Below are 144179 nucleotides of genomic sequence, written 5' to 3' on the forward strand. Positions count from 1 at the left end.
AGAAGACAATGATGCTTTCAAAGATGAAATACTCAAAGACACCTTAAAAACAACAAGAGGAAGAAAAATGGATTAAAAAACTGCTAGATGATGCAAAAAAGACTAAGAATAAATTGAATAAATGAAAAATCAGAACATAATACAAATGGCATGAAAAACCTGTTCACAGAAATAATGACAAAAAACTTTCCAAATATAGAGAAAGATAAACACAGAGATAAGGGAGGTATATAGAATACCAAGTAGACATGATCAAAAGAAAACCTCTTGAGCCGAGGATTTAGGTCAGTGGTTCTGGCGTCTGCCTTGCAAGCGCAAGGTTCCAAGTTTGACTCCCGGTACCAAAAAAAAAAAAAAAAAGAAAGAAAGAAAGAAAGCCTCTCCATGCCACATTATACTTAAAATTCCAGATGACCATCATGTGGACAAAATTTTAAAAGGCAACAATACAGAGGCAAAGCAAAAAGGATCATGGCACACTTCTCCACACAAACTTTAAAGGCCAAGAGGGTTTGGAACCATGTATATGAAGCCCTAAAAGATAACAACCTCCAATGCCAGTTTATGTATCTGGCAAAACTCTCCTTCTGATGGACAAATAAGATACTTCCATGACCAGGAGCACCTCAAAAAAATTATGACCATTAAACCAGCATAAAAATTTTTAAGGATATCCTAGAAAGAGACAATGAAGCCAACAATGCTAATATGTCAAAAAGAATGAATACACCTGGTAGAATGAGCAGCTAAGCCAAACAGGAAAAAATGAGGAAATCAGCAACAAGAGAGGCAGGTGGTGGAATGTGGGGAGCGGTGTCAGCCAAAAAGCTTCATTTTAATTTTACCCTTTGTTATAAATAGCCAGGAGACTATGTAATGGGGAACCGTGTCTCCACTAACTCCGATGTTTCCCTTTAGAGTTTGCCCTAGCAACAAGGTGAACCTTCTGTAACCCCAGGAAACAAAGTAGCCCATGAGGGCGGGGAGTGTTCAGAAAACTAGTAAACAAGGAAGCAGGTGTTTTTTGTATAAAGGTCATGATTAATGACCTAACTCACTGAGTGTATAAAAGAGAGATGAAAATAAACTTGCTTGCTCGGTCATGGGAGCCCTCCCGACTCTGTCTCTTCTCTTGATTTTTCTCAGTCCTCCTTTCCCCCATTCAGGAACTGTTCGACTGGTGACGGCTGGTCCGTCGCAGTGGAACCACTGAGCTAAATCTCTAGCCCCAGTCAGCAACAAGAGAATAATGCAACGACAAGAATAAGTCAATACATCTCAATAATAACTTTCAATGTGAGCGGTTTTAATTCCCCAATCAAAAGACAGACGCTATCAGAATGGATCAGGAAACAAAACATAATTATATGCAGAATACAGGAAACATTTAATTCAAAAGGATACTCATAGATTAAAAATCAAAAGATGGAAAGCAATATTTCTTGCAACAGGAAGCAGTGAAAAAGCAGGAATTGCTACCCTAACTTCAGATAAAGTAGATTTCACGCTAAGACTGATCAGAAGAGCTAAAGATCATTACATATTGGGTAAGGTAATAGTTCAACAGGAAGAGTTAACAATTATAAATACAGAGTCCACCAAAGAAGTATACATCAGGAAAAGAAAAATTTGGATAAATATTTTAATACTAAGTTTACTGAGACATCATGAGATTAATACAACTTACTTTGACCTCTACAATTACAAGAGATGCTCAAGGTGGTCAGCATTAGCTTTCAAATATTATTAGTATAGTGAACTGCTGAAGTGTGTATACATTTTTTGATGGACTCTGTATATATGCACCAAACACTGGTGCACCCAATTTCATAAAATGAACACTAATAAACATGAAAAATCAGATGAACACCAATATAATTCTAATGGGGGATCTCAATACACCACTGCCACAAAGAGACAAATCAACTAGGAAAAAAAGTAAGCAAGTAAATATCAGAGCTGAACCAAACATTTGAACAAATGAACCTAATAGATATTTAGAGTGTCCCACCCAACGACAACAGAGTACACATTCTTCTCAGCAGCACATGGGACTTTCTCAAAAATATACCACATACTTGCCCATAGAGCACACTTATGTAAATGCAAAAGAACTGAACTTATCCCATGCATGTGATCATACAATAGTGCAGTGAGATTAGAAATTAATATCAAAAAACATCACAGAGATTATGCAAAGACATGGAAATTAAATAAAACCCTCTTGAATAATCAATGGCTCACAGATGAAAGTAAAGAATTATTTAAAAAGTTGCTACAATCAAAAGATAATGCTGGTACAACACAGAATTTACGGGACACAAGGAAAGAAGTTCTAAGAGAAAAGTTTATAGCAGAGAATTCTCATATTGAAAAACAGAACTTGCTCAAATAAATAACCTAATGATGTACCTTACGGTCTTAGAAAAACAAGAACAATTCAAATCCAAAGCTAGTACAATAAAGGAATTTATAAAGATCAGGGCAGAAATTAATGAAATTGAGACAAAAAACTAATGCAAAGAATCAATGAATCAAATTGTTGGTTCTTTGAGAGAATGAACAAAACAGAAAAATCCTTATCCAATCTTATTTTTAAAAGGAAAGAAAAGACTGAAATCTACACAATTAGAAATGAAAGAGGTGAAATAAGAACAGATTCTGCCAAAATCCAAAAGATTAATGGTAAGTGCTATGAGAACCTGTACTCTAATAAATAGAAAATTCAGACAATATGGATAAATTCCTAGATACATGTGAACTATCAAAACCGAACCAAGAACATATAAAAATTTTAAATATGCCAATATCAGTCAGTGAAATTGAAGAAATAATACAAACAAAATCTACCAACTAAAAAAAAGCCTACGTTCCAATGGATTCTCTACTGAACTCTACAAGAACTTTAGAGAAGATATAAATACTCCTCAAACTCTTTAATTAAATTGAAAGGGAAGCAATACTCCCAAAGTCATTCCTGAAAGCAAGCATTACTCTGATTCCAAAACCAGAAAAGGACATAACTAAAAAAGAGAACTATGGACTCATCTTTTTAATGAACATAGATGTAAAAATCCTCAGTAAGATACCGTGGTGCCTCAGTTCATGAACTTAAATCTTTTCATGATTCTGGTCTCAAAACAAATTGGACAAGAACTAAATCAAATTCAGTGTTCAGGTTCAATGTTGACTGTACTGCCAAAAAGAATGCAAAAAATTGCCCATGTGCACCACCACCAGTGGGACCAACAGCATGTGCCTCCACCAGCCGGACTGTCTGCCTGCACTTCCACCAGCAGGACCCTCCTCATGCACCATCACTAGAGGACCACCCATGTGTGCCTTCACCACTGGGACCGCCTCTGTGTGCCATCAGCAGTGGACCACCTGCAAGAGCAATGACCAGATCCAGACCAAGAAGACCATTGTTCTGACCTCCAGAGGATGGCTGTCTGGTGAGCATTAGCGAGAGGGCCTCTCTGAGGCTTGTTGTTGAGTATTGAAGCCCACCAGGAGAGCAAAGAGAATCACTGTAATAAAGACACACCAGACTACAGTGGTAGATGAGTGGTTGCAATCAGCACATCCTACCACAACTTGGACTTGCTGTGAGGGAGGGCCAGCTTGAACCTGCAGGAGAACCTTGCAGAGTTCAAATGAACAGGAGGTCAGGGAGCTCAATTCTGGCCTCACAACCAGAAACCAGCCTCAATCTCAGTGGACTATGGCTGGCTCACTGAGATTAACTGACTTGGATCTGCATGCTGCTTCCCACACTATCTACTGGTGATAGCAGAGACATGCCTTGAAGGGGACTTTTTTTCTTTCTTTCCTTTTCTTCTCCTTTCTTCTTCTCTCTTCCTCCTCCTCCTCTTCTTCTTCTCTCTTCTTCTTCTTCTCCTTCTTCTCCTCCTCCTTCTTCTCTTCTTCTTCTTCTTCTTCTTCTTCTTCTTCTTCTTCTTCTTCTTCTTCTTCTTCTTCTTCTTCTTCTTCTTCTTCTTCTTCTTCTTCTTCATTTCTCTCCTTTCTTCTGCCTGTTCCTGTTCTTTTTTCTTTTCTTTTTCTTGGTCTCTTTCTCTCAATGGTTCTTATTTTTATAGGCGAGTGAATACCATTTCTACTTTTCTTGTTGCTGCTAGTTTATTCCATTCTTGTATTTGTTCCTTCCTTCTTGATTTTCCTCTTGTCTTCACCAGTTTCTCAAAGTTTGCATAATCTGTGTCCTCTAGCCCTATTTCTAACTTCTCTTTCTCCTTCTATCTCTCTATCCCCCCAAACTCTTTCTAAGTCTTCTTCCCAGAGGGTACATCTGCTATACTGAAGAGCTTATTTACTGCAAACATATTTATGGTTGGTCCTTGATTTTGATATATAACCACAAGTCTAGTTCATATGGTTAAAGGAGTCAGATTAACAGTTACCACAATTGCTGTTTTCTAAGCTGTGTTTGATGCTATTATTGATGCTGATTTTATTACTTTGGCGAAGCTAAAGTGATTGTTCTAATCAGTTATCCCTCTTGGTATACTAAGACTGAGATTGCCTAAAGGCTATTAAACTCAAAACCCAAAGGCCAACTATACTTGGAAGACAAGCTGAGCAGTAAACATTCCCTAAGGATTCTAAATACTAGCAATAAAGATACATGAAATAATCAATTTTTAAGCAGCAACCCAGGAATTAAATCAAAAACATCATCAACAACAATAACAAAATAGAAATGAGAAGACACCTAAACAAGACACAAACCCAGACTTCCAGATCACTAAAGGCAAATCAGAGGGCAACGAGATGGAACAATCTGAAACTCAATCACCTGGACTCCCTGAACTGGTAACAAAAGAGGCTCTGGAAAAAATGAAATCAGAAATAATTTCTCAGATAACCACAGAGATGGTGACAATAGTGAAAGACATGATTAATAACTCGACAGCAGACATAGATAAAAAAAAAAAAAAGAAAGTAAAACAGCTCAGGAACATGATGGAATCCATGAACTCCCAGAGTTGGAAAAAAATGGAATCCATGAAACAGATTCAAACAGATATTCAGGAGATTAAAAACTCCATCAAAAGTACACACAGCAGAATGAGCTAATGTGAGGACAGAATATCAGATATAGAAGATGGGATTGTAGTTAGTGACCATGAAAAGAGATTTTTAAAACATAGTAAGCGACCACAAGAAATCAATCCAGTAGCTGTTAGATGATGCAAAGAATAACATAAGATTGATCAAAGTCAATGAAAAAGCAGGAGATACTGCAAATTACATGAAAAGAAACTTAACAGAAGTAATGGCAGAGAAAACTTCCCAAGCAGAGGAAAACAATTTGACATACAGAAAAGTAAGACATATAGGAATCCAACTAGCCACGATCAAAAATAATCTACACCTAGGCATATAATAGTCAAGATTTCAGAAATGCAAGAGAAGAACAAAATATTAAAATCAGTTAGAGAAAAGAGACAAATCACATAAAAGGGAAAGCCCACCAGAATCACAGCAGACTTCTCAATACAAACCCTCAAGTCAAGAAGAGCCTGGAGTGAAGTATTTCAAGGCCTAAACGAAAACAACCTCCAACTCAGATTGATGTACCCTGCAAAACTATCTCTCAAAATCAATGGAGAAATGAGATACTTTCATGATAAAGAACACCTGAGGAACTTCATGAATACCAAACCAGCACTCCAAAAAATTCTAAGCAATATCCTAGAAAAAGACAATGAGGGTCACAACTCCATGAAGCCCAATAGAATGAAACCATCAGACAAGGCAAGAAATTAAATGGAAAGGAGGAAAAATAAAAAAATGAAAGAGCCAACAGCAGTAAAATATCATGACAAGGATAAGACAATACATATCACTTATAACCATCAATGTCAATGGTCTCAATTCACCAATCACAAGAAATAGACTGGCAGAATAGATCAAGAAGGAAGATCCAATAATATTCTGTATACAATAAACACACTTAATTCAAAAAGAAATTCATAGACTAAAAGTGAAAGGATGGAAAACAATGCTCCCATGTGACAGGAACCCAGAAAAAAGCAGGGGTAGCTATTTTATTTGCAAATAAAGTGGATTTCAAGCCAAGACTGACTAAGAGAGAAAAAGATCACTACAACCTTGTAAAGGGAACAATCCAAGAGGAATAAATGACAATCATAAATATATATGCACCAAATACTAGTGCACCCAACTATATAAAACAAATACTAATGGACATGAAAAGTCAAATAATCACTAATACAATAGTAGTGGGGGACCTCAATACCCCACTGTCACATATAGATAGATCAATTAGACAAAAAGTACACAACAAAGTACTAGAACTCAAACAAACTCTTGAACAAATGGACTTAATAGATATCTACAGAGTGTTCCACACCACAGAATCAGAATACACATTCTTCTCAGCTTCACGTGGGTCATTCTTCAAAATAGACCACATGCTAGCTCATAGAACATATTCAAGTAAATGCAAGTTATTCCCTGTACAATGTCAGACCATAGCACACTGAAATTGGAAAACAATAGCAAAAGAAAATACAAGAACTCACAAAAACATGGAAATTGAATAACACCCTCCTGAACAAACAATGAATCACAAAGGAAATTAAAGAAGAAATTAGACAGTTTCTATAATTGAATGATAATGTCAGTGCAACATACCAGAATTTATGGGACACAATGAAAGCAGTCCTATGAGGGAAATTCATAGTAGTGAATGCCCATATTAGGAAAACAGAGTGAGTTCAAATAAACAACCTAATGCTTCACTTCAAGCTCCTAGAAAAAGAAGAGTAAGACACACTCAAAACTCGTATAAGGGAGGAAAGTATAAAGATTAGAGGAGAAATCAATGCAATGGAGACTAAGAGAATGATACAAGAATCAACGAATCAAAGAGTTGGTTCTTTGAAACAATAAATAAAATTGACAAACCCTTAGCCAACCTTATCAAAAAAAGAAAAGGCTCAAATCCATGCAATGAGAAACATAAAGGTGAAATGACAACAGATCCAGCAGAAATTCTGAGGGTCATCAATACTTACTTTGAGAACCTGTACTCAAATAACATGGAAAACAAAGAAGAAATGGACAGATTCCCATATATATATATACTATCAAAGTTGAATCAAGAAGATATAAAAATTCTAAACAATGCAATATCAATCAATGAAATTGAAAACGTAATTAAAAACTTACCAACAAAGAAAAGCCCAGGTCCTGATAGCTTCACTGCTGAATTCAACAAGAAATTTAGGGAGGAGCTAACACCACTACTTCTCAAACTATATATATATATATATATATATATATATATATATATATATATATATATATATTTTGGTACCAGGGATCAAACTTGGGTCCTTGTTCTTGCGCAGCAGGAAGCAAAACCACTGAGCTAAATCCCCAGCCCTCAAACTCTTTAATGAAATTGAAAGGGGAGCAATACTTCCAAATTCATTCCTGGAAGCAAGCATTTCCTTGATTCTGAAAGCTGAGAAAGACCCAACCAAAAAAGAGAACTACAGGCCAATCTCCCTAATGAACATAGATATAAAAATCCTCAACAAGATACTTGCAAACAGAGTACAGATGATCATCAAGAAGATCATACAGCCTGAAAAAATGGGATTCATCCCATGGATGCAAGGATGGTTCAAAATACATAAATCAATAAATGTAATACAAAATATTAACAGACTCAAGGACAAAAACCATATGATCATCCCAATAGATGCAGAAAAAGCATTAGACAAAGTCCAACACCCATTTATGAGAAAAACCCTACAGAAAATTAGACTAGATGGTCTTTATCTCAACCTGATAAAAACCATCTATGAAAACCCAACAGCCAACATCATACTAAATGGTCAAAAACTTAAATTTTTCACACTACAATCAGGCACAAGACAAAGTTGTCCACTATCACCACCCCTGTTCAATACAGTTCTGGAAACAGTAGTCACAGCAATTAGACAAAGGAGAGAAATAAAAACAATAAAGACAGGAAAGGTAGAAGTTAAATTGTCATTATTTGTCGTTGACATAATGCACTATATAGAAGAATCCAAGAACTCCAACAAAAGTCTTCTAGACTTAATAACCAAATTCAGTAGAGCAGCTGGATACAAGGTCAACACTCAAAAATCAATAGCCTTCTTATATACAAAGAAAAGACTCACTGAGAAAGAAATTGGGGGAAATAATTCCTTTCACAAAAGGATCCCCCCAAAATTAAATATCTAGGACTCAATCCAAGGAAGGAAGAAATAGCTCCACTTTGAAAACTATAGCACTATGAAAAAGAAATTGAAGAGGATATCAGAAAATGGGCAGACATCACTTGTTCTTGGGTAGGAAGAATCAATATAGTGAAAATGGCCATCCTTTAAAACTACTATATAGATTCAAGGCAATCCTGATTGAAATTCCAACAGCATATTTCACAGAACTACAGAAAACAATCTAAAAATTCATTTGGAATCAGAAGAGATCTAGAATAGCAAAAGCAATTCCAGCCAACAAAGACAAGGCAGGAGGTATCACAATCCCCACTTGAAACTAAACTACAAAGACACTGTGATAAAACCAGCATGGTACTGGCAAAGAAACAGACCCAAGGATCAATGGAACAGATTAGAACATCCAGAAACAACTCCAGACATACTCAGCCACCTCATCTTTGATAAAGGAGCCAAATAACCTCACTAGAGGAAAAATAGCCTTTTTATTAAATGGTGCTGTAAAAACTGGGTTTCAACTTGCCAAAGCTTAAAAGTAGACCCATACCTCTTACAATGCACTAAACTAAAATCCACATGGATCAAAGATCTAAATATTAAAATAGCAACACTAAGCCTGCTGGAAGATATGTTAGGTAGAACTCTTGAAGACATTTGCATAGGAAGACTTCACGAACAAAACCCCAGTCGCATGTAAACTAGAACAAATAATCAGTAACTGGGATCTCATTTTATTAAAAAGCTTCTGTACAGTAAGAGAAACCATCAACAGAGTGAAGAGACAGCCCACAAAGTGGGAAAAAATTTTCACCAGCTGTTCCTCAGACAAAGGTCTACTATCTAGAATATATAAAGAACTTTAAAAAGCCAGACCTCCTAAATTTAAAGACCCAAGCTACTGTGGTTAAAAAAAAAAAAACAGCATGGTACTGGCAAAGAAACAGACCTGAGGACCAGTGGAACAGAATAGAAGATGCAGAAACAACGCCAGACACACTCAGCCACCTCATCTTCGACAAAGGAGCCAAACCCCCCCACTGGAGGAAAGATAGCCTCTTTAATAAACGGTGCTGGAAAAATTGGCTTTCAACTTGCCAAAGATTAAAACTAGGCCTGTATCTCTCACCATGCACTAAACTAAAATCGAAATGGATTAAAGATCTAAATAGTAAAGCAGAAACACCAAACCGGCTGGAACAGAGGTTAGGTAGAACTGTTGAAGACATTGGTGTAGGAAAAGATTTTGTGAACAAAACCTCAGTTGCCTGTGAATTAGCACAAACAATCAACAAGTGGGATCTCTTCTTATTAAAAAGCTTCTGTACAGCAAGAGAAACCACCAGCAGTGTGAAGAGACAACCCACAATGTGGGAAAAAATTTTCACCAGCTGTTCCTCAGACAAAGGTCTAGTATCTAGAATCTATAAAGAACTTAAAAAAATCTGATCCCTCAAACTTAAGGACCCGATTCAAATATAGGAAACAAGATATATCATGTATAGGTACATATTACCTATTATGAGTGACATTATTATATATATCTAAAATATAATTTAAAAAAAGAGAAAACTGTCTTAAGTGTGATAATTGAGGTAAAGATTATTTCTGTGGTAGTGTTTTATTTGTATTCCCATTATAGTTCACATAGGAATTTATTTCTGGTGTTATTTTTCAAATGTAGTAAGGAAACAGTTGATGTAGTGTTTATTTTAAACACTCAGTATATATTTGATATTTCATTTTATTGATATTTCATTTTCTTGCTAAGTGTACATTGTATAATATAACAGGAAGCTTCTGACTAAAGAGGAAGACAAGAGAGGTGACAAGTGTCACCTGCCAAACAGGAAAAGAAAGTTAGCACACGTGCTGTCAGGGTGAGACTTGTGTATGGGACATGCTGTTGTCATGTGTGAAGACTGCCTTAGGTGTGATATTTGAAGCAAAGATTATTACTGTGGTGGTTTTGTTTGTATTTTCATTGTACTTCTCATTGGAATTTATTTCTGCTGTTATTTTTTAGATCTTGTAAGAAGGTAAACAGTTGATGTTGAAAATGTTGATGCTTATTCTACACACTCAATACATATTAAAAATTATATTTTCTTTTTTTGGGGGGTACCGGGGATTGAACTCGGGTCCTTAGCTTGCGAGGCAGGTGGTGGAACCACTGAGCTAAATCCCTGGCCCTAAAAATTATATTTTCTTTTATTGATATTTTATTTTCCTGTTAAGTACACATAATATAATAAAAGTCATAAAACTTAAATGAATAATTCATCAACAAAAATATTCCTAAGAAACAAATGTGGACATACACACTCTCATAACGTGCCTTTTCTAAGAATTTACCGTGATGCCCAGTTTAAAAGTGTCTTTTCCCGTGGCCCCACCCCTTCGGTGCAGAGGAGCAGGAGCCAACGCACCCTCCTCCCACCTCTGGCCACTGGGCCAAGCCAGCACTTGGATCCACACCAGGGAGGGGCAGTGGGTCAGAAAAGACATTGATCTGAGCTCCAGAACATAGAACAGAAGTGAACAAGAGAAAGAGGGCCTCTCCGAGGCTCTTAGATGAAAATTGAAGCCCACAGGAAAAGTGAAGAAAATCTCTGCAATAAAGGCACACCAGACCACTGTAGTTGGTAAATTGCAGGGAACACCACCTCCCATTCAACCTGGACTATCTTCAGGGGAAGGGCAGCTGGAACCTGCAGTAGATCCTTGCAGAGATGAACCCAGCAAGAGTTCAGAGGTCTCAACTTGGGCCTTGCAGGCAGAAATCAGCCTGAACCTCAGGGGACACCTGCTGGCTTGCTGAGACTAATTGACTTAGATATGCACACTCCTGCCCATGCTGTCTATACTGACAGCAGAGACATATCCTGAAGGAGGCCCTTTATTTTTATTTTTTATCTTCAAAGTAATTTTTTCTCTTATTTTTAATATTTTTTCTAATTTTTATCTATTCTTTTCCCTTTTCAAATTTATTCCTTATTTTCTCTTTTCTTTTTTTCTTTTCTTTCTCTTTCTTGCACTCTCTCTCCCACCTTGTTCTTCATTTTTCTCCCTTTTTATTCCTCTTCCTGTCCTAATTTGAATTTCTTTTTTTCTTACTTTTTCTTTTCTTTTTCCTTCTCTTGATTGTCATTAGTTTTAGGGGAAAGTGAATATAGTTTCTAGCTTCCCTTTTGCTGTTAGGTTGTTCTGTTTTTGTGTTTGTTCTTTCATTCTGTCTTCTCCTCTTCTCTTTAACAGCTTCCTAGAGTTTGTGTGATCTTCCTCTGCCCTCTGGCCTCACTTCTAAACTTTCCCGATCATACCTATCTATCCCTCCCTCCCCAACTCCTTCTAGTTCCCATCCTGAAGGGTAAAGTTGCTATATTGAAGAGTTTATTCACTATAGACATAGTTTGGGCTGGTCCTTGATTTTGATTTAATGAACATGTTTACAAGTAATAGATTAATAACTACCACAAATTGTCATTTTCTAAACCATACTTGATGCTATTGTTGTTGGTGATTGTATCCCTTGGGCTAAGGTGTTGTGATTGATCGAATCAGTTCCTGGTATACTGAAAACGTGATGGCCTAAGAGTCATTAGAGACTCAAAACCTAAAGGCCAGATATATCTGAAAGACACTTCTGAGAAACAATCATTACATAAAAATTCTAAATACAAGCAACAAAGATACTTACAATATTTAAGTATCAACCCAGGAATTGAACCAAAAACAGTATCAACAACAAAAATAAAAATGAGAAGACACCTAAGCAAACTCAGGCTACCAGCTCATCAAAGGGAAATTATGGGGGAAATGAGGTGGAAAACTCTGATAACTAATGACCTGGACACCCTACACTGATGGCACAAGAAGTAACAAAACAGATGAATGAAGCTCTAGAAAAATTCGAAAGAGAAATAATTTCCCAGATAACCACAGAGATGGTGAGCAGAATGAAAGACACGATTAGAGACTCTAGAAAAGAAACACATAAAAAAGTAGATAAGGTCAGGACCGTGATGGAAACCATGAATGCTCAGCATAGGAAAGAAATGGAATCCATGAAACAGATTCAAACAGATATCCAAGATATTAAAAACTCTATTGAAACCATTCTCAGCAGAATGAGTGAATGTGAAAACAGAATATCAGATACAGAAGACAGGATTCTGGTCAGTGACCATGAAAAGAAAGATCTCTTAAAAATAGTAAGGGACCATGAGAAATTGATCCAGCAGCTCCTAGATGATGCAAAGAAGAATAATATAAGACTGATAGGAATCCATTAAAAATCAGGAGAAAGTACAAATGACATAAAAAAACTGTTCATAGAATTAAGGACAGAAAACTTTGCAAACAGAGTGAAAGAATTTGACATACAGATGAGTGAGGTAAATAGGACTCCCACTAGCCATGATAAAAAAAAATCTACACCTAGACATATAATAATCAAGATCTCTGAAACCCAACAGAAGAACAAAATCCTACAAGCAGTTAGAGAAAAGAAACAAATCACATACAAAGGAAAGCCCATCAAAATCACAGCAGACTTTGAAACACAAACCCTCAAGTCAAAGAGAGCCTGGAGTGAAGTATTTCAAGCCCTAAAAGAAAATAACTTCCAACCTAGACTATTGTATCCTGCAAAATTATCTTTCAAAATTGATGGGTAAATTAGATGCTTCCATGACAAAGAACATCTGAGAATTTTCATGAAACCAGAACTCCAAACAATTCTAAACAAAATCTCAGAAAAAGAAAATGAAGGTCACAACTCCACAAGGCCCAACAAAGCAAATTCACTAGGCAAAGCAAGAAATTATAGAGGAAGAGAGGGAAAATAAAAAATAAAAGAGCCAACAATAGGAAAATAACATGACAAGGATAAGCTAATGCATATCAGTTAGGACCATCAATGTTAATGGCCTCAACTCACCAATCAAACGAAATAGACTGGCAGAATGGATTAAGAAGCAAAATCCAACAATATGCTGTATACAAGAAACACACCTAACTCAAAAAGAAATTCATAAACTGAAAGTAAAAGGATGGAAAACATTTCTCCACACCACAGGAACCCAGAAAAAAAGTGGGGAGAGCTATCTTATTTTCAGACAAAATAGATTTCAAACCAAAACTAATTAAGAGAGACAAAGAAGGCTACTACATCCTTGTAAAGGGAACAATCCAAGAGGAAGAGATGACAATCCCTAAAATGTACCAATAAATTTAATGGGAAAAAAAGTGCCCTTTCCTGGATATTCAATAAACTAAACCTCAGGATTTTATTTTGTACATCAGCAGGATGACCACCAGGTGGCAGCACAAACTTGGAAATTGTGCATTCCAGAGACTGAGTTCCTTTGCTTACAGGAATCTCTTAATTAGCATACAGGAGCTAGAATCAGCTCTCAGAGTATCTGAAGGTCCCACTGTCCATGTTTACGCAAGGTGTAAGCTGCACCCACATTATGACTGCAGAAGACTGTGGTGGGACTTACAGCCCTGACATCTACTCTCACCATGCCTAGGATGGGAGACTCCATAGAAACTATTTGGTACAAGTACAGACTTAAAGTAAGAGAAGAGATTGCTTGTGTCTGCCAAAATTTATTCCATATTTAGAGAAACAGGGGCATTTACTACACTTAGGATGAAGCTGGCAGTGACTTACCAATCCCTTATATTCATAAGATCATAGGATGTGAGATCTAGACAGTCTCGTGGATCATAGTCCAGTCTTTCTGTAGTGGATGCTTTGACGCACAGTTCAAAACCTCCTTGAGGACCAGGTGACTTATTCTTCCATCTGCTGGAAGTGATGCCCAAAGACAGCTGAAGACAACTGCCTTGCCCAAATGTGCATTCACAGAGCTGCATATAGTCAATGACTGCTTTATATGGGGCATACAAACCTGACTCGCTTCCATTTAGGAGGGCCATCCTGATTCCAGAGGTCCCTATAAGGATACTTGGAACCTTTGTTGAGGCTACCACAGTTCATCTTCCCCTCCCCGTTTACCCAGTCCTGCTTTTTTCCTTTCCCACAGGCCTTGACTCAGGGAGTGTCCCCCAGTAACATGCCTACACCTAAAACTCTACCTTACAAACAGCTGCCTTGGAGAACCTAATCCTATATTTGTTTGACTTGTGGAAAAACTGAGACAATTCTGAAGGTCATATTTCAAAAATGATTATAATTTTAACGAAAGAAGTACTCAAAGATATGCTGAGTATTAAGGGAACAAGTCCGAAACGGCAGAGATCTGTCTTCCTTACCACTGTATCCTTAAGGTCTCCAGGTAGAAGGCATTCAATAGATACGTGTCAATAATCAAGTAAATGAACACAGATCCTTAGATTGCTGATATAAGCAGAAATTCCCTCAGCTGTATTCCAAAGGAAGCTACTGAGATGAGGCTATACTTAAGCGCTTCTGGCCAGCTATTTTCTTCTTGAAATCTGACAGTTGTCCACAGAAGAAACATCCCCATCAGTCACCACTGAGAATTGCAGGAAGCTGTGGAGCAGCATGACCAAAGCTATGCTAGCCTTTGGGTACACAGAATACAGACTTCATAAGACAGGCTAAAAATGCAAATATTACTACAGACCATATATAAAATGCTGAGGCCCTAGAACAAAACCAAGAGAAATTAGTGCTCATCATATCTTTGTCAGTGAAAAAAGCATTCTTCTGACTCTCACAAACATTGATGTTGCTAGCCACTCAGCACTGTCATTGTTTAGAATTCCAATGTAGCTAAAAAATAATATGATCTGGGAAAAAGAAAGCATTATAGCTGTAGCAGATTGACTAAGAGCACAGTTTCTACAATCAGTGATGATTTTATTCAAATCTGAATATTGTTATTTTATTGGGAGCCCTACAAGTTACTTAATCCCTCTGCCTCAGTTTCCTCATCTATGAAAATAATGTCTCCTTGGAAGATTTTCTGTGAGAATTAAATGAGTCAATGTGTATAAAATAATGCCCAGCATATAGAAGGCTGGGCTATTATTTAAATGTAGACTATAATTTTGTGACATTCCAGACAGAACCTAGGTACTGCATTATGTGTATAATGAGACTAGAGAGTCCTAGGCAGATTTTGCTTTAGGATTATTCAGTTCTATGGCTGTCATTTGTATAGCTGCCTAATATATGAGAATCTGAGTATTTGCTTGGAAAATGATGCATATATCTTATTTTTGCAATGGTGGAGTCACTGGTAAACTGTTTTTTAAATTATAGATCTGGAAAGTAAAGGGTATATGTACATATAGAGAGCTATCTCCATTGTACAAGCAACGCTGTAAAAATTTCATTCCTTTCACTAGCCAACTTCTGCCTAGTTCTTATGACAAGTGTAAACTGTGGAAATTCTATAGAAACTGAATCACCACCCTCAGTACTAATGGATATAAGGAGATGTAAGTAATCAAGAAAATGAACCAAGGCCTGGAGACGTAGCTCAGTGGTAGGGCACTTGCCTAGCATATGCAAGATTCTGGGTTCTATCCTCAGCACCATGAAAAAGTATAGTATAATTAAAAGTCTTCTGTAAGGCATACTTCCACAGAATTTTACTGGAATACCTCAAAGTCTCTTGTCTGCCAGTTAAGGTAAAATATGGCTTTATAAATAAGAAAAGAAGGAAAAACTGAAAACAAAGCTTTTGTAAATAAGGAGGGGAAGATGAGTTGAAGGGAGGAGGGGGGATGGGGAAAAAAAAGAAGAATCAAGATATATCATGTACAGGTACAAACTCTCTATGATAAATGTGATCATAATGTACAACTAAAATGTACCAATAAACTCACTGAATTAAAAAAATCTGGCTTTATATACTTGTAAAGTTTTCTGCAGTGGTGATCTGATCAGTAAGAAAAATGGGTTGTTCCAGTGAAAGTGTTTTGTTCTATTTTCTTTGGTTAGAAATTGTGGTTTATGGAGTTATGGACTGTCCTATTGAAAGATTTCAAAGTCAATGATTTTGATGGTGGAGGAAGAAGGGCTTGCTACTGCAAGGATCTGGCAGTCAAAGGGAAAAGGTATTCAACTATCTCTCCCTTGGCTAAGAACACAAAAGGTGCTTCCCTCTGTACACTCATATAAGTGGGATCTTATAAACAGACAAATATTAGCTAAGAGTTCACTTTATAAAGATGATTTAAAGCAATAAGATAATAGAAATAAAAGTTAATGTATAAGATATCATTTCAAAACTAAAGAAGTACAATGAAAAAATGGAAAAGTAAATTATAGCTAAAGTACATGCTCTGAAGAGAGAGATAAATATGAAAAAATGTAATAGTGAAAAGTAAAAACACTTCAACTAATGTAGTCTGGCTTAGGAGGGCTAAAGTCAAGATACCAGCAAGTTTGATGTTTGGTGAAGGATTCAGTTCTCCCACAATGGCCCTTTTCATGCTGTGTCCTTTGCAGGAGAGGAAAGCTGGATCCTCTCACAGAATAAGGAGGAAAGGGTAAAAGAGAGAAGCCCACTAAAAAGCTCTTTTCATATCAGTAATGTTTCATTCATGAGGATGAAGTCCTGATGCCTTAGTCATCTCTTACAGGCTTCACCTCCTAATCCATTTAATTGGCAATTAATCTTAACACAATCTTTGGAGAGCACATAAATATTGAAACCATAACATCTAATAAATAGCAGTTATAAAGTCCAAAGTTTAACTTTTCTCCCACCAGACCCCATCCCTGTTTCTGTCTGTGCCCTTTGATCAAGAAATCTACTGAATCCGAGGGCTGACAGGGAATTTTCATCTAACAGATACTCATAATGACTGCTACTTTCTCAAGCGTGCCTCACCCCAGGCAGGCAACATTTTTCTACTTGGTTCCAGACTGTGAATATCTTAAATGTGAATGACATGGGTTCCCCCTGAGAGTGTCAAAACATTGAAATAGGAAAGAATGAAAAAGAAAGTACCTTTTCTGTTTGCCTTGAAATCCACACCTGGAAGTTCTCCATAATCTGGAGAGGAAAGGGAAAGCCACATTGCTCTATTAGACTCCTCAATTGATCTAGTTTCCACTGGAGTTCTTAGGGAGTGACATTTTGATATTAGGAATTTGGTAGAGGATGTTTCATAGGAGACAACGTGAAATCCTTACCCAAATCTCTACCACTTCCAGAGAGGTGGGGCCTCTGTTCTCAAAAGAGAAAGAACACAAATGTCAGTCATAACAAGTACACTGACTGGGGTATGAGACAACCTTGTCATTTCTAAGGAGACTTCTACTTGGCATGTCACAAGGGAAGAGAAAAAGTGGGAAAGAATAACTGCTCACCATCTATGAGTTCTTACTATTTTCTCGAAAGTATATGAAGCTCCTTATGTGTATTATCCACCAGAGAGGTGGATGTTATCGTGATTCCAACTTTACAGGTGAAGAATCTGAGCCTTAGAAAAGGTGTTATTTGTCCTAGGTTACATAGCTGGTAAGGCAGAGCCAGAATTTGAAATAAGACCTGATCTCAACACCTATGTATTTTCTATTACACAAAACAGTCTCATTCTCTTTATTGGCTGAAGAGTGAAAGCTCGTTAAAATTATTGCTTAGGCTCAAGGTATGACAGTTAAATGATTATTTGTACCGACTTTGGCATTACACTACCTGGTTTGAATTATTGCTTTATTCTTTACTGAGTGTATGACCCTTACCTCATTGCACCTTAACCTCCTTGTCATGAAAATACCTTTAAAGCTGTTGTGATGATTGACAGGTACAATACCTGCAAGCATGTGATAACTCACACTTGTTATTATTATCCTGAAAGACCAAGCAGATTGGGGGGACCAGGATACACATTTCTGCCTTTCACTAGTTCTATATTTCTGAATATATCTGTTAATTTTTTAACAGATGGGCAGATAACTAATAGCTGAGAGTTGGTAGAAGAAGAGGCTTAACAGTGTTGTTTATTGTACTCTATAGGTCATAGAGATGACTACCACTGAGGCAGGAGATTAGGGCATTGCAAGGAGGCTGCACAATAGTGCAATTATGATTCCCCTTTCAGTAGCTCTGAGGTCCTTTAGTTAAAAAGCTAGTTAGTTCTTTGATTCTGTACTTACATCCTGAGCCCTGAGATTGTTCCAAACATGCTCAGATCTCTGGGGGTATTTAGAGCAAGCTTAATTTCTCCAGGCCTAGTTGTCAGGGCATTTCAGAAATAAGCAAGCTTCCGACAACATTTCAAGAGCCCTACATAATTTATTTTGATGGGCCTCTAACACATCTAAACTCTTAGAGAATCACACGATTTTTCCTTAGATGTTTTCATTTATTTGTTCATTGAAACTACAAAATTAACATTTAAAAAGATTTCTCATTTCTTACGGTGAGTATATTTAGCTATCTAGTTGTAAACTGATGAATGATTTGGCTTCAAGAGCTTTTAGGGTTTTTTTTTACTGTGACTACTTCTAACTTTGGCTACATATATATCATTAAATATGTGCACTGTGGTAGCACACACAATCCAGCCCTGATTTAAAGCATTTAGAATTTTTATGTACATGTACCAACTCTCTATGATAAATGTAATCATTATGTACAGCAAACATATATTCATACATAAAAATAAAGAATTCAGAGTTTTAATAAATAGATTCACATGCTCAACTTCCTACTCTTTCAGGTGAAGTCTACTCCAGGAAACATTTGTTTCCTGTTTATAATTTTTATTAGAACCTGGGTTTTGAAATATGATGTCATATACAATGTTCCTATTTACTGTGCACAATTCAACATTTTAATATATTCACAGAGCTTTACAACCACCGTCACAACCAATTTTAAAGTATTTTCAGTTCTCCATAAAGAAATCCCACACATATTAGCAGTCATTCTCCATTCTTGCTGTACTCCATCCTGTAGAGTTGACCACAAATCTATTTTCTGCCTGTATAAAATTGGCCTCTTCAGGACATTTCATATGAATGAAATCATATATGTAGTCTTTTGTGACTGGGTTCTTTCATGTATCATAATGTTTTCAAGCTTCATCCATGTAATATGTTTCAGTAATTCATTACTTTTTATGGCTGAATAAAATTTGGTAATATTCAACATTTTATTTATTTATTCATCCATAGATGAACACTTAGGTTGATCCCATCTTTTAATATTATGAGCAATGTACGGGAGAAAAAAATGACTGAGCAGTGAGTGCCAGTGGGACAACTTCTCTAAAACAAAGTGCCCAGAGTCTGGGAATAAACAGCCCAGAGACCAAAAAAGAGTGCAGAGAGCACATGAGAACCACAAGGGAACTGACAGAGGAGAAGAAAAAGATAGGATCCATTGCTACAGAAGAAGTACATTACTGTTGTAGACCAAAGAACACGCAATTCTGTGGATCAGCTGTGTACTCACCCCAGCAGGGATCAGCAAAAATAACTTTGCGGCTCACTAAGAAACAGAGACTGGATCCGGATCAGGAGAATCTTGCACAGTCAGGGGCAGTGGTGAAAGCACAAGACAATATGCCCTGAATGCCTCCCAGGGACAATATTTGGTAAGTGAGGCAAAATGGCTGCCAAGGATAGGCAGCTGGTGGGTGGGCTGACATTTTGTGTACAGAGGCTGGTGCTTGAACTCTGACAGCAGAACAGCAGAGCAGTTCCAAGGTTGTTTTGTTGCCCTGACAGAAAGAAAGGAAGGGCCACCCAGTTATGGTAGACTGCAAGCAGTTTGTCAGCAGATTAAGGTAATTTATGTTGGGATGTAAGGAATAGGACCAGCCAAACTCCACTCCCAGGACCACACAGGCCCGCTAAGACTAGCCCTGACTACAAAGGATTGGAGGGGGGCCCTCTGCTCTGTGACTGGAGACTCAAGAGGGCAAGCAGCCTTGGCAGCGTGGGAAGCACTACCCTCCTGCACTGTGACCATGGAAACAAGCAAACTCTAGCCAGTGGTGGGACAAAGGTGCCCAACCCCCCTCCTACAGCCACAGTTTGAAAGTAATAATCAAAGCTGTGGAACAGACAAACTCATGCAAGGTTCGGTAGGGAACAACTGCGCAGACTTGGGAATAGCCTTGGACTGGCTCCAGCTGAGAGACATCTGGAAAGCTGCTGGCTGGGAAAAGGCCCCAGTTCTCACCCCTGAAAGCCAAAAACAGCCCCATGTCTAGCATTGATCTTACTACAGACCTGGCAAGGCAACACAGTGCATTGACAGGCACTGTCTCAGACATTAATACAGAACTGTGGACACCAGAGGAATTTTAGTACTTTTATTATCTTTCCTTTTCCTTGTTTGCTTGATTTGTTTTCCTTTTTCTGTCTGATATTTTTTTTTGCTTTTTCAGGTTTTATACATTTATTCTTGTTCTGTTCTATTTGTCTTCTTTTTCTCTTTCCTCAACTATCTCTCTTGATTTTATGATACTTTCATGTGAGTGAACAGTGTCCCTGGTCTTTCTGGTTCACTTCAATATTCCTTTGCTTCCTCCTTCATGCTTTCTCTCCTGCCCTCTTCTCCACTATCCCAAAGCTTGTGTGTTTATTTTTGCCCTGTAGCCTTGCTTCTACTATATTTCTCTTCATTTATCTCTCTGTTTTATCCCCCATCCCTTTTAAATTTCTCTCCCACAGGATAAAAATCACATTAATAAAGGGAAACTCATTGCATACAAACTCCTGGTTTATGCTGTATTTTGCTATACAGTGGTAGAGCTTGCTCATATTATTAAAGGTATTAATCTAATAGGGACCATAGTTTGCCACAGTTGCTAGGTTGTGTTAGATGCTCTTGATACTGCTAATTGTACTACTTTAGCCAGGATATTATACCTGTTGTAATCAGTTGTTTTCCATTGTACGACAACACTGATTGTCTGGGGTCACAACCACCGTCATAGTCCAGTACCAAAGGACTGGGTGCTGAGCTAAACAGATAGCAACCTCTCATTCTCAATAGGTTGAGAAGGTAGGATCTTGGGATAAACAAAATCCAAGAACCATAGACACCTAGAAGACATCTCTGAGGAATAGGTATTTCCTAAAGAAAACTTGATATGAGTGATAAAGCTATCTACAATAAATCTATAAGCAACAACTCAGAAAACAAAATAAAATTTAAAAATAGAAAATGATAAGATGTAGAAGCAAAATGCAACCCTAGACATCCAGCCCACCCAGGACAAGTCCAAGGGACAATGAGATAGAGGAAATTAGAAGCAACCTACCTGAGCTTTCTGCCTCAGGATTGGGTTCATAATGCTCAGCAATCCAGGCACTCCACCCCTATTGCCAAGAAAGAAGCAAGCCTGGGTATAGCTGCAGTTGACTATAGACCCTGCTGACATTCACGTGGTGCTTGTTTTAGATGCATGCATAATGAAAGGGTTGTGGGGCCAGGAAGGCTTCCACCCAGATTTCAGAAGACCTGGAATATCAGAGAGTGTGCTCCTAAGAGAGCAGTTTGTGAAGCTCTGAGTGTGAAGTGGAAGGTGCAGTGGAGACCTCAGGAGGTTGAAGAAGTCAGAAATATAAATCATCTGAGGAAAGCTGCAATAAGTGACCAAAGCCAGCTCAATACAGAAGCCATGAGAGCTGCAGCCACCTGCAGTGTCATAGGAGTGGAACCCCCCCAAGTCCTTTGGGGTTCATATCTTGCCACAGATTGCACCAGATGCTGAATATGGAAATATGGGAAATAATCCTTACCCTACTTGATTTTGGACTTGCTTTATTCCCATTCCATTCTATCCCCCTATTTGTACCTTTTGGAATGGAAATGTGCCATTGTATCTTGTGCCATTGAATGTTGAAAGTATTTAACTTTCTTTTCATTTGTACAGGGGCAAGCAATAAGGATTTGCCTTAAATCTCAGAGTAGAGTTTAGACTTCTACTTTTCAGCAATGCTGAAACTGTTAAGACTTTGGCAACTGTCAGAGGATGGACTAAATGGATTTTACATAAGGGGATGCACATGAGACTTTTGAGGGCCAGGATAGAATGTTACGGCTTTTATCTAGATGTTCCCCCAAGGGCAGGTAGCATGAAAAGGATACAAAGCAGCTACTGCTGCTTGTTGTCTTCTGCCTTCTTCTTGCCACACCATGAACTGTTTCTCCTCTGTGATGCCATTTTTCCATGACACTCTGTTTTGGAGCCAGCTGACTATGGACTGAAACCTTTACAAACTATGAGCTAAGTAAACCTTCCCTCCTTTAACTTTTAGTGTCTGCTATTTTGTCTCTGCAATGAGTAAAAGTAACTAAAACAAAGTTCCTTCCACTTAATATAGGAAAACTATCCCTGCTCTTTTTCAAGTTCCTATTGCATGTAATATTGTTTTCCATCCATTGGCTTTCAGTCTGAATTTCTTTATGTGTTAAATATGTTTCTATTATACAGCACACTGGTGAATTTTGTTACTTGATCCATTTGGCCACTATATCTTTTGATTGCAAAATTAAGAGCATTCAGGAACTAATGGTCGGCCGAGAGTGGAACTGGGCTGTGGCTCAGCAGGCCGGGCCTGGCCGGAGGCCTCGGGACTCGGCTGTGTCATGCTGCCTGAGCGTCAGCATGATCCATGGGCAGCAGCCGGGGCCGCGATGACAGACTACAGTGAGGAGCAGCGAAAGGAGCTGGAGGCTCTGGAGTCCATCTACCCCGACTCCTTCACAGTATATTCAGAAAATCCACCCAGCTTCACCATCACTGTGACATCGGAGGCTGGAGAAAATGATGAAACTGTCCAGACTACCCTCAAGTTTACATACAGTGAAAAATACCCAGATGAAGCTCTTCTTTATGAAATATTTTCCCAGGAAAACCTAGAAGATAATGATGCCATAGGCATTTTAAAATTATTAGCATTACAGGCTGAGGAAAATCTTGATGTGGTCATGATCTTGACTCTAGTGACAGCAGTGCAAGAAAAATTAAATGAAATAGTAGATCAGATAAAAACGAGAAGAGAGGAAGAAAAGAAACTAAAAGAAAAAGAAGCAGAAGAAGCAGAGAAACAACTATTCCACGGCACCCCTGTTACAATTGAGAATTTCTTATGTTGGGAAGCCAAATTTGATGCAGAACTCTTGGAAATTAAAAAGAAATGGATAAAAGAAGAGCAAGCAGGAAAAAATAAATTAAGTGGCAAACAGCTGTTTGAAACCGATCATAATCTTGACACATCTGATATCCAGTTCTTGGAGGATGCTGGAAATAATGTGGAAGTAGATGAGTCTTTGTTCCAGGAGCTGGATGACTTGGAGCTGGAGGATGTTGAGGACAACCCAGACTATAACCCTGCTGGCCCAGGGAGTGACTCAGAGGACTGATGCACCATCTCCGGAGAGCTCCACAGCCACAGCATCTGTGGCTGTGCTGAGAGGCTTTTAATTTTCCTTTCTTTTTTTTTCTAAGAAAAAATAACTCTCAGGAGAATATTCTTCTGTTAACTTTCACCACTGAACTTAATAAACTCACCATAAAACTTCAAGATAAAATGTTCACTTCCTCTTATTGGTGAACAGAAGTTTACATATTTAACATTATTTAATCCTGGAGGGAGATCCTACCTATAACACCAAGACTTGAAGGTGGGTTGTGGCCATGTGCATATGGGTATATGTATAAGACACAGAAATAACTCATGTTTTCTATCCTGGAGATGATAGTTACTTTTGGATTCCAAATGTTGTCTTTCATGTAAAGTGTTAAAATACTGAGATAAATAGGAAATTAAACCTGGATTCTAGCCTTTTGACACAGTAAATTTAAGTTTTAACAGAATCAGAAGCCCAGATTATACACAGGAATAAATGGATGTCATCACTAAAAAAAAAAAAATTAAGAGCATTCACATTGAGAGTTATTACTAATAGATATTGACCTATTGCTGTTGTTGCTTTTTCTTGTTGCTGATTCCTATCTTTCCCTTTTACTTAACTGCTCACCACAACTGGTGCATTCATTCTATTAGATATTTTATCATTTGTAGCTTCATTGTTTCTTCCTAGGGTATTGTAGAGAATTTTTGGAGTGCTGGTCCAGTGGTTTTTAATTACTTTAGGTGCTCTTTATCGCGAACATATCTTTTTTCTCTATCAATTTTGAAAGATCGCTTTGCCAAATTTATCAGCCTGGGTTTGAAATTCTTTTCAAGTCTTGGAATACTTCTTTCCAAGCTCTCCGGGCCTTTAAGGTTTGTGTTGAGAAGTCCACTGTAATTCTAATGGGTTTTCCTTTATAAGTGATTCATTGCTTTTCTCTAACAACTTTTTTTTTTTTTGTATCAGGGATTGAACTCAGGATAATGCGCTTACCAGGCAGATGCGGCACCACTAAATTACATCCCTGGCCCTTTCTCTAACAACTTTTAAGATTTTTTTCTCTTGAACTTCTAGGATTTTGTGTATGATGTGAAGTACAGAAGGTTTTTTTCCTGATTGTGGCTATTTGCAGTTCTATATGCCTCACTTACCTGTATGTTAATTTCTTTTCTCTTATTTGGAAAGTTTCCTCATATTATTTCAGTAAGAAAGTTTTTATACCATTTGTACTGTCTGCTGAATTTTTGTGAATTCTATTTAATCTTAGATTAGTTTTCTCTACCACTTCTAGTAGCTGTTGGCCCCAGTTTTCATGTTCTGTTGTTATTTTTAAGGCATTTTTTATTAATTGGTTACCAAAACCAGCCTTGTCTTCTAGTTCTATCTCTATCCTCACATTAGTCGGTTCTGCTTCTCATACTTTTGATAGAATTTTTAATGTCCTGAATTTGTATTTGAACCATTTTTATGGACTCCAAGTCTTTTTTATACTAGTCATTCATGTTTTGCCTCATTTTGATCAGCTCAGCTAGTTTTGTTTTTTAGTGTCTTCTGTAGAGTTGCTGATCATTTTGTTTATTTAGCCCAGTGTCTTATGACTTATATCTTCTCTGAGCTTGCCAAATGCCATATTGATCTGTTTCGTTATCTTCCCTGATATTATTTTGGTTAATTTCAGTGTGTGACTTTTGGCTTCCTCCCATTTGATGTCCCATGGAACAGCTTTGGGGCAGTTGGGAATTTGGAGATGCATTTTGTTTGCTTATCTATGTTTCTGTGTTTGTTCTTTTGTTTGTTTGTGTTGAAGTTTGTGAATTCATGTAGTGGAAAGCTTTGTTTCTAGTATGCATATCTCTTTAATTAACATATATTTTTTAGTGTTGACTTTTGTGTGTGGCTATTGGCCTTTGTCTCTGCCCCCATATCCAACCAGCTCTGTTTACTTGGGATGAGAGATTGCAGTGTATATTGCCAAGTACCCAGTTTTCAAGAAATGGGTCCCAGTAGTGTTAATGATCATAATGCCATCTGTTTATTGTTAACCCAAGAAAACCAATTAATAGTAACAGCTATGTCACATAGGATCTAATAATCAAATCAGCATCAATTATAACATATGATATAAAATGTATGTTGACAAACCATAAAGACCAATAATGTACCAGCCTTAACCATAGAAAAGAGATATGTAATTGTAGTATCAATGCTAAAACAAAACAAATATTGACCTACTATTGACCTATGGTAACTATCTACTAATGGGAACAACTTTAGCTCTACTAACAATAGAGTAGTATTCAGTGGCAATAGCAGAAAGATAACTAACTATTTAGAGATTAATAAAGCTTAGTAGTTATTCTGGTAGAGAGGGTAGGGAACCAAAGAATGAAAAGAGCAAAATTTGAAAAATTAATCAGTGGAATACGAAAAGGAACAATAAAAGTGAGATAGGGTGTCCTATTGTGGAATAGAAGGAAAATAATACTGTTACAGAAGAGTTGCAGAAAAGAATAAATAAGAAAAAGAAGGAAAAAAGATAAATGGAGAGCAAAGACAGGAAATAAATGACAGATAAGAGAAAACAGTTGAAAGGAAAAAAGAGAAAAAAAACTAAAAGAGAGAAAAAAACCACAAACCCTCAAAACACTCAATGAAGGAAAAATAAAATAATACAAAATTTCTCTCTTCTATTTGCTCTTTATTTGTATACATACATATATGTGTGTATATCTGTATATATACACAGTGGTATTTCAGTTCATGAATGCTTTTGTTTGTGAACAATTTGATTCACAAATGAAAGGATTTGACAAAATTTTGTTTTTGTTTGCAAACTATATCGAGTGACAAACATGACCACAGTCATCCTTTCCTCCACAAACATAAACATGGCCATCTTTTCCAAAATCATAAAACAAATTAGGTTTGTGAACTGAGGAACCCCATATATATATATATATATATATATATATATATATATATACACACACACACACACATATATATATACACTATTTATATATATTCTATATATAAAATATATTAGAGTTATATATAGGAAGTCAGGAGAAGTTAAAATACTTCCTCAAACTATCTATTCCATTGCTTCAATAATATTTTAATATATATGCTAATTTGTTTTATTTATACTACTAATTTACCTTAGTTCTAGGAAAAGAAAGCTTTGACATATGTGTTTTCTTCTTTGTAGGGAACTTTTCGGTCTATCTCTTATATTCTGAGTAACTACTTTGAAGATAACGATACACAATGTATTAGCTATTGTTATTCTCTTATTATTTTGTTATAAAATTCTGTTTTTTCCATAAAATGGAAATAAATGAAATTATAATTCATAATAAAAAATAATACAAAATGGAAAAATCAAAACAAGATTAAATCCAAGGAAAACTTCCTGTGTTTTTGAATGAATGGCTTCTTTCTAAGATCTGGAGTCTTAAGATCCAGCCAGTCATGATTTTCTAGGCCTAGCTTTAGTGTCTATGGAGTTCTGAGATGCACCACTGTCCACTCCTCCCAGAATGTGTTTTCTCCCAAAGCCTAGAAATGTCCTTGCTACCTTTGGTAGATGGGGAACATGATCAGCTCTCGTGTCTCTGCCAGATGTAGACTGCAGGGTGGTGGCTCAAGTGGACGGTTGGACTTAATGTCCACAGTAGTGGGGTTTGATTGCCCCTTCTCTCACCAAGTATTGTGCTTATCCAGGATGAGATCAGTTGGTTAGTGCTCTTCTCTGCTGCTCTGTGCCACGGGGAATGAAAACACAGGGAAGGCTTGGAGCTGGTGGATGGTCATGCCCTTGTGTCCCGGGATGCATCTCCTCTCAGCAAGCCTGCCTGCTTGTGTCAGGGAGGGATGCTATTCATCCTGGGCAGAGTTTTTTGATCATATGAGGGAGGAGTGCTGCTCACCCATGGGGGCTTGCTTGGTCACATGAGAGAGGGACAAGGACTTTGAACTGAACACCAATTTTTAAAAATTAACATCAAGAATCAGCACATGGGATCAAATCAAGTAAAAACCTTCTGCACAGCCAAGCAAACAACCAACAGAATGAAAAGATAACCTACAGAATGGGAAAAAAGCTATTCCCAGTTTATTCTTCACAGAGAACTAATCTGGAATATATAAAGAACTAAAACACTTAGATCCCCCCAAAATAAAAGACCCAATCAAAAAATGGGAAACTGATACAAACAAAAACTTCTTAGAACCACAAATGCTCAATAAATACATGAAAAAAATGTACAAAATACCTAGCCATTAGAGAAATGCAAATTAAAACAACAACTCTGAGATTTTATGTTATTCCAGTGTCTTAGTTACTTTTCTTCTTGCTGATTCAAAATACTTGACAGCCAAAGTTAAAAAAAAGGAATGGTTTATTTGGCTCACAGTTTGTAGAGGTTTCAGTACATAGTTGGCTGGCTCCAAGGCACAATGGCATGGCAGAGGGGCATCGCAGAGAAGAACAGTTCATGGCAAGAAGAAGGCAGCAAAGCAGTGTAGTCATGAAGAAGCAGCAGCAGCAGCAGCCTGCCTCTCCTTTGTATCCTTTCCAGTTTACCCATATTTTTGGTGGTTCCACCTACACCCAGGGTAGGCATTCCCATTATTATCCACATCTAGAATTATGCCAAAACAATCAGTGGACTAATTTAGTAATCACACACCCTTAATCACAGCATCACACACTTAATCCCAGAATCACAAACCCTAGATCCAGCCATCACTGAAAATCTCCACCTTTGAAAGTATGAGACTTTGTGGGGACATCTAGATACAATCCATAACATCCAGAAAGAATGGCTATCATCAAAATGATCAAATAATAAATGCTGGTGAGGCTGTAGGGAAAAGGAATATGTCTACATTCTTCATAATAATGTAAACTAGTTCAATCATTATCAAAATCAATATGGTGACTCCTAAAAAAACCGAGAAATTCCATTTCACTCTGGTATTCCCCTTCTAGTTACCCTCCAGAAAGAATTAAAAACATCATGTTACCGTGATACATGTATGCCCCATGTTTATCACAGCACAATTCATAATATCTAAATCTTGGAAGCAACCTATTGTTTCTACCAACAGATAGGTAGATAAAGAAAATGTGATATTTATACAGAATGGTGTACTACTCTAACATAAAGAAGGATAAATTTGAGGCTCTTTTAGGAAAATTGGGGCACCTTGAGACCATAATATTAAGTGAAGTAAATCAGACAAACAAATTTAAATACCACCTGGTTTCTCTTATATGAGAAACCCAAAATATTAATGAAGAATAAAATAAAAGATAGATAATGGGAAATAAGGAGGTCTTTTGAAAATGGGAAATAGACTAAAAGATAGAGGAAGGGGAGAGGGAGGGATTGTATGGGGATGACTAAAGAACTGAGATAAGTTATGCACATGTACCAACACCCTACAAAGGATGACATCATTATGTACTACAAACATGTATTAATAAAAAAATTGAAGAAAAATTAGACTTTTGTGTTATTTTTTATCAGCAGAGCATCCTAGGATGAGCCCTCTGCAAAAGCATAAATTTGGTAAGTTTGAATTCAAGGACTACTTTTGATATTGTCCTGTCCATGAGCCTCTAGTGATAGCACCTATAAGCTGTTTGGAGGGCTTTAGCCCCACTGCTCCATATCAGCATCAGCCATCCTTGATAAATATATCAGATGAGCAAAAATAGTGTGATGGCTATATCAAAACTGCAGAAGCATGTCCCCAAGCCTATGCCTGTCTCCTACTGCTATTTCTGCCCCATTACCCACATCTGATGAAGTCTAGTGTCTTCAAAACTAGCCACCCAATGTGGCCACAAACTGAAGCTCTCCTCAGTATAACTCTATAATGAACATTATACTAAGGAAACAGTCCCAGGATGTTAAAGAGATTTTCTAAAGGCACATAGCTAGTGACAGAAAAACATGGATTTGAACCCAGAAACATGAGATGTCATTGCACTATAGGGGGAATGTTCGAATTTTTAAAATATATTACAGTAAAAGACAAGTTGTCATTAATTCCCCTCGAAAGACTCCCTACTGCTTCAAGCACACATTCCATCATTCTTGTCACTTCTGAAGCAATTCTAGAATTCTCCTTTATGAGTGTCTTTAGGAAGTGTGATAAAAACTTTGGTGACTAATACTGCTAACTGCAGTTAACAAAGGAGAGAAAGGCTCAAAAAAACATTAGTGTGTCCTAGTCCACCTTGTGCACCAGATCTGGCACTGTGCATCTTTTTGCTCTTTTCCGAAGTCAAAATGATGAAAAAAAGTTAACATTTTGAATCAATTGTGGAAAACAGGGCAGAATCAGCCAGGATAGTGAAAACAAAGACTTTCACAAATGAAGACTTCCAGAAGTGCTTTACAAAGTATTAAGAAGGTTGGGTAAGTGTGTTTGAAATGAGAGTATTTGGATAGAGATTAATGGCAATGTGTCTTTTACTGTAATACATTTTTGAAATTTAAATGTTCGCTGTATTTTTCAATCATACCTCAATAATGTCCTTAAGCCCTTGTTCTATTCACTACAATACAGGGCTTTATCCTAAATGCATATAGCTTGAAATGGTTTAACTTGTCTCCTTCAAAGAATTTTTATCTCAAAAGAAGAATCATATAGATACAAAAGGCATAAATCTACATGAAGGGATTAATTTTAATTAAATTATATCTTGCTGATGATACAGAAACAATAACAATAAAGATGGATTTTCAAAACTAACAAAAATGATGACTTAAAGAATTTGACTGTTGCTTTTATCTTCTTCATAAAAAATTTAGCATATATTCTTGGTAACATCATACAGGAATTGACTAATATTGGTAGAATATTTAAGCAGTGTGGCAAGGTAGTGAGGGAGGGATTTGGAAGCAGAGGGTCTTTTAGGGATGCCTCAGGAGCAGGGCATTATACAGTCTAGACTTTTCACCTCAGGTGGTCACTTTACTAAGAAGTCAACCAGGTGGAAGCAGGACACAGGACATATCATAGTAGAGACTCCTGGAGAGTCTAGTGTTAAGGTTGAACCCTGTAATGTACTCTATTTCTAGGCACGCACTATGAGAGGCTGCAAAGAACTCGAACACATTTTTTAATTATTTTGGGGCTTCTCATATCTTAGCTAAACTGTCAAAGTAGAAAATCACAAATTACAAATTCTTTCACTGTACTTCTAAATTAGGCAATAAATAGGATGAATCACTGAATGAGACATGAGTACTTTTCAAGTTGTCTGCAATATACTGAGAAAGGTAATTATTTTTTAAAATTGATATTAATAGATAGATAGATACCACATTCATCATAGCTAATTTGTACCTGCTCATAATATATCTTGATTGCTTTTTCCCCACTCCACTCCCCTCCCTTCACCCCTCTTCTCCTTATTTACAAAGCTTTGTTTCCATTTTATCCTTCTCTTCTCATTTTTTTCTTTTTCCTTCCTGCCTTTCCCTTGTCCCTCCCTAGTTCCTTTTTCCTTTTGAACAACTTCTTCCTATTTCACAATATCTATTATGCATTTGGTCCTTATTTATACTTTCAGTTTCTCACATCAGAAAGACAAAGCGATATTTACATATGTGTATCTGATTTACGATTTACTTTACTTAAGAGTATGGTCTCAAGATGCATCCATTTACCTACAAATGTCTCAAGTTTATCATTCTTTATGGCTCAGTAGTACTCCATGGTATAAAAGAACTACATCTTTTTATCTATTCATTTGTTGATTGGCATTTGGGTTATTTCCAAGATTTAACTACTACAAACCATGCTGCTATAAATATGGGTGCACATATATCACTGTGGTATGATGCTTTCAACTTCTTCGGGAAGATATCAAGAAGAGGACTAGCTGGATCAAATGGAACCTCTACTTTTAATTTGTTGAGGAATCTCCGAACTGGTTTCCACAGTGGTTGCACCAGTCTACACACCCACCAACAGTAGAGAAGGGTTCCCTTTTCCCCACATCCCTGCCCACATTTGTTATTGGTCCATTCTTTCTGCCGTGAGATGGAATCTCAGTGATGTTTTAATTTTCATCTCTCAAAAGATCAGTTATGTTGAACATTTTTTCATGTATTTATTTGCTGCTTGTACTTCTTCATTTGAGAAATGTGTATTCATCTCAGATGATAATTTTTGGATTGGGTCTTTAAATTTGGGGAGTCTGATATTTTTCAATTCTTTGTATGTTCTAGATATTAGTCCTTTGATGGACAATTGGCTAAAATTTTTCCCACTCTGTGGGTTGTCTTTTCCCTCTGTTGATGATTTTTTTTGCTGTAGAAAAGCTTTTTAATAAGATGAGATCCAAGTTTTTGATTCTTTGTAGTATTTCCCATGCAATCAGGGTTTTTCATGGTCTTGCCTACAACTATGTATTAAAGAGTTCTGCCTATTCTCTTTTCCAGCAGATTTAGTGTTTCTGTTTTAATCTTTAGGTCATTGAACCATTTCAATTTTAGTTTGGTGCATGGTAAAAGATATGGGTCTAGTTTTAATCTTCGGCATGTGGAAAGCCAGTTTTCCCAGCACCATTTATTAGAGGTTGCCTTTCTTCCAATGAACATGTTTGGCCCCTTTGTCAAAGATAAGGTGGCTGAGTGTGTGTGGAGTTGTTTCTGCGTCTTCTAATCTGTTCCACTGATCTTCAGGTCTGTTTTTTTGGGAAAGGCCATTATTGAATGCAAATAAGAGCCACCCAAAAGCAGCTAGCCTCAAGGAATAAGTCTGAAGGTGAGGGGCTATGTTACACATATTTTTGAAAAAACTGTTGGCATTTTAAAGATCAAAGAACACAGTAAAATAATCTACATTTGACATAACACTCCAAAAAGTCACTCATATCTAGCTACCCTCCATTTCTTCTCTTAGACATGGCTTTTGGAAAGCCAATAAAGAACCTATCTATTTTTCTTGGGTGCCTCTTACTGCCATAAAAAAACTACCATGGACTATGTAAATAATTTAAATAATAGACATCTATTTTTTCACAGTTTTGGAGCCTGGAAGTTTAACATTAGGGTGTGGGGATGGTTGAACTTCCGATGAAGACTTTATTACTGGTTTGCAGATGCCCTGTCCTCTGTGCTCATGTTCTGTTTTCTCTACCACAAATTCTTCTCTCTTTCTCCCTTTTCCCTTCCTGTCTTCTTCTTGCAATGCTACTAATTGAAACATGAGTTCACTACCATCCTGACCTAACCTAACACTGAGCACCTCCCAAGTACTCATCTGCAAATAATATCACTTTGAGGGTTAAGTCTTCAACATATGAATTTATGTGAGACAAAAAATAACCCATCCTTAACACCCTTTTCCCAATTGACAGACCAAAAGCACCACCAGAAGCAATAGCATTGAAAAGTTGTGTCTCATTTTTCAGGAAACAGTACCTTTATTATCATACTTCCTCACTCAGAAATTTATAATTTTTCTCTTTTCTTGGAAAAGTAGGACTAAATTGTGTAATTACTTGACTTTGCTAATGAAATGTTTCATCATCTATTTCATTCCTGTTTCCTATTTTATAAATTTCTATTAGATCAGTGAGGTATATAGAAACCCAAATAGCACGATCAGAAAAGAAATTATCCTGAACGTAGGCAGAATCCAAGAAATCCAACCCAAGGACAGAATCTAAAGAGAAGAATATTATTAAAAGTTAAACCCATTAGAATTGCAAAAGATTTCTCCACACAAATCTTTTTTTTTATTCTTTTATTGGTACATTGTAGGTATACAACACAATTACATTTCTCATTGGGAACTTGTACCTTTACATGATGCATCATGGTTCTTATTTTTTCCCCACTCCTAGCCCTCCCTTCAATCCCTCCACCCTTCCCTATTTACAAAGACTTTATTTCCATTTCTTCCATTTCTCATCATTTTTTCCTTTCCCTTCTTTCCTTTCCCCATCCCCACCCACTACCCCTACCCCTTTGGACCTTTTCTTCCTATTTTACATTATCGATTATTCATTCTAATCATTGTTACATTTTAGGTATACAATATAATGACATTCATCATTGGAAATTTGCACCTTTACATAGTCTCTCATGGTTCTTATTTTTCACCCTTGCCCAGCCCTGCCTTCAACCCCTCCATTCCTCCCTATTTACAAAGATTTTGTTCCTATTTTTCCATTTTCTCATATTAATTCCATTCCCTTCTTTCCTTTCCCGTACCCCTCCCACCTCCTTCCCCTTTGACCATTTAAATCCTATTTCACATTACCTATCATACATTTTAATGCCCATTTACACTTTCAGTTTCTCACACCAGAGAAAGTATTCGGTATTCATAGATGTGTGTCCTATTTATTTCACTTAAGAGTATCGCCTCAATGTGCATCCATTTAGCTATAAATGTCTCCAATTTCTCATTTTTTATGGCTGAGTAGTACTCCATTTTATTTTAAAAACCACATTTTCTTGATCCAGTCTCCAGTTGATGGGCATTTGGGCTGTTTCCAAGTTTTAGCTATTACAAACTGTGCTGCTATGAACATGGGTGCACATATATCACTGTGGTATGATTCTTTTAATTCTTTGGGGAAGATCCCCAGCAGGGGAATAGTGGGGTCAAATGGGACTTCCAGTCCTAGTTCTTTGAGGGATCTCCATACTGATTTCCACAGTGGTTGCACCAGTCTACACTCCCACCAGCAGTGGAGCAGGGTTCCTCTTTCCCCACAGCCGCACCAGCATTTGTTATTGGTTGATTTCTTGATAGCAGCCATTCTTTCTGGAGGGAGGTGGAAGCTCAGGGTTATTTTCATTTGCATCTCTCCAATGACCACTGAGGGTGAACATTTTTTCATGTATTTATTTGCTATTTCTACTTCCTTGTCTGAGACATGTCTGTTCATTTCAGATGCCCATTTTTGGATTGGGTCTTTAAATTTGAGAGGTCTGATCTTTTTAAGTTCTTTATAGATAAAAGATAGAAGACCTTTGTCTGACGAAAAGCAGGTGAAGATTTTTTCCCACATAATGGGTTGTCTCTTCACACTGCTGGTGGTTTCTCTTGCTGTGCAGAAGCGTTTTAATAAGAAAGGATCCCACTTGTTGATAGTTTGTGCTAGTTCATGGGCAACTGAGGTTTTGTTCATAAAATCTTTTCCTACACCGATGTCTTCAAGAGTTCTACCTAACGTCTGTTCCAGCTGGTTCAGTGTTTCTCTTTTAATATTTAGATCTTTAATCCATTTTGATTTTAGTTTAGTGCATGGTGAGAGATATAGGTCTAGTATTAGTCTTTGGCAAGTTGAAACCCAATTTTTCCAGCATCATTTATTAAAGATGCTATCTTTCCTCCAGTGAGGGTGTTTGGCTCCTTTGTCCAAGATGAGATGGCTGAGTGTGTCTGGCATTGTTTCTGCATCTTCTAATCTGTTCCACTGGTCCTCAAGTCTGTTTCTTTGCCACTACTATGCTGTTTTATCATAGTAGCTTTGTAGTATAGCTGCAGGTTGGGGATTGGGATACTCCCTGCCATGTCTCTGTTACCTAGAATTACTCTTGCTATTCTGGGTCTCTTCTTGTTCCAAATGAATTTTTGGATTGTTTTCTCAAGGTCCATGAAGTATGCTGCTGGCATCTCAATTGGAATTGCATTGAATCTATATAGCAGTTTTGGAAGTATGGCCATTTTCACTATATTAATCCTTCCTACCCAGGAGCAGGAAATGCCTGTCCATTTTCTGATATCAACTTCAATCTCTCTTTTCAGAGTGCTATAGTTTTCAGAGAAGAGTTCTTTGATTTCTTTCATTAGGTTGATTCCTAGGTATTTCAGTTTTTTGGATACTATTGTGAAAGGAATTATTTGCCCTATTTCTCTCTCAGTGAGTCTGTTGCTGGTGTAGAGGAAAGCTATTGATTTTTGTGTGATGACCTTGTGTTCCAGCTACTCTACTGAATTTGGTTATTAAGTCTAGGAGACTTTTGGTGGAGTTCTTGCGATCTTCTATATAGAGTATCATGTCATTTGCAAATAATGACAATTTGACTTCTTCATTTCCTATCTTTATTCCTTTTATTTCTTTCTCTTGTCTACTTGCCATGGCTAATGTTTCCAGAACTACATTGAACAAGAGTGGTGATAGTGGACATCCTTGTCTTGTTCATGATTTTAGTGTGAAGGATTTCAGTTTTTGACCATTTAGTATGATATTGGCTGTTGGTTTTTCATAGATGGCTTCTATCAGTTTGAGGTAGAGACTATCTATTCCAATTTTTTGTAGGGTTTTTATTACAAATGCATGTTAGATTTTGTCAATTGCTTTTTCTGCATCTATGGAGATAATCATATGGTTTTTGTCCTTGGCTCTATTGATATAGTGTATTACATTGATTGATTTTCATATATTGAACCATTCCTGCATCCCTGGGATGAATCTCACTTGATCAGAGTGTATGATCTTCTTGATGATCTTCTGTATTCTCTTTGCCAGTGTCTTATTAAGGATTTTTGTATCTATGTTCATTAGTGAGATTGGCCTATAGTGCTCCTTTTTGGTTGGGTGTTTCTCTGCTTTGGGGATCAAGGTGATGCTTGCTTCCAGGAATGAATTTGGGAGTATTGCTTCCCATTCAATTTCATTGAAGAGTTTAAACAGTAGTGGCAGTAGTTCCTCTCTAAATGTCTTGTAGAATTCAGCAGTTAAGCCATCAGGGCCCGGGCTTTTCTTAGTTGATAAGATTTTAGTACATTTTCAATTTCATTGGTTGATATTGGGTTGTTTAGAATTTTTAGGTCTTCTTCATTCAAGTTTGGTAATTCATATATATATCTAGGAATCTGTCCATTTCTTCTGTGTTTTCCATCTTATTGGCATATAGGTTCTGAAAGTAGGTATTGATGATCCTCTGGATTTCTGCTGGGTCTGTTGTAATTTCACCCTTTTCATTCCTAATTGCATGGATTTGGGCCTTTTCTTTCCTTTTTCTGATAAGGTTGGCTAAGGGTTTGCCAATTTTGTTGATTCTTTCAAAGAACCAACTCTTGGCTTCATTGATTTTTTGTATCATTCTCTTAGTCTCCATTGCATTGATTTCTCCGCTGATCTTTATAATTTCCTCCCTTGTATGAGCTTGGGCTTGTCCTGCTCTTCTTTTTCTAGAAGCTTGAGGTTCAGCATCAGGTTGTTTAATTGGGCTCATTCTGTTTTCCTAATATGCATATTCACTGCTATGAATTTCCCTCATAAGACTGCTTTCATTGTGTCCCATAGATTCTGATATGTTGTATTGTCATTGTCACTTAATTGAAGGAACTGTCTGATTTCTTCTTTAATTTCCTCTGTGACCCATTGGTTATTCAGAAGTGTGTTGTTCAATTTCCACATGTTTATGAAATTTTGTGAGTTTCTTTTGCTATGGATCTCCAATTTCATTGCACTATGGTCTGATAATATACAGGGGATAACTTCAATTCCTTTGCACTTACTTAAACATGTTCTATGTCCACACAAATCTTAAGACCAGGAAATCTCACAGTGAAGAGTTTGAAGATCAAAAACAAAACAACTTCCAACCGAGGATAACATACCCTGACAAACTCTTGTTCAAAATTCATAGAGAAATAAGGTCTTTTTATGAAAAATGCACCTCAAGACATTCATGATCACCAAACCTCCCCTCCAAAAAATGATCAAAGATAGCCTAGAAAGAAACGAAGAAGCCAACAATGCCAAAAATCTAACAGAGTCATTCTATAAAGCCCGTTGAGCAGTTAGGCAAAAGGGAAAATGAAACGGCATCAGCAACAGAAAAATAATAAAGAAACAAGAATAAGTAATTTTCAATATAGATGGTCTCAATTCTGCAACCAAATGCTGAGTGGGTGAATGTATCACAAAACTAAATTCAATTTATTTTTGGAAAAATGGCAGAGCTGTAAGAACAACAAATCTGCCTCTCCAAGACTTGGAATCTAGAAACTGGAAAATAACAACTTGGAGAAGAAAAGAATGAAGACAGTGGATCCCTGGGACCCAGAAAATAATATAACATGTGAATTGGAGATTATAGAGAAATTAAAGAGACAGGACACAATGTAGCAAAAGGAAGGGGCAATCTGAACTTTCTCCTGATTCCTGGTTCATGGCTCGTGAGAAAAGAAGACTGAATCCACAGAGACACAGTGAAAGCAGGGGGCAGTAGAGGCTTTCAGGGAGAAATGCAGCAGTGGAACAGGCTGATGGATGCTATCTGCTGCAACAGCTGGTGAGTGACTCCAGTCCAAGCACCTGTCATATCAACTGCAAAAATGTGGTTGGACTCCATTCCAGGAATGGGTCAACTGAACCTGGGACACAGGACCCACAGGATGGCTTCACTTCAGGGCTCCTAGTGTTATACTCCCACAGTGGCTGGGTGAGGGATAGGCATAAGAGACATCCATACGGCTGGCAAGAGACACCCAGAGGATTTTAAACTACATTAACCAGGCCCCAGTCCCATGGCCAGAGGCCAGGTTCAGCCTGAATTTCAGTGCATTTGAAAGCCCCAGAACTAACACCCCACCTTAATCTTACTGCCTGCTTGCTGGTGACTATATTGAATGCAGTTCTGGGTTCTGACAATATTCTTTATTTACCAGTGAGAGAAGGGATGTCTTGAATTGGACACTGCCCAAAAATGTAGACCCTGGAAGATAACCTTACATTCAATATCACAGAGAAATATTTTTGTTTATTCTAGTGTCTTTTTTTGTTTGCTTTTTGTTTTATGTGAGCATGAGTGTTGTTTTTAGTTTTCTTTTCTTTTGTTTTTCCCTTTCTCTTCCTTCCTTCCCTTCTTTCTTCTTCACCAGTTTCCTAGAGTTTGGGTAATCTTTCCTTATGCTTCAGCATTGCTACTAATATTTTTTTCTTCTCTATATCTCTATTATTTCCTCTCTGTTTAATTTTTCTCCCCTTAATTATTTCTCCCATATTTGATTCTCTATATAATCTTCGTTTTTTCTCCATCTTTTTTAAAATCTCATATTTCTCACTAGTTATTTCTCTTACCTTCACCTAATTCTGTAGACATCTTTCTAATCCCCAACAAAATCCTTTGTACCACTTCTCTCTCCTCCTCATGTCATAGAGTTTAAGATTTCAAGCTTTCTTTTTGAATTCCCCTACTCCCAAACACCAAATCTTTAATAGTACAGTGGAACCTCAGTTCACAAAGTTAATTCATTCCACAATTCTCGAAAAGATGGCCATGTTCGTATTTATGCAGGAAAGATAGCTATGGTCATGTTCATCACACAATGAAGAGTTCATAAACAAAAACAAAATTTTGCCAAACACTTCTGTTTATGAACCAAATTGTTCACAAACAAAAGTGTTCATGAACAGAGGTACCACTGTACAACCATAAAGCTTTCTTAATCTTTTGATACTTAACTCTGTAAAATTCCTGTTGAATTATTTTTTACCCTTAGTGAAGATGTAGGTGTCACATTTACTACACATTAGCTGTAAGTCAATACCTGGGTTGCCTTAATATTTATGTCATAATCGCAAATTACATTGGTTCATGTGGATCAACTCTTCTTTTTCAGCTCCAGAATCTTGCAGGCTGATCTTGCCCTCTGGCTGTGGAGGCTGGTGCTGGAGTCTTCAGCCAGCAATTCTCTGGGAGTCTCTTGGCAGTCTGCCCAAGTGTTATTCTTACACTGTGTGTCTTCATGGCGATTGCTCACCTAGTTGCTGTTGGCTTTTAACACCAGGAGCCCTTAGGCAAGGACAGCCCAAGGCTAGATGGAGATCAGCAGTTAGCTGGCTCCTCCCAGTCCTTGTATAGCCATCTCTGTTCCACTCCACTGGCACATCTCTCCCCTCTCCTGTGCCACTGGGAACAGGGTGGGGTTGGGAGTGCTGCAGTCTGAATCACCACCGCTGCCGGGCGTGGATCCCCCCCTCGCTGCCTGTAGAGGTTCTGATTAGGTGCTACAGCATGCAGCCTTAACTGCTTCTGCTCCACTGGAGTGTTTCTCCTTGGAGGATTCAGGGCTCGCTCACACTCAATATATCCCTGATAGTTTCCAACCCAGTCAGAGGTTCCTTTTTATCCTCTCATAGTCTGAGAACAAACTGGCAGACCATCCAGAAGAGGCAGCTTCATGGTTACTCACCTCTGTGTGTGCCAGCAAAATATGCTGGCGGGCTGCAATGTCCTCTGTTTGGAGGAGGGCAAAAGCAGTGTGAGAGGGCCTTATACTCCAAGTTTACACTGTGTGGTTTGATTTTGCCATGCTATTGGGGGTTCCATCCACTTACTGGGAACTCCCAGAATGTCAGTGTCAGGCCTGCCCTAAACCAACAGGAAAAAACAAACAGGCTGGTTTCAGAAAACAACAGCAGCTTCCCAGTAAATAGGGCAAAATGGACTCAAAATGTGATTTACCACTCCCCTGGTGCCAAGAAATCCAATAACTGTATACCCACCTGAGCAGACCGTCCTTGGGCATCCAAGTCATAAAAATTCCTTATGATTATAGCCCTTTCCCCCAAATCTATATAAGTATAATAAGTATAGGCTTCACTCCCTGCTAGCTGCTCGCTCTCTCTCTCTTTCTCTCTCTCTCATCTCTCTCCCTGCTACCTCTGCTACCTGCTAGAATCTCCTGATTTTAGTCACTGATTCTAGTCCCTGCTCATTGGAATAAACTTTTCTTTCTTTTTCTCACAACAAAGAGCCTTTTTTTTTTTTGACAAGTGGATTCTTTATGGCAGGTGGTTCCTGTACAGAGTGCAGGCAGAGGTTCCATAGGCAGGCTTGTGGACTGTTTTGTCCTTTTATAAACTCCTATGCCTGTTTATTTCTGATTAAGTTTTGCATCAGGTTGTATGTCCCTCCCTTTCTTCCAATTACTTGTTTTAGTTGATTTTCTCTAAGTACATCAAATGTGGCTCCTCCTCTATTCAGCAGTGTTGAATCCCTACTTTTATCATTTGAAGTGTACAATTCTGGTATTTAGTATATTCACTGTGTTAGTTACTTCTCTCTCATTGCTGAGACAAAATACCCGGCACCCAAAGTTAAAGGAGAGGAGGTTTATTTGGCTTATAGTTCCTAGAGGTTTCAGTCCATAATCAGCTGACTCCAAGGCTGGGATGACAAACTAACATCACAGAAGAAAAATAACATGGCCCACACAAGGCAGCAAAGGCAACAAGGGAGAGAGTTTAGCAGCATCTTTCTTGCCCTTTTGTCTTATTCAGGCTACCAGCATTAGGGCAGTGCCAAACCAATCACTCACGTGTAGTGGTTTATTAATCACACCCTTAAACCCAGCATCACACATTTCAGATTCAACTACATCTGAAAGAGAAAGTCCCACTTCACCTGCATGAGGCTTTGGGGCAACATCAAAACACAAACCATAACATTCACATTGTACAACCATCACTCCTGTTTTATGCCAGAGCAATTACATCACCTCCAACAGAAATTTTATAACCATTAAAGTAATTCCTCGCTTTTCCTTTGCCTCAGTCCAGTCCCTTCCAACCACTTTTATGCTTTCTTGAATTTGTCTATGTGCTAGTGTTTTATAATAAGAAATCTATATTTATTCTTCATCCCTATGTCTTGGCACATTGTTCCTAAAATTCTTGAAATCTCCACAAAGATCTTCAGGGAAGAGAGAGGATCTGAAAGTTGCACTGATTTCCGACAGTCAAGGATTTTACCTATCATGCTTATGTAAGGAAGCCTCCCTAAAGGCCTGAAAGGACTGGGTTTGGGGAACTTTTGGGTTGCTACACTCATACACAGGCCAGGAGATTGCCAAGGGGAAAAGTTTCATTGCTCAGGGGCTTTCTTAACCTGGTTCTATGCATCTCTTCCCCTGGATTGTCATTTGCATCCTTTAAAATACTCATTGTAATAAGTTGGGGCTGGTAACTGGTTTCACAGCTTTCTGTGAGCCATTCTACTGAATAATTGCACCTGAAGTGAAGGTTGCAATGACCCCCAATTTGTAGCTGGTTGATCAGAAGTTCAAGAGCCTAGACATAAGATTGGCATCAGAAGTGGCGTAGTTTTGGGGGACTGAGCCTTTAACCCATGGGATGTCACTCTTGATTCCAGGTAAGTATTGTCAGAATAGAATTAAATTATAGGGATTCCAATGAAGAATTTTTAGTCTGGGAGAAACCCGCCCCCCCCACACAAATCTAGTATCAGAATTATTGAAAGTGTTATGAGTCCAATAGGTGAAAATACTTTGTTAGTTTACCTTTTTCCTACTACATATATGCACCCATCCTGGATATTTTGTACAAATGATATCCCACTTTATGAAGCCTTTTTTTTTTGCCTTCTTTCAATTAGCATATTTTATGTATTGTTCTTGTTGTAAATATGACTGTGCTACATTTTATGGTTGAATAATATCCCATTTATGGTTATGCCACACTTTGTGTATCCACTTATTTGTTGATTGGTTGTTTCCACCTATTGCTTACTGTGAATAGTGCTCTTATGAACACTGGTATGCAAGTATTTCTGTTGAACACCAATTTTCAGTTATTTGGGCTATGACACCAGGACTGGAATTCCTGGGTAATATGGTAATTTTATGTTGCATATACTGAGGAAATATCATCAGTAATACACAAATGTTTTAATTTCCCCATATGCTTGCCAAATTTTAATATTTCCCCCTTTTCATTATATCATCCTAGATGGTGTAAAATGGTATCCCATTGTAGTTTTGTTACTCATTTTTCATTTACCTTTTTCTTCTTTTTAATTTTAATTTTTTATTAGTACATGTTTTGCAGCACATAATGATTACATTCACTCTGGGGAGTTGGTATTACATAACACATCTTAATTCCTTTTTTTAATCCCTTTCCCTCCTCCATCTCTTGGTGCTCTTCTCCTTTGCAAAAGATCTATCTCACTGTTTCCTATTATTCATCTTTTATTTTGCTCTTTATTTATATTTTGAGTTTCTTTTGAAACTGTAATGTTAAGTGAAATAAATCAGACACAGTTTACCCTTTTATAATGCCTACTGTAGGTAGTAGCTGGTGTCAAAATCTGCAATAAAAAAGTAAAAGATAATAGGAGAAAGAATATGATCTAAAATTTTTTGTCAATTTAATTTTTTTACTAATAAGGGATAAAAACCATTGTTTAATATAATGTTAGAATATGCTATAAACAGAAGATGAAATAACCAGAAGCCAACACTTTTATGTGAGAAAGTTGTAGGTTATCTGGAATTAGAAGAGCAAAACGGCAGGCAAAATGATAACAAAGATATACCTGTCCTTTGAGGCTAGTTGGAGTTATTCAGGACCAGACTTCTAAAATTTACCTATTTTTGAAGGAATGTGTTTGTGCGTATGCATGCATGTGCCTATGAGTATATGTGTTTCTAATTACTTCCATTGTCTTAACTTGAAAATGTCACAAAGTTCCTTTTCAAAATGTTAGGTCATGTTGCAGCTGGGTTCAGCAGATTAAGGAAAGCACTCTATCTTTTAACTGGATTGGGATTTCCCCAGGAGGGAGCCATTACCCATGCTTTTGGCTATGTTTGGATTCAGAATGAAAGAAAGGAGGATGCCAACAGCGACTAGCTTAGCCAGGCGGGCGGAGAGAGAGGTCCCTGGCTGCCTGGAGACCCACTCCATCCAACCCGCCCCACGCTGACTAGTGATCAGCCAGAGGGTGAGGACCCCTCACTACTCACCATGCACACAGTGACCAGCTTAGCCGGGTGGGTGCCTGCAGCCCCCACCCCCCACCTCTGGCCTCCTGGCTGTGCCATTACCTGGTTCCACACTGCAAAGGCACAGGGGAGCATAAAGGCCATTGTCCTGAGCTCCAGGAGATAGAGCAGAAGTGAGCAACAGAAAGAGGGCCTCTCTCAGGCTCCTTGATGAAAACTGAAGCTCAGCGGAAAAGTGAAGAGAATCTCTGCAGTAAAAGCACACCAGATCACCCTATTTGGTAAGTTGGATGGATCATTACGTCCCATCTGAACCTGGTCTATCTTCAGGAGAAGGGAAGCTGGAACCTGCAGTAGAACCTTGCAGAGTTCAACCCTTCAGGAGGACAGGGAGCTCAACTTGGGACTTGCAGCCAGAAATCTGCCTGAATTTCATGGGTCTGCTACTGGCTTGCTGAGACTTATTGACTTATATCTGGACACTGCTACCCACGTTGTCTATTTTGATAGCAGAGACATACCCTGAAGGAGGCCCTTCATTTTTATCTTTTATTTTTTATTTTCAAAATTATTATTATTTTTTTGCTCTTATTTTTAATTTTTTTTCTTTTTCTACACTTTGGAAAATTTATTTTTCTCTTCTTTTTTTCTTTCTTTTCTCTTTTCTTTCTGTCTCTCTCACACTCACTCTCTTGCTGCCCCCACATTGTTCTTCATCTCTCTTTTTGTTCCTGTTCTGCCCCTAATTTGGATTTCTTCTTTATTTTTCTCTTCTTCTCTTTTTCCTTCTTTTGCCTGTGTCCACTGGCTTCATTGCTAACCTTTCCCTATCCTTCTAGTTATCTATCCCTTCCTCCCCAACTCCTTCTAACTTCCCATCCTGAAGAGTAAAGTTGCTATATTGAAGAGTTTATTCACTGTAAACATATGTTGGGCTGGTCCTCGATTTTGATTTAATTTGCACAGTTAAAGGTGATAGATTAATAACTACAACAAATTGTCATTTTCTAAGATGTACTTGATGCTATGGTGTTGCTGATTGTATCACTTGGGCTAAGGTGTTGTGATTGATCTAATCAGTTGTCCTTCCTGGTATAATGAAAATGAGACAGCTTCAGCATCATTAGAGACTCAAAACCTTAGGACCAGCTATATATCTGGAAGACACTTCTGGGAAGAATTCATTCCATAAGGGTTCTAATTACAAGCAACAAAGACACTTACAATAAGTGACTTTGAAGTATCAACCCAGAAAATAAACCAAGGATAGTACCAAAAACAAAAATGAGAAGCCATGTAAGCAAGGCACAAACTGAGACTTCCACCCCACCAAGGGTAAATTCTGGAGGAAACAAGGTGGAAAAGTCTGATAATCAAGCACCTGGACACCCTGAACTGATAGCACAGGAAGTAACAAAACAAATGAATGAGGCTCTAGAAAAGTTCAAAGCAGAAATAATCTCCCAGATAACTACAGAGAGGGTGAGAAGAGTGAAACACATGAATAGAGGCTCTAGAACAGAAACAGATAAAAAAAATCGATGAGGTCAGAAACATGCTGAAAGCCATGAATGCCCAACATAAGAAAGAAATGGAATCCATGAAACAGATTCAACCAGATATCCAGGAGATTAAAAATTCCACTGAAATTATGCAGAGCAGATTAAGGGAATGTGAAGATAGAATATCAGATATAGAAGACAGGATTGCAGTTAAGGACCATGAAAACAGAGATTTCTTAAAAATAGTAAGGGACCATGAGAAATCAATCCAGCAGCTACTAGATGATGCAAAGAAGAATAACATAAGATTGATAGGAGTCCACGAAAAATCAGGAGAAAGTGCGATTGACATAAACTGTTCACAGAAGTAATAGTAGAAAACTTCCCAGACAGAGGTAGAGAATTGGACATACAGATAAGTGAGGCATGTAGAACTCCAACTAGCCAGGATCAAAAAAAAATCTACACCTAGACATATAATAGTCAAGATCCCAGAAACCCAACAGAAGAACAAAATCCTACAAGCAGTTAGAGAAAAAAAACAAATCTACAAAGGAAAGCCCATCAGAATCACAGCAGAGTTCTCAACACAAACCCTCATGTCTAGGAGAACCTGGAGTGAAGTATTTCAAGCCCTAAAAGAAAATAGCTTCCAACCTAGACTGTTGTATCTTGCAAAATTTTCTTTCAAAATTGATGGGGAAATTAGATACTTCCATGACAAAGAACACCTGAGAAATTTCATGAACACCAAATCAGCACTCCAAACAATTCTAAACAATATCCTAGAGAAAGACAATGAAGGTCACAACTCCAGGAGGTCCAACAGAGGGAAGCCACCAGGGAAAGCAAGAAACTAAAGGTAAAGGGGGAAAAATAAAAAATAAAAGAGCCAACAACTGTAAAACATCATGACAAGGATGAGTCAATATCTATCAATTGTAACATCAATATTAATGCCCTCAACTCACAAATCAAAAGAAATAGACTGACAGAATGGATTAAGAAGCAAAATCCAACAATGTGCTGTATACAAGAAACACACCTAACTCATAAAGAAATTCATAGACTGAAAGTAAAAGGATGGAAAACAGTTCTCCATGCCACAGGTACCCAGAAAAAAGTAGTGGTAGCCATTTTATTTGCAGACAAAGTAAATTTCAAACCAACAGTCATTAAGAGAGACAAAGATGGTCACTACATCCTTGTGAAGGGAACAATCCAAGAGGAAGAGATGATAATCATAAATATATATGCACCAAATACGAATGCCCCCAACTGTACAAAACAAATATTAGTGGACATGAAAAAGCAAATAGGCACTAATGCAGTTGTAGTGGGGGACCTCAATACCCCACTGTCACAAATAGACAGATCATCTAGACAAAAAAAAAAAAAACAACAAAATTCTAGAACTGAACCAAGCTATTGAACAAATGGACTTAATAGATGTTTACAGAGTGCTCCCCCCCACAAAATATGAATACACATTCTTTTCAGGGGCACATGGGTCATTCTCCAAAATAGACCACATGATAGCTCATAGGACATGTCAAGTAAATGTAGAAGAACTGAAGTTACCCTCTGTATATTATTAGACAACAGTGCAATAAAATTGGAGATCAATGACATAAGAAACCCCAAAACCCCTACAAACACATGGAAATTGAATAACACCCTCTTGAACAACCAATGGGTCACAGAGGAAATTAAAGAAGAAATTAGACAGTTTCTACAAGTAAATCATAATGCTAGTACAACATACAGGAATCTATGGGACACAAAGCAGTTCTACCTGGGAAATTCACAGCAGTGAATCCCCATATTAAAAAAACAGAGAGAACTCAAATAAATAACCTAAGGCAGAACCTCAAGCTCCTAGAAAAAGAAGAGCATAACAAACCCAAAGCTCATACAAGAGAGGAAATTATAAAGATCAGAGCAGAAATCAATGCAATGGAGACTAAGGGAATGATACAAAAAATCAATACATCAAAGAGTTGGTTTTTTGAAAGAAAAAATAAAATCAATACACTTTTAGCCAACCTTATCAGCAAAAGGAAAGAAAAGACTCAGATCCATGCAATTAAGAACGAAAAATGTGAAGTCACAACAGATCCAGCAGAAATCCAGAGGATCATCAATACCTACTTTGAGAACCTGTACTCTAATAAAATGGAAAACACAGAAGAAATGGACAGATGCCTAGATAAATGCGAATTGCCAAAGTTAAATGAAAAAGATATAGAAATTATAAACACCCCGATTCCAATCAGTGAAATTGAAAATGTAATAAAAAATTTAACAACAAAGAAAAGCCTAGGTCCTGATGGCTTCACTGCTGACTTCTACAAGACATTTAGAGAAGAACTATCACCATTACTATTTAAACTCATCAAGGAAAATGAAAGGGAAGCAAGGCTTCCAAATTCATTCCTGGAAGCAAGTGTTACTTTGATTCCAAAACCAGGGAAAGACCCAACCCAAAAAGAGAACTACAGGCCAATGTCCCTAATGAACATAGATGCAAAAATCCTTAAAAAGATAATGGCAAACAGAATACAGAGTGTCATCAAGAAGATCATACACCCTGGCCAAGTTGGATTTCTCCCAGGGATGTAAGGATAGTTCAACATATGTAAATCAATAAATGTAATACACTATATTAACAGAGTCAAGGACAAAAAATATGATCATCTCAACGGATGCAGAAAAAGCATTCCACAAAATCCAACACCCATTCATGATAAAAACCCTACAGAAAATTGGAATAGAAGGTCTTTATTTCAACCTGATTAAGGCTATCTATGAAAAACCAACAGCCAACTTGACACTAAATGATCAAAAACTGAAAACTTTCACTCTAAAATCAGTAACAAGACAAGAATGCTCACTATCACCACTCCTGTACAATATATTTCTGGAAACATTAGCCACAGCAATTAGAAAAGAGAAAGAAATAAAAGGAATAAAAATAGGAAAGGAAGAAGTTAACTTGTCATTATTTGCTGATGATGTGATACTCTACATGGAAGATGCAATAAACTCTGTCAAAAGACGTCTAGAGTTAATTGACAGATTCAGTAGAGTAGCTGGATATAAGGTCAACACTCAAAAAACAATAGCCTTCTTATACACAAATAACAGACTCACTGAGAGAGAAATTAGGGAAACAATTCCTTTTATAATACCATCCCAAAAAATGAAATATCTAGGAATCAATCTAACAAAGGAAGCAAAAGACCTCTACACTGAAAACTACAGCACTCTGAAAAAAGAGATCAAAGAGGATATAAGAAAATGGAAAGACATCCCTTGTTCCTGGGTAGGAAGAACCAATACAGTGAAAATAGCCATACTTCTATGTAGTTTTAATGCAATGCTGGTTGAAATTCCAACAATATCTTTCACAGAGCTAGAGAAAACAATCAAAAAATTCATTTGGAACAAGAAAAGACCTAGAATAGCAAAAGCAATTCTAAGCAACAGAGACATGGCTGGGGTTATCACAATCCCCAACTTGAAGCTATACTACAAAGCTACTGTGGTAAAAACAGCATGGTACTGGCAAAGAAACAGACCCAAGGATCAGTGGAATAGATTAGAAGATGCAGAAACAACTCCAGACATCCTCAGCCACCTCATCTTTGACAAAGGAGTCAGCCACCCTCATTGGAGGAAAGATAGCTTATTTAATAAATGATGTTGGAAAAACTGGATTTCAATTTGCCAGTGATTAAAACTAGACCATATCTATCACTATGCACTAAACTACAATTGAAGTGGATTAAAGATCTAAATATTAAAATAGAAACACTAAACTTGCTGGAAGATAAGTTGGGTAGAACATTTGAAGTCATTGGCATAGGAAAAGACCTTATGAACAAAACCTCAGTAGCATGGGAACTAGCACAAAGAATCAACAACAACTGGGATCTCATTTTATTAAAAAGTTTGTGCACTGCAAGAGAAACCACCAGCAGAAATAAGAGATAACCTACAACGTGGTAAAAATTTTTTACTGGCTGTTCCTCAGAGAAAGGACTACTACCTAGAATGTGTAAAGAACTGGAAAAAGTCAGACCCCCCAAATTCAAAGACCCAATTCAAAAATGGGCATCTGAAATGAACAGACATTTCTCAGACAAAGAAGTAAAAGCCACAAAGAAACATGAAAAAATGTTCAACATCACTGGTCATTCGAGAGATACAGATGAAAACAATACTGAGATTCTACCTAACCCCAGAAAGAATGGCTGCTATCAAGAAATCAACCAATAACAAATGCTGGCGGGGATGTAAGGAGAAAGGAACACTTCTCCATTGTTTTTGGGAGTGCAGACTGCTGCAAGCACTGTAGAAATCAGTATGGAGATACCTCAAAGAACTAGGAGTGGAAGTCCCATTTGACCCAGCTATTCCCCTGCTGGGTATCTCCCCAGAAGAATTAAAAGGATCATACCATAGAGATATATGTGTAGACATGTTTATTGCAGCAGTTTGTAATAGCTAAAGCTTGGAAACAGCCAAATGCCCATCAACTGGAAACTGGATAAAGAAGATGTGTTTTTTTTATAAAATGGAGTACTACTCAGCCATAAAGAACGAGAAACATTTTGAGACATTTATAGTTAAATCAATGCATATTGAGGCCATACTCTTAAGTGAAATAAATAGGACACACATGTAAATACCGAATAGTTTCTCTAGTGTGAGGAACTGAAAGTGTAAATGAGTATTAAAATGATTAAATCGAATAATTCATAATTTGAAATAGGTATAAAAGCTCCAAGGTGTAGGAGAAGTGGGAGGGTAAGGGGAAAGGAAAAAGGGAAAGGAAAAATTATGAGGAAAGGAAAATATGGAAACAAAGTCTTTGTAAATAGGGAAGGGTGGAGGGGGTGAAGTGAGCACAGGCAATGTGAAAAAATAAGAACCAATATATATTATGTAAAGGTACAATGACCCAATGATAAATGTAAATGTATTGTACACCTAAAATGTACCAATAATAGAATTTAAGCAAAAAAAAAAAAAAAAGAAAGAAATTCAAGGAGAAGGAAAGTAAAATCCAATACACAGGGTCTTGCCCAGGAATCCTCTTACAAAATTTTTTCCCTCCTAGTTTCTTCTGTTCTTTTAAAAATAGTAAAATCTTTTGCACTTTGTTTTGAGAAGGCAGTTTATTTCTATCAGACTGGATAGTAAGTTCCTTATTCCTAGAGATGTTTAAGCACAAACTTGGGAACCACTTGGCAGATAGGCTATGAAAAGGGCTGGTTAGATTAGAGCAGCAGATCCTTCAAAACGCCCTCCATACTACCTCCCCATTTTATTTTTAAAATATATGTAGAATCCTTGGACTCATTCTTTAAAATTCTCATTCAGAATCTGTCAGTCTGTCAGAACCGGTATATAGTATTTAAAAAGCAGCCCAAGCAATTATGAAATGCAATCTGGTTTAGAAACCACTGAAAACTATTAGTGTAGTATTCTAACAATCCTGAGCTTCTAGGATTGTTTGTGTGGGTAAAGAATAAGAGTCTACTCTGCCTTACAAATTAGCTTCAGACCATTCCCACAAGCTTGTTGAATTAAACACAGCAAAGTGAGAGTTGTCTCCCTGAGAACAGTAGCTTCACTAACTCTGCTCTCCAAACCCATTCCAGCCCAGAGTCAGTGCCCACAACTCTAATCCAGTTAAGTTCACAGTGTAGAGCATGTACAGGTGGAATCCAGTGCCACTGTGCTCTAGGGCAGTAATGGTGCCAGAGATACGAAGGTTCTGGATGAGACCTGGCCCATCTGGACTGCTCAGGGGCTCAAAGATGAAGGTACCTGAGCTGAGAAGGACTAGGTGGAGAGGAGGAAAGTGAACCCTGTGGCAAAGTAGGATCCTGGGAACTCACACCATCTGTGAGATCCTTAAGCACAAGGGTCATGCAGGGCAGGTCTTTTCTGGTTCCTCCAGCAAAGGTGTAAGGGAGGTGACACCTTGTTCTACCTCCTTGTCTGTGGTGTCCATCTGGATCTCTGGGCAGGAATTGAGCACAGATACCAGCAGACCTGACTCTGTTTCTGTCCCTGGACCCTCCTCCGCCTCTGTTCCTTCAGTGCCCTCAAATCCATCACCATCCTTAGACTCCAGAACCTGGGTATCTTCTAGGGCACACAAAGCTTCCTGGATCCTGTCAGAAAGGAAGTTGCCTGGGGTCATTAGCATGATAGTTTCTTTTCCCAGTTCAGAAAGGGGAGACTCCAGCTCTGAGTCTTCACATAAGAACAAGGGGCCTCAAATATTTGGCTATAGAAAATGAGATGAGTTGTTTCCTACTTTTCTTTCTTCAAGCCACCCACCCAAATCTGCCTCTATAGCTTCATGGCCTTCTTCAATCTCAGGGGAGGGGCCTGCTTCACTACAGTTTAGAAGCACTGTGGCTGCTCCTGGGGAAGGGTCTCTCCCTTTTGGCAGATTCTCCATCTCAAGAATCAGTGGCAGAGATGGGGGCACAGAGGGCTGCTCCAGAGCACCAGGGGTATAGAGTGGTTTAGATGCTTGTACAGGATCATTTCTGGTCCCAGAAAAGATACCCACAAGTATAAGGTGGATCCAATCAGGATCTATCAGCTTGTTGATCAGTGGTAAGATTACACTGCAGGTAATGAGCTCAACTACCACATGGCATCCAGTCCTAGTTTCCAAGTGGGGCTTGGGCACCAGACCTTGAAACAACAAATTCACAATGCCATGTGTATGTGTGACCTCAGCACTGGGGCTGTGCACAGCAGAATGTGAGGCAGTAGCCTGGCAGTATGCCTCCCAGAGCTGGGAGGGGTGAACTGGACCACTCTGCTTCCCTTCAGTGGCCTCCTTTGCCTGAATGTAGCTCTGGAGGTGACAGCCACAGAGAGTCAGAACCCTCTGGGCAAGAGCACGGATGTCCACTGTAGGCCCATTCTCCTCCAAAGCTCCTGTACCAATCCTTTCATGACCTCTTCCATCTCTTCCTCAAAGGCTGGCTCCTGGATCACTGAACGATACCAGGATAACACAAAATCATGAATAATCATCTGGATGGTGCGGCCCATCTCCTGTTCCAGCTGTCTTTCTGCCTCGCGGCATGGAGGGCAGGTGGCCACTGGAATGAAGAGTTCCAAGTGCAGTGGACCTGAAGCACCCACAATGGCACTGGAGCCCAGCCACCCTCCCAGCACCATGAACAAAGCAGAGGTGAGGCACAGAAGCCACACATTGACCAGAAGGTGGATGACCAGGAGCCAGCTGAGCAAGACCCCTACAACCATCAGCTTCCAGCTGCTCCAGAGATTACTGAGGTTACAGCAGGACTCAGCTAGGGTCTCCTAGGTTGGGTACCCATTCTCTGCCTTCATGGCTGAAAGAAGTAAGGCTTCTCTAGATGACAGCCCCCTTCAATTTACTTCAATTTTACTGCAGGTAAGGGGGCATGAATTATGATCTTGATAGATGATCTGGGCTTCTATGCAGAGATTTGGCCTGGGCTAGGGCTCTTGAAGTCCTATAGGCACTACAAAGCGATGGGGCAGCACTGTTTCTTAGGCCTCAGTCACCAGAGCCCTCCACCAGTGGGTTCCAGAGGGGAAGAAGCTGTTCTGGCTGGATCGAATCTCCCTGGCTTCCCGAGTGTCCTGGCCGAGGGCCACCTTGCAGGCTCAGAGGGCAGTGCTGAGACACTTACTCTGGCTCTCAGTGGAGATCGGGATCTGAGCGCTCTGGTCGCATGCCCAGGTGAGCCTGAACCAGACTCAATGGGGAACTGGCCAACTTTGGCCAGCAGCGACTCAGGCTCAGGTGGCTGAGCAACCGCACTCTGGAGTCCCAGCTTCCTCAGGACTGCCTGACTACTGTCTGCCTGGGACAGCTTCCGGGTCGTGGGCCCTCATTGTAGTTTTGACTTGCATTTCCCCAACAGTTAAGGTTCAGCACGTATTTTCATGTTCCTGTCGGCTATGTATCAAAATTCCCTAGAGATAAAAAAAACTAATAGGATATATATAATCTGCCTTCTGAAAGGTAGAGATCTAGGAAGGCTGGTGGTAAACTTTGACAACCTGTGAGTCAGAGGGCCAACAGTATAGATTCAAGCCCAATTCTAAAGGTATGAGAATGATGAGTCCGAAGGGCAAGGGATGATTGATGTCCCAGCTCAACTAGTCAGGCAAATTAGGCATAAATTCAACTGTCTTCCTTTTCATTCTATTAAGGCCCAAAACAGATTATTCAATGCCCATGCACATTGGGGAAAGCCATTTCTTTTACTCAGTCCACCAATTCAAATGTTATTCTCTTCAAGAATTACCATAAAAAGGCAGAGGATTTAACTCAGTGGTGCTGCCACCTGCCTCGAAAGCACAAGGTCCCAAGTTTGATCCCTGGTATCAGAAAAAAAAAAAAAGAATTGCCATAAGAAATGAAGAAGCGATATATAACATTTAACCAGATATCTAGGCTGATATCTGAAAAAGACAACTATAGGCCAATATTGCTAATGAACATAGATGCAAAAATCCTTAGTAAGATACTGGCAAATAGAATGCAGAAGATCATCAAGATGATCATACACCCTGACCAAGTGGGATTCATCCCAGGGATGCAGGGATGGTTCAACATAGACAAATCAATAAATGTAATACACTATATCAATAGAGCCAAGGACAAAAACCATATGATCATCTCCATAGATGCAGAAAAAGCATTTGACAAACTCTAACATGCATTTATGGTAAAAACCCTACAAAAAATTGGAATAGATGGTCTCTACCTCAAACTGATAAAAGCCATCTATGAAATATCAACAGCCAATATCATGCTAAATTTTCAAAATCTGAAAACTTTCACACTAAAGTCAGGAACAAGACAAGGATGTCCACTATCACCACTCCTGTTCAATATAGTTTTGGAAACATTAGCCACAGCAATTAGACAAGAGAAAGAAATAAAAGGAATAAAGATAGGAAAGGAAGAAGTCAAATTGTCATTATTTGCAGATGACATGATACTCTATATAGAAGACCCCAAGAACGCCACAAAAAGTCTTCTAGATTTATAACCAAATTCAGTAGAGTAGCTGAATACGAGATCAACACAGAAAAATCAATAGCTTTCCTGTACACGAACAACAGACTCACTGAGAGAGAAATAGGGCAAACAATTTCTTTCACAATAGTATCCAAAAAACTGAAATACCTAGGAATCAACCTAACAAAATAATCAAAGACCTTTTTTCTGAAAACTATAGCACTCTGAAAAGAGAGACTGAAAATGATATGAGAAAATGGAAAGACATCCCTTGCTCCTGGGTAGGAAAGATCAACATAGTGAAAAGGGCCATACTTCCAAAACTGCTATATAGATTCAATGGAATCCCAATTAAAATCCCAGCAGCATACTTCATGGACCTTGAGAAAACAATCCAAAAATTCATTTGGAACAAGAAGAGACCCAGAATAGCAAAAGCAATTCTAGGTAACAGAGACATGGCAGGTGGTATTACAATGCCCAACTTGAAACTATACTACAAAGCTACTGTGATAAAAACAGCATGGTACTGGCAAAGAAACAGACCTGAGGACCAGTGGAACAGATTAGAAGATGCAGAAACAACTCCAGACACACTCAGCCATCGCATCTTGATAAAGGAGCCAAACACCCTCACTGGAGGAAAGATAGCATCTTTCATAAATAGTGCTGGAAAAATTGGATTTCAACTTACCAAAGATTAAAACTAGACCTATATCTCTCACCATGCACTAAATTAAAATCAAAATGGATTAAAGATGTAAATATTAAAATAGAAATGCTGAATCAGCTGGAACAGAGGTTAGGTAGAACTCTTGAAGATATTGGTGTAGGAAAAGATTTTATAAACAAAACCTCAGTTGCCTCTGAACTAGCACAATCAACAAGCGGGATTGCTTCTTATTAAAACGCTTCTGCACAGCAAGAGAAACCACCACCAGTGTGAAGGGACAACCTACAATGTGGGAAAAAATCTTCACCTGCTGTTTCTCAGATAAAGGTCTACTATCTCAAATCTATAAAGAACTTAATAAAATCACACCTCCCAAATTTAAAGACCCAATCCAAAAATGGGCATCTGAAATGAACAGACATTTCTCACACAAAGAAGTAGAAATAGCAAATAATCATATGAAAAAATGTTCAACCTCACTGGTCATTCGAGAGATGCAAATAAAAACAATGCTGAGATTCCACTGCACTCCAGAAGGAATGGCTGCTATCATGAAATCAACCAATAACAAATGCTGGCAGGCTGTGGAAAGAGGAACCCTGCTCCCCTGCTGGTGGGAGTGCAGGCTGGTGCAACCACTCTGAAAATCAGTATGGAGATACCTCAAAGAACTAGGACTGGAAGTCCCATTTGTCTCAGCCATTCCCCTGCTGGGAATCTTCCCCAAAGAGTTAAAAGAATCATGCCACAGTGATATATGTGCACCCATGTTCACAGCAGCACAATTTGTAATAGCTAAAACTTGGAAGCAGCCCAAATGCCCATCAACTGGAGACTAGATGAAGAAAATGTGGGTTTTTTAAATAAAATGGAGTACTACTCAGCCATAAAAAATGAGAAATTAAAGACATTTATTGCTAAATGGATGCACATTGAGGCAATACTCTTAAGTAAAATAAACAGGACACACATGTGTAAATACCGAATGGTTTCTCTAGTGTGAGAAACTGAAAGTGTAAATAAGGACTAAAAGGTATAGTAGATAATGTAAAATAGAAAGAAAAGCGGCAAAGGGAAAGGGAAAGTGGGAGGGGTAGGGGAAAGGAAAGAAGGGAATGGAATTAATATGAGAAAATGAAAAAATGGAAATAAAGTCTTTGTAAATAAGGAGGGATGGAGTTGTTGAAGGTAGGGCAGGGGAAGGGGGAAAAATAAAAACCAAGAGAGATTATATAAGGGTGCAAATTTCCAATGATGAATGTCATAATATTGTATACCTAAAATGTATCGATTAAATAAAATTTAAAGAAAATTTTAAAAATAGAAATGAAATAGTCATCACAATTATAATCCTTGTTTCTATAACTGGTCATGTAGTCACAGCTGGAATCTTGGGTACTTTTCTCATTGCTGAGACAAAATATCAAACATCCAAACTAGTTAGGTGGCTCCAAAATAGTTGGCTGGCTCCAAGGCAGAGTGTCATGGCAGCGGGGTTTTACAGAGGAGAAACACTTCATATTGGGCAGAAGGAACCAAAGCAGCAAAGTAGCAACCAAGCAACAAGTGATGCAGCAAATGAGCAACAAGCAATGACTGCAGCCCTCTCTCTACTCCTTATATTCTGTCCAGGCTACATGCTCTTGGAGTGGGTGACACTCACATCCTGGGGGGGCCTTCCCATTATTTATACCTAGAACTATGCCAAATCAATCCATGGACTAATTTAGTAATCACACACCTTTGATCCTAGCATCACACACTTAATCTCAAAATCACACATTCTAAATCCAGCTACCTCTAAAAAGCCCCAACTATGACCACATGAGGTATTGGGGGGAGATCTAGATACAAGACATTACAGCTAATATTTATAATTAGATTCTTCTCCTATCCATTGTGTATTTTCTTAGTCTTCAGCAAACACCTGAGCAGGTTTCCGTTCCTTACGTGGCAGGGTGACTCATATCTTCAGTCCTGAATATTTTGGGCCATTTATCACCCTACCTGGATTGTGTTGTTGAGGTTTCCCATTAATAAGAAGATATGGTAATACTAGGAGATATGGTAAGGCATCTCCTGCACTTTAAACATATTCTTCATTATCTCTATTATGGAGTAGTAGCCCAATTTCCCTGGGGTAGGCTGGATAAATCAGCTCCACCAACATGAATCCAGGCTATATGGGAAACATCATATCCTGAACATTGATTCAGAGCTGATTAAGAGCACATACAGCCTTCCGGACAAATTTCCCCAGCCCTGCAAGGTATTTCCACATAGCTAATTCTGTAATTTCACTTTCAAAAGCCTGTTTCACTGTTCAATAATTAAGATGAGGGCTCTGATCAGAAGAGAATGGGATCCCATAAACTGGGATGCAGATGTTTGAGAAGATTCAGACAAGGCTGAGGATTTTGAGCTCCTAGACTTCGATGGGATTATTTTGCCAGAGGAACAGTTTTCCCCACTCACAGTGGCAGAGGCATCCCAATCCTCAACCCCTGTGGTGTTGGCCTCTCCTAATATACTTGAAGAAACTAATCCTGTGTTGACCAAGCATGATAACGCTGACACTCCTTAGGACCCACTATTACCACCCACTTTTTCCTCTAGGCCTATAACCAGGCTCAAATCGCAGAAGACTCCTAAGGGTGAGGTACATAGTGTGACCCATGAGAGGTCTGCTATTCTCCAAAAGGACTTCTTGAGTTTTCTAACTCTTATAAGCAGAGGCCTGATGAACAAGTGTGGAAATTTATGGGTGTGGCAAAAACATACATCTGGATCACTCTGAGTTTGTTGATATGGCCCTTAGCCAGAGATTCTGAATTTAATGTTGCAGCTCATGAAGTAGAGAAAGGTGTTAATAGTTTATGTGGCTGGTTGGCAGAAGTATGGATCAAAAGGTGATCCATTGTGAATGAGTTAAATATGTCTGACATTCTGTGGTTTATTGTTGAAGGAATTCAGAGGCTTAGGGAAATGAAAACACTGGAGTGATTTGTTATGTAAAACCTAATCTGCCACACTGGGATGAGCCATAAAATATAATACCTTGAGAAATATAATACCTTGAGAACCTTCACTAATACCCTGAGAAACAGATTCATGAGAGGAGCACTGGCATCCCTGAAGAACCCTGTCATTGCTCTTCTGTGTATGCCAGACATTACAGTGGGGACTGCAGTTACTCAGTTGGGAAACTTCAGAGGAATGGGTTTTATTTGATCCCAGAGTGGCAGGGGTCAAGTGACAGCACTTAAATGCCATAGGCAGAGTGTATGAATTTATTGTAATGGGCAGCAAAAGCAGAGCAATGATCAGAATGGTCTGACATGTGCAGACCTATGGCATTGGCTCATTAGCCACGGTGTTCCCAAAAGTAAAATAGACAGGAAGCCTACAAAATTTTTACTAAATTTATAAAATCAAAATTTAAGGCAAATGAACACTAACCTATTTCAAATTATAGTAACAAGGAATCATGATCCTTCAACCAGTTCCCAGATTTCAGCCAGTTTACAGACCTCTTGAATGAAGGGGAGGCCAGGTCCCCTTGGGAAACGATGCTGGTACATCACCAAAAATGTGTATAGTCAATATTTCTCCAATTTTTCTCCAAAAGGACCTAAGGCCTTTTACCAAAGTAACTACAATGGGGGAGGGGAAATGATCAGACATTTCAGGAACTATTGAACTCTGCTTCTGAAATAATGCTGATTCCAGGTGTCCAAAACAGTGTGGCCCTCCAGTACAAGTAGGGTCCTATACAGGTCAGGGGATCAATGGAGTTTTAGCAGAAGTCTGACTAACAGTTTGTCCAGTAGTTTCTAAAATGAACCCTGTAGTCATTTCCCCTGTTCCAGAATGGATAATTGGGATACATATGCTTAGCACTTGGCAGAACCCTTAACCTGAAGTGTGAGGGTTATTATGGTTGGAAAATCCAAATGGAAGCCATTGAAGTTGCCATTGTCTGGCAAAATAGTAAACCCAAAACAATATCACATTCTTGGGATTGCAGATTGGTGCCACTATCAAGGATTTGAAGGATGCAGATGTAGTGGCTCCCAGCACATCTCCATATAATTATCCCATTTGTCCTGTGCAGAAGATGGATAGATCTTGAAGAATGATGGTAGATTACTGTAAACTGAATCAAGTGGTGACTCTGATTGCAGCTGCTGCACCAGATATGGCATCCTTTCTTGAGCAGATAAACACATCTCCTGGTATTTAGTATGCAGCTAATGATTTGGCAAATACCTTCTTCTCCATACCTATCCACAAGGCCCATCAGAAACAATTTCCTGAAATTTAGCAGAAAGAATACTAAAAGTTCTTGGAGAAAAACAGCAAATAACCTATAATGGCTAACTTATTCGATAAAAGCATATTTCTCAACACTATTGTTAAAGGCCAGAAATTCTTGGAGTGATTTTTAAACCCTGCAAAAATATAACTTTCAACCTAGAATTCTGTATCTTAAAACATTATCCTATGAAATTGGTGGGAAATAAAGATTTCACATAGCAAAGAACTCCAAACTACTAAACCAGCATTGCAGAACATAATTAATGTTATCTTAGACAGAGATAAGGGCCACCAGCACTAATGAGCCTCAGGGAAAGTATGCATCTAATTCAGAGAATTAACAAAAGGGAAAAATAAAGGAGGAAAAGCAATGCAATGCCAGGACTGAATAATTACTTTACAATAATACTACTCAATATCAATGGTGTTAACTCACTAGACAAAAGACAGACTGACACATTAGATCAAAAAACAAAACCCAACCATATGTTACCTGCAAAATACACACCTTGTCCAAAAAAGAAATACATAGACTGAAAGTGAAAGGATGAAAAACAACATGCCATGAAACAGGAACCTTACAGAAGGCAGGAGTAGATAAAATGGACTTCAAGCCAAAACTAACAAGAAGCCAAAAAAGCCACCACATACTTGTAAAGGAGAAAGTTCAACAGAAAGACATGACTACTATATGTGCACTGAACATCAGCAGACTTGATTTCATAACACAAAATCTACTGGACATAAAAAGACAGACTGATGCAAATATATTCATACTGGGGGACTTTAATAGCCATTTCCATAGATGGGTCAACCAGAAAAAAAACTCCACAAAGAAATATCAAAGTTAAAGCACTCGTCCAACAGATGGAGTTAACAGTTATCTACAGAGTGTTTCATCCAAGAATTACTGAATACACATTCTTCTCAGCAGCACATGGAACTTTTTCCAAAACAGACTATAACTTAGGTAATAAAGCATGCTTAAATAAATACAAAATAATTGAAACAATAGGCTGCATAGTTTTGGACCATGGTGCTATAAAACTAGAAATCAACAACAAAAGAAAATATAGAAACTATGCAACACATAATGATTAAATAATACACACTTAATCAGTGGGTCAGAGAAGAAACCAAGGAAGAATTTTAAAAGTTTCTAGAATCAAATGTGAATGAAAATACAACAAACAAAGAACTAAAAAAACAACAAAAGCACTTCTAATAGGGAAATTTATAGCATTGAATGTACACAGTAAAACAATAGAATGATCCCAAATAAACAAATTAAGCATAGATCTCATGGTTCTCGACAAATAAGACTAATCCAAATATGAAACTAGTAAAATAAAAGAAATTACAAATTCTAAGCAGAAATTAATGAAATTAAGACTAAAAATCAATACAAATTATTAAAGATTCAAAAAGTTGATTTTTGAAAAGATGAACAAGATTGATAAACATAATCAACCTTATGAAAGGAAAGCATGAAAAGACCCATAAAAATGCAATTATTAGAATGAATAACCGATAATGTAAAATAGGAAGAAAAAGTCCAAAGGGGTAGGGTTAGTGGGAGGGCCAGGGGAAAGGAAAGAAGGGAAAGGAAAAAATGATGAGAAATGGAAAAAATGGAAATAAAGTCTTTGTAAATAGGGAAGGGTGGAGGGCGTGAAGGGAGGGCTAGGAATGGGAAAAAAATAAGAACCAAGATGCATTATATAAAGGTACAATTCCCAATGAGAAATGTAATTGTGTTGTATACCTACAATGTACCAATAAAAGAATTTAATACAAAAAAATGCAATTAGAAATGAAAAAGTCACAATCTTAATAGACATAGCTAGAATCCAGAGGATTATAAGAATGTATTTTAAAAACTCATATGCCAAATAATTCTACTATGCAGAAGAAATGCATACATTTCTAGACAAATATGAATTACAAAAATTGAATTCAGAAGATATAAAGACTCTAAATAGACTGATAATAGGCAATGAGAGTAATAAAAGCCCTACCAACTAATAAAAATCAAAGACCCAATGGATTCATCATAGAATTTTAACAGAACTACAAGCAACATCTAAAGACAATATTCTGCAAACTCTTCCATGAAATTGAAAAGGAAATAACACTGTCACACTTATTCCTGGTAGCTAGATTGTTCTGATACAAAAACTTGAGGAAGACTCAATCAAAAAAAGATAGAATGAGAGAGAGAAGAAAGAGAAAGAATGAAAGAAAGGAAGAAAGAAAGAAAGAAAAAGAAAAAAAAGACAAGCTATGGGTAAATCCCTTTAGTGAACATAGGTGCAAAAATACTCAACAAGATACTTGTAAAAAGAACTTGAAAAATAATTAAAAGATCATGACCAAGTTGGCTTCATCTCAGGGATACAAGAATGGTTCAACACATATAAATCAATAAATGCAATACATCCCAAAACGGTAGCAAGGATAAAAACACAATACGATCTCAATATTCACTAAAAAATCATTTGGCAAGATTCATCATCTACTCATGATAAAAAGCCCTAACAAAAACAAGTGTAGTAGGACTTTACCTCAAGCTAATAAAAGTCATTCATGAAAACTCCACTGCAAACATCATGGTAAATGGGGGAAACCTGAAAGCATTCCCTCTAATATCAGGAACAAGACAAGTCTCTTCAAGTTCACCACTCCTTTTCAATACAGCACTCAAAAGTTTAGCCAGAGCAATCAGGCAAGAGAAAGAAATAAATGTGATGAAAGTTAGAAAGGAAGAATTCAAACAATTCTTATTCAGAGATGACATGATCCATTACATAGAAGACCCAAAAAAATTCCCACAATGCTCTTATAACTAACAAATTCTGCAAAATGAAATGATACAAATCAACACAAAAAACAATAACATTCCTAAACACCAACAGTGAGCTCCCCAAGAAAGAAATCAGGAAAACAATCCCACTTATGGTAGCTTCAAAAAATTAAATGCCTGTGAATTAACTTAAGTGAGAAAGTGAAAGACCTCTATGATAAAAACTATAGCACCTTGAAAAAAGAGATTGAAGAGGACATTAGAAAATGGAAAGACATTCCCTGTTTCTGGATAGGCAAAAGCAATACTGTCCAAATGGCCATATTATCAAAATTGATATATACATTTAATGCAATTCCAATCAAAATGCTATCATCATTCTTCATAGAAATAGAAAGGCACTCATAAAATTTATGTGGAATCAGAAGTGACCCAGAATACCCAGTGCAATCCTGAGGAACAAGAATAAAGCAGAAAGCATTACAATCCTGTATTTCAAATTATACTACAAAGATAAATGTTAAAAACAGAATTTTAGTGGTACAGAAATAGTCATTTTTATCATTAGAATAGAATTGAGGATGTATAAACAATCCCAGTCAACTTCGCCATTTGATTTTTGACAAAGAAGCCAAAAACATTTACAAGAGAAAAGATAGCTTTTTTAGCAAATGGTGCTTGGAAAATTGACTATACACTCGCAGAAGATCATATCTAGACCCATATCTCTCACCCTGTATTAAAATCAAATCTAAGTGGATCAAAGATCTACACTTTAAAACAGAAACACTAAATCTGCTAAGGTCTTGAAGACATAGGCACAAGTAAGGACTTTTGAACAATTGCCCCAAAAATACCAAGAATCAAGAATTGGGATGATATAAAAATAAACTTCTGCACATCAGGATAAACAACCAACAGAATGAGGAAAAAATCTACAGAATGGAAATAAATTTTGGTCAGCTACTCCTTGGACAGAAGACTATTAAATAAGATGTGTAAAGAACTCGTGAAAATTAGACCTGAAAAACAAAAGACCCAATGAAAAATGTCCAATCAAAATGAATAAATACTTGTCATAAGAAGAAATAAAAATGTCTCATATGTACATGAAAAAATGTTTAGCATTTTTAGTCATTAGAAAAATTCAAATCAAAACAATACTGAAATTCCATCTTACTCCAAAAAGAATGGCTATCATCAAAAACTCAAAAACCAACAAATACTGGCAAGCTTGTTGGAGAAAAGGAATATGCAACATTTTTGGTAGAAATGTAACTTAGTACAACCCTATAGAACTTGGTATGGCAAATAGAAATTCTATTTGATCCAGCTATTCTTCTTCCAGGTATCTTCCCAAAAGGGTCATATTATAGTGACATATGCATACTCATCTTTATAATAGCATAATTAATAGTGAAATTTTGGGCATTGATACTCAGCCATAAAAACAGATAAATATGAGTAATTTGTAGGAAGGTGAATGCATTTTGAGACCTTAATGCGAAGTAAAATATATCAGACTTGAAATGTCATATATTACATGGCTTCTGTTACATATATATGCGTGTGTGCGAATGTGCATGTGTGTGTATATAATTTAAAGAGTAAAAGAAAAGAGAGAGGATAAAACACAGGCAGATGAAGATGAAGGGGGAGGGGAAAAAGGAAGGAAAAGTAAAAATAACTAAAATGAGATTGTATTGGTACTGATTGTCCAAGATGAATGTATTATTTGTTACAAGCACATACTAATACAGAAAAATAGATAAATTAGGAATTCAGTTTCCTGAGGTTCCTTCAAACATCTCCGTCCCATTTACAGTATCTTACTATGGTCAAGTCAGTACTCTCACTTTAACTACTGATAACCTTCAATGCTGAACAATTAAACTTGCACTGTAATCCAGCCAATTGTACTACTTGTGTTTGGTTTTTGGCAACTTTAGCCCTACAGTTAAAAGAGAGAATATTTTCCTTCAGGACACACCTAGGAAGCTTCAGATTGTTTATGCATGTATGGAGCCAGAAATTTGAATCTTTGAGCTCACTATTTTTCTTTATTACCTTATCTAAGGATGCTAACAGTAATCAGCCTTACTCTTTCAAAAATGTTCCAAAATATATGGCAGGCCACCAAATTCCATGTATCTCGCAAGTAGCAAAATACAATAATAAAATGGTTGCACATAGCATTTTATTTTAAACAGTCCATACTATGGACTATCAGTATTCTCTACATTATCAAAATGAGAGACCATAGCTACTTTAAAACAGAACTAGCTAAGAAAGGTTGTATCTTTGTCAAAATAAATGCTTGTGTTCTTTACTGTCTGTTGTTATGTTTTCATTCTTTAAAAAATTAAGTTCAGAAAGTTGTGTTTCCTTAGGTATCTGTTTAAAGTTTTGTTTTCTAGTTAAACAAACTATTATATATAGTATACCTTATTTTTTAGGGCCTAATTACCCTGGGGATAATGCTGGCAATCATGACTATTGCCTGAATATGCTATAAAAGCAACTAAATTCTTTTACTAAATTGCTCTCTTGTGTAATGCTTATCGTCATTTAACTAGTAAGAACCATGTTCCTCTTGGTCAATAAGACACATTCTTACCTTTCCACAAAAAATGTATGTACTTAGTTGGTGAATAGACGTTGATTTTTGTATACTGTATTCAAAATTTTTGCGGTTCTCTTGTGTGTACCTAAGAAATTCTGAAGTTTTTCTAAACTGTAATTCTTAGTTTTAGTACAAGTAAATGATATGTTTTCTCCCTAAATGTTAATTCACATTGGTTATGGGAAAGGATACCCTAAATGCATCTTTTTTTACAGAACTACACTTATTATACATTAAAATCATTTTTCTATAATTAACTTGGTCACCATGTTTCTTAGTTCAACTATACTAGACAGACTAGATTTGCTTTGCTCTTACAGGCTTGTTTTACATCTACTTGTAAGCTTTGTAAATTTTTGTCAAAATTTTAATATTTTGAGATGCTGACTACAGCATAAATGGGATTAGATTTGGCAGTGAATGACATGCAGCCTAAGATCCACTTTTTCTAAATTTCTTATATTGTTCAAATTCATCAAGTGTTTCATAACACTGGTTCCGATTGTCTGCCACATCCCCTCCTACATGTGACTTGATCTGACTTTACCAGGGAAAGCTACCTTGGTACCATGGGACAAAACCACAGATGCTTAATTGGTAATGCCTTCAGAGAATAAGAAAATGCATTTGGAGATGAGGGGGAAAGTTATGACCATCAAAGTGTCACCTGTGTCAACCCTACCAAAAATGAGTACAGCTACAGGGTTATTGTAATGAAGGCAGGGAGGGGGAGCAGAGAGACCACTCGTGGTAGGCTTTGTATAAGTAAGGCATTTGTTAATTCACATTCTCGTATAAGTGCACAGGTGGGCTGAGTCTGAAAAAAAGGAACTCAGCAGTGAGCACGGCAAAAACAAAAGTTTTTTAAATGAAAGGGGAGGAATTTTCTGCCCTGAGGAATTTGGGGGCAGAGTGAGGTCAGACTTCTTGGGATGAGTGTTGGGTGTAGCTGTGATCAGGCTTCCTGGAACTGCAGTAGCTGGGTCATGACTTGCTGTCTTTTCCACAGTTTTCTACCATGTCTGCCAGTAACAGCCTTATCCATCAGATGTGACAGTTATGAAGAAAGACTTCTTAGGAATAATTACCTATAAGCAAAAAGACCTTCTAGCAGGTGTAGCAATTAATCTCCTGACTTTGGCATCATTTGTATCTGGATTTATAATCTTTAATGGTACCTCTTTCAGTCCCAAATAATCAGATTACCTTAATTTATGCTCCAGCTATCTTTGATGGAATCAATGTGTCAATTCAACATTAAACAGTCAGCCAGATAATATGGTACCTCACAATTAAGGACTGGGCTAAAGCAAGGTAGGGGGTTATAGCATTCATGGCAAAAGGAAACTATTAGAGTTAGAGTTTTAAAAAATGAGGCTTCGGGCCAGGGATTTAGCTCAGAGGTGCCTCTGCCTGCCTCGCAAGCACAAGGTCCTGAGTTCGATCCCCAGTACCAAAAACATCACCACCAACAAAAAAGGTGTGGCTTCTCCATTTAGAGATAACTTGCTGCCCGGGATATAGCTCAGTGGTACCTTGCTTGCCTCAAAAGCATGAGGTCCTGAGTTTTATCCTCAGTACCAGAAAAAAAGGAAAAATATTAGAGGTAAGTTGCTTTTCCACTTAGAGATAAGTGGCTTCTCCAAAATTCTTCCTATGGCACACACAACAGACACCCCCCCTTGTTTCCTCAGCCTAAATAAACAAAAAAAAAAGACAATGCTGCCCCCAGGAGGTCAGGGCCCAGTTTTCTTTCCATTGGAGGAGAGAGCTGAAGATGACTGGGAGTTATAAAGCAAGCCTGGAGGTGTGTTGTCTCATGGTATTCCTCCTCCTCTCTGAACAATACTATAAAAAATAAAAACTGATACACAAGGTGAGATGGTATAAATAAAGCTCCTCTACCTACTCAGAACCAGCTTTGGTTTTTGTTGTTGTTGTTTGTTTATTTGTTTGTTTGTTTTTGAGACAGGGTCTCACTATGTAGTTCAGACTGGACTTGAATTTACTATGTATTCCAGACTGGCCACAAACTCATGGAGAGCCTCGTGCCTTAGCCTCCCAAGTGGTGAAATTACAGGGATGAGCCACCATGCCTGGCTTCAGAGCCAGGTTTGAATGAATCATTTTTTTTCTTTTCACTAAAATAAATGGTCTCCTTTTGTTTGGTCAGAGGAAACCAAAAGAAACTGGGTGTACAAACCTGAGAGGCCAGTAACATAAGCCGCCTTTTAGAAAGATGGCACAGAAATTATTCCTTCAGGAATAGTAGGAAGATTTCAGGAACCATTTTGAAAAACAACCACCATTAATCTCTTCCTTTCCCTTGCCCCACCCTCCCAACTGAGTGGCAATTTTCTCCATTTGTATAAAAATGAGTTTGCTCCAAGCATTAAACATTTACATAGTCTTCTAGTCATGATTTTTATTCTCACAAAGACCTTTTGTCTAGATTGGTTATATGCAGGAGAAACCACATTTACAGGAAAAGAATATATGCTACATAACCAGAAAGATACATGTTCAGGAATTGGTCATAACAAAATCTTAAAGTTTTCAATATTTTTCAAAGTGTTTTTTTCATAACCGCTCACATTTCTTTAAAATTTTATTTTATTGGTATATTTTAGGTATACAATATAATGACATTCATCATTGGAAATTTGCACCATTGCATAATCTCTCTTGGTTCTTAACTTTTCCCCCTTCCCCTACCCTCCCTTGAAACCCTCTATCCCTCCCTATTTAAAAAAATTTGTTTCAATTTTTTCATTTTCTCATATTAATTACATTCGCTTGTTTCATTTTCCCTACCCCTCCTACTTCCCTTTCCACTTTGCCTCTCTTCTTCCTATTTCACATTATCTATTATAACTTTTAGCCCCTTTTAACACTTTCAGTTTCTCACACTAGAGAAATTATTTGGTATTTACACGTGTTTCCTATTTATTTCACTTAAGAGTATCATCTCAATGTGCATCCATTTAGCAATAAATGACTCTAATTTTTCATTTTTTATGACTGGGTAGGACTCCATTTTATAAAAAAAAAAAACCACATTTTCTTTATCCAGTCTCCAGTTGATAGGCATTTGGGCTGTCTCCAAGTTTTAGCTATCACAAATTGTGATGCTATGAACATGGGTACACATATATCACTGTGGTGTGATTCTTTTAATTCTTTGGGGAAGATACTCAGCAGGGGAATACCTGGATAAAATGGGACTTCCAGTCCTAGTTCTTTGAGGTATCTCCATACTGATTTCCACAGTGCTTTCACCAGTCTACACTTCCACCAGCAGTGGAGCAGGGTTCCTCTTTCCCCACAGCCCCGCCAGCATTTGTTATTGGTTGATTTCTTGATAGCAGCCATTCTTTCTGGAGGGAGGTGGAAGCTCAGGGTTATTTTCATTTGCATCTCTCGAATGACCAGTGAGTGGCGAAGCCCAACCAACCTCCAATGCTGCTTGACAAAGTTCCAGCTGGGGGAAAGAAAGGGTGGAACACATCGTACCCTCATGTTTTATTTTTTCTTGCCATAATGTTTATAATTGTTACTCTGATCACAGGAGTCATTGTGTTTGTGACTAACAACAAATTCTCCATGAGGCAAATTGGTAATGATATATTGAAATCTGATCTGGCTCACAAGTTCCAAATTCCAGTTTCTCTTAGTTCTATTGCCACATCCACTCCTAAAGAAACCTCTCCTAAAACCCCCTCTGTTTCCCCCACTACTATGACTCCCCCTCTTACTGCTGACATTCTTTTTACTAAAGGAGTCTTACAAAGAGATTGAAAGGACAGACTTTAGATGTAAGAAATAGTGGAAAATGGGAAATAGAAAGAATGTTAAGACAGGTAAGTGCATTAAGGAGACAAGTTACTCAGTATTTCTCAAAGTGCTGTAAATATCTCCTGCTAGTGGACTATGAACCTAAATGACATTTAGTTAAGATGAATAGAGGTATAGAAAAATAGAGAGCTAATAACAAACTATATTAACCATTATGCAGTTTCTCAAGGGCCAGCTGGCGACCACAAGTTTGACACTTAATTGATTAAATCTTGCTTGTACCCCCGCTGATATAAAGATTTTGATTAAGTTACTTTCTGTTCTGTTTAGGTGTGGGTAAATAAGGGGACAAATGCAATTTTTAAATATGCATTCGTGATGTTCAATGAAATGAAACAGCTTAGAGAAACTGTACTTTGTTTAGCAAAAAATAACCTTTACTTCAATAGAAAAATTGCTAAGGCAACTTAAAATGTAAACATGTTCCGTTCAAATGCCTCCCAGCTATTGCTTAAAGATATAAAAATAAATTAGACCCTGAGACTTATCAGAGGGAACCTGAACATTGCTTGTGAAGGTTCTTTTCTCATCCCCGGCCCAGGACATCTCCCTTTCCTACCCTACATCGACTGCACATCGACAGCAGCTGGTCTGCGGCAAGTGAGGTTGAACATTTTTTCATGTATTTATTTGCTATTTCGACTTCCTTGTCTGAGACATGTCTGTTCATTTTAGATGCCCATTTTTGGATCAGGTCTTTAAATTTGGGAGGTCTGATCTTTTTAAGTTCTTTATAGATTCGAGATAGTAGACCTTTGTCTGAGGAAAAGCAGGTGAAGATTTTTTCCCACATTGTGGGTTGTCTCTTCACACTGGTGGTGGTTTGTCTTGCTGTGCAGAAGCTTTTTAATAAGAAAGGATCCCACTTGTTGATTGTTTGTGCTAGTTCATGGGCAACTGAGGTTTTATTCATAAAATCATTTCCTACACCAATGTCTTCAAGAGTTCTGCCTAACCTCTGTTCCAGCTGATTCAGCGTTTCTATTTTAATATTTATATCTTTAATCCATTTTGATTTTAGTTTAGTGCATGGTGAGAGATATAGGTCTAGTTTTAGTCATTGGCAACTTAAACCCCAATTCTTCCAGCACCATTTATTAAAGAGGCTATCTTTCCTCCACTGAGGGTGTTTGGCTCCTTTGTCAAAGATGAGGTGGCTGAGTGTGTCTGGCATTGTTTCGGCATCTTCTAATCTGTTCCACTGGTCCTCAGGTCTGTTTCTTTGCCACTACCATGCTGTTTTTTTTATCACAGTAGCTTTGTAGTATAGTCTCAAGTTGGGGGTTGTAATACCCCCTGCCATGTCTCTGTTACCTAGAATTGTTTTTGCTATTCTGGGTCTCTTCTTGTTCCAAATGAATTTTTGGATTGTTTTCTCAAGGTCCGTGAAGTATGCTGCTGGGATTTCAATTGGGATTGCACTGAATCTATATAGCAGTTTTGGAAGTATGGCCCTTTTCACTATGTTGATCTTTCCTACCCAGGAGCAAGGGATGTCTTTCCATTTTCTCATATCATTTTCAGTCTCTCTTTTCAGAGTGCTATAGTTTTCAGAGAAAAGGTCTTTGATTACTTTTGTTAGGTTGATTCCTAGGTATTTCAGTTCTTTGGATATTATTGTGAAAGAAATTGTTTGCCCTATTTCTCTCTCAATGAGTCTGTTGTTCATGTACAGGAAAGCTATTGATTTTTCTGTGTTGACCTGGTATTCAGCTACTCTACTGAATTTGGTTATAAATCTAGAAGACTTTTTGTAGCTTTCTTGGGGACTTCTATATAGAGTATCATGTCATCTGCAAATAATGACAGTTTCACTTCTTCCTTTCCTATATTTATTCCTTTTATTTCTTTCTCTTGTCTAATTTCTGTGGCTAATGTTTCCAAAACTATATTGAACAGGAATGGTGATAGTGGACATTCTTGTCTTGTTTCTGACTTTAGTGTGAAAGTTTTCAGATTTTGAAAATTTAGCATGATATTGGCTGTTGATTTTTCATAGATGGCTTCTATCAGATTGAGGTAGAGACCATCTATTCCAATTTTTTGTAGGGTTTTTATTATAAATGCATGTTGGATTTTCTCAAATGCTTTTTCTGCATCTATGGAGATGATCATATGGTTTTTGTCCTTGGCTCTATTGATATAGTGTATTACATTTATTGATTTGTCTATGTTGAACCATCCCTGCATTGTTGAAATGAATCTCACTTGGTCAGGGTATATGATCGTCTTGATAATCATCTGCATTCTATTTGCCAATATCTTATTAAGGATTTTTGCATCTGTGTTCCTTAGTGATATTGGCCTATAGTTCTCTTTTTTGTTTGGGTCTTTCTCTGCTTTGGGGATCAAGGTGATGCTTGCTTCCAGGAATGAATTCAGCACTATTGCTTCCCTTTCTATTTCATTGAAGACTTTTTTTTTTTTTTTTTTGGTACCAGGGATCGAACTTGGGTCCTTGCGCTTGCACAGCAGGCGGCGAAACCACTGAGCTAAATCTCCGGCCCTTCATTGAAGATTTTAAACAAGTAGTGGCAGTAGTTGCTTTCTAAATGTCTTGTCGAATTCAGCAGTGAAGCCATCAGGACCTGGGCTTTTCTTAGTTGGTAAGATTTAAATTTCGTTTTCAAGTTCATTGATTGATATTGGGTTGTTTAGAACTTTTAGGTCTTCTTCGTTCAACTTTGGTAATTGACACGTGTCTAGGAAACTGTCCATTTGCTCCGTATTTTCCATCTTATTCACATATAGGTTCTTGAAGTAGGTATTGATGATCCTCTGGATTTCTGCCGGGTCTATTGTAATTTCACCCTTTTCATTCCTAATTGCATGGATTTGGGCCTTTTCTTTCCTTTTTCTGATAAGGTTGGCTAAGGGTTTGTGTATTTTGTTTATTGTTTTGAAGAACCAACTCTTGGCTTCATTGATTTTTTGCATCATTCTCTTAGTCTCCATTGCATTGATTTCTCCTCTGATCTTTATAATTTCCTCCCTTGTATGAGTTTTGGGTTTGTCCTGCTCTTCTTTTTCTAGAAGCTTGAGGTTCAGCATCATGTTGTTTAATTGGGCTCACTCTGTTTTTGTAATATGAGTATTCACTGTTATGAATTTCCCTCATAAGATTGCTTTCATTGTGTCCTATAGATTCCAAAATGTTGTATTGTCATTATCATTTAATTGAAGGAACTGTCTGATTTCTTCTTTAATTTCCTGGGTGACCCATTATTTATTCAGAAATGTGTTTTTTAATTTCCATGTGTTTATGAAATTTTTGTGGTGTCTTTTGCTATTGATCTCCACTTTCATCTCACTATGGTCTGTTAATATACAGGGGATAACTTCAATTCCTTTGCACTTGCTTAAATATGTTCTATGAGCGAGTATGTGGTCTATTCTGGAGAACAACCTGTGTGCTGCTGAAAAGAATGTGTATTCTGATTTTGTGGGTTGTCACACTCTATAAAATATGTTCAGTTCATTTGTTCAAGAGTTTGATTGAGTTCTAGTATTTCATTGCTTATTTTTGTCTAGTTGATCTATCTATTTGTGACAGTGGGGTATTGAGGTCCCCCACTACTAGTGTATTTGTGCTTACATTATTTTTCATATCTGTTAGAATTTTTTTACATAGTTGGGCACACTAGTGTTTGGTGCATAGATGTTTATGATTGTAATTTCTTCCTCTTGGATTGTTCCCTTTACAAGGATGCAATGTCCTTCTTTTTCTCTCTTAAGCAGTGTGGGTTTGCAATCAACTTGATCTGCAAAGAGGATAGCTACTCCTGCTTTTTTTTGGGTTCCTGTCACATGGAGTATTATTTTCCACCCTTTAACTTTCAGTCTATGAGTGTCTTTTTGAATTAAGTGTGTTTCTTGTATGCAGCATACTGTAGGATCTTGCTTCTTGACCCATTCTGCCATTCTATTTATTTTGATTGGTGAATTGAGACCATTAACATTTATGGTTGTAACTGATAGGTATTGACTTATCTTTTTCAGGACTTTTTCTTTTTGTTGGATTCTCCCCCTTTGTGTTTAATGCCTTTTCATGCCTCATGGATTCATTCTGCTGGGCTTCCTGGGCTTGTCATACTCCTTGTCTTTTCCTAGAATATTGGCTAAAAGTTTTGGAGTTCTGGTTTGGTATTCATGAAGTTCCTAAGGTGCTCTTTGTCATGGAAGTATCTTATTTCTCAATCAGTTTTGAAAGATAAATTTGCAGGGTACATCAATCTGGGTTGGAGGTTATTTTCCTTTAGGGCTTCAAATACATCACTCCAAGCTCTTCTTGCCTTGAGGGTTTGTGTTGAGAAGTCTGCTGTGATTCTGATGGGCTGTCCTTTGTATGTGATTAGTTTCCTTTCTCTAACTGCTTGTAGAATTTTGTTCTTCTGTTGGGTTTCTGGAATCTTAACAATTATATGCCCATGGGTAGATTTTTTTTTTTGATCAAGGCTATTTGGAGTCCTATATGCCTCACTTATCTGTATGTCAATTTCTTTTCCCCTGCTTGGGAAGTTTTCTGTCATTACTTCTGTGAACAGTTTTTTTTTAGTCATCTGCACTCTCTCCTGTTTCTTCGTTGACCCCAATCAGTCTTATGTTATTTTTCTTTGCATCTTCTGACAGCTGCTGGATTGATTTCTCATGGTCCATTAGAATTTTAAAGAAATTTTTCTTTTCCTTGTCACTAATTGTATTCTTATCTCTATATCTGAAATTCTGTCTTCACATTGGCTCATTCTGCTGTGTAGACTTTCAATGGAGTTTTTAATCTCCTTGAAATCTGTTTTATGGATTCCATTTGTTTCCTGTGTTGGGATTCCATCATGTTCCTCAGATCCTCTATTTTTTTTATCTGTGTCCTCTCTAGATTTATTAATCACATCTTGCACTATGGGCACAATCTCTGCTGTTATCCAAGAAATTATTTCTGATTTTATTTTTTCTAGATCCTCTTTTGTTGCCAGTTCAGGTAGTCCAGGTGGTTGAGTATTAGAGTGTTCCATCTCCTTTCCCTTTAGGGTTGTTGTAGGTGATGTGGAAGTCTGGTTTTGAGGCCTGTTTATGTGTCTTCTCATTTTGACCGGCGGAGGGGGGGGGGTGCTCCTGGCACACATGAGGCTCACCTCCTCTGTGCTGCGAGTGGTGGCACATCAACACAGAATCCTCCTCCTCTGGGCTGGGTGCAGTGGCACCATGTCTCACATTTTTTATCCTGAACTTTATCCTAGCAATAAAATTAAAAATATGGAAAACTAAATCCCTTTTTGCGGGCTCACATTAATTCAACTGCCTTCCTAAGGTAAGTAAAGGAGAAAGGTAAGGGAAGTAAAATCTAGCTACTAGGCATTTGTTGAAAGTTGTAATTAATCAAGAAACTAGAACAAAATAATCATCAACAACAATCTTAGGTAGATGGTTAGACATTAGCAGACCTGAGTGGTGGTGGGGAGATTGTATCCAAAATAGCATACATTGCAAGAAATATATCCATTTATAATACATCCAGAAATACATCCATGTATAATACCTTTATAATCATTTGTTAGGTCTCAAACTCAAAGCAATCCCTCAGAGCACAATGACATCTCAATCTTATACATTCTGCACATTCATTATGACATCTGGCCACCTGTCCATCTAACTCCAGAATAAAACATATTGCATTCTGGCTGCCCTTTCCTGAAACCTAATGAATCAGAATACAAAATGTTCTTCAGAGTTATTCCTGACTGTTATTGCTTGTGCTTGGATGTTCCCCCAAAACCTCATGTGAATGAAGTGGGACTTTTTCAGAGATGGCTGGATCTAGAGTTTGTGATGCTGGAATTGATTCATGGTGCAATGGGCACCAATGGGCACCTAGTGCTCAAGGGCACTAGGATTAAATATGTAAGTGTTACCCACCCCAAATTGTCTGGATAAGATAAAAGGGGCAGGAAGACACTATTAAGGTTCCTTTTTGCTTTGCTACAGTCTATCATGAACTGTTGCCCCTTTGCCATGTGTCACTCTGCCTCAGACACAGCCAATTATGGACTGAAATCTTTACAAACTGGGAACTAAGTAAACCCTTTCCTTTAACTTTGGGTGTTGGATGTTTTGTCTCTGCAATGAGAGAAAAGTAACTAACACACTGCCTTTAGCTGAAACCTGGTTTATATTGAGAATTTATCATTTGTAATTGTCTTAGATGATTAAAGCTCTTGAGGAAACTGACCATGTAAAAAGGAAGAGAAACCATTTCACAATTCCTAAGTAAATTTGAAGTAAAATGGTGATAAGCATCATAATTACCCAGTTGCCCAGAACCAAAGAGTAACTGCTGGGTGCATAAAGATGTATCCAAACCTGCACTTGGTGAAGATGCCTTCATGGCATGGCTTACATAATTCCTTGAGGGTGAAAATCTATATATCTACCTTACAATGAATTCTATCTGTACTTCTGCATGGCTTATGTGTCTTTACTGAACTCTTTCATCAAGTGCACAAAGAACCAGGAATCAAGGAAGTGAGGGGCTGGTTTCTTATTGCATTTAGTGAAAGTGAACTTTGATCCACATCATAGGAGATGGACAGCAAGAGTTCCTAACACAAGAACTCAGACTGGATCGAATTATGCAAGAATGACTGCAACCTGGCAGAAAGAGGTCCTGAGTCTGAGTTAACTTCAGTATTGCAGTGGAGGGATTAGAAGAGTTATTGGTGTGTGTGAGCACTCAGACTCTGGCAAAGAAGCTACTTGAGAATCACATATGCAATGTCTCATTGGAATATCCAATCTTTGTTCCATCAGACATCTTACTGGTTTAAGTTTCTGCATGTTTCTTGATTTATTTAGTGATATGGAGTTATTTTCTTTTATGGTTTCATGGGTTTCTTAGGTTTTTACTTTTGCATATTTGTTCTTTCATTGGCTCTGATTTAATATATGTCTAGGTTCTATCTCTCATCCCAGAACTTTATCTAGTTTTTTCACATCAAACCCCTAAGATAATATTATTAACATATTTCTTTATTCTTTTCCTGAGCTCATAAACTCCCCCTACCAAGCTTTTAAATTCACAGTACTTAGCTCCTTCACAGTCACCCCTATTGTCACCAGTATAGTTCCTCAATCTTCTCCATCCTAAGCATTTGGCTATTCCATATCTTACCTAACTTATTGCCCTCCCTATAAGCAAGTTCTGATAACCACATAGGATTCCTCAATCCCAAAGTTAACATCCTTTTCCCCATATTTCACCCTTGCTCCTGCAAAATATCCTCTAAAAACTCTCAATAATAATCCTATACCTCAAGTAAAAGTAATCCAATATAATCAGACCCACATCAGTCTTTCTTTCTCATCTACTACTATGCTCCCCTTCAACTTCCCCCATAGGGTCTAACAATACTCATGCAACCACCTCCCATTCTCTGCAAACCGCCTCATCTACCTCAATGCAGAGCAACCACAAATAATAAACTGTCACAGTGAGCATACAGAATAGACAAAGGGAGAAGAGTAACAGCAAGAGTGATCACATCGAAGTGTTATTAGATTGAATCTGTGGATGGTATTATAATTAGAAACATTACTTTCAGTAAAACATAGGGAAGAGTTGAAATCACTTAAAGTAAATAACGAAGAAATAATACTAGCACTGGATATACAAAGCTGAAAATAATACATGGGAGGCAATATCTTACTAAAAATCTCCATTTCAGCCATGAACTCTCCTCACTTCTCTAGTTTCCAACCTGAAGTAACCCCCCCCAAAAAAAGAGAGGAGAAGAAAGAGGGAGCCATACATATTTATATATATGGAGGTACAAGTAGGAGAATGAGATAACAAGGAAATAGATTTCTGAAACCCCACTCCTGATCTCTCTCAAGTCAGAGCAAGGGACCAAAAGAGAGAAGAAAGCAAATATTAGTAGGAGAAATCTATGAAAACTTCATAGAATGGATGAAGAAAATAGAAGAGTTCAAAGAAGAAATGAACCAAAAATTCACAGCAATTACAGTCAATATGTCCATGGTGAATTTTGGAAAATAGGTAAGAAGCTGGACAAGCTAACCAAAACAGTTCTAAATTTGAATAACAGATTCAACGATGATATGAAATCCTCAAAGAGATGTCAAATAGAAATACCTAAAATAAAATATCAGTATAGAATTCATGTATTGCAGAAATAACCAATGTGAAGACAGAGTGTTTGATCTCAAAGTAGCCAAAAAGAAAATAAGAGAACAAAGGAAGACTATCTAGCAGCTACTGAGTGACAACAAAAAGACAAATCTAAGGCTAATCGGAGTTAGAGAAAATCTAGAAGATAGCACAGACAGATTCACTAACATGCTTACATAAATTATAGGAGAAAATTTCCCAAATATAATAAAAGAGTTTAAAATACAAGTAAATGATGCTTATATAATCCTGAAAAATTATGGCAAAAAAGAAGCTCACCAAGCCATATCTTCATTAAATTCACAGTTATCCAGCAAAAAATAAAACAGAATTTTAGAGGCCACCAGAGAAAAACAAAGTATTACATATAAATGTAAAACAATTAGAAATACAATTGACTTCTCAGCATAAACCCTGAAGGTCAGAAGAGCTTGGCTTAAAGTATTTCAAGCCCTAAGAGGAAATACCTTCTGACCCAGATTAATTTCCCAGCAAAGCTACCCATGAAAATAGAGAAATTAAGTATTTCCATGAAAAAGACCAGCTCAGAAAATATATGAGTGCTCAAAAATATTCTTGACATAAAAAATAAACTGGAGATAGCTGAAAACACAGAGGAAACTAGTGAGGTCAATGGAAAAACAGAAAGAAAAAAAAAGAAAACAAAAACAAAACATACTCCAACAGATGAAGAAGTCAATGATAACAAATAATCAACACATCTCAGTAACATCTCTCAATGTTAACAAATTCAGTTCTCCTATCAAAAGACACAGGCTTGCAAACTGGATCAAAAAACAGTATCCAACAATCTGTTGCATTCAAAAAATACATCTAATCAAAAAACCCATTGATAGACTAAAAATTAAAGGCTGGAAAACAACATTTCACGCACAAAGACTGAAAATAAGCAGGGGTAGCAATTCTAATATCAGCCATGTTAAATTTTGGGTTAAAACTAATTAGAAGAAACAAAAAAGATCACTACATACTAGACAAGGGAACATTCCAAAAAGAAGAAACAACACTGATAAACATATATGGACCAAATAGTGTAGCATTTATTTTCATAAAAGAAAAACTACTGAAATTAAAAGGTCAAATGAACATTAACACAATCATACTATGGGATTTTATTTTATTTTTTTTTTACATTAAAACCAGATACTTATTACTTTTAAATTGCATTTGCCATTTCTGAACAATACAAAGTAGAGGCAAATAGTAACACTTCATAAAAATATTGAGTCCCTATTCCTTTCTCTAAGACCCTCCCTCAAATATTCCCTCCCGCCCCTTACAGAACGCTGTCCTGAATAAAACACTTAAATACATCATAAATAGTAAATTATGAAAAAAATAGCAAGAATTGTTTCTTTTCTTCTTGTAAAAAAGAACATGGTAGCAAAGACAGGGAGCCAGAAACTGGCTGGGGGTGTCTAATGGAGACAGTTACTTGGGGTACAGGCTAACCTATTACCACGGTAGGGTGGGATGGAGAAGAGGCTGCAGGACTTCAAAAACCTTCCACAGACACCAGGCCGCCTTCTTCCCCTGACAAGAGCGGACTGATGGGAAGGACAACCACAACTCAGAGAAGGGGAGGACAGGGCTCGTGGGCCCCCTTTCCAAAGTCCCTCCACAGAGCGGGAACAGAGCACGGACGGTTACGGAGTCATTGAGGCAAGTGTCTGCTGGCTCCCCTGAGCTGAAGAGAATCTTCTCTCGCTTCACTGAGGCAGATTGCCTGTTCAACAGACACAGGCCTCTGTCCACCGCAGCTGCACAAATAGCAGAACACTGCTCAAAAAGACAAGAAGAACAAAGAAGAAATCTCCTTGGAAGAATGGTCTAAAATTCATCTGATACATCTTCATATTTAGAAAAATGACTAGAATACATTTCAAACTGCAAAGTATTAGTAACCATTATGCCCTGGCAGTGAGTGGGGTCCTGCCTGGGGAGGGCTCTCACCTCCTAACTCATGGCAGCCCCATTATTTTAACAAAAGGGGCAAAGATGGCCACAGGTCCCATTCTTTTCATCTCTCGGCCTTAAGAATGTCCTCATCCTATGAGGAGCTGACAGGAGCTGCTGCTGGCAGAGCAACTGCCACATTTCTGTTTCACAGCCACCAGGGCTCATCTGTGGGAACCCTATGAGCAGATATTTCTGACTTTTGGAGTTCTGACCTAAAACTGGCTTGAAATTGTGCTGTGTGCTCTTTGTTCTTGTCCTTTTGAAAGAAAAAAGGAGGAAGATAGAGACAGTTAAACACTCTTATTCCCCCAAAACCCTTTACAACAATTCCGGGGTCTTCCTCCAGTGACCAGAGGGAAGAAGGCAGGGGATCGGGTACCAGCAGTGTGTCCTGAGGAAATGAAGAGTCCAGCTCCTGGAGAAGGGTGCACGACGGGAGGAGAACCATAAAATCCAGCAAGCCCACTGCCAGCACAAACAACAGGAGTTTGAAGAAACTCGACTGTGGAAGCCGAGGCTGGCCCGGCAGAACTCTGTGCCAGCTGACTCTGAAGTGGAAGGGCTGCTGCTGTCCTCAACTGTCCAAGGCATCAAAGGCCACTCAGAGGCCGGGGAAGAACTGCTTCCTCCTCATGAAGAAGGCAGAGCTCCCCTAGCTCCTTATTAAACTCCTGTTTGGTTTTTTTTTGATGACCAAGAAGAAAACTAAGTGTTCTTGGGCAAGGGCCAACATCTTGATATCACAGAGACAGTGGGGTCTTGTTTCCAGTCTTCTGAGGTTTGTTGCTCAGTGAGGGAACTCCTCCTCTGTAATTTCAAGCTTTTCCAAGGCTGAACTCGTATTTAGTACGTGCAAAGTCTCTCCAACTACATGTGAGAAACCAGGGCCAGAAACAGGTGAGTTCTCACTGACTTCCTCCATGGGTGGAGTCTGAGGCAATACATCAGGACGACCAAAGTGGACGTGGGGGATCTTCTTGAACACTGTGTTGCACATGAAGTGCTGGAATCGTTCAGCATAGAAGCCTGGACAGTGCACTGATAATGTCACCATCATATACCAGTGCTTTCCAAGAGTGCTCCAACTTCTTTACAAACCTGTAAGACTGCAGAGTATCAATGATGCCAATATAAAGCAGGAGCTTTTCCCCTTTATTATTGTGGGCAGGGATGCCACCCATGTGGTCATTCGTCTCCATGGTACCGCCGCAGTGAGCCTCGCCCTGGATGGACTCCATGGCTGTGGAAAACAGAGCCTTCTGGGAGGTCGGTCTCCACGTGTCAACTGCGTACTGCATTTCGGTGTTCAAGGGCTCTCGCTGTGCATGATCTATGTTGTGGATCGACATCAAGAGACTATAGTCCATTATCTTGAAGCTCTGAAGAACCAGGCAGTCATGCTGCAGGTCTTGCACAGAGCATTGCACATGTCAGCATCCAAGAAGAGAACGTCGGGCATGTCCTGCAAGAAGTCCAGGTCTTTAAAGGTGGGCAGCGGCTTCTCTCGCTCTTTCTGAGAAGCACGCCGTTTGTAGGTGGTGCCCTTGAGGTCGTACTTGATATGCATCTGGATCGACCCGGGTAAGAGATTGCTCATCACCACAATCCGAATGTTCTTGCCCCCCCGTCTGCACACAGTACAGTCCATAGAATTTAGGCAGCAACATGCGAGGGCTCTGGTTGAGGTTCATGTAGTAGCCGGGGAGCAGCTTCTGCAGAAACTCTGCTTCTTTATGCTGCACCGTCTTGATGATGAACTCGTCATCACTGGACACATAGAAGATGGAATCACTAGCTCCAGAGTTGCAGAGTTTAATCAGTGGCTCGCTGCAGAGAGAGTACAAGTAATCATCAGGCCGGATGCCAAACAGTTCCCAAAAGTAGCAGAAGGCAACAGGGGCATAGGTCTTGAACCGGAAGTCATTGTAATGATGAGCAGAAGTCAGGTTGCTCCCCTCACTGGGGAAGAAGATGCTCTCCACCACGTAGAAGTCCTGCATGAGGACATCCCGCTCTGGCTTGGTACTCAGACTCCCCACGGTGTGAGTAATGCCTAACTGGATGGCACCTTTCAAAGCTGATGACGTTGTCTTTTTATATGTTGTCTCTCCTGAAGAATCAACACTTCAGTGGCCTATTTTCTGATAGTCATGCCAGTGGCATAAGACACCTCAGATGCCACAGGTCTCTTGATTCCAGATGCTGCTGCTGAGGTCGGCCCCAGGACCCCGGGATCCAAAGGTGAAAATCCGACCGCCAACGGCCCAGAGGAGGCCGACGCCATCTTGGCAGGCCCCTCCCCCTCAGCGGCCTCTCTCCTTTCAGTGGGGCTCTTCCTCTTCTCAGAATCAAACCACTGCTTTGGCCTCCTCCGCCGCCGCCCCCACCGGCACCTCCATCACTGCCTCCGTGGGGGCCTCTGTCTCCTTTGCATAATCTAGGCCCTCAGCCTCGGAGAAAAAGCCGTACAGAGTTTATCTCGCCGGCCCGGGGCACAGGCATGGCAGATGGCGGTAGCGATGGGGGAACGGGCGCAGTGGGCGGCGGAGGAGCGGGCTAGGCCTCGGCGGGGACAGCGACAGGAGGGACTGGGGCTAGCGGGGGCGGCAGCCCTATTAATCCTGCCTCGCTTCCTCCCGGCGACCCCCAGCTCATCGCTCTCATCGTGGAGCAGCTCAAGAACCTGGGCCTGTTTGACAGCTTCCACCGGGACTGCCTGGCCAACATAGACACCAAGTGAAAAGCTTTTGCCTGCCTGATAGCAAGATTGTGAGCTTAAAATTAGACTGTACAGCCAGTTTACCAAAACCTGAGGCAGAAAGTGGATAATTTTATGTCAACACATCTGGACAAGCAGGAATGGAATCCTACAATGAACAAGAACCAATTGAGAAATGGTCTGAGACAGAGTGTGGTTCAGTCAGGGATGTTGGAAGCAGGAGTGGACAGGATTATATCTCAGGTGGTGGATCCCAAACTAAACCACATCTTCAGGCCACAGATAGAACGAGCAATTCATGAGTTCCTGGCAGCCAAGAAAAAAGAAGCTGTGCCGGCACCGCCTCCAGAGCCTGAAAGCCAGGACCCTCCAGCTCCGTCCCAAGATACCTACTAAGAACAGGCCTGAAACCTTTTGAAAGCTCCATTTAATTAATGGTGAAGAAATGGATTCCTGTTATTTAAGAGTACCACTCAGTCAGCCAGTGTCACCACTGATTTCAAGATCTCTGCTTTGACCATGGCGCAGTGTCCAAATTGAACAGGCATCAAGTCTGGCAGTGAGAAAGTTGTTCATGTGCCCCTGCCTTGTGCCGCCACCTGACCAGCCTGTCCAATGGTGTTACATTCAGTAGACACTACAGAATTATAAACACTACAGTAACCTAATGTGGTCCTGAAATGAACTTTTATATTTGAACATGGAGACTACACATGGGCTTTAGAGTTTGCACTCTCAGATAAACAGAAACTATAATGAAAGAACATAGTCAGTCCCAAAGGTAACTTCAAAGAATAATAGTACATTTAGGTGGGAGTAGGTATTTGACAGTGCTTACTTGATATTGTGTCTCAGAGTTAAAAATGTACAAGCTGATAACACTGATAGCCTTAAAATTGTTATGACTTTCTTGTATATGACTCTTCTAGCCAGTTTCCTTTCCCTTGTCAGGGGTGACAAAACATACAGCCGTGGAGTGATGAGGAAGCCAGACATTAGATATAAAGAAAACCACTTTCAGGCTCTTGGTCTAGGCATCTTTCTGTCCTGCAAGGGCTAGTGAGTCTTAGAAGTTTTCTGTTCTCACGGTTGAATTTTTAGAAAAGTGAATGATCAATAAAGTGTTTTATAATAAAATCATTTGATACTCCTAAAAAAAAAAAAAAACACTCAAACCTTCCCCATGTCTCCTCACAGAGCCCGCGTTCTGCGGGCCACCTTTCAGCCCCCTCCAGTGCCTCCCTCAGACACCGCGGGCGACCTCCGGGACGGCTCAGGGCCGCACCATTCGCCAGGCATGGGGGTTCACAAGTCCCGTCTCGCACCCCCTCCGCAACTCTGGCCGCTCTCCGGGGGAGATACTTTCCCCTTTCACAAGGGAGCAGCCTCAAGTTGCCAGCCGGGACTCCATGTCCGGACCAAACTACACCTAAAGGAAAACCGAGGCAAGAACAGTCCCGGAGAAGCCGCCCCCTCCCCCTCCTTCTTAGCCACAGCCTGTTTATCGCTCAACCCCTCTACTCCACTCAGGGTGGCTAAGGAAAGCCAGGCACTGCGCATGCGTCCGACCTTCTCAGCTTTCCATCCTCTCTATAATATGGGATTTTAATACCCCACTTTTGCAAAGAGATAAATCAACTAAACAAAAAAACAAAGAACTATCAGAGCTCAACCACAACCTTGAACATATTGAATTAATGGATATATACAGAATATTCCACCCCTCTACAACAGAATATGCATTATTTTCTGCAGCACATGGTACTTTTCAAAAATTGATCACATTCTAGTTCACAAAGCCTACTGAAGTAAAATTTTAAATTATATACTCCCACCAACAGTGCAGAAGGGTTCCCTTTTCCCCACAGCCCCACCAACATTGTTATTGGTTGATTTCTTGATGGCAGCCATTCTTTCTGGAGTGAGGTGGAATCTCAGCATTGTTTTCATCTGCATCTCTTGAATGGCTAATGATGCTAAACATTTTTTCATATGTTTATTTTCTATTTCTACATGCTTGTTTGAGAAATGTCTGTTTATTTCAGATGCCCATTTTTAGATTGGGTTTTTAAATTTAGGAGGTCTGATTTTTTAAAGTTTTTAATATTCTAGATAGTAGACCTTTGTCTGAGAAACAGCTGGTAAAAATTTTTTTTCCCACATTGTGGTTGTCTCTTCACTCTGTTGGTGGTTTGTCTTGCTGTACAAAAGCTTTTTAATAAGATATCCCACTTGTTGATTCTTTGTGCTAGTTCACGTGCAACTGAGGTTTTGTTCATGAAATCTTTTCCTGTGCCAATGTCCTCAAGAGTTCTACCTAACCTCTGTTCCAGCCAGTTTAGTGCTTCTGTTTTAATATTTAGATCTTTGATCCACTTTGATTTTAGTTCAGTGCATGGTGAGAGACATAGGTCTAGTTTTAATCTTCGCCAAGTCAAAACCCAATTTTTCCAGCACCATTTAATTTTTTTCTTTTTTTTTTTTGTATTGGGGATCTAACTCGGGTCCTTGCACTTGCCCGGCCAGTGGCAGAACCACTGAGCTAAATCCCTGGCCTCCAGCATCATTTATTAAAGAGGCTATCTTTCCTCCAGAGAGGGTGTTTGGCTCCTTTTTCAAAGATAAGGTGGCTGAATATGTCTGGAGTTGTTTCTGCAACTTCTAATCTGTTTCACTGATCCTTGGGTCTGTTTCTTTGCCAGTACAGTGCTGTTTTTTTTTTAATCATAGTAGCTTTGTAGTATAGTTTCAAGTTGGGGATTGTAATACCCATTACTTTGTATTTGCTGTCTAGAATTTCTTTGCTATTCTAGGTCTCTTCTGATTCCAAATGAATTTTTGGATTGTTTTCTCAAGTATGCCACTGGAATTTCAATTTAGCTTCTGTTTTTCACACAAATCCTGCGTCTGGGTAGTCTCTTGTGCGCCATTTGTAACAGGATTATGTTGAAAGTCTTTTCTGCATCTATTGATGTGATCATGTGGTTTTTGACCTTGATCTTTTGTTAGGTTGGTTCCTAGGTATTTCAGTTTTTTGGATGCTATTGTGAAAGGAGTCCTTTCTCCAGTTCCTCTGTCAGTCTGCTGTTGGTGCACATGAAAGCTATTGATTTTTGTGTGTTGACTTTGTATCCAGCTACTTTACTAAATTTGGTTACTAAGTCTATGCGACTTTTGCTGAAGTTCTTGGGGTCTTCTGCATAGTATGAAAAAGTGGATAGGGGAACCAGAGGAGGAGGAAGGAGGGAAGGAAGGGTTTCTTTACTTTTTAAAGAAGCTGTAATATGTATATGTGACCACTCCCAAGATGATGGTAAATTGCATGAATTGGAAACATGTACTAATAAAATTTTTAAAATATTTTTAAAAGAAGGTACTCATCATAAAGAAATGATAAAACATTAAGATTATTGATTTGATATTGATGCTGAGTGATCACTACTTATTGTATACATGAATGAAAACAGCACAGTGTACTTCATAAATATATACAAATACATGTCAATCAAAACAATGAAGTTTTTCTAAAAAATATAAGCAGCATTGCAAAAAAGTTGGCACTCCCATCCGGAGCTGGTGTGATAGTGAACACTTGTAGTCTAAGTTACTTGGGAGGCTGAGGTTGGAGGATCCTGTCAAATCAGGAGTTAGAGGCCAGCCTAGGAAACACAGTGAGATTCTACACAAAATAAAATCCCAATCAACAACTCAATTTCAGATGGTTTTATCAGAGAACAAGTTCTTCTTAGGCATCTGCAAGTGATCTTGAGGGTCCAGTCAACATTTCAAAAGATTAGGATCCAACAGAGGGGTATGTTCTAAATATGTAGTGGATTCTCTAAATGAGAGTCATGTTGACTGAGTCCATGCCTGCTTTCAGTTCTGCAGTTTCTGCTCAGGCTGAAAAAAAAAGAAAAACCTTAGCAAGCAGTATCAGCTTAGAGTGCGATCCAGGTGAGTATGATCCATGAATTAAGAATTTCAAAATGAGCCAGTGTCTCTTCTTCAGTAGTAAAGCCAAGATATTGAAGAGCCAGACAGCCATGGGCCATGACCAGTGACCAGGATGGATTTTTATAAGCTGTTTTCAATTCTAGAGTCTATTTGATCCAATGAAAGTATGTATTTCATATTAGAATGTCATTACCCTCAAAAGGTCAGACTCTGAGAGTTCATAAGCAAATTAAAAATTGCTTTTTCAAATTCCAAAAGTAAATTTCAGTCTTCAGATTGCCTTTCATTTCATGTTGCTTCCCTTTGTCCAGAAGCTCCAACAGATAAAACATATAGCTAATATCATTGGTAATAGAGATTTAGTTTACTTGTAATACTCAGGTTGAAATTCTAATATGCTCATGACGGGCAAAAAGAAAAATATTATGCCTCACTAACACTATATTTTCCTTCCCCAGATGAGGATGAATCCTTTGGAATTCATAAAATTATAAGAATTTTTTCACATATGTTGCTGGCAACTGAACATGTCTACTTCATAATCGCCAGTGTGATAGAGGTTGAGCCTTTGGGAGGTAAAGTATTGATGAAATCTTTCTTTTGTTTTCCATTAAGTTTATTGGTACATTCTAGGTATAAAATACTGTTACATTCATCATTGGGATATTGTACCTTTACATGGTGTATCTTGGTTCTTATTTTTTCCCCTTCCCCTGCCCTCCCTTCACCCCCTATACCCTTCTCTATTTGCAAAGACTTTGTTTCCATTTTTTTCCTTTTCTCATATTTTTTCTTTTCCCTTCTTTCCTTTCCCCTACCCCTCCCACTTCCCCTGCTCCTTTAAACGTTTACTTCCTATTACAAAATATCAATTATACATTTTTAAAATTGCAATATCAAGACCTAGGAGACATTAGCACAGATTTTATAGAATGTAAAAGGATATAGAAAGCATAATACAAAAATCTTTTTATAAATAAATTGGACAACTTCTAAGAAGTACCTTGGAAGACAAATAAATGAAACTGACCCTGGAGGAAATATAAAATTTGAATAGCACCTATTAAAGAAAGTATATTCTTAGCTTGAAAACCTATCTATATGACAACAACAGGTTCATATACATTTTAACTGATAAATTATATCAAATATTTAAAGCAGAAAGAAAAAGCCATATGATCCTGTCAGTAGTTGGAAAAAAAGTATTGGACTAAATTCTACAGCTGTTCATGATAAAAGCTATCAGGAGACTAGAAGTAGAACAGAACCTTCCAACAGATAAAAGACATGTACTCCATACTTCCAGGGAAAAGGCCTTACATGAATGGAGAAGATACAAAGCTTTCTCCCTAAGGTGGTGAACAAGGGCAGATATGCCTACTCTTCATCTGTCCATTAAACTTTGAAACATAGGCTGAAACCAAAATAGTCTGGCAATAAAATGACACAATTAGGATAGGGTTGGCAAGGCAGAAGCTAAATCTTTATATGTAGGTGAAATGATCATCTACAGAGAAAATACTAAGAAGTCTCTAGGAGCCCCTAGAACTTGTATTTGAATTTAGCAGGATTAGAAAACTAGAATACACAAGGTATATATAAAAATTCAGGTCTATGGATACTTGCTATAAATGAAGAATTGGATATTAAAATTTAAAAGTTATGTAGGAGTACAAAGGACCTAGAAAAGTTAAATGAAAATGAAAAGTGTTGGAAGACATTTATCACCTAATTTTAAGACTTCCTCTAAAGCTACAGTAATCAAGGCAGTGTAGGTGTAAAGAAAGACATATAGATCCTTGGAATAAAACAGAGAATCTAGAAATAGAACCACATATATATGGTCAACTGAGTTTTAAAAGATTATTTAACATTAACATTTTAGAGAACATAAACTCAATTCAAGAGCAGAGGAAAAAATAGTGTTTTCAGCAAATGGCACTAGAACACCTGGTATCTGTATATAAAAAATTAACCTCAACCCTTTATTTCTATACATAAAAATATCTTGAAAGTATCTATGAACCTAAATATGAAAGACTAAAAGTATAAAACTTTAAGAATAAATTATAAGGGAAAGTGTTTATGAATTTAGGATAGGCAAGAACTACCTAGGATACAAAAAACATGATGTATAAAAGAAAAAAAATTGATAAATGAGATTCCATCAAAATTTAGAACTTTAAATGACATCATTAAGAAAATGAAAGTAGTCCTTAAACAGACCATATTTACAATGCATATAACCCATGATGAGAATATATAAAGAACTGTTACAGCTCATTAATAGACAACCCAATTAAAATGTAGACACAAGAAGATGATAAATAGCCAGCACAGCACAAGGAAAGGTGTGCAACACTAGAATCAGAAAAATACTAATCAGTACAATAATAAGATTGAATTATACACTCATTAGGGAGATGAAGTTCATGACTTTTTCTTTTTGTTGGATTCTTCCCGTTTACATTTAATTTCTTGGTGTGCCTGATGGATTCATTCTGTTGTGCTTCCTGGGGTTGTGATCCTCATTGTCTGTTCCTAAGATATTATCTAAAAATTTTGGGGGTTCTGGTTTGGTATTCATGATGTTCCTAAGGTGATCTTTGTCATGAAAGTATCTTATTTCTCCATCAATTTTGAAAGATAGTTTTGCAGGGTACATCAATCTGGGTTGGAGGCTGTTTTCCTTTAGGGCTTGGAATACATCACTCCAAGCTCTTCTTGCCTTGAGGGTTTGCATTGAGAAGTCTGCTGTGATTCTCATGGGCTTTCCTTTGTATGTGATTTGTTTCTTTTCTCTAACTGCTTGTAGAATTTTGTTCTTCTGTTGGGTTTCTCTAATCTTAACTTTTATATTCATATGTGTAAATTTGTTTTTTGATCAAGGCTATTTGGAGTCCTATATGCCTCACTTATCTGTATGTCAAGTTCTTTTCCCCTCCTTGGGAAGTTTTCTGCCATTACTTCTGTGAACAGTTTTTTTTTATGTCATCTGCCCTCTCTCCTGTTTCTTCATTGACTCCAATCAGTCCTGTTATTCTTCTTTGCATCATCTGGGAGCTGCTGGATTGATTTCTCGTGGTCCTTTAGTGTTTTAAAGAGATTTTTTTTTCCTGTTCACTAATTGCAATCTTATCTTCTATATCTGCAATTCTGTCCTCACATAGGCTCATTCTGCTGTGTAGACTTTCAATGGAGTTTTTAATCTCCTGGGAATCTGTTTGTATCTGTTTTGTGGATTCCATTTGTTTCCTATGTTGGAATTCCATCATGTTCCTAAGCTCCTCTATCTTTTTATCTGTATCCTCTCTAGATTTATTAATCAAGGCTTGTACTATGGACATAATCTCTGATTTTATCAGAGAAATTATTTCTGATTTCATTTTTTCCAGATCCTCTTTTGTTACTAGTTCAAGGAGTCGAGGTGGTTGAGTATCAGAGTGTTTCACCTTATTTCCCTTTTGGGTTGCAGTAGGTGATCTAGAAGTCTGGTTTTGAGACTTATTTATGTGTCTTCTCATGTTGACAGGGGGTGGTGTGCTATTGGTGCTGGCGCAGCTCACCTCCTCTGGGCTGGGAGCAGTGGAATGGTGGCCAGGAAGTGCCTACCTCTGGGCTGAGAGTGGTGGAACAGTATTGATGAAATCTTAAAGGTAGAGCCACTATGAGGAGGTCAATGCTCTCATCAGAAGTACAGCTAAAAGAATAGCTGGGTGTAGTGGAATTTCTATTTTTAATTTCTTGAAGAATCCAATACTGATTTCCATAGTGGTTGTACTAGTTTACATTCTTACTAAAAATATAGAAGAGTACCATTTTTCCTGCAGGCTCAGTTGCATTTGTCATTATTTGATTTCTTGATGCTAGCCATTCTTTCTGGAATAAGATAGAATCTCAGTGTTGTTTTAATTTGCAGTTCTCTATTGGCAAGTGATGTTGAACATATTTTCATGTATTTATTAGCCAACTGTACTTCTGCTTTTAAGAAGTACCTATTCATTTTAGTTCCCATTTTTTGATTGAGTCTTTTACTTTGGGAGGTCTAATTTTTATGAGTTATTTTTTAGATATTCTAGATAATATTCCTCTAAGGAGCATGTGGAATTTTTTTCATTCTGTAGCGTTTCTCTTTGTTGATTGTTTCCTTTGCTAAGAAGAAGCTTTTTAATTTGATATACCATTTGTTGATTCTTTGTTATTTCTTGTACAACTGAAGTTTTGCTGAAAAGTCTTTAATTATGCCTGTGTTCAAAACTTTTATCTATTTTGTCTTCCAGCAGATTTAGTGTTTTATTTTAATATCAAGATCTTTGATCCATTATGATTTTATGTTAGCACATAGCGAGAGTTATGTGTCTAAATTCAATTCTTTGCATGAGAGTAACAAGCATTATTTGTTAGAGATGTTATTTTTCTGGAAGGATGGAGGGGGTGAAGAGAGGGCAGAGGAATGGGAAAAAAATAAGAACCAAGATACATCATGTAAAGGTACAAGACCCCAATGATGAATGTAACTGTATTGTATACCTAAAATGTACCAATAAACTTAATGAAAAAAAAAAAGATGTTATCTTTCTCCCAGCATATGCTTTTGGACCCTTTGTCAAAGATCAAATGGCTGAATTTGCCTGGGGTTCTTTATTCTCTATTCTATTCCACTGAACTATGTGTCTGTTTTTGTCCCAACATCATGCTTTTTTTTTCTCTTTTGGTCACTATAGCTGTGTAAAATACCATGAAATATGGAATTGAGATGTCTCCTGCTTTGCTTGTGTTGCTCAGGATTGCTTTTTTTTCTGCGTCTCTTCTGGTTTTATATGAATTTTAAGATCACTTTCTCTAGTTCTGTGAGGAATGCTGTTCATATTTTAATTGGAATTGCATTAAATCTACGTATCAGTTTTGGAAGTATGGTCATTTTGACCATATTTGTTTTGTGCATGCAGGAACAGTGGATATGTTTCCATTTTCTGTTATCTTCTTTGATCTCCCTTTTCAGAGTACTATAGTTTTTGTTATAAAGAACTTTCACTTCTTTTTAAAGGTAAATTTTATTTAATTTTCCTGATGACATTATTTTCTTAATTGCCTTCTCATTATTGGTGCACAGGAACACCATTGATTTTTGTGTATTGATTTTGTATTGTGCTGCTTTGCTGAATTTGTCAGTTCTAGGTGTCTTTTAGTGGAATTTTTAAGGTCATGTATGTAAAGGACCATTTCATCTGTGAACAACCACAGGTTGAATGCCTCTTTTCTTTTTTTTCTTTTTTTTTTTTTTTGGAAGCAGGGATCGATCTGGGGTCTTGTGCTTGCAAGGCAGGTGGTGGAACCACTGCGCTAAATCCCTGGCCCAATGCCTCTTTTCTGATGTGCATCCCTTTTAATTTTTTCTCTTGCCTACTTTGTTTGGCTAATGTTTTAACTACTATTTTTTAACAGGAATAATGAGAGTGGACATCTTTCTCTTGTTCCTGATTTCAGAGGAAAAGCTTTCAGTTCCACACCCCACCCTGTCATATGATGTTTGCCATAATTTTATCATAAATGGCTTTTATCACCTTGAAATAAGGCCCTTCTGTACCTATTTTATTCAGGGGTTTTATCATGAATGGATGCTGTATTTTGTTGGAGAGTTTTCCTGTATCTGAGATGATCCTGTGATATTTGTCCTTGCTTCTGTTTACATGATATATAACATTTGTTGATTTGCATAAGTTAATCCATTCTTGCATCCCTAGGTTCAAGCCTATTTTATCATAATGTATCATCCTTTTAGTGAAATATTGCATTCTTTAGCCAGTATCTTGTTGAGGATTTTGGCATTGTTATGGTATATATTATGTTTAAATTATGGCTGGATTTTCAGTAATCCTGGAACTGTTAATACTTTGGAAACTCTTAAAGATGAAATAAATTCACTATCCAGAAAGATATGTGCATGTCATTGAGGCGATACTCTTTTATTTGTTTGTTTGTTTTTTTCGGGGTTTTTTTTTTTTTTTTGGTACTGGGGATCGAACTCGGATCCTTGCGCTTGCTCAGTAGGCAGAGAAACCACGGAGCTAAATCCCCGGCCCGAGGCGATACTCTTCAGTGAAATAAATAGGACACACGTGTAAATATTGAATAGTCTCTCTAGTGTGAGAAACTGAAAGTGTAAATAAGGACTCAAAGCTATAACAGATAATGTGAAATAGGAAGAAAAGGGGCAAAGGGGAGGGGGAAGTGGGAGGGATAGGGGAACGGAAAGAAGGGAATGGAATTAATATGAGAAAATGGAAAAATGGAAACAAAGTCTTTGTAGATAGTGAGGGATGGAGGGGTTGAAGGGAGGACAGGGGAAGGGGGAAAAATAAGAACCAAGAGAGATTATGTAAAGGTGCAAATTTCCAATGATGAATGTCATTATATTGTATGCCTAAAATATACCAATGATTAGAATGAATAATTGATAATGTGAAATAGGAAGAAAAGGTCCAAAGGGGTAGGGGAATTGGGAGTGGCAGGGAAAAGGAAAGAAAGGAAAGGAAAAATTATAAGAAATGGAAAAAATGGAAACAAAGTCTTTGTAAATAGGGAAGGGTGGAGGGGGTGGAGGGAGGGCTGGGAATGGGGAAAAAATAAGAACCAAGATGCATCACATAAAGGTACAAGTTCCCAATGGGAAATGTAAATGTATTGTATATCTAAAATGTACCAATAAAAGAATTTTAAAAAAACAATGATATGTGCACGTGTCTTTTACGGGGCAGAGGCAGAATGTTATTGGTTATACCTTGATGTACCCTTAAATCCTTATGAACTCGCAGGCAGGGATTGTGTATGATGGTTGGAGTATGAGGGTGCTACAGCAGGTTTGGTATCAAAAGATAGGGATTGGTTGGAAGAGGCAGGTAACTGGTTTTGTGACCTGGAAAGTGATACCTCCTTCCCATATTCCTTCCTTCACTCTATGCTTCATGACCATCAAGAAGTAAATAGCTTTTCTTCTATTATTCCCTCTACCATGCCATTCTGCCCTGAAGCAGGCCAACCATGGACTGTAACTGTGGGCTGAAATAAATCTTTCCTCCTTTAATTTGAGGGAGTTGGGTATTTTGTTCTAGTTACCAGAAAGTGACTAAGACATGCCTCTATGTTCATTAAAGAATTTAGCTGCAATTTTCTTTTTTAAGTTGAGTTTTTGTCTGGTTTTGGAATCAAGGTAATGCTAGGTTTCAGGATAGTGTTTGGCAGCCCTCTTTCTTTTTCAACTTTAAGGAATTTGAGTATTATTGGAATTAAATCTTTCTGAAATTCTTTTAAAATTTAGTAGAAAGTCCATTGGGTCCTGGTCTTTTCTTGGTAAGTTTTTTATTAGTGCCTCAATTTTATTACCTATATTAGTATGTTCTGAGTTTTATAACTTTGTAGTTCAACTTTGGTAATTGATTGTATCTAAAAATCTATTTCTTCTATATTCTCCAAGTTATTGGAGTATATGCTTTTGAAGAATGTAGTAATAATCTAGATTTTGACAGTGTCCATTGTGATTTTACCACTTTTCTTCTTACAGGAACACCGAAGTGATTCTTTATTTTAAGGTCTGTGCTGCAATACAAGGGATAGAGGCATAGGAGGCATAGGAGGAAGTCTTCCCAGACTAAAACCCAAGAAGCACTTGGGAAGTGCTACTTAGGTAGCAGCTTGCAGGCCTGTTTCAGCGAGGGTAAGAGCTGAAACCAAGGACTCTTCTAAAAGTCTTACTGTGAATGTTAGGTATGCAAACAAAGGGTTCAGATCCCTTCTTTCCTGATCTTACCCATTCCAGGGTGTCCACTCCATTCTCAAAAATGCAACAGTATTCTCTGCAGTGGTAGGACTGTGGGGATGCATGTTGCCTGACTGGACTCAGAATGGAATATTGTGGTTTGATAGCCAGAGGGGACATGGAAGCAAAGTGTCACTGTCCCTTGAGGTGCAAGTGGGAGCAAAAGGAAGCAAGGGAGAGGAGAATACAACCACTGCCTAAGCCACACCCCAAAGCTGGTATGGCAAAATAAGAGTCAGATGCTTCTTACCTTTCTCATTTCCCTTGAGAAATTTCCTTCTCCTAAATCTTAAGGGGAAATGCGGGGAAAAGGTCTGTCTTATGTAACTGCTTCAAAGATGATCTGGGACAATTGATCCTGCCTACCAGAGGAATCTCTCACTGTCTGCTCTAGTGATTTGTGATGTCCTGGCTCCTCCTCTGGAGACACTGATTAGAAGCCCTCCATCATCATCAGCTCAACGTGGAAGCTCTTTAGTCTGGAAGATACAAACATTACCAACAATTTAAGGATACGGGTAGTGTAACTACTCCTAAGGAATATTAGTGGAGCTTCCTTTCAGCTGTTGTTGTCATAACTTGACCCTCTCCAACAGTGAATGCCCTTACTCCAAGTGCTTCTGGTCTAAAAACTGCCTCCAAGACTGTGTCTAAGAGACATAAGGACAGTCATTTCATAGGACATAAGGACAGTATATTGCCACTACTTCCCATACTTTGAGATCTTCCACCATCAACTTCTCCAGCCTGACCATATTCTCTTGGAGCAGAAACTTGACATCAGAGGTGTCTCTATAACCATACCACCCTGAATGTGACTGATCTCATCTGATCTTGGAAGATAACCAAGGTCAGTCCTGGTTAGTACTTGGATGTGGACTGCCTGGGAGAGAAAAATTGCCCCTCCAGCCATGTGGGGATTCATGACTGTTCCACTCAATCCATAAATCACAAATAGCTATTCTAAGCTCCAGTGACCCCTGGATTGCAATCAACCAATCAGCAGCCACTTCCATTTTTATTGTCCTTGCAAATGGAGCCCACCCTAGATGTGCTTAGGCTTGGAAGCGTATTCAGTCTAGATACATCCTTGAATATGAATAGCAGCCCATTAGCAGGTCCAGAGTGTGACTATTTCAAAATCAAACTTTTCTAATCTGCCAACACCATTTGTTCTCTCACTATAAGACATCTTCTGCACCAAAACTGACATGTGGGGAACAGGATAAAAGTAAAGAGGATAGAATATACGACTCCCTTCTCTAGGCCTGTGGGATTGTAAACATCAAAGCTGAAATGGCTTTTGGAGACAACTCAGAGTTTATGAGTAGATGATTATGACTAGCAGATTGAGAGCTATACTTATGAAGCAATGTGTAATATTCACTACCAAATGCCATCCTTCATCAAGAACAGCAACTATGATTTAGAACAAGCCTTTATCTCAAGTTTTGCTTGTTGGCAACAGGAGAGAATCTTATCCTTATCCTGATATTAGCAGTTATAATCCTGGTTTGCAGTTTCAAGGAGCTCAATTCCTGTTTTTGGTTGAACAAAGTAGTACCTGTTGCCAAACATAAACTGTGTGTGAGTGCATGCCTCGGGAAAGGAGAGTTCCCTTTCACATCCAGTGCAAATTGCCAACTCTTCAACTGGTGAGGTATTTGCATGGGTGAAACCTATTAATCTTTTCTGTATGATCATAACTTTTCTAATTACATTAATATAGGTCTTTCTTTTTTGATAAGACTGGCTGTTTGTCTGTTATTTATTTTTTCAAAGAACCAGCTCTTCAATTCATTGATTTCTTTGCATTTTTTTAGTCTCAATTTCATTAATCACCACTCATCCTTAAAATTCCCTTTCTTGTACTCGTTTTATATTTGGACTGTCCTTGTTTTTTTAGGACCTTAAATTGATTCATTAGATTATTTATTTGGGCTCACTCTGTTTTTCTGATGTGGGCATTCAGATCTATAAACTTCCCTCTTATGACAGCTTTCACTGTATCCCATAGGTACTCATATGTTGTACTGGCATTATCCTTTGATTCCAGGAACTAATTTCTTCCTTCATCTCTTCTATGACTCATTCATTATTCACATGTGTATTGTTTTGCCTCCATGTGTCTACATAATTTCTAGTTTCATTACAACTCTTTTATATTTATTTAAAGTTTTGTGGGGTTATGTGTGGTATATTTTGAAGACAATTCTGTGTGCTTCTGAGAATAAAGTGTATTTTGTTGTTTTGGGATGGAGTACTTGGTAGATACCTTTTACATTCACTTATTTGAAGGTATGATACTTTGAAATTTCTTTAATTTTTAAATTTTAATTGTCCTATTCGTGACAGTGTGGTATTGAGAACCCCACAACAATTGTGTTGATGCTTATCTGATCTTTATGTCCAGCAGTGTTTGTTTTATCAAGATAGTTGGGGAAATATTTGTGCATATATGTATATAATGCTCATCTCTTCTTGTTGAATTGTTCCAATTACCAATATGTACTGACCTTGTCTCTTCTGATCAGTTTTGCATTGCAGTCCACTTGGTCAGGAAACTGGGTAGGTGCTCCTGCTTGTTTTCAGGTTCCTGATGGAAGGAATATTGTTCTCCATCTTTTGATCTTTAGTCTCTGAAGTTCTATTTGGAGTATATCTGTTTCTTGTATGTACAATTCTGTTGGATTTTGTTGTTTGATCCATTCTGTCAATCTGAGCCTTTTGATTTTTTGTTTTTGTTTTGTTTTGTTCTGTTTTGTTTTGTTGAGACAGGGTCTCCCTATGTAGTTCAGGCTCGTTGAGAACTCACTATGTAGCCTGGATGGTTTTGAACTCATGGCAATCCTGCCTCAGCCTCCTGAATGCTGGGATCACAGGTGTGCAACACCATGCCTGGCTCAGGCTTTTTGATTGAAGAGTTAAGACTGGTAACATTGAGTTGTTAATGAAAGGTGTTGACTTATTCCTGGCATTGCATAATTTTCCTGGCGCTGATTCGTTTTTCCTCTTCGGGTTAATGACCCACACAATATCTGATGTATTTATTCCACTAGACTTTTTGGCATCATTGACTTCATTGTTCCTTTCTAGGATTTCCTTCAGAATTTTTTGGAATGCTGGTTCAGTGGTCATGAATATCTTATGATGTTCTTTGTCATGAAAAGACCTTATTTCTCCACAATTTTGAATTACAGTTTTACAGGATACATTGCTCTGGGTTGGATGTTGTTTTCTTTTAGGGCTTGAAACACTTCACTTCAAGCTTTCCTGGCCTGTAAGCTTTGTACCAAAATATCTGCTATTATTCTAATAGGTTTGCCTTTCTAAGTGATTTGTTGCTTTTCCCTAACAGCTTCTAAGATTCTAGCCTTGTTTTAGACTTCTGGGATTTTTAAAATTAAAAATAATTTTACTTTATTGGTTCATTTTAGATATATAATATAATGACATTCAACGTTGGAAATTTGTACCTTTACATAATATATCTTGGTTCTTATTTTTTTCCCATTCCCCTGCCCTCCCTTCAACCCCTCTGCCCCTCCCTATTTACAAAAACTTTGTTTCTGTTTTTTCATATTCTCATATTAATTCCATTTCCTTCTTTCCTTTCCCCTACCCCTCCCATGTCCCCTTCGCCTTTGCCCCTTTTCTTTTTTTATCAGTGGAAAGCAATTTATTAAAACTAATAACTTGGAGACAACAATTTTAGCATATTAAATATTCATTAAAAAGAACAGAAATGAGATTTTTCCCTTCAGAAGATAGATATGCTGAGATTAAAATCTGCTACATGTATAACAAATCATTTTGAGGTAACTTTAACAACACCTCCCCCTCAACTGCCACTGGAGTACTGGGGATTGAGCTAGGCAAGTGCTCTAGTACTGAGCAACATCCTCAGCCCTTTATATTTTTGTATTTAAAACAGGGTCCCTAGGTTTGCCTTGGGCTTAAGATTCTCCTGCCTCAGCCTGCTGAGTAGCTGGATTATAGATGTGGTCGACATACCTAACACACAAAAAGGAAAAAAATTGAAGAATGCCCCCAAACAAAAAAAACCAAACATATGGCTGGGGATTTAGCTCAGTGGTTCCACTGCCTGAGTTGTAAGTGCAAGGTCCCCAGTTGGATCCCTGGTACCAAAAAAAAATAACATAAATAAGTAAAACCAGGGATATAACTTTGAAATTTGTCATTGATTCAGAAAACAAGATTTCATCTCAAAAGAATAAGAATGATCTTCTGTCAAATTCTATTTTACCCAGATGTGGTGGCACATACCAGTAATCCTAGCACTCAGGAGGCTGAGGCAGGAAGGATTACAGAGTTCCAGGCCAGAATATGAAGTGAATACTGAAATACTGAGTACTAAGAATCAAAATGGCCTTTGGATCAGGGACCTTAAAATATAGAGAAAAAAATCACCTGTTTTCCCATTGTCACAATTGTGCTTAAATAATGAAAACTTTATCTAGTACTTCAAATATAATTCTTGCAGTTCAATCTATAAAACTAAATTAGTCCTGAAATTTTAGACTTAAAAGCTTAGTTGGTTAAAAATTTATCACTTTTTAGGCCAGATGAAAATGTATTTATAGTATAAAATATATTTATTGTTTGGGGTACATTAGTATTTAAATAAACAGTGTTAAATTTTGCATGGCAACAGAATTTTATATTTAACAAGATTAAACCAGAGAGAGAGAGAGAGAAAGAGAGAGAAAAGGAAAGAAAAGAAGCAAGGAAAGAACTGGAACTTTGCAGAACACCCTTTCAATAAAAGTACCTTCACAGTTTAACCAGGCTCTGTTTTTGAGCAAACCAAAATTAGGAATAGTAGGCAAAAGCTAGGAGACACTGCCCTAATATGAATAGGCAAGGAAAATAGTGCTTCATCTTTGAAAATCTCCCAGTATGTGACAGAAACTTTCATGCTCTCTTGAAGGAAGATCATTGATTAATTTTTCTAAGTTTAGATGTCAAAAGTGCTTCTCCAAAGGAGAATATTGCTTTAGTGAGGGGACACGCATGAGAATCAGTTTGTTTGGCTCTGGTTATAGCAACATTAAGACACTGCCAATCTTTCAAAAGTTCACCAAGGGTTCCATTTGTATTACTTCTAAAAAAAGATACAAGGATTATTCTTTTATTTCTTCCTTGGTATTTGTCTACTGTGTTAACTTTGACAGTCCAAAAAGAAGAATGTGTCAATACATCACTGATGATCTTTAATTGCTGCCTGTATGGTGCAATGATACCAATATCAGAGGGATTACATCCAGCCTTAATAAAAGTTGAAGTCAATAAAACTATGAGTCTGCCTTCTATTATATTGCTCACACCACCTTTTGCAACTTTTTCTGGTGCTGAAATCTTGTCTGTATTAAGAAAGCAAACAGGATTATTTGGCTCAAATACTTCATTCAGCCAGAAACTGTCAGAATAATCAGCATACAATTCCAGTTCCAGCTTCACATCTTTACTTATTATTTTTCTTAAATTCTTTTATTTGTACATTTTAGGTATAAAATACATTTACATTTATCATTGGGTGCTTGTACCTGTACATGATGTATCTTGGTTCTTATTTTTTCCCCATTACCTGTGCACCCTTCATCCCTCCAACCTTCCCTATTTACATACTTCGTTTCCTTTTTTTTTTTCTTTTCTCATAATTTTTCCTTTCCATTCTTTCGTTTCCACAGCTCCTCCCACCACCCCTACCCCTTTGGACCTTTTCCTATTTCAAAGTATCAATTATTAGTTATTAATCCTTTTAGTCCTTATTTACACTCTCAGTTTCTCACACTAGAGAAACTATTCAGTATTTACACGTGTGTCTTATTTATTTCACTTAAGAGGATGGCCTCAATATGCATCCATTTAGCTATAAATGACTCTAGTTTTTCGTTCTTTATGGTTAAGTAGTACTCCATTTTATTAAAAAATCCACATCTTCTTTATCCAGTTTCCAGGTGATGGGCACTTGGGCTGTTTCCAAGCTTTAGCTATTACAAACTGCTGCAATAAACATGTGTACACATATATCTCTATGGTATGATCCTTTTAATTCTTTTGGGAAAATACCCAGCAGGGGAAGAGCTGGGTAAAATGGGACCTCCAGCGCTAGTTCTTTGAGGTATCTCCACACTGATTTCCATAGTGGTTGCACCAGTCTGCACTCCCACCAACAATGGAGAAGGGTTCCTTTCTCTCCACACCCCTGCCAGGATTTGTTATTGGTTGATTTCTTGATAGCAGCCATTCTTTGTGGGATGAGGTGGAATCTCAGTGTTGTTTTCATCTGCATTTCTCGAATGACCAGTGATGTTGAACATTTTTTCATATGTTTATTTGCTGCTTTTACTTCTTTGTCTGAAAAATGTCTGTTCATTTCAGATGCCCATTTTTGAATTGGGTCTTCGAATTTGGGGGGTCTGATTTTTTTCAATTCTTTATATATTCTAGATAGTAGCCCTTTGTCTGAGGTGCAGCTGCTAGAAAATTTTTCCCACATTGTAGGTTGTCTGTTAGCTCTGTTGGTGGTTTTGCTTGCAGTGCAGAAGCTTTTTAATAAGATGAAATCCCCGTTGTTGATTGTTTATGCTAGTTCCCGTACTACTGAGCTTTTGTTCATAAAGTCTTTTCCTATGCGAATATCTTCAAGAGTTCTGCCTAACTTATCTTCCAGCAAGTTTAGTGTTTCTGTCTTAATATTTAGATCTTTAATCCACTTCGATCTTAGTTTAGTGCATTGTGATAGATATGGGTGTAGTTTTAATCTCTGACAGGTTGAAATGCAGTTTTTCAAACACCATTTATTAAATAGGCTATCTTTCCTCCCATGAGGGTGGTTGGCTCCTTTGTCAAAGATGAGGTGGCTGATTATGTCTGAAGTTGTTTCTGCATCTTCTAATCTATTCCACTGATCCACGGGTCTGTTTCTTTGCCAGTACCATGCTGTTTTTATCACAGTAGCTTTGTAGTATAGCTTCAAGTTGGGTATTGTGATACCCCCAGCCATGTCTCTGTTGCCCAGAATTGCTTTTGCTATTCTAGGTTTCTTTTGCTTCCAAATGAATTTTTGGATTGTTTTCTCTAGTTCTATGAAGTATATTGTTGGAATTTCAAATGACATTGCATTAAATCTATATAGTAGTTTTGGAAGTATGGCCATTTTCACTATATTGGTTCTTCCTACCCAGGAATAAGGGATGTCTTTCCATTTTCTTATAGCCTCCTCATTCTCCTTTTTCAGCGTGCTGTAGTTTTCAGTGTAGAGGTCATGGGCTTCCCTTGTTAGATGGATTCCTAGATATTTGGTTTTTGGAAGCTATTGTAAAAGGAACTGTTTCCTAATTTCTCTCTGAGTATGCTATTTGTGTATAGGAAGGCTATTGTTTTTTGCGTGTTGACCTTGTATCCAGCTACTCTACTGAATCTGTCAATTAACTCTAGACGTCTTTTGACCGGGTTTTTTGGGTCTTCTAGGTAAAGTATCATATCATCAGCAAGTAATGACAGCTTCACTTCTTCCTTTCCTATCTTTATTCCTTTTATTTTTTTCTCTTTTCTAATTGCTGTGGCTAATGTTTCCAGAACTATATTGAACAGGAGTAGTGATACTGGGCATCTTTGTCTTGCTCCTGATTTTAACAAGGAAGTTTTCAGTTTTTGACCATTTAGTATGATGTTGGCTGTTGGTTTTTCATAGATAGCCTTAATCAGGTTGAGATAAAGACCTTCTATTCCAATTTTCTGTAGGGTTTTTAACATGAATGGGTGTTGGATTTTGTCAAATGCCTTTTCTGGATCTATTGAGGTAATCATGTGGTTTTTGTCCTTGATTCTGTTAATATAGTGTATTACATTTATTGATTTACAAATGTTGAACCATCCTTGCATCCCTGGGATAAATCTGACTTGGTCAGGGTGTATGATATTCTTGATGACACTCTATATTCTGTTTGCCAGCAGTATCTTGGTGAGGATTTTTGCATCTATGTTCATTAGGGAGATTGGCCTGTAGTTCTCTTTTTGGGTTGGGTCTTTCCCTGGTTTTGGAATCAAAGTAACACTTGCTTCCAGGAATGAATTTGGAAGCCTTGCTTCCCTTTCAATTTCCTTGATGAGTTTAAAGAGTAATGGTGATAGTTCTTCTTTAAATGTCTTGTAGAATTCAGCAGTGAAGCCATCAGGACCTGGGCTTTTCTTTGTTGGTAAATTTTTTATTACATTTTCAATTTCACTCATTGTAATTGGGGTGTTTATAAATTCTATATCTTCTTCATTTAACTTTGGCAATTCCTATGTATCTAGGAATCTGTCCATTTCTTCTGTGTTTTTCATTTTATTAGAGTACAGGTTCTCGAAGTAGGTATTGATGATCTTCTGCATTTCTGCTGTTTCTGTTTTGACTTCCCCTTTTTTGTTCTTAATTGCATGGATTTGAACCTTTTCTTTCCTTTTTTTGGATAAGGTTGGCTAAAGGTTTATTGATTTTATTCATTCTTTCAAAAAACCAACTTTGATTCATTATTTTTTTGTATTATTCTCTTAGTCTCCATTGCATTGGTTTCTGCTCTGATCTTAATAATTTCCTTTCTTGTGCAGGCTTTGGGTTTGTTATTCTCTTCTTTTTCTAAGAGTTTGAGGTTCTGCATTAGGTTATTTATCTGAGTTCTCTCTGTTTTCATAATATGGGCATTCACTGCTATGAATTTCCCTCATAGAAGTGCTTTCATTTTGTCCCATAGATTCCTATATGTTGTACTGGCCTTATCATTTATTTGTAGTAACTGTCTAATTTCTTCTTTAATTTCCTCTGTGACCCTTTGGTTGGTCAGGTGGGTGTAATTCAATTTCCAGGTGTTTGTGGGAGTTTTGCAGTTTCTCATGTTGTTGATCTCCAAGTTTATTGCACTATGATCTGATAATATACAGGGGGTAATTTCAATTCTTTTACATTGACTTAGACATGTCCTGTGACCTAGCATGTGATCTATTTTGGAGAATGACCCGTGTGCACCTGAAAAGAATGTGTATTCTGATTTTGTGGGGTGGAACACTCTGTAAATATCTATTAAGTCCATTTGTTCAATAGCTTGGTTCAGTTCTAGAATTTTGTTCTTAATTTTTTGTCTAGATGATCTGTCTATTTGTGATAGTGGGGTATTGAGGTCCCCACTACAACTGTATTAGTGCTTATTTGGTTTTTCATATCCATTAATATTTGTTTTGTATTGTTGGGGCCATTCGTGTTTGGTGCATATATATCTAGGATTGTCATATCTTCCCCTTGGATTGTTCCCTTCACAAGGATGTAATGACCATCTTTGTCTCTCTTAATTAGTTTTGGTTTGAAATCTACTTTGTATGCAAATAAGATTGCTATGCCTGCTTTTTTCTGGGTTCCTGTAGCATGGAGAGCCATTTTCCATTCTTTTACTTTCAGTCTATGAATTTCTTTATGAGTTAGGTGTGTTTCTTGTATACAGCATATTGCTGGATTTTGCTTCTTAATCCATTCTGTCAGTCTACTTCTTTTGATTTGTGAATTGAGGCCATTACCATTGATAGTTATAATTCAGAGATATTGACTCAACCTTGTCATGATGTTTTACTGTTGGTGGCTCTTATTTCCTTTTCCCCCTTTAGTTTCTTGCCTTGTCTTGTGGCTTCCCTCTGTTGAGCCTCATGGAGTTGTGACCTTTGTTGCCTTTGTCTAGGATATTGCTTAGATTTGTTTGGAGTGCGGCTTTGGTGTTCATGAAATTTCTCAGGTGTTCTTTGTCATGGAAGTATCTAATTTCCCCTTCGATTTTGAAAGATAATTTTGCCAGATACAACAGTCTAGGTTGGAAGTTATTTTCTTTTAGGGCTTGAAATACTTCATTCCAGGCTCTCTTTGATTGGAGGGTTTGTGCTGAGAAGTCTGCCGTGATTCTGATGGTCTTTCCTTTGGGTGTGATTTGTTTCTTTTCTCTAAGTGCCTGTAGGATTTTGTTCTTCTGTTGGGTTTCTGGGATCTTGACTATTATATGTCTAGGTGTAGATTTTTTTTTATCATGGCTGGGTGGGGTTCTATATGCCTCACTTATCTGTATGTCCAATTCTCCACCTCTTTCTGAGAAGTTTTCTATTGTTACTTTTGTGAACAGTTTTTTTATATCAATTGTACTTTCTCCTGTTTTTTCATGGACTCCTGTCAGTCTTATGTTATTCTTCTTTGTGTCATCTAGCAGCTGTTGAATTTATTTTTCATGGTCCCTTACTATTTTTAAAAAATTTGTTTTCATGGTCCTTAACTGCAATCCTGTCTTCTATATCTAATATTCTATCTTCAGATTCTCTTAATCTGCTCTGCATGCTTTCAATGTAGTTTTTACTCTCCTGAATATCTATTTGGATCTGTTTCATGGATTTCATTTCTTTCTCATGTTGGGGAATCATGGTTTCCATTTCTTTCTTGTCCTGGGCATTCCTGGCTTCTAGCATGTTTCTGAGCTCATCTATTTTTTTTTATCAGGTTCTGATCTAGAGCCTCTAATCATGTCTTTCCCTCCGCTCACCATCTCTGAGGTTATCTGGGAGATTATTTCTGCTTTGAATTTTTCTAGAGCCTCATTCATCTGTTTTGGTACTTCCTGCGCTATCAGTTCAGGGCGTACACGTGGTGGATTATCAGACTTTTGCACCTCATTTCCCCCAGAAATTGCCTTTTGTAGGGTGGAAGTCTGGGTTTTTGACTTGCTTAAATGCCTTCTCATTTTTGTTTTTGGTGCTGTCCTTGGTTTAGTTCCTGGGCTGATATTTTGAAGTTGCTTATTGTAAGTATCTTTGTTGATGTATTTAAAACCCTTATGGAATGATTGCTTCTCAGAGGTGACTTCCAGATATAGCTGGTCTTTAGGTTTTGAGTCTCTAATGACTCTGAGCTTATCTCATTTTTATTGTACCTGGAAGGAAAACTGTTTAGACACATCACATCACCTTAGCCCAAATCATACAATCAGGAACACCATAGCATCAAATACCTATTAGAGAATGACAATTTGTAGTAGTTATTAATCTATCACCTTTAAAAAATAAAGGGCCTCCTTCAGGGTATATCTCTGCTGTCACAATAGACAATGTGGGCAGCAGTGTGCAGTTGTAAATCAATGAGTCGCAGTAAGCTAGTCCGAGACCTGTGAGATTCAGGCAGATTTCTGGTTGCAAGTCCCAAGTTGAGCTCCCTGTCCTCCTGCAGGGTTGCACTCTGCAAGTTTCTACTTCAGGTTTCAGCTTCTTTTCCCCTGAAGAAAGTCCAGTTTCTGATGGGAGCTGATGATCCATCCAACTTACCAATCATGGTGGTCTCGTGTGCCTTTATTGCAGAGATTCCCTTCACTTTTCCAGTGGGTTTGTTTTAATCAGGGAGCCTGAGACAGGCGCTCTCTCTGTTCTTCACTTCTGGCACTCAGGACAATGGCTTTTATGTCCCCCTGTTCCTCTGCAGTGTGAAACCAAGTAGCTGCACAGCCAAAAGTCCAGAGGCCGGGGCGGGGGGGGTGTAATGTTGTTGGAGGCACCCATGCGGCCAAGCCGTCAGCTGTTGGGCCTGCCTGGGGGGGTCCACCTCACCCTGTCCTGGTGGCAAGCTAGTGGAGCAAGCTGGAGCAAGCAGGTCCCGGTCAGCCTGCAGCCAACTGCTTGGCCCACTGGGCCCCATCCAGCTCCATTTGGCTGAGCCGTCAGCTGGTGGGCCTGTCCCGGGGGGAGGGTCCTCCTCACCATGTTCTGGTGGCAAGCTGCAGCTTCACATCTTTAAAGTTGGTTAGGGTTATGTCTCCACTGGCCACTCTGTGTGACCCACACTCCAGCTTTCCTTCATAGGTCCACTCCTTACTTAAGGATGTGATTTTACTGTTCATTCTATACTGCACAGTTAATTTTACAACAGCACTCTTATTCTGCTCCAGCCTCTTGAACAAGCTTTCACTCATCCCAAGAGCTCTTGCTTCATGGTTTAGCACCAGGGGAGGAAGCTGCTGATGATCTCCCACCAACATAAACCTTTAAAAAAAAAAGCAGCTCCAGGAAAACTGGTTGGCTGATTTGAGAGGCTTCATCCACAATACAAAAATCAAAAGTTTTACAGGAAAATATTGGATGGTTTATTCCCATATATGTTGTTGCAGCTACAAGTTGACGATTATACAGTTCTTCTAGAACACTTAAGGATTTAATGGATTTTGATCTGCAAATTTCCTCCTCTGTAAATTTTTGGATATCTGGATGAACCCTCTGAGTCTGACCCAAATGCAAAAATCCAATTTTAAACTTGGTTAACTTCAAAAGAATATTGTCAACAGCAGAATGTGTATATCTGGTCAACAAAACACTGAAACCACAGGCATAGAGGATACTCACAAAGGTACAGACGGTGCTGGTTTTTCCTGTCCCAGTCATACCCATGATGAGAGTGTTGTCTTTTGAAAGAAGAACCTTTTTCATTGCTTATCTCTGAGGCTTATTCAAACCCTTTAGAATGCTGGTGACTGTATCCTTCGCATCATGTAGAAGGACAAAACTGAGGTAGGGTGTAAACTGAGGCTCTCGACAGTCAATGATTAAATCTCAAAGTTTTTTTACTGGCTTGAGTGTTTTCCATCAATTCAGAGAGATTTCTTAATGGTGTGTCTATATAACAATTTTTTTCTCCCTGTTCTAATCTGAACAAAGTTGATTCTGGAAGTACTGACAAATTCCTGTCTAATAAATATCCTCTGGACAAAGCAAACAGTGTTCTCTCTTCTCCATTTAAAAAAATTATGTCCCCTGCCATTAGATTTGTGACAGGCATGGCACTGTGTTTACATTGGAAGTTATGTACATATTGTCCATCACAAACTCTCTGTACACATTCTGTTCTGATAAGATATCCAATGCAGCTACCACTCTCCTCCATTTCCTAAGCAGACATGAGCCAGATATTCTGGTGATTCCTCCTGCTGTCTTTTGATTGTGACCCCAGGGTTAACATGAGACACCAAACCCTGAAATACTGTAAATGCATGAGCTTCAGGTGCTCGGTAGCTTCTTTTATTCTGGGCAGCAAAACCACTATGACTGAACCGTCCTCCATCTGTTGTTCAACTGCTGTGCTATAAAGAGTACAGTTGTTCATTTGTGAACAATATTTACAGATTTTCTCCTCCTCAGTTATTTGAGGCAAAGAAGCAAGCTGTGTCTTCTCCTTTCCAGTAGCAGATTTGCTAGTACGGTGATGCGATCTGGTTCCTTAGCTTTAATTCTCTTTTATCCAGATGCTTGGCAGCCATGGGGTACATCTGCCCAGTCTTGAGGTAAAGAAGCAAGCCAGCCTCAGGATCTGGTCTCCTCTCCTGGCTCACCAGTGTGTAGAGAACCATCTGACCATGGTGTTCAATGGAATTGGATTCTTTGCCAGTTTAAGTTCCAGTGGCATGATTTTATACTTCGCTTTACAACCTCAATGTATTTTCACACCAACTATGACATCTATTTTGCCGTTCATGCCAAACCTAGGGGACCAAATGCATTCTTCGATATCCAGTGAGCTTATGACTTCAATGCTACATGTTGAATTATTATTACTACCATCACTTGGCAGGAAAGCTGCATCTGAGGGAAGGCGGTTGAAGCACTCTTATGCATGAAATCTCCAGCCCACTTGGAAAAGGAAGGAAGATACTCCTCTGCTTCTTGTTTTATTTCATCTTGACCCAGATTTAAGCAGTACCTGTTAACGCCTCCTGCATTTAAAGTCTCTAGAACTCATTTTAGGCAAGTCTCAGCAAATGACATGTAGCAGCCTGGTCTGTTCTGAGATTAAGGCAGTGAAGGTAGGATTTTCAAACTTAACCTTTTATATATAGGAGAAGGTAAAGCAGAAACAGATCTTCCTCTGAACCTCGGGGAGAGTCTATGAACAAGACTGGAAGAGAACTCTGGACCTGCTGGTTTAGGGTTCTCTTCAATAGAACTGGCACTAATTTCCTTCAAATGTCTTATTTCTTGAACAGTTTGAAAAGCAAGTTCTCTTAGCTATTCTGGTGCAAAGCTATCACTTATTGCTTTCTGAAATACTTCGTGGAGAACTGTACCAATCAGTATTTTGCATGTGGCTTGATTGGAGCTCTGAAAAGTTTCACTCAGGACAGCTCTTCTCATACATCGAATACTACTGGCCATGCTTGTACCAGAAATCAGCATTTCTGGATATAGGATCAAAAACCCAAAATCTTTATTGATTATCCAAGTATTAAATGAGCAGTCTCCTTCCAAATGAATGATGTCCCCTAGATGTACTGGTACAGAACACATTCTTGTGACCAGGATGCAGTGATGATTAGGTGTTTTTCATGGCTTGCTTTGCTCTGCACAATGTCAACTGCTAACACCAGGTAGTTCTTATCTGTTCCTTGGCTCAGAATTGTTTTGGGAATGGAAGCTTCCACTTGCTACTGAAATAGCTCTTCCAGTGGCACAGCCTCCTCTTTGAAACTCTAGTCCATCAGCAGCTCCAGTTCATCCAGCTGCTCCATCCCGGGCTGGGAGACAGCAAACTGTCACCAGGTAAAACCCAGAGAAAGAGGCACCACTTTTCTTCCTATTGCACATTATCTATTATACATTTTGATCCTTATTTACACTTTCAGTTTCTCACACCAGAGAAACTATTCGGTATTTACACATGTGTGTCCTATTTATTTCACTTAAGAGTATCACCTCAATGTGTTTCCATTTAGCTATAAATGTCTCTAGTTTCTCATTCTTTATGACTGAGTAGTACTCCATTTTATTTTTTTAAAACCCACAATATCACTGGTCATTTGAGAGATGCAAATGAAAACAATGCTGAGATTCCACCTCACCCCAGAAAGAATGGCTGCTATCAAGAAATCAACCAATAACAAATGCTGCTGGGGTTGTGGGGAAAGAGGAACCCTTCTGCACTGTTGGTGGGAGTGCAGACTGGTGCAACCACTGTGGAAATCAGTATGGAGATACCTCAAAGAACTAGGATTGGAGGTCCCATTTGACCCAGCTATTCCCCTGCTGGGGATCTTCCCAAAAGAATTAAAAGAATCATATCACAGCAATATATGTGCACCCATGTTCATAGCAGCACAGTTTGTAATAACTAAACCTTGGAAACAGCCCAAGTGCCCATCAACTGGAGTCTAGAATTTTGACTATGATCTGTCATGGAAAACATCTTTAATGATCATGGCTATTTGGTACTGTATATGCCTCACTTATCTTCATGTTAAATTCTTCTCTGTACTTGGAAAGTTTTCTGCTATGATTTCTGAAAGCAGGGTACTTTTTTGCCATTTGTGCTGTTTTCTGATTTTTTCTCTAATTCAAATTAATCTTTGTTTAGTCTTCTTTTGCATCATCTAGTGAAGAGGCGATCCATTTATCAGAATCACTTGTTATTTTGAAGGTACCTCTGAGTCTTTTATTACCTACATCATCATATCTTCTGCTTCTTACACTATTTTCTCACATTGTTCAATTTTGCTTCCCATAGTTTTAGTAGAATTTTTTGAATCATGGATTTCTGTTTGGTACATTTTCATGGACTCTAAACCAGTCGTTCATGTTTTGTATCATTTTGGTTAGCTTAGCTTTCTCTTTCTTGGTGTTTTCTTTAAACTCATTATCATTTTGCTCATTGTCTGTGTACTTATATCTTTTGAGGTTGCCAAGCATCTCATTACTCTGTTTTTCTTTCATAATTTTGTATAATTCAGCTGTTTGGTTTTTTATTACCTCTCCATCCATAAATACTCTATGGATCAGCTTTTGGGAGAATTGTGACATTTTAGAGGCATTTTATTGCCTAATTTTCACATGTTTCTATTGTTTTATTGCTGCTGAGGGTTGAGAGTCAATTAAAGTGGAAATACTTTCTTCCTGGTATGGAGATATCTTTAGTTAGTGTCTGCTTTCCAGTGATGTGCTCTGGGAATGGTTATGTAGAGGCTTTTGACTCTGTCCTAAGATCCATCCATGCCCATTAATTTGGGGAGGGGAAGGAGTTTCTAGAAATAAACCAAAATAAGATTGATGGCACGAAGTTAAAGCAGATATTGTCATACTGTAAAAAGCAGTTAATGGCAATAGCTATGCCTACACAGGCAACGGAAATCAGCAACAATGATAGTGAGAAACAGACAACATTGACATAAGAATCAGTAAAGTCTATGACTGTACTATCCTTCACAATAATAAAGAGATTTACAGTAATTATAGGACACAAAGTCAAACCAAGTATTGTCATGAAGTAAATATCTACTGAATGCAGCAACTATACTATCAGTATCAATCAAAAAATTCAAAATTACTAGCATAGATTCAACTAAATATCTAAAAATAAACAAATCTTAGTAGTAGTGCTTCTAAAATGGAGGGGTCAGGGAAGAAGGAAATAAAAGTAAAAATAAAGAAAAGGAAGAGGAGAGGTGAAAATAAAAGAAAATGAATAGAATTAGATCAAATTAGTAATAGAAAAATAACAAACAAGAAAAAGTAGAATAAAGACTAAAACAATGAGTGAAAGAAAGGAAAAAGAGAAAAATAAAGACCCCCAAAATCAACAAAGAAAAAAATAAATGAATCTAAAAACTTCCTCCATGTTTCTGCAAAAGTGATTTTTTTTCCAGTTCCTGCAGTACTGGAATCCACAAGATATTGGGGAGGGTTAGTGAGTCACTACTAAGTCCTATTTTGTTTCCACATTCACTTTTTTGTATGTGAATGAAGATTTCTGTCCAATCTTTCCTGCTAGCGTGGTAGGGCAATGGTGTCTGCACTGGGGCTGTATTCACTCCAGCTGCTTCCTATTCCCATCTCCTGTAAACTTTCTCTTGATACCTTTATAGCCTGTGGATTTGTCATGTGGTCCAGGCTGTGACAACCATCCAGTCTGAAGCACAGTCCTGATTGTGTGGGCAGAAGAGGAAAGCCAACAGATTACTGAGCTCTGTACTGGATGTAGGCAGTGGAACAAGGGGACAAGTAGTCCATCGGACTTAATACCAGCACCTTCAGACCCTTCTCCCTAAAAAAACAACATGCAGTCAGCCTTGCCCCTCACACAGAGGGCAGACTGCCACATTATTTCAAGCCTGAGCTCAGTGTTCCTTAGATTTCTTAGAGGGTCTATGTCTAGCCTGCGTACTCTCTATGACTGTCTCTAGTGGCCATCTCCCACCCAGTCACTATGGTAAGGTGACTCCAGAAATTGTGACGTGTAGTTGTCCTGTGGCTTTTGATTCCTGGAATAGCCCGTTTTAGACAATTAACTCCTTCCCCATATTGCTCCTGATTAATCATGCTCAAATATGGTAGGGGCTGCAATGGATTTCTTCTACAACTCTATCTTGTCATGCCAAAGGAGTTATTGTTTATTAATTTTATTGGTACAATTTAAACATACATAATGATCACATTCATCATAGGGAATTTGCACCTGTTATCTTGATTTCTCTTTTTTCCCCAATCTGCCCCTTTTCTCCCCTCAATTCTTCTTCCCCTCCTCATTTACAAAAGGTGGAAATCACTGTGGAGTTTCCTCAAAAAACTAGGATTAGAGGTCCCATTTGATCCAGGTATTCCACTTCTAGGTATCTTCTGGAAAGAATTAAAAGCATCATACCACAATGATATATGTGCACACATGTTTAGAGCAACACAGTTTGTAATAGCTAAACCTTGGAAACAGCCCAAAAGCCTATAACCAATGAATGGATTAAAAAAGATATGTTTTTTAATACAATGGAGTAATACTCAGCCATGAAGAAGGATGAACTTGAGACATTTATAGCTAAATGGATGTGCCTTGAGAGTACACTCTTCAGTGAAATAAATCAGGCACACATGTATAAATATTGCACTGTCTCTCTGGTGTGAGAAACTGAAAGGGCAAATAAGGACCAAAATATAAAACAGATAATGTGAAACTGGAAGAAATTGTTCAAAAGGAAAGGGGAACTAGGAGGAGGGTGGGGGGTAAGAAGGAAGGAAAAAGAAAAACATAAGAAAAGGAAAAATGGAAGGAATTACTTCTAGAGTAAAGCCACACACTGTTTTTTCAGTTTATAGTAACTGTGGGCTTTTCTTGGGGCTGCTGACCCCCTCAAGGCTTACCTTGTGTTTGTGGAGATGGGTCCCGTTTCCAGGAGGCAGGGTTACCATTCTAGACTGCTTCTTTCTTTCTTTGTCCTGCTTTGTATTTAGTTTCTCCATTTTCCCTGATTTTTCCTTTTCATGTCAGCTCTTTCCTAATTCTTGGATTTCTTCTTCCTTTTCTCTTTGCTAAGTTGTTGAAGTTGTTTTCCAGGTGTCATGAGTCCAGATCTTTTTTTTTTTTTTAACTATATATCCTTTTATTGGTACATTTTAGGTATACAATATAATGACACTCATCATTGGAAATTTGTACCTTTACATAATCTCTTAGTTCTTATTTTGCCCCCTTCCCCTGCCCTCCCTTCAACCTCTCCTCCCTTCACTATTTACAAAGACTTTGTTTCCATTTTTTCATTTTCTCATGTTATTTCCATTCCCTTCTTTCCTTTCCCCTACCCCTCCCACTTCCCCCTCCCCTATGTCCATTTTCTTCCTATTTCACATTACCTTTTAGTCCTTACATACACTTTCAGTTTCTCACACATGTGTCCTTTTTATTTCAATTAAGAGTATCGCTACAATGTGCATCAATTTCCCAATAAATATTGCTAATTTATCATTTTTGATGCCTGAGTAGTACTCCATTTTATTTAAAAAACACATTTTCTTTATCCAGTCTCCAGTTGATAGGTATTTGGGCTGTTTCCAAGTTTTTGCTATTACAAACTGTGCTGGTATGAACATGAGTGCACATATATCACTGTGATATGATTCTTTTGTTTTTTGCACTTTATTAAATTCTTTTATTGGTACATTGTAGGGATACAACACAATTACATTTCTCATTGGGAATTGTACCTTTACATAATGCGTCTTGGTTCTTATTTTTTCCCCATTCCTAGCCCTCCCTTCACCTCCACCACCCTTCCCTATTTACAAAGACTTTATTTCCATTTTTTCCATTTCTCATCATTTTTCCTTTCCCTTCTTTTCTTTCCACTGCCCCTCCCAGTACCCCTACACCTTTGGACCTTTTCTTCCTATTTTGCATTATCAATTATTCATTCTAATCATTGATATATTTTAGGTATACAATATAATGACATTCATGTGATATTATTCTTTTAATTTGTTGGGTAAGACACCCAGCAGGGAAATAGCTGGGTCAAATGGGACGTCCAGTCCTACTTCTTTGAGGTACCTACAGTGATTTCCACGGTGGTTGCACCAGTCTACACTCCCACCAGCAGTGGAGCAGGGTTCCTCTTTCCCCACAGCCCTGCAGGCATTTGTTATTGGTTGATTTCTTGATAGCAGCCATTCTTTCTGGGGTGAGGCGGAATCTCAGCATTGCTTTCATTTGCATCTCTCGAATGACCAGTGATGTGGAACATTTTTTCTTATGTTCACTTGACATTTCTATTTCTTTGTGTGATAAATGTCTGTTTATTTCAGATGCCCACTTTTGGATTGAGTCTTTAAATTTGGGAGGTCTAATTTTTTTAAATTTCTGCATATATTCAATATAATGGACCTTTGTCTGAGGGACTGCTTTGGAAAATTTTTTCCCACATTGTGGGTTGTCTCTTCACTCTGTTGGTGATTTCTCTTGCTGTGCAGAAGCTTTTTAATAAAAAGAGATCTCAATTGTTGATTGTTTGTACTAGTTCACGGGCAACTGAGGTTTTGTTCATAAAGTCTTTTCCTACCCCAATGTCTTCAAGAATTCTACCTTATCTCCATGCCAGCCGGTTCAGCGTTTCTGTTTTAATATTTAGATCTTGAAGCCATTTCAATTTTAGTTTAGTGCATGGTGAGAAATATAGGTCTAATTTTAATCCTTGGAAAGTTGAAACAATTTTTCCAGCAACATTTATTAAAGAAGCTATCTTTCCTCCAGTGATGATGTTTGGCTCCTTTGTTGAAGATGAGATGGCTGAGTGTGTCTGAAGTTGTTTTTGCATCTTCTAATCTGTTCCACTGGTCCTCAGGTCTGTTTCTATGCCAGTACCATGCTGTTTTTATCACAGTAGCTTTCTAGTAGAGTTTCAAGTTGGGCGTTGTAATACCCCCTGCCATGTCTCTGTTACCTAGAATTGCTTTTGCTATTCTGGGTCTCTTCCTTTTCCAAATGAATTTTTGGATTATTTTCTCAAGGTCCATGAAGTATGCTGCTGGGATTTCAATTGGGATTGCATTGAATCTATATAGCAATTTTGGAAGTATGACCATTTTCACTATATTGATCCTTCCTATCCAGGAGCAAGTGATGTCTTTCCATTTTCTGATATCATCTTCAATCTCTCTTTACAGAGTGCTATACTTTTCAGAGAAGTCTTTGATTTCTTTTGCTGGGTTGATACCTAGGTATTTCACTTTTTGGATGCTATTGTGAAAAGGAATTGTTTGCTTTATTTATCTCTCAGTGAGTCTGTTGTTCGTGTAGAGTAAAGTTATTGATTTTTGTGTGTTGACCTTGTATCCAGCTATTTACTGAATTTGGTTATTAAGTCTAGAAGACTTTTGGTGGAGTTCTTGAGGTCTTCTTTATAGAGTATCATGTCATCTGCAAATAATGACAATTTGACTTCTTCATTTCCTATCTTTATTCCTTTTATTTCTTTCTCTTGTCTAATTGCCATGGCTAATGTTTCCAAAACTATATTGAACAGAAATGGTGATAGTGAACATTATTGTCTTGTTCCTGATTTTAGTGTGAACAATTTTAGTTTTTGACCATTTACTATGATATTGGCTGTTGGTTCTTCATAGACAGCTTTTATCAGATTGAGGTAGAGACCGTCTATTCTAATTTTTTGTAGGGCTTGTATCATAAATATGTGTTGGATTTTGTCAAATGCTTTCTCTGCATCTATTGAGATTATCATATGGTTTTTGTCCTTGGCTCTATTGATATAGTGTATTACATTGATTGATTTGCATACGTTGAACCATCCCTGCATCCCTGGGATGAATCTTCTTGATGATCTTCTGCATTCTATTTGCCAGTATCTTATTAAGGATTTTTACATCCGTGTTCCTTAGCAAGATTGGCCTATAGTTTTCTTTCTCGGTTGGGTCTTTCTCTGCTTTGGGGATCGAGGTGATGCTTGCTTCCAGGAATGAATTCAGGAGTATTGCTTCCCTTTCAATTTCACTGAAGAGTTTCAACAGTAGTGGCAGTAGTTCCTCTCTAAATATCTTGTAGAATTCACCAGTGAAGCCATCAGGGCCCGGGCTTTTCTTAGGTGGTAAGGTTTTAATTACAGTTTCAATTTCATTGATTGATACTTGGTTGTTTAGAATTTTTAGGTCTTCTTCATTCAAGTTTGGTAATTCATATGTGTCTAGGAATCAATTCCTGAAGTAAGTATTGACGATCCTCTGGATTTCTGCTGGGTCCATTGTAATTTCATCCTTTTCATTCCTAATTGCACAGATTTAGGCCTTTTCTTTCCTTTTTCTGATAAGGTTGGCTAAGGGTTTGTCAATTTTGTTTATCCTTTTGAAGAACCAACTCTTGGCTTCATTGATTTTTTGTATTGTTTTCTTATTCTCCATTGCATTGATTTCTGCCCTGATCTTTATAATTTCCTCCTTTCTATGGGCTTTGGGTTCATCCTGCTCTTCTTTTTCTAGAAGCTTGAGGTTCAGCATCAGGTTGTTTAATTGGGCTCGCTCTGTTTTCCTAATGTGAGTATTCACTGCTATGAATTTCCCTTGTAAGACAGCTTTCATTGTGTCCCATAGATTCTGATATGGTATATTGGCATTGTCATCTAATTGAAGGAACTGTCCTGATTTCTTCTCTAATTTCTTCTGTGACCCATTGGTTATTAAGAAATGTGTTGTTCAATTTCCATGCCTTTATGAAATTCTTTTGGTTTCTTTTGCTATGGATCTTCAATTTCCTTGCACTATAGTCTGTTAATATACACGGGATAACTTCATTTCTTTTACACCTACCTAAATATTTTCTATGAGCGAGAATGTGGTCTATTTTGGAGATCAACCTGTGTGCAGCTGAAAAGAATGTGTATTCTGATTTTGTGGGGTGGAAGACTCTGTAAACATCTGTTAAGTTCAGTTGTTCAAGAGTTTGATTGAGTTCTAGTATTTCGTTGCTTGTTTTTTGTCTAGTTGATCTATCTATTTGTGACAATGGGGTATTGAAGTCCCCCACTACTATTGTATTAGTGCTTATTTGATTTTTTATGTCCATTAGTATTTGTTTTACATAGTTGGGTGCACTAGTGTTTGGTGCATAGATATATATGATTGTCATCTCTCCCTCTTGGATTGGTCCCTTTACAAGAATGTAGTGTCCTTCTTTGTCTCTCTTAAGCAGTATGGGTTTGAAATCCACTTGGTCTGCAAAGAGGATTGCTACTCCTGCTTTTTTGTGTGTTCCCATTGCATGGAGTATTGTTTTCCACCCTCTAACTTTCAGTCTATGAGTTTCTTTTTGAATTAAGTGTGTTTCTTTTCGGCAGCATATTGTTGGATCTTGCTTCTTGACCCATTCTGCTAGTGTATTTCTTTTGACTGGTGAGTTGAGACCATTAAGATTGATGGTTATAACTATAGGTATTGACTTATTGTTGTAATAAATTTTTTCCTTTTTTTGGATTCTCCCCTTTGTATTTAATATCTTATCATGCCCGACAGATTCATTCTGCTGGGCTTCCTGAGGTTGTGATCATCATTGTCTTTTCCTAAGATATTGCCTAATATTTTTTGGAATTCTGGTTTGGTATTCATGAAGTTCCTAAGGTGATCTTTGTCATGAAAGTATCTTATTTCACTATCAATTTTGAAAGATAATTTTGCAGGTTACATCAATCTGGGTTGGAGGTTGTTTTCCTTTAGGCCTTCAAATACATCACTCCAAGCTCTTCTTGCCTTTATTGTTTGCATTGAGAAGTCTGCTTTGATTCTGATGGGCTTTCCTTTGTATGTGATTTGTTTCTTTTCTCTAACTTCTTGTAGAACTTTGTTCTTCTGTTGTGTTTCTGGAATCTTAACTGTTATATTACTATGTGTAGATTTTTTTTGCTCAAGGTAGTTGGAGTCCTATATGCCTCACTTATCTGTATGTTTAGTTCTTTTCCTCTGCTTGGGAAGTTTTCTGCCATCATTTCTGTGAACGGTTTTTTTATGTCATCTGCACTCTCTCCTGTTTCTTCATTGACTCCAATCAGTCTTATGTTATTCTTCTTTGCATTGTCTAGCAGCTGCTGGATTGATTTCTCGTGGTCCCTTGCAATTTTAAAGAAATTTTCCTTTTCCTGTTCACTAATTGCAATCTTATCTTCTATATCTGAAATTCTGTCCTCACATTGGCTCATTCTGCTGTGTAGACTTTCAATGGAGTTTATAATTTCCTGGAAATCTGTTTGTATCTGTTTTATGTATTCCATTTGTTTCTTATTTTGGGATTCCTTTGTGTTCCTCAGATCCTCTATTTTTTTATTTGTGTCCTCTCTAGATTTATTAACCATGGTTTGCACTATGGGCACAATCTTTGCTGTTATGTGAGAAATTATTTCTGATTCCATTGTTTCCAGATCCTCTTTCGTTGCTAGTTCAGGGAGTCCAGGTTGTTGAGTATCAGAGTGTTCCATCTCATTTCCCTTTGGGGTTTTTGTAGGTTATCTGGAAGTCTGGTTCTGAGGCCTGTTTACATGTCTTTTCATTTAGATGGGGGGCAGGGTGCTGCTGGCACCCACGCAGCTCACCTCCCCTGTTCTGGGAGCAGTGGTAGGTTGGCCTGGAAGCCTCCTACTCTGCACTGGCGGCTGTGGCACATTGACCCAGAAGCCTCTTCTGTGCTGGGATCTGTGGCATGTTGACCCAGAAGCCTCCTCTGAGCTGTGAGCTGTGGCAAGCTGACCTGGAAGCCTGCTCTGTGCTGGGAGTTGTGACATGCTGATCCAGAAGCCTCCTCTGTGCTGGGAGCTGTGGCACACTGACCTGGAAACCTCCTGTGTGCCATGAGTCCAGATCCTTGAACAACTGTGATGTGCTACTTGATTTTATGCTGCCATTTTCTTTTCCAAAGTGTACATTTTAAATAGATGTGTTTTCAACTACATGAATCTCAGTAAAATAAGAACAAAAATGTACACCTTCAGGTGGTGGCATATTCTATATGCTCATCAAGACTCACCAAATTATATAGTTGTGAGTTATGCAGTTCACTATGGGTGAATTTTAGCTCAACAAATAATAAGCATATATAAATTTTTATTTCTAATTAATTGGGTTGTTTTAACCAAAGGTGGAATCTTTCTTTCATAGGTTTCAAGATACAGTATAAAATGAATCTATACATCTATTTTAACAATGTTTGTTTGTTTACACAATTATATTATTCTTCTCCAGCCTGTATACTGGATTTCATTAAATACAAAGTAAATTTACAAAAAAAAAACCCCTACCATGGTATTCCTTCATAATGCCAATCTATATTCTTTAACAACCTCCTCTTCTTAATATTTATAATGGTTACTTTGATCATATAAATATTGTCTTTTTCAATGAAAGAGTAATTGTGTTAGCTTGTTTGCTTATCAAAATAGTAAAAACAGTACATGTGAAATGGCTCCTTGCATTATTTCTCATTAATTTTAGGCACAATAAAATATTTACAGGTAAAATGCTATGCTCTGAACATTGCTTTACTATAATAAGTTAGATTGATAAATGCATACAAATATGAAATGATGGATAGATAATAAAGCAAATATGTGGTGACCTTATGGGAGCTCATTATAGGGGATATATTTATGAAAACAACAGACAAATTTCCCTGCCTTTGTGGAGCTGACTTTCCAGTGGAATTCAGACAATGAACAAATAGAAGTATATTTCAGGTTTGAACAAGTATTACAAAAATTTTGAAAAGGGAAATGCATCACTCATACTAATGCGTCCACTTCCAGGTCTGTCATTTCTCAATATCTTGCAATCTGGATTGCATTTCCACTGTTTTAAACTCCCATGTGAACCATTCTGTACAGTCCTCATTCCTCTCTCTATGACCCCTCAGTAGCATTCAATATTTTTACCCACTTTCATCTTAAATGAAGGTGTCATCTTGATACTCCATCTTGAGCCTGTTTCTCATAGCCCTCTTTACCTGTGGTTCCGCATACCTTCACAGCTTCAGGTACCAATTATATTTTCAGTCCTGATTTCTCAAAGGAACACCAGAAACACCTTAAACTGAGATCATATCAACACCTTCAACTTCATATGACAAAGATAATCAATCACTGACCCCTTCAGAGTCATTTCTTTTTCTGAGTTCCATGTATTTAAAAGTAGTATTACCCAGGCAGGCCACAAAATTCAGTTCTGTCTTGGTCTTTTTTTCTCCTCAGGATCAACAAGTCACTGAGATCTGTCACTTATTTCTTAATGATGTACCTCACAAGTCCAAAGATCTCATTAACACAGGAGTCTAGGAAGTTGAGCAATAGGCTAGCGCACTGTACTTATATCTTAACTTTTCTGGGATGCCTCTGTGCTGCTTGAGATAATCCCAAAAGTGATAGTAAAATTCCTTTGGACTAGAAGTAGATATTCACCAGGTAGAGATAAAAAGAATATGATCAGCAACAGCTCATAATGATGAAATCCTGATGAAAACCCAATAAAATACCCCCAAAAGACATACATTTTGGAGACAGGGAAAGGGATCAAGGGGAGGGAAGAGGATAGGGGGTGTGGGTGGTCTCTCTAAAGGGAGACCTGAGACCCCAGAAAGCACTGACCTTTAAAGAAAGAAAAGGAGACAGCCTGGGGAATGAACAGAAGTTTATTCCTCTGACACTGTTCGACAATTCCAAAGGAAAGAAGTAAGGTTTTTATACATGTAGGAAAGCAGCTTAGTTATTTTGGCTATTGTCTTGATTTTAACCTCTGGTGACAAGTGACTTTAAGTGACTCATAAAAGCTACAGGTGAATTTACAAGTCCCCCCTTTCCTTTCACCAATCCAGTACATCAAAGAGCACACCGCAGCCTTCTTCTTTATCAGATGTATCAAGAAAGCAGGATGACTTCAGCAGAAATCAAGCCCACCAGCCCACTGCAAACATCACAGATGTAAATAGTGAATCATATCTCTCTCACCACCTGTAGAGTCATTGGGTCTTGGTTCTCTGAACCTGGACAATGGTAAATAAGAAAACTAGGAAAACCTGTTTTTCTCCCGTGAAACTTTTACAACATCTCTTAAAATTTTCTGGCATTCTTTTAACAAACAGACTTGTGGAATTTCCCAGAAACAACTTCTTAATTTTCTCAGTTAACAAACTTCTTGTGATCAATTCTTACAACTAGGTAACTAAATTCTACAATTTCCTACAAGGGAGGGATGGTAACTGGATCAAAATGACCAGTATATGTTATATATATGTACAATTCCCCCTAAAACAATAACTGTTGTGTATTGCAAACATATGCTAATAAAATATTTTTAAATCTACATGTAAACTTTGAAAATAAACAATATGCAACAGAGTACAAATAAAAAGTGTATTTGTAAAAAAACAAATGCATATATAAACATTTTGCAGGAATGTAAAATTCTTGAAAGCATGTAAAAGAGTGTTTCATCTCTGAAAATGAGAAGTTAGTATGAGGGAAGAGAGATACTCATTTTACATCATTCTGCATATGATTTTTAAAATTATGATTGTGATGCATAGTAAATATATGCACTGTGGAGAACATATACATATTGGATATTGATCTTTTTGTTTCCTCTTCCTCTCCCCTGCTCTCCCCTTCACCTCCATTTTCCCCCATGCCCAGATCCCATTCCCATCTCCACAAAGTCTATCTCCCTGTTTCCTATCATCTACTTTTTCTTTTGAGCTTTAAAGTATTTATGCTTTGGGCTTCTCAGAAAAATCATGTTATATTTAACTGTCTTAGTCACTTTCTCATCACTGGAATACGATACCAAACACCCACAAATTAAAGAAAAAAAGTATATGTTGGTTCATTTTTAGTCCATAGTCTGCTGCCTCTGAGGCAGGACAGCATGACAGAAGGGTAGAACAGAGGAAAATCTACTCATGGTATGGCAGAGAGTGAAAGAAGTAGCCTGCAAGGGAGATATACCCTTCCAAGTCACACTCCCAGGGACCTGTCTCTTCTGACCAGACCCCAATTCCTAACAGCAAGTTACCATAATTCAATCACCTTCCAAAAGCCCTGACTGTGAGTGTGTGAAGCTCTTGGGGAACATCTACATAAAAACTGTAACATTAACTTGCCATGTCTGATTTATTTCACATAGTATTATGACTCAGGGTGTATCCATTTTCTTACAAATGACTCAAATTTATCCCTCTTTATGGCTGAGTGATATTCTATTGTGGATACATACTACATTTTCTTTGACCATTCATCAGTTGATGGGCATATAGGTCTCTTCCAAGATTTAGCTATTATGAGTTGTGCTGCCATATACATGAATATGCATGTGTCACTGTAATATGTTGTCTTTAATTCAGGAAGATAACCAGGAGAGAGATATAGCTGAGTCAAATGTAATTTCTATTTCTAGTCTTTTGAGGATTCTCCATGCTCATTTATATTTCCACCACTATGGTACATGGTTTCCTTTTTCCCTATAATCTCACCAGCATTTATTTTTTGCGTACTTGCTAATAGCTATTCTTACTAGGATAAGATGGAATCTCTATCCCTAGGAATTAACCTAACCAAGGAAGCATATGTGAAGTTTCAAAACCATGTTTATGTAATCATTCTATAATAGGGAGAAAAAAGTATTCTAATTTAAAGGAGAGAATTACTATGGCACTATAATAAGCTTAAAGTTTGTTTCAATGTTTCCAGACTTCCTTGTCTGGACAGATGGAAGCCCAGAGCCCCTGACTGTGGAATCACTTCCATGCAGACTTAGCAGGCTCTGCTCTCCTAAACCTATGGCATTTTGCTGACTCTATCCAAGGAGAAGGAGCAAAAGAGTATAAGGGCTAAGGACTCTTTCTCCACTTGACACCCAACTTCAGCAAGATTCCACTGAGAGTTTAAACCAATAGACTCTAAGATATAGTAAGGCTTGGATATTCACACATAGGAATAAGAAAATAATTCAATCACACATGTACTCAGGGGCTATGGAAGATAAGAAGACCAGTGTGTATACCCTAGAAGGAGGAAAACATTGATCTCATCAGTTTGAAACATACTCACGTACAAATACCCTTTCAAGAGCTAAGAAATCATTGAACTGAATATAGCATAAAAATAAGAAGAGATGCATTGAAGAGGGTGGGAATGACATTTTTACATCATCCATGTAATCCCTCTCCTGGAATCAATCTGTACAGTGGGGAGAGAGATGTCCTCCACTTGTGGGAAGGAGAGGGAAGTGAGCAAGTGTAACACTGAGTTGACTTCAGCAAAACCCAGAACCAGTCAGGCTCCCACGGACACAGACTGGAGGCAAATATTCATACACTGAGCCTTCAGGCATGCTGCAGCATCAAGCTGGACATAAAACCATAATTTATAGACAAAAATAGATTACTCATTGCCTGGAGCTTATGGTAAAGGGGGAAAGGGGAATGACTGCTAATGGTCACAGGATTTCTTTTTGTGGTGAAATTAGACTTGTGATGATATTTGCACAATTCTGTGAATATCCTGAAAACAGTTGAACTATATACATACAGCAATGGCATTTATGGTATATGGATTATATCACAATGAAAGTTATTTTTGTAAAAGGGGCTAATATGTCCTGCTTCACAGTACTATTGAGAGAATTAACTAAAAACGTATGAAAACATCTTTTGCAAGGTTGAGCCACAAATATGTCCTGGAACTAAAGATAAATTTTGCCTGCTTCTCCAATTTTCCTAAAATTACATGTAATATACTTATTGTTTAAATATGAACTGTCTTCCACAGACTTATGTACTGAAAATTTCATCCTCAAGGTAGCAATGTTCACAGGTTAGACCTAGAATGTTCATTGGCTCATAAGGGTGATAACCATATAGCTGAATGAGCTATAAGGAAGAGGGGCCCATTTGAAAGAAGTAAGTCACTGGGAACGTGCCTTTATCCCAGCCCCTTCTCCCTTTTTTCCTTTCTGTCTCTGTATCCCAGCCGCCATGAAGTGAGCAGCTTTGTTCCATCATGCCCGATGATTCTTGAGACCCCAGGCCAGAGTCCGGCTGGAGACACAGCACAGGACCACCTAGAATGAGGCCAGCTCCAGGCCTCAGGAAGTTTCACCACTCCCCAAGCCTTCTTCTCCTACCTGTCTCCAATCAGGCCTCCTGGCCTCTGTGCCACCAAGCAACTTTTTGGTGGGGTTATTAACAAGGGTTAAGTATTACATGAAATAAGAAAATGTCCTGTGAAATCTACTGCTCGTAGAAAGTTTAAAATAAGTCTCTCATGCATAAATGCAATCAATGACAGCTTTTTTCCTCCTTACCATAAATGCTGCTGATCTGAACTGGCTGCTGTATCAGATAAGCTCCATACCTACATTTTCCAATGGGTCTCATTTAAGACTGCTGTACTTATCCTATTAGAGGAAGGAGTCCCAGGTACTTTTTCCAGATACAGAGACTGAGAGAAAAAGCCCAACCCACTGACAAAAAGGCTGCTGTAGAGACTATTTCCTACAAAGTTTTCTGGTGTTTCTGATAGAATATTTATAAGGCAGTACAAGCACAGAATCAAGAAGTTTATGTAAGGAAGAGAGCAGAGGCAAGGAAAAATATAAAATCTCAAGATATTTTCACCCTGAATTTTCTAGAGCCTCAGAAGATGGACCCTTGGAAGACTCTACTTTCCCCATGCTTTGCTGGGAAATTTTCTAAACTTCTACTAGAAGGGACCAGCAATTTCTGACAAAGTCATAATATAAAAAAACAGACATCTCCAAAGGAATATCCAATACCCGACTATTAAGGGCTCTGACTGGTGGTCAAATCATATTGATCCATGCTATGAGATTAGTATAATAATAATTTTATACATGGAGTAGATCACAATTTGGGGAGAATTAAGTAACAACATTTAAATTAAGGAAAAGTACCTGTAGATTAAGAAGAAGCTGATCTAGCTTTAACATTGATATTTTTTAAAACCTTTTCCAATGTATTGGGAAACTTAAGTAAGCTATACTTTATCTCTCATGTATGTGTACAATCACATTCTTATGTTCTTTGTACAAAATTGTAAGAGACCAGATAATGAGGATTGAGGCCTAATTGACCTTTTCTGTGAGTACAAATGACAAAAATGGCAAGCTGTGCCACCTTTGACAATTCGCAGGCAAGCTAGCATGTTGCAAGTTCCAGGAAAGAGTCAATACAGCTGAGATCTGGATGTTTACCTGGGTCCATGCTATAGATAACAAGAGGCAGATGAATCTTCTATTAATCTAATTGTTTATTCCTGTGTCTTAAGTGAATAAAAGCGAGGTGAGTCAAACACTTAGGGCTCTTTGTCCAGTAGAGGCAAAGAGCTTCTTGGTTCCTTCATTCCAAATTATCTTTGTGTCTTTTGCCCCATGGTTGGGGATAAACTGGTAGGCTGGTTCCTACGCAAAATACTCCCATTCACCTCAATAGGAACACTCATGGATCTATAATGGACACAGGAGGGCCAATGAATGCTCTGGTTCACCAACTTATTCACAAGATTCTGAATATGATTGGGGAATTAGGACCAGAACGTAGCCTCTGAGGAGAGGCTATTTTACAGTATTTCAGGGTGTAGAGATAGGAAGCAATGATCCAGTGATCCCAGCCAAGCTGGCAGAAGCTGACTGTATAAGAGTGGAGGGGACACTGGTTATTTTCAGACTCATCCTGTTCTCAGGTGGGGCCAAAAACCTCAGGTGCAATGCTGCCTGCTTAGTGGGCCCTCCGTGAGAGAAGAGAAAAAGATTAAAAAGATTCAGGCCACTGGGAAGAAGTTCAGCTTTCTGAGCAGTTTTATGAGTGTCACTGAGACAAAGTAGCAAGAAGGCAATATCCATGGATGAAGTGCCATGCCTACGGAACTCAAGAACATCACTACTTTTTTGTTGCTGACACAGGAAATCCAGTCATAGACCCTCCTTTCCTTGCAATTCCAGTCCCTCTGCTGAATGTGTTGGGTGATATCCATCTCTGCCTGGGTTTTAGACATCAAGGAAGGCTTTGAGGAACCTCTTCCCACAGAGTGGTTGTTTGAGCTTTTCAGGACCCAAGGATCCACATTGCAGGTGACTTTGAAGTGAGCTAGGTTGAGTTGATGGCAGTGAACTACAGTGGCTCTCACTGGCTGGTAAGCTACCCAGTTGCATCATAGAAGAAAGTTCAGGGTTCATATACACCAAGAACCTTCACAACAGAACACAGGGGCAGGGGTTAGCTTCTTACCTCCTAGCCTGAATAGCCCTCATAAAACTGTTCCATATAGACTGACAGATGTTCTCAGCCCTAAAAATAACTCAAGATAATGATAGTACCTACCATTTCTCAAGTGCCTACTAATGTATTAGATGCTTCACATGCATAAGGTCTTTAACTCAATAGTCTGAGATAGCTTTTATCCCAATTTTGCCGACCAGGAAATTGAGGCTCATGGAAGCCATATCAAAGACAAACAGCCATGGACTAAGGATGTGGCATACAAGTAGAGTACTTGCCTATCATATATGAGGCTGTGAATTCAATCCCCAGCACCACAAAACAAAATAAAAAGGACATACAGTTACTATATGATAGAATCAAGACTAGAACCCAAATCTATTTCCATTAATAATTTGTATTTCAGTTTGAAATCACTCATAGTGCTAGACTCAGGAGGGAAAACACTCAAATAGAGAATTACTTGTTGTGTATAGTGTGTGTGCATGGGAGTACACCAATTATAGTATGGTATTGATTATTAAAGGCTATAAATTAAGAGAATTGTTGAGACATAAGTGGATTAAGAGTCACCATATCACATCACTATACAAATGAAGCATTGGGGCAACAATAAAATATTGGGTGCTATGGCCGCCATCATTTCAAATCCAAGACAAAGATACCAAAAAATAAGTTACCTATCTCTCACTAGTGGGGAGGGCTATTGTTGCTATTTCTTTCTTCCACAAACTACAAGAATTCTTCTTTAGTATCTTTTCCTGATGTGGGCTTCTCTTATCTTTCAATTTTTGTCTTTTTCATTCCTTGCTGGAAATAGTTCTCCATTTACCCCATTCATTTTACTACTCTTTCTTAAATTTGCAACAAGGCCTTGATTACATAATGTCCCTTGGTACTTAAAAGCTTTAATCCAAACTGTAATGCTGACACCCAGTGGCCAAAGCACTGGAATGCAAGGTTTACAGAGCTCTAAACTTCTCCTCCCCTTCCTGGCAAAGGTCAAGAGCAAAGAACATAAAACCAAAATTGGAAGGGGAACAAAAGTTGGAGGGAACAGGGAGGGAAGGGAAAGAGACAAAAAAATTAAGATGTGTTATGTACATGTACAAACTTCCCACAATAAATATAATCATTATGTACTGCAAACATGTGCTAATAAAAATACATTTAAATTTTTTAAAAAACAAGCACTGGCAGGAGAAATCCTTCCCTCACCTTCAAACAACTTAATATTTTCATGTGAATTTATGCATTATGCACCTAACATTCCCCCCTCCATTAAGTTTATTGGTACATTTTAGGTATAAAATACATTTACATACATCATTGGGATCTTGTATCTTGGTTCTTATTTTTTTCCCCTTCCCCTGCCCTCCCTTCACCCCCTATACCCTTCTCTATTTGCAAAGACTTTGTTTCCATTTTTTTCCTTTTCTCATATTTTTTCTTTTCCCTTCTTTCCTTTCCCCTACCCCTCCCACTTCCCCTGCTCCTTTAAACGTTTACTTCCTATTAAAAAATATCAATTATACATTTTTAAAAATAAAATATCAAGACCTAGGAGACATTACCACAGATTTTACAGAATTTAAAAGGATATAGAAAGCATATTTCAAAAGTCTGTTTTGAAATAAATTTGACAACTTCTAAGAAGTACCTTGGAAGACAAATTAATGAAACTAACTCTGGAGGAAATATAAAATTTGAATAGCACCTATTAAAGAAAGTATATTCCTAGCTTGAAAACCTACCTATATGACAACAACAGGCTCGTATACATTTTAACTGATAAATTATATCAAATATTTAAAGCAGAAAAAAGAAGGAACACTTCTCCCCTCATTTTAGGAATTCAACATTGTGCTAATTCTAAAACTGGATAAAGATAATAGAAGAAAAAAGTATGAACATAGATAGAAATTTGTTTAACAAAACAAACTATTAGAAGACAGATCTGGCAGTATGTAGAAAGTGGTTTTATTATAGGGACGGCAGTGTTGGTTCAGCATTGGAAGATCCACCCCCAAAAGTCATCATTTTAACAGAGGAAAGGAAAAAGCCATATGATCCTGTCACTAGTTGGAGAAAAAGTATTGGACTAAATTCTACAGCTGTTCGTGGTAAAAGCTATAAGGAGACTAGAAGTAGAACAGAACCTTCTCCACATCTTAAAGACATGTACTCCATACTTCCAGCGAGAACACCTTATATGAATGGAGAAGATACAATGTTTTCTCCTTAAGGTGGGGAACAAGGGCAGATATGCTTACTCTTTATCTGTCTATTAAATGTTGAAACCTAGGCCCAAACCAAAATAGTCTGGCAATAAAATGACACAATTAGGATAGGATTGGCAAGGTAGAAGCAAAATCTTTATATGTAGATGAAATGATCATCTACAGAGAAAATACTAAGAAATCTCTAGGAGCCCCTAGAACTTGTATTTGAATTTATCAGGATTAGAAAGCACAAGGTATACATAAAAATTCCGGTCTATGCATACTTGCTATAAATGAGGAATTGGATATTGAAATTTAAAAGTTATGTAGGAGTACAAAGGACCTAGAAAAGTAAAAAAACAAAACAACAACAAAAAATAGTGTTGGAAGACGTTTAGTACCTAATTTTAAGACTCTAACCTTCTTTCTCCACTGAATACATGAGCCTGGAATTTTTTCAGTAGTACTGAGAAGTTCAACATAAAAGCTCTTTAATGTGTTGATGTTCCAGAATATTTTAAAAGTTCACATTCCAATTCATGCCCTCATTTCTGGAGCACTAGCCATCATTTACACAAGGTCCAAGCCAGGCTTCTAATTGCTTTTTCAAGTTATTCTTCACTCTCATCCTACAGTAATCTTTGTAAGCACCCACTCATACACCTGCCCTACACTGTGTGGAAAAAAAGCCAACCCAAACCTCTAGCAGGCCTTCTGGTAAGGAAGTGCCCTTTGCTTTCAGACCTTGACATCACTTGTTTCAGGAAGCAGGGTAGAGTTGCTAAGGATCAGAGCCAAGAAAGATCTGCTCAGAACTTTTCCGGGAAAGGGGTGATTCACATGTCCTATGTGACTGAACCTGTTATCTTCTTTTGGCTCCTTTCCAGAGTCTCTAGATACTAATGTGTTTCACAGTCAGCCCAGGATATTTCTAGGAAATTCTCTTTTTCTAGCTTAATTATAGGAATCCTTTTTTCGGCCTCATATCCTGTGTACCATCCTGTTTTTTTAGCTGTTTGCTATGCTTAGGAATGGAATCCAGACCCCTTGAGCCTAGAAGTCCTGCCTCTTATCAGCTTCATATTCTGCAATGCTTGCAAAGCTTCAGCCACACTGATATCTTTGTTCTTCAAGTATGATAAATTTTTCCCTCCTCTAGGACATATTCTTTCGGCCTACATAAGGTTTGTCTTTGCTGTTCACATGATTAGCTTCTTACCTCAACTCAGATGTCACCTCTTCAAAGATATGATCCTTAATAATCCCATGGGAAGAGATGATTGCATTGCTATTCTATACCATAACAACCTATTTTGTTTTCTGAGAGTACTTACCATAATTTGCAAGGATTTAACTTTATTTTCTTATTTATCTCCCTTATGAAAACATGTGCACCGTGACAGTAGGGGTTTTACCTGTGTTAATTACATTATGTACCTGGCACTCAGCAGGTACTGAGCAAATATGGTTGAATGAATCTCCACCCATAGCAAGCTATTTTCTCTTTCAAAGCCAGAATGCACTTTTCTGCCTACGTACATATTCATTTTCCTTACTTCTTCCCCAAGTTCCAGCTCAAACATTACCTCCTAAATGAGACCCTCCAACATTCACCCTATATCTCCTTTCTTGCTCCATACAGTAATCTAATTTTTCTTTGAAGCTCCAGAAACCCTATTGCTTATCCTCTCCAGAGCACTCATCGTACTATAACATCATGTGATTATCTATCCATTCTCTTACACTAGGAGCTTCTAGATATCAGAGTAATAGTTATTTGCTTCAGCATACCCAACCCAGAGTCCTTGCTATTCAGTTAAAATATGCTGGACATTCAGTACAGCATGGTGATTAAAAGCAAAGGATCTGGGGCCCGAGAGCACAAGATGGACACCTACTTCTACCAATTACTAGCCATATGATAGTGCTAAAGTTATTCTGAGCTTTGATTCCTTCATCTATAAGATGGTTGTATTAATGTGGCCTCATCTAGTAGTGTGAAGATTACAGAGATAATGTTTGTAAAACACGTACAATGTGAGGCACACAATAAGCTCACAGTAAGGGATAGTTAGGAGAATACTGGTTGTTTCACTTGTAGGAGGGTGAGTGTGAATCCTTTCTGTTGTCCTCTGAGACTAGTGAAAGCCCCAGACTGATCTCATCGGGTTTCCAAGAGTTCCTTGAAGCTGATGGTTGCCTACACTCCCTAGAGAGCCCTGCACTTCAGGAGCCTGCTGCTGCCCTGAAATAGAACTTATGCTAATGTTCAAAGCAAACTTGGATGGGGACAAGGAATACTCCAAAGCATATTTATTTCCAAAATTACAAAGTAGCAACATTGCCCAAATAGAAACTTGCTAGGTTTTCAAGGCTATTGGGTTACTGCATTTGAAGAGTTGAGAAGTTATGGAAAGACTTTAGAATCAGGTAGTCTTGAGCTCAGATCCCATCTCTGTCACTCACTGTCCATGTGACATTTGCAAGTTATTTAACTTTCCCATGCCTTGATGATCTTTTCTTTAAAATTAAGCCAATTGCACCATGACAATAAATGGTAGCCAGCTCTCTTAAGGATTGGGTACAATAATATGCCCACACAATCTTGAATACAGAGCCTCAAATGTTAGGTTGTTTCTGTCCCTTCTGAAGCCACGTATGTGTGTTTCCCTAACTCAGCCTCCTCTACTCTTCACTTCTAAGAACAAAATACCCCATACACAGCCCTGTACAAGAGTGCAGCTGTATATTTCTCAATTACACTTTTAAGATCTATAACTAGCAATAAGACTTTTTCATTTTTTTTTGGTTGAGACAGGGTCTCGCTGTGTAGTTCATGCTGGTCTTGAACACACTATACAGCCCAGGCTGGCCTTGAACTTGCAAACTTCCAGTGATCCTCCTTCCGCAGCCTCCCGAGGGCTGGGATTGCAGGCATGTACCACCACATCTGGCAATAAGACCTTTTATAAATGATAGGAGCTGACATATTCCTCAGTTGTCCTGGGGCTTGAAAAAAGGTTCCTCAGTAGGCTCTAAGACAATCTGTTCTTAAGACGGGACAATAAAAGGAAATAGGCTTGATGGCAGCTTTTCCCAAGCTTACAGTATATTTTATCTATCTATCTATCTATCTATATATCTATCTATCTATATCCCAGATATATAGGGTGTGTTATAATTTAAGATAATAGTTATTCATTTAACAAATTGTAAATTCATTATTGAAAACCTTCTATAATAAGCTAACATTTAAATAAATTTTTATAACTCAGTTTCTTAAGTAACCAAAAGGCTAATAGAAGAAAACAAAAAATTTGTTTTGATATAACACAACCTTTGTTTCATAGGCTAGTTTCTCTAATTTTTTTTTTTATTAAGAGTGGATCGACACTTTTTAGAATGTCATTGTTTTAAACATAGAATTTGGTTTCACATTAATGTTATAAACTTTCATTTTAAAGAATTCTTTAAATAATTTTTGAAATTATAGCCCACCTTATCATGCAAAGCTTTGTTCATAAGTTTCACCCCTCACGAACATTTTTTGACCTACATTAACTTTCTGATTTTATCCTCTTTTTTTTTTTTCACTCTTGTAGGACAAAAATCTTTACATATAAGATTTTTTTTATCAAAAATATTTTATATATCTTTCTTTATCCCTCTCTTTTCTATTTACTGGTTTATTTCTACCTTTACTCATTTTTTTTTTACATTTAAAGAGCAAAGTAAATTTAGTTTGTGCAATAGATTTGAGCTAAGAAATGTAACGATCGAGTTAACTAATATTTCTATGAAACAATGTCAGTTTCTGCCAGAAAGGTGCATTAAATATATGATTAGTGGTCTTTTTTCTTGTAAGCTAATGTGAATTACCATTTAGGAGAAAGTACATCATTTACTAATACCAAGACTAAGAATTACAGTTTAGTCACACCTTCAGAATTTCTTAGGCAAACATGACAGAACTGAAAAAATTTTGAATAGAGCAGACAAGAATTAATGTCTATTTTACCAAGAGCATGACTTTTTGAAAAGGAGTGTCTCTTACTGACCAAGAAGAGTATAGTTCTTATCAGTTAAATGACTATGAGCAATAAACAAGGTGGTAATTTAGCAAAACAATGTAGTTACTTTTAGCATATTAAGACAATAATTATGACTGACATTATCCTAGGACAATTACATTTTTTTCGGTACTGAGGATCAAACTCAGGACTAAGTAAGGTTTACTTAGACAATTTTTCTAGTCAAAATCTCACAAGACAACAGAAAATTTAAGAAATTATTTTGACAAAAGTAAAACCTATTTTAGCTATGTTGTAAATTTTACTAATAAAAGATCAATATATTAAGCTTTATCATTTGAAACATAAAGATTTTAACATTATCCCTATGTGTTACATTTTGAATTTTTAAAATATTTCTTACAACCAACTATCTCTAATTTGAAATGTTTTACTCAAAATATATACTGTTTTATACATGATCAATTTAAAACAAAAACATAACTTAGATAATTATAAAATTATGCCACCATACTCATAGGTCACCAGTAGTTTAAAAAAATCATATTATTACTCATATTTTTGTCCAAAATTGTGTCATATGTAGATGTAAACACTGTACATCTAGAAAAATACATAGCAGCACAGTTTGCAATAGCTAAATCTTGGAAACAGCCAAAATGTCCATCAACTGGAAACTGGATAAAGAAGATGTGGGTTTTCTTTAATAAAATGAAGTACTGTGCAGCCATAAAGAATGAGAAACTAGAGACATTTATAGCTAAATGGAAGCACATTGAGATGATACTCTTAAGTGAAATAAATAGGACACAGGTGTGTAAATACTGAATAGTTTCTCTGGTGTGAGAAACTGAAAGTATAAATGAGGACCAAAATGTACAATAGATAATGTGCAATAGGAAGAAAAGATCCAAAGGAGAAGGGGAAGTGGGTGGGGGTAGTGGAAAAGAAAGAAAGGAAATGAAAAATATAAGAAAACTAAAAAGTGGAAACAAAGTCTTTGTAAATATGGAGGGGTGAAGGGGTTGAAGGGAGGGTAGGGGAATGGGGAAAAAATAAGAACCAAGATATATCATGTAAAGGTACAAATTCCCAATGATGAATGTCATTATATTGTATACCTGAAATGTACCAATAAACTTAATGAATTTAAAAAAATAACATACTTTGAGAAGGGAAATCCTGAAATCTTTTCTTTTGAACTTTATAGGGCTTTTCTATAAAAACAAAATGACCCCTTTAAGCCACATTTTAAGTATTTAAGCAAGACTAGACAGTAAAATAGTATATCTATTACAGAGAAGCAAGCAACACTTTTAAACATCTCTTGAAAATATTAACACTAGGTCATATAAACAAACCCATTTACAGACCAGGTAAGTTATATCTAGTAACTTTTTGCAATAAATAAGTAAATCAAACAAACAATTGTTAAATGAGTTGTGTTTATACAACTTAATTCTTAAAATGATGAACAAATACAATCCTCAATCATTTTGAGACAATTATTTAAAGCCCATTTTAACTTGTTGACTTACAGTTTGACAAAAGTTTCTATGTATTTTCAGATATTTATTATCCCTCTACAATAGTTACTCTAAAACTCATTTAAGGGTCAGACATCCTTTGACCTTATATCACACTATTATAAATATATGTTAGCAATCTATGAAATACTTTTAATAGACCCAAATATACACATTCTATTATAAACATTTATCCCATTTATATTTAACTTACCTATAAAAATCAAGATATCAGATCAACATAATTAACATTTAGTTATTTCTTTATCAAAGGAAATGCTAAAGGAAGCTATAGTTGAAATACAGAAAACAGTGGACATTGTATCTTAAATTTTAATAAAAATAAATACAATCCTAATTGGCTAGCAATTTAGGCAAAACATATTTCACCAATTTTAAAGATATCTTTACTCTTACCAACCAGTTAAAATTAGCTCATTGTTTAGCCATGCAAACTAAAAGCATTTGGGCTAATATCATGAGTATCCATTTATCAATAACCACTTTAAAAAGAACTTTTAACGCATGACACACACCTAAAAGTTAATGCACAGAAACATAAATATTAACCTAAATCATACATAACTTTTACATTACTAAAGTTAATGTTCCTATTTGCATGTTTTATGTAAGCCTGCCCTCTAATGTTTTAAGTGATTTTAGTAGCCCTTGAATATATGTATTTTTACATATAAATGTATATATGTATAGAAAACCCTAACAGAGCCAAGAGCCTGTAAGAGCAAACAAGTAAAAGAAATTGATATGCTCTCAAATTTTTTTGAAATGAAGCAGTTGCAAGTACTTTAACTAGGTATTAAATAGAGATAAACGAGATGAACATACAAGGAAACAGAACACATAAAACAATTACATTAAATCAAAGTGCACTTTTAGATGCATTGGTCATGCTGAATTATAATTTATTTTAGGTTTAGCTTTATAACTATAAATAGACTAATCAGTATTTTCCCTAAGGGGTACCAATTAGCACTCCTTTTTAATGTGAGTCATAATGGTATTTTAAAAAATATTCTAAGCTACCCTTTTCAATGTGAGTCATAATGGTATTTTTAAAATATTCTAAGCTACTCTGAGTACTGTTTTTCTATTAGTTAACATTACAGACTTACAACCAATAAGAGTCAGAAGAGAAGAGAGAAGAAACCAAGTTTGAGGCCTTGTCTTTTTTACTCTTTAACTTGTATTTAGAAAAAAATTCAGCCTTTTAAAACCCTTTTAAAATCATAAATTGATCTCAAGTTCATAAAGTAAAACATAAAGGTGACATTTTGGGGGACAGATGTTGAGTTACCCATAATCATTCAAAATGTACTACATGCCCTTAAGATCTCCCTTGTGTACTTTTGGGGAAAAGAGAGAGAGACAGAAAGAGAAATAAAAGAGGAGGGGGGAGATAGAATCCCAGAGTCAGAACTACCCACAAGTGGCAGTTCTGCCCTGTTACCACAGGATTAGAACTGTCCGGGAATGGCAGCTCTGCCCTGCTTTCTGTCATGCCTTGTTTAGGCATCCTTGCTAGTCTTGCCCATGTCCCGGACAAGTGTTCTTGTTCCTGGCACACAGCTACTCCAACCTTCATCAACAGAGCAGAAAGGAAGGAAAAAGAAATTGTACACAACAACTAGGCTTTATTTTTTTAAAAAATTACCCCAGAGATCTTTCTATGTAAGGACCTTTCTATGTAAAGAACCCATAAAGGGTTTAAAAACTCTGAGATGCCACTTAGCAACTATAAATCATATATCATTTTATATATGGGGATAAGCTTGAGGCTAGAACTATTATAAGAATATCAAAACCAAATAAGATGAGGGAGGAAACAAGCTAACATCAGAGAAGAAATACCATGAGGCCTCAGAAAAAAAATCTTTACAGGCATGGCTAAATAGATGACTCTAGGACCCAGGAAAGTAATTTCAGCCAGTTGCAAAGGACTAAAATGGAGCCTGTGCATGAGCCTGGGGACCTCTCCCACTAGCAAAAAAACAGAAACCATGTGCCTCTCCTCTCAACTCCCATGTGATTGAACACACTGGGAGGGTGCCTCTTTTCCCAGGTGGAGTGTCTTAGTTACTTTTCTTGTTGCTGAGACAAAATACCCAACACCCACAAATTAAGGAAGGAAAGTTTTATTTACCTCACAGTTTATAGAGGTTTCAATCCATAATCATGGGCTCCAAGGCAGGATGACTTGGCACAGGGGCATCATGGAGAATCTGTTCATGGCAAGCCAAAGACAGCAAAAGCAATAAGGGACTTTAACAGCATCTTTCTGCCCTTTTATCATATCCAAACTACTTAGGGCAGGTAGCAATCACACCTTTAATCCTAGTGCCCTTGAGCCAAGCATTGCACCATGAATCAATTCCAGCATGACACACTCTAGATGCAGCCACTTCTGAAAAAGCCCCACCTATGACTGCATGCAGTTTTGGAGGGACATCTAGACACAAGCCATAACATGGAGGCATAATAACTGTCCCTGGAACCATGAGAAAACTTCCTCAGCTCTTTCGCTGCCATTGATCCTTCTTCACCCTCCAGCTTCTGCTTCTCCCTGCTAACTAATATCAGGAAAAGTTAAAGCATTTGAGATTTCCTGAATATGAAAATCTTAGAGTGGGAGAGAAGGGACAAGGTGGAGATTAGGGGAAGTGAGGAAAAAAGAATGAAAAGCTTTCGTCTGGACTTACCAAAGCCATGGTCCTGATGCCCTTTTACCTCTTAGCTCTCCAAGAGAAAAATGCCGCTGAACAGGGTCCTAGTGATACAGAGCACCAAAGTAATCCAAATACTTTAAGGGAAATATTATAGCTCTCAACCTGCTAGATATCCAAAATGGAAGTCTGTGTTCTCTAAAATTGAAGAATGAATTCTAAGAACAATGAAGGTTAACAGTAGGAAGAATTTATTGAGAGAAAGATAGCTTCAGTCTAAGAGAGACAGAAGGGGGACCAGAAAGTGGATTGCCCACCCACCTCACTTCTCAAAGGTGTTTTATGGAGCAAAGCCATGAGATGAGGTGGGTACAAAGTGGGACAAAACTATGAGATCCAATGGAAAAATCACAAAGTGGGCATGAGGTGGGGCAAAATCATGATCAACAAATAAGATTACAAGTACAGTCACCCAGGTAATATTGATTAAATGGGTATCAAATGGGAAAGCTAGTCACTAGCAAGCTTACATGGAATTCCCAGAAGGGATTTGCCTTTAGTGAATGTGCCTCAGTTGTTTTCTATGCTGAGGGCCCAGCCCTGTCCAACTGCCTTATAATATTTTCTGACTAACTTAGCTGTCTACAATATTAGGCAGTTCCTAAACCACCCTACCAATTGAATTAAGTTGTAGGTTCACTGACTCCTATCATAGAAAAATAATTATCAGAACACACCAGTAAGAAGCATAAAAGTATTTGTTAGGCAGAAATTTTTTAAGGTATGCACTCAAAGAAATACAGGAGAGTAGGTCCTCAAGAGAGAGAAGTAAGTTATGATCTAGAGCTGATTATATTTAAGGGTCTAGGAGATATCTTCAAGATGGGTGATCTAGAATTTGTATTCCTTCAGTTTGTCAAGTCATCCATCTGGCAGCCTCTGTTAGAATGTAAACCATTTAGATGTTTTTGAATTTGAGATATGCCTCCCACTAATGTTGTTGCTTCTTTGAGAATAAGCACAATTAACAAGTAAAAGGAAGTGGTCTATTCACAGCCAAAGAAGGCCAATTTGTAGGTGAAAGGGGGTTGCCCAGGCTTATTGTATTTTAGAAGAGAGAAAAAAGAAAAAATATAAACTGGGCTTGTGTCCTAGAGCTGTAGTTTTTCCTAAAAGTACAATTTTAAAATTATTGAGTTAAAGATACATTAAAGATATATTACAGTGATACATATATACCTATGTTTATAGTAGCACAACACATAATAGCTAAATCTTGGAGGTGGTCTATATGTCCATTAACAGGTGAATAGATAAAGCATGGTATTTATACACAATGCAGTACTATTTTGCCATCAAGGAAGATAAACTTTAGTCATTTACAGGAAAATAGATGCACCTTGACTCCATAATATTAAGTGAAATAAATCAGACTCACCAGCGTAAATATCACTTTGTTTCTCTTATATGAGAAACCTAAAATATAAATAAAAGACCAAAATAAAAGATAGGTAATAGGAAGTAGGGAGATAGACTTTTTTGTAAATGAGAAGGGGACCAAGAGATGGAGAGAGGTGGGAGGAAGGTGGGAGGGAGGGGATGGGAAGGGATGAAAAAAGAATTAAGATTTGTTATATACATGCACCAATTCCTCGGAGGGAATGTAATCATCATGTACTGCAAACATGTACTAATAAAAACTAATTAATAATAAATAAATAAAATTCTCACTGTTCTTGTCTCCTTTCTACCTATCTTCATTTCTTCTATCCTACCTCACTCTGACAGTAAACCCATAGACTCCTTTTCCCACTTCCATGCCTGATGCGGAATTTCTCAAAATGTGGCCAGCTGCTGTTAATTTGCATTGAAATTATCTGGGATAATTGTTAAGAATGCAAATTCCTGGTTCCAGACTCCAACAGGGGGGTTCCTGGGGGCAAGTGCCCCAATAAGTTCCTATGAACACTAAAATGTGGAAATGTATGGTGGCTGGAGCTTGAAGAAGATGCCTTACCAGTGGTTCCTGATCTTGGCTATACATTAGAATCACCTGGGGAGCTTCAGTTATGCTGAATGCCTGGGTATCACCCCCAGCGATTGTGATGTAATGGATCTGGGATGTTAGGGCAGGTATTAGGATTTCCTTAAGATTGCAGGTGATTTTAATGTGTAGCTTACTTTGAGAACTCCAACTGGAAATGTTTCTGGTTTACCATGGTAAGTGTTAAGTGGGCTTCATCGGAAAAAGTTGAGGCAGTGGGAAATGAATCTGTGGGAGCTAATCTAACCCAGCTGTTTAATGGAAAGAAACAAGGCTGGGCCAGTTGCTTAAGGCTGCTCCAGGCCAGGATTCTGCAGAAAGATGGCAGATATAGATCTGGCTTTATCTGAGTTTGTGGGGGCTCTAAAAAGAAAGTACGGTGTGTGGGTGGGTGGGTGAGGTTGTTCAAGACCTGACTCTTGGAGATGATAAGTCAGGCCTGATTTGTGGAAGGTCTTTACCTCATAACAATGGTATCTATGGACAGGCAATATTATTGTGAAACAAGCATAGCTTTGGTTGGAGGGTTGTTGTTTTTCATTTACCAGAGGTCTCATGTTTTTATATATCTATTGTGCCAACAATCCATAGGGAATGGGGTACAGCAGCTCATCCTTCTTTCCATTGAAAGTGTGCTTCTCTGGGCACAGCCGGCTGGTGCCACAATTGAGCCCAGGTACCTTCTTTTTCCTTCTCCCTATCATTTTTCTTCATGCATTTCAGGAACCTATCTTTGGCTCTTAGAGAGCTTGATGTACATGAATATTCCTAGCTAGAATCTTGCCCTTAACTCTTTTGTTTACAATGCCAACGGTATTCTGGGTAACACTGTAGACTCTTTCAACACTGCCGTGATACCACTGGTGGGGCATTTCTTTTTCAGTGGTACTCATTCCCTTGATATCTACAACTGCAGCCTTCTTCTTGTAGATTCACATATACATAGTGAAAAAAAAATGGATGTTTCCTAAATGGCCTAGAAAACATACCAGGTGCCTCTCCTCCTTCCTTTTGTGTTTGTCATTTTTCTGGACTACTTGCAGATGGCAGTTCTGGCCACAAAGAAATGAGACAGACTTTGTAATCAAATAAGTCTGTCTTTGAGCTGTGAGCCTATCTCTTATTAGCTATAATTTAATCTGTCTAAGGGAAATTTATTCATTTTTCTTAGCCTCAGTCTCCTTGCCTGTAAAATGGAGATAATACATTTTACCTCTTAGGTTGTTGTGAGGATACAGTAACAAATCTATGTTAATTATACAAAGCCTTATTAGACACATGGTGTATGGATACATGCTTGCAATCATTTCTCTCTTTTCTTAACTGGACCCTGGGCCCATGTACTATAAAACAAAAGACAAGGGATTAGAGGTCTTCTAGATTTGAACTAAAACACTTGCTCAACAAACCTCCAGCTCAGGAATATTGCTCAAGGTTTCCCCAGATTTAAGTTTCTTTATCTATGGGGTTGGCTCCCTCAGAGAGTTGCTGAGGCTCGTATTGGATCCACTTATATTGTCTACAACAATAAACAAGTAAGAGATATACACAGATGGTTTACAGTAGGCAAAGCTTGAATAATGAACACATATGAAAATAATGTAATAATCAGAAAATGTAATGTAATACTACATAAGATGATTTCACATCCACTGAGTTAGAAATATAATAAAAATCCCTTTATTAAGTCCAAGTGATGATAAGAAAACTAATTTTCTTACACTGCTGGTAGGAGTATGATTTGATTTTAAAGCATAGTCTAGCATTATATCTAGTAAGATTAAAGGTGTTCCATTCAGCCATATTATTGCTAGAGTAAATGAGCTTTTAGAAATTTTTGTCTGTGGCATATAAAAATATATTTTACACTGCATCTCAGAAAGCAGAAACAGAAATTCACACACACACACACACACACACACACACACACATACACAGGAAGAGAACAGTTTTGGAAAAATACTTATCCTTACAACCTATTTGGAGAAGCATTATATCATGATGGATGAGAGTATAGCATCCCAAGATTATTTTATTATTATTATATATTTATGATACTCAATAAATATATTTTTAGCAAATATATATATTTTAACTTGATCATTTTTATCTCATTTTCTTCCCTACCCTTCCCTTTCTCCTGTTCTCTAGATCCTTTTCCCATCTCCTTTACTTTTCACTTTAAATTATTTATGTTTTTGTTTTCTCATATAAGACAAAGCATGTGATATTTAACCTTGTTTGATTTATTTTATTAAACATTATGGTCTCACGATCCATCCATTGTTTCACAAATGACTCAAATTTCAAATTTATCCTACCTTAGGTATACATATATTATATATATTTTTTTTCTTCATCCATTCATCTGTTGATGGCCATACAGGCCACTTCCATAATTTAGCTATTGTAAACTCTACTGCTATAAACATGACTATGCATTTATCACTGTAAAATGATGACTTTAGTGCTTTTGGGATGATAAATGGGAGGTATAGCTGAGTCAAACAGAATTTCTATTTTTTTGCTTTTTGGGAACTCTCTATACTGATTTCCACAGTGGTTGTACTAGTTTACATTCCCACCAACAAAGTAGAAAAGTTCCTTTTCCCTTACATCCTTGTCAACACTTTTTGCTTTTGAGCCCTTGCTGATAGCCATTTTTACTGCAAGATGGAATCTCAGTGTTGCTTTTATTTGTATTTCCCCAATTTTTGTGTACTCATTGACTATTTGTTCTTCTTTTGAAAAATGTCTATTCATTTCAAAGGCCATCTTTTGATTGGGTCTTTCATTTTCAGTGGTCAATTTTTTTTTAGTTCTTTATACATTCTAGACATTAGTCTTCTATCAGTGGAGTAACTGGCAATAATCATTTCCCATTCTATAACTTAGCTCTTCACCCTGTAAATTGTTTCCTTTGGTGTACAGAAGTTTTATAATTTCATTTGTTCATTCTTGGTAGTATTCCTTGTGCAGCTGGGATCTGTTCAGAGTCCTGGCCTATGCCTATGTTTGTAAGTGTTTTACCTATTTTATCTTCCCAAAGATTCAGTGATTCTGTTTTTGTATCTAGGTCTTTGATCCATTTTGATTTGATTTGATTAAAGTGTGATATGTGTCTAGATTCATTCTTTTGCATGTGGATAACCAATTTTCCCATCACCACTTGTTAAAGCAGCTGTCTCTTCTCCATCATTTGTCTTCAATCCCTTTGTCAAAGATCTGATGCCTAAAGGTCCATGGGGCTTTTTCTGTGTCTTCCATTCTACTTCACTGGTCTACATACCCATTTTTGTATCAGTCATATGCTGTTTTTATTATTGTAGCACTGTAGTATAAATTGAAATACTAGGTTGTAATACCCCCTACTTTGCTCTTTTCACTCAGGATTTCTTAACAATTTTGGTATTTGGATTAGAACTGCATTAAATCTATATATTATTTTTATAATGTAATCATTTTAACAATATCAATTTTGCCCATAAAGTAACAGGAATGTCTTTCATTGTCTAATGTGATCATCTTCAAAGTGCTATAGTTTTTATTATAGAAGTTTTTCACTTCCATGGTTAGTTTGATTCCTATGTACTTAATTTTTTTGAAACTACTATAATTTGGATTATTTTCCTCATCTCTTTCTTGGTAGGTTTTTTATTAGTGTTGAATGACATTATTAATTTTTGTGTATTGATTTTGTATCCTGTCACTTTGCTGAATTTGTTTCTTAGCTCTGAATGTTCTAGTGGAGTTTGGGGGTTTTCTATTTGGAGGATCTTATAATCTGAAAATAAAGATAGTTTGAATTCTTTCCTATTTGCAACCCTTTGATTTGTTTCTCTTGCCTGATAGACCTGGTTAGAGTTTTCAGAACTATATTGAACAGGACTAGTGAGAGGGGACAACCATTTCTTGGTTCTGATTTTAAAGGAAATGTAGTTTTTCCACATTTACTATGATTTTGCCTGTAGGTTTATCACAAATGGCTTTAATCAGTTTGAGCTCAGGTCCTTCTCTACCTATTTTTGTCATGGTTTTTTTCATGAATGGTTGTTGGATTTTGTCAAAGACTTTTTTTTTTTAATCTATTGAGATGCTCATGTGATTTTTTTCCTTACTTCTATCTATGGTGTATTACCTTTATTGATTCATGTATGTTGTGCCATTTTGCATCCCTGGGATGAAGCCAACTTGGTTATGGTGTATGATCTTTTAAACAATTTTTTTCATTCTATTTGCAAATATCTTGTTGAGGATTTTTGCACTTACATTTATTAAGAATATTGCTCTGCAGATTTCTTTATATGTTGAGTCATTGTTGAGTTTGGTTACAGGGTAATGACGGCCTCAAGAAATGAGTTTGGTAGTGCTCCTTCCCTTTCAATTTTATCAAAGATTTTGAGAAGTATTGGGATTAGTTCTTCTCTGAAATTGTTAAAATTCAGAGGTGTATCCATCAGGTCCTAGGCTTTTCTTGGTCTTTAGAGTATTTATTATGGCCTCAAATCCATTGCCTGTGTTTGGTCTATTCAGCGGTTTCATAATTTCTTGGTGCAGTTTTGGTGAATCTAATTTGTCTAGGAATTTATTCGTTTTTTCTTAATTTTCTTAATCTACTAAGTGGATTTCTCTCTGTGAAGTGCCCTTGCCTTTGGGCATGATTCAGTACACAGACACCTACTGAAATTATTCACAGTAGAAGACTTGGTCACTGCTAAGACATCATACTACAGCAAAACATGCATACTGATGTTTGTAGCAGCACAATTCATAGTAGTTAAATCCTGCTGGTGTACCCATCCACAGACAATTGGATAAAGAAAATGTGGTATCTTTATATAATGAAATAATACTCAGCTATAAAGAATGACAAATTTGACACATTTGTAGGAAAATGGATGCATGTGGAAAATATAATATTGAGGGAAATAAATCAGACACACAAACTTAAATACCATATTATATCTCTCATTTGTGTAAGGCAAAGAACAAATAAAGAGAATAATAAAGGATTGAAGGAAGGGGACAAGGGGATGAATCTCTTGCAATAGTAAGTGGTCCAAGGGAACAAGGATTGGCATAAGGATGAGGAGAACGAGAAATAAGTAGTCTGTAGACTAAAGATATGTTATATAAAGGAACCTAATAGCCTCAATTAATCTAAACATTATATGCCATAACATAAGCTATGATTAATAAAATCAACAAGAATGAAAAAGGGATAGGGGATCTGGAGGAGGAGGGAGGGAAGGGGAGGGAGGAAAAAGGAGATTTAAAAGAAAAGAAACAAGGTGTAATACGTACACGTAACCACTCCCCAAGATGACTGTAAACTGCATGAACTGCAAACATGTACTAATAAAAATAACATGGAGTACTACACTCAGCTATAAAGAATGAGAAACTAGAGACATTTATAGCTAAATGGAAGCACATTGAGGACATACTCTTAAGTGAAATAAATAGGACACGTATGTGTAAATACCAAATAGTTTCTCTGGTGTGAGAAACTGAAAGTGTAAATAAGGATCAAAATGTATAATAGATAACGTGAAATAGGAAGAAAAAAATCCAAATGAGAAGGGGAAGGGAAAATGGGAGGAGTAAGGGAAAGGAAGAAGGAAAAGGAATAAATATGAGAAAAGGAAAACATGGAAACAAAGTCTTTGTAAATAGGGAGGGATGGAGGGGTTAAAGGGAGGGCAGACGAATGGGGAAAAAATAAGAACAAAGATACATCATGTAAAAGTACAAATTCCCAATGATGAACGCAACTGTATTGTATACCTAAAATGTACCAATAAACTTAATGAAAAAAATAAATAAAATAAAATAAAGAAGCATTTGTCACTAAAACTGAATTACAAGGAGAGAAAAAGTACCTGTAATAGCAACATACTAACAACCAACCATATATTGCTATATAATTTAGAGCTTGTTTAGCAAGTTTTCTACTCTTTTAGTAACTGAGGAATACAGAGGATTAATCATAGTAGATAAAGGGCTGAAAGATAGAAGGTTAAAAGAGGAATTTTTAAAATAAAAGAATAAAAATTGAGAAAAACTAAAGGGTACTAAAAGGAAAAAAAAGCAGATGAAGGAAAAAGAGCAAGTAGCATTTGATGATATTATTTTTTAAGTTTATTGGTACATTTTAGGTGTACAATATGATGACATTCATCATTGGGAATTTGTACCTTTACATGATATATCTTAGTTCTTATTTTTTCCCCATTTCCCTGCCCTCCCTTCAACCCCTCCATCCCTCCCTATTTACAAAGACTTTGTTTCCATGTTTTTCTTTTCTCATATTTATTTCTTTCCCTTCACCTCCCCCTCCCCCTTCCCTTTGAGCCTTATCTTCCTATTTCACATTATCAATTATACATTTTGACCCTTATTTACCCTTTAAGTTTTTCACACCAGAGAAACTATTCAGTATTTACACATCTGTGTCCTATTTATTTCACTTAAGAGTATGGCCTCAGTGTTCATCTATTTAGTTATAAATGTCTCTAATTTCTCATTCTTTATGGCTGAGTAGTATTCCATTTTATAAAAAAAAACAAACACATCTTCTTTATCCAGTCTCCGGTTGATGGGCAATTGGGCTGTTTCCAAGTTTTAGCTTTACAAACTGTGCTGTTATAAACACGGGTTTGCATATGTTGCTGTGGTATGATTCATTTAATTCTTTTGGGAAGATACCCAGCAGGGGAATAGCTGGGTCAAATGGGACCTCTAATTCTAGTTCTCTGAGGTATCTCCATATTGATTTCCACAGTGGTTGCACCAGTCTGCATTCCTACCAACAATGAAGAAGGGTTCCTTTCTCCCCACAACCCTGCCAGCATTTGTTATTGGTTGATTTCCTGATAGCAACCATTCTTTCTGGGGTCAGGTGGAATCTCAGTGTTGTTTTCATTTACATATCTCGAACGACCAGAGATGTTGAACATTTTTTCATGTTTATTTGCTGTTTATAGTAGTGGAGGACCTCAGTACAAATAGATAGGTCAACAATAGATAGGTCAACTCAACAAAAAATAAACACCAAAATACTAGAACTCAACCAAACTCCTGAACAAATGGGCTCAACAGATGTTTACAGAGTGTTCCACCCCACAAAATCGGAATACATATTCTTTTCCGCTGCACACAGGTCATTCTCCAAAATAGACCACATACCTGCTTATAGAACATGTTTAAGTAAATGCAAAGAAATTGAAGTTATCCCCTGTATATTATCAGATCATA

At 37.7% G+C, this 144179-nt stretch overlaps 7 pseudogenes; 2 read left to right on the forward strand and 5 right to left on the reverse strand.

Moving 5' to 3' along the window:
• Positions 1-22873: 22873 nt before the first annotated feature.
• On the forward strand, positions 22874-23736 carry LOC101708317 (RWD domain-containing protein 1 pseudogene; annotated as a pseudogene).
• Positions 23737-50488: 26752 nt separating this feature from the next.
• On the reverse strand, positions 50489-78783 carry LOC101707962 (sorting nexin-19-like; annotated as a pseudogene).
• On the reverse strand, positions 77733-80745 carry LOC101697255 (phosphatidylinositol 4-phosphate 5-kinase type-1 alpha pseudogene; annotated as a pseudogene).
• Positions 80746-80835: 90 nt separating this feature from the next.
• LOC110347119 (biorientation of chromosomes in cell division protein 1 pseudogene) lies at positions 80836-81450 on the forward strand (annotated as a pseudogene).
• Positions 81451-104601: 23151 nt separating this feature from the next.
• On the reverse strand, positions 104602-106627 carry LOC101707231 (DNA replication ATP-dependent helicase/nuclease DNA2 pseudogene; annotated as a pseudogene).
• On the reverse strand, positions 106624-107687 carry LOC147824375 (DNA replication ATP-dependent helicase/nuclease DNA2 pseudogene; annotated as a pseudogene).
• A 14163-nt stretch (positions 107688-121850) lies between these two features.
• Positions 121851-124371, reverse strand: LOC147824376 (bone morphogenetic protein 15 pseudogene; annotated as a pseudogene).
• Between the last annotated feature and the right edge of the window lie 19808 nt (positions 124372-144179).

Source organism: Heterocephalus glaber, unplaced genomic scaffold (genome assembly GCF_053883595.1).
Source record: "Heterocephalus glaber isolate CG9 unplaced genomic scaffold, H.glaber_assembly_v1.0 deba00001546, whole genome shotgun sequence".
Classification (NCBI taxonomy): Eukaryota; Metazoa; Chordata; class Mammalia; order Rodentia; family Bathyergidae; genus Heterocephalus; species Heterocephalus glaber.